The sequence below is a fragment of the Malaclemys terrapin genome, chromosome 2, assembly GCF_027887155.1.
Source record: "Malaclemys terrapin pileata isolate rMalTer1 chromosome 2, rMalTer1.hap1, whole genome shotgun sequence".
Lineage (NCBI taxonomy): Eukaryota > Metazoa > Chordata > Testudines > Emydidae > Malaclemys > Malaclemys terrapin.
This window is the reverse complement of record NC_071506.1, coordinates 157,716,657-157,860,835: the sequence shown is the minus strand read 5'-3', so window position 1 is coordinate 157,860,835 and position 144,179 is coordinate 157,716,657. Positions and strand designations below refer to the sequence as shown.

Here is a 144,179-nt window from a genome sequence, read left to right as displayed (position 1 = left end):
TGGAAAAAACTTGTGTGTGTGTGTGTGTGAAATCCTTACATTAAAAACCCTTTTTAAAAAATCAAAATATTTTTTCATAAATGAAAAATTGTGAATGAAAATTCATTTGCTTCCAAAATGTTTTCCAACAAGAAAATAAAGTTAACCAATAATTTTGATCAGCTCTTGTGCTGATCACTTAAAAAGTGGCCTTTAGGGTTAATTTTCAGAGAGGCTGAGCACCCACAGCTCACATTGACTTCAGTGGAGGTTGTGGCTGCAAAGCCCGTGGTGGTAAACAAACCTTGCATAACACGAATTGGATACGGAAACTTCAAATTCTGTGCCTTTGCTTCTCCTATTACAGACTTGTATTACAGTAACACCTCAACTAAGGTAAGGGACCCCACTGTTTTTGGAGAGAGTCTTTTGTCTGAAGAGCTTACCATCTAAATAGATGAAAGTGGGGGAATGATCCCATTATTGTGCGGAACTTTCTTGGCTTATACACTACCTAGTGGAATGGGCTAGCAAAAGAATCTGACCAGATGTCCTGATTTTATAGGGACACTCCCGATATTTGGAGCTTTTTCTTATATAGGCTCCTATTACCCCCCACTCCCTGTCCCGATTTTTTACACGTGCTGTTTGGTCAGCCTACTCAGAGGCCTGCCTGACCTTGAGGGCTCCACTTCAACTCTCCTGTGTGGCAGAGTCCTTGTAACCCCAACAAGGCTGGGCCCAGGATTCCTGGAGGGGGCTCAACCCACAACCTTGTCGTGGTCACTTAGGCAGGCGCTAGGGGTCTCCACTCCAGGGTACTCTCTCGGCTCTGGATGCTTCCCTGACCCACTAATCATTACATATAGTTCAAGCAAATAAAATTTATTAAACAGCAACCAATTTTAAAAATAAGGAAAAAATGGGAGAGGTTAAAGGAAAACACATAACCCTGCTCTGTGGCACGGGGACATCACAACCAGTGTCTCTAGAATGTAAAGGCAGTTCAGTCTGTTCCTCACATATGCCAGGCCTCTTTCTCAGGCCCCGGCTGTGCTGCAGGGATGCTGTGGATTGGACACTTGCTCTGGCGGTGGCCACATGCCTTCAGGCTCTAGGTAGCAGGACCCTTCTTCCCAGCATCTGTCCCCCCATTGGGGTTATGATCCCCCTCCAAGTCTGGCATGCAAGGCTTCTTGGCTGACAGAGGCGGATTAGAGGTTTATGGGGCCATGGGCCAGCACAAGTGGGGTCCCCTCAGGAGATTTCCCCACTCCCCGGCAGGAGTGCCAGGTGGGCAGAGCAGATCAGGGTATGGGGGGGTGCCCATTTGTCTGCCCCCCCCCCCAATTGGCACGGCCTTTATTGGCCCAGTGGCTAATCCGCCACTGTTGATTGGTGGTGTTTCCTGCTGGGGCTCTCTGCTCAGGGTCCACCTCACTCTTTCTAGCTGCTCACCACACCCAGCTCCGGACTGCTCCACCCTCAGCTCCACACTGCCTCAGCTCCACTCCGCCTCAGCGCTGCTGCTGCTGCTCTGCCTCCAGCGCAGCCCCCTGGGCTGTTCCTCTGGCCGGCGCAGCCCTGCTCCCCAGCTCAGCTCAGGCTCCTGCTTGCTCCTTAGCTCGGCCCCTCTCTGGCTCAGGCAGCTCCAGCTCACATGGAGGCCGGGACCCCAGCCTCCTGACTCCCTCACTGGCCTGCCTACCGTGTCAATCAGGCTGACCTGGAGCATTGGCCTCTCCCCATTGTTCTTGGGGACTGTCCGTCTCAGGGTCCTGGTTGCCCATCGACCCTTCCCCTTTCTTTTGGTACTGAGAGATCAACCAAAAAAAACCCACTAAGTTTTAGTAAGGGGACAACACAGACATGAGAGGCAAAGTGGTGGAAGGTCTGTAACATACCAGCAGAGTGAGCAATGGGCTGGTTCACATGTGCCCATTAGTTCTACTTGCGGGTTTTTGTGAGTGGTGTTTAGGGCAATATTAGACAAAAGAAAGGAGTGGGGAGATGGAAGGGAGAGGAGGAAAGAGAAGCAGGAGAGGCAGCTGGAGTGAGGTTGAAGTGAAGAGACAGAGTGAGAAGTGGGAACAAACAGTCAATCAGCACAGGGGAGAGAATGTCAAGAATGAACACTGGGAAAAGAGACATTGGTGACATCATCAGTAAACAAGTGGTTCAAAGGTGCCTGCAGCTGAAACTCCTTTGTTTGCTCCCACTGCCTTGCCTCAGTGGATGAGCCTATGTGGCTAAGTGCATAAGGTCTGGTTTTCCTTGAGGGGAGATCTACCCTGCACACTTCTAGGTCTAAGAGATGTTGGAGCAGGATATCCCAGCTGGACTTCTCTACTCCAAGATGCTGCTCCTGCCAACTTCAGTCACTGGAGATTTTTTTTCTCCAGCCCACATGGCTGAAGGGAGTGGTGGGTTCACAGGGGTTCTGGTACCCTTTGTACCTCCCTTTCCCCACCTGTGTAGAATGGGATAGTTGTACCATACAGCACAAATTTGCTAACTTAAGGCTTAAGTGATTTCTCAAGTGCATTGAGATAAAAATATTATCATTTTTTAGTGCTACATGTTTGTAATTGAGGAATCTTTTAGCAAAGTTAACCTAGTTGTAAACGTATTCAATTTCTGGGATTTTATTGCATTTTCCACAAGGTACATAACCTGTGACACACACCCCATATGTGAAAGAGGGATAACATTATTCTCTTACCCACCTAAGAGGAAAGTGCAATGTTTGCACAATTCTTTTGCTCTGCACAGCGTGGGTTAGCTCAGGCTGTTTGTACACTAACCATAGTAAAGGGCGGTGCTCCTAGGAGAGAGAGAGTATCTCAGAGCTCAAGGGGTGTGAAGCTGGGTGGCTCTCCTATACTTCATGGCTGTATAAAGGACAGCAATTGCTGTCTGTTTCCCCATCTATAAAATGGAAATATTTTCCTATCTCAAAGGGGTACTATAAAGATTAGTTAAGATCTGTAAAACTGTTGGAGATGAAAACTGTTTATTAATACTCATTTACTTTATTTGAGGGTGGTTGTAATAACATACTGTAGCGTCTGGACTGGTTGATTTTGTTTTATTGCCTACAGTCCAAGTTGTGTGAGATGTCATCCTTAAAACCACAGATGCCTTAAAACAGCATTTCTTTTGCACAATGCACACCAAATACTTTTGCATAAATACAGGGCTAAAAATTGTAAGTCTGTGTTTTACATAATACCTGGTACCTTCCTGAAAAGGCAAAAATATAGAACATTCCATTATGCTTCTTAGGAGACTGGATGAATAGTCTTGGAGGGTGAAGTCCTGAAGACAGAATGACAACTAACTAACTGGAAGGGGCAGGCAGGTGGGGGGATGAGGCAGCCAGCCACCAACAGCAGCAGGGAGATTGGGCTAGCAAAGCAGGATTCTAACTTTAGGATAATCTCCTAGGAGAGTTTTTGGCAAATCATATTAATTACATGACCATAAACTATGAATCGTCTTACATAATTAAGGATCTGATTTAGCCCAAAATATCATCTGTGGCTGTTGGCTCATGAAAGAGCTGTAATACTCTAAACTCTCTATTTTCGCGTATAGCAGCCTCATATTGCCACTGCATTCACCAGCCCTCCACCCTACCCGTTCAAGGGATAGAGTCCCACATACCAATGCTAGTCAGGCTCTTAGATAAACAGGTTATGGTACGGTGCACTGAATATGCATTGACCCATGTCTTAAAATGAGCAGAGCTTTCACTGCTTCTCAGTTAGGCAAGATTTGTATAGCCATTGCTCAATTTCTTTCGGTTTGTTCATTATTACTGGGTACATCGATGTGGATATGGCAGACTTTTGGTGGCATTGTGAAAACCTTTTAAGAAGAACTGAGAATCCCCAGGGTGCATGTGCCCGGCGAGAGCAGCAACCTGTAACCAAGGCCCCATGGACACCACCACAAGGTGAACCTAAATTCTCCAGCAACACCCTTGAATTCCAGGGCACGCAGGTGGAAGTGCTGCAGCAATTTCACATCTTTTTTTTAATTGAGGTTTTTATTGAATTAAATATAAAAATAAATGATACAATCAGCACAGTCGCCCCAGGCTATTTTAATATGAATTTTAATTTGCTTGACATTGTTCCCAGTTTCTATTTTCATGGTGGTTGTCATCTTAGGTTTCAAAGTTAACCACCCACTGAAATGCATGCAACAGTACTCATCTCTCAGAGAGATTTTAGGCTTTCTGCAGAGACATATATCAATGTATTGGTTACACTCTTTTCAAGATAGCTGAGATTCTGTAGCACAATTCTGCAGCAAACGGTGAATTTTGCAGCTAAATCCATAACCATGGAACCTCCTGTAACTTTACTAGGATTTCTAAAAAGAACCGTACATTCTTGTTTAAATTAATTGTACTTGTTCTTTCCCATGACAAAATATTTATTGGAGCAGATACTGAATACTGAGATTCTGGTAATGCATCCACCTTGTAAAAGCTTCTTCACAGTGTGGTGAATTGGTGAATCTGTCTGTACAATCTATGGCTCTGCATGAGATTCTAAAGTCACGGTATGAATCTTTACCAAACTGCAAACTCCATTTTGAAGGTGCAGGCTTTTGCGTTCCCTCTGGTCTGTTTGCCACCAGCCTTTCAAATTTCAGCTCAACACAGAGGTAAAGGAATAACAAAGAAGAGTCAGTGATGTTACATGCTCTCCCATTGAAACAGAATAACCATAAATAACTGGCTTCTGATCAGAAGACCTGGTTTGTCAGAGAAGAGGTTGCATGGGCAAGGACATCACCTGGTAGGGGTCTGTGATCACATGGGGAAGCTGAACATGGAGTCACCTGACAGAGGAGACTGGAAGGTTATAAAAGGGGAGGAGCTGATGTGTTTGGGGTTATTGGCTAATTGTCTCCAACTCAAGGTGAGGGAGAGGTCACACACCATATAGGAGAAGCCTGTATGAGGAAAGGGACCCTGTCCACCTACTTGAACATAGATGGTCCCTCAAGCATTGATAAGAGAAGGGTGAGCTAGTGAGGAGCATTGTGTTGAGGATGTTTGTTGTGCTCTATAGGATCTGCACTCACTTGTGCTTTATCTGTTAAGTATAAAAGAGCAATGGTGTCACTTTCTGGGCAGTGTGTCTCTGTCTTTGTGTGGTATCTGCTTCACAACTGACATGCCTCCTGAGAGAGTTGAACAGTAATCAGAAGGCTTTCAGCTTTGGGGTGGAGTTTTGGGGGAGGTTGTTTTTTGAGCATAGGGAGTCTGAAAGGTCAGCCCTCTGCTAGAAGGGCTAGGCAGCTGGACAGCAGGTTCCAGCTCTTAGGAAGGGGTGTCACACAAAGGGTCTGTGCCCTGAGTGTGTGCCTAAGGACCAAAAGATTGGAGTAGTGGCTGGACTCCATTCAGGCTCCAGGAAGCTTAAAACACCTGTGGAGCCAGAGGGTGGACTACCCTCCCAGCCATCTGGTGGGTAGCTGGCAGGGGACCCCAACTAGATCTGTGGCACACCATTTGCACAAGCAAAATTTATCAAATAGTTTACAATAATCACATTCACTTTGGTGGAAGGAAACAATAGCTCAAGAGCTCAAGAGGGGAGGACTCCTACCTCATACTGAGATCAGCGAGTTATCTTAAGTGCCTATACACAAATGCAAGAAGCCTGAGAAACAAGCAGGGAGAACTGGAAGTCCTGGCACAGTCAAGGAATTATGATGTGATTGGAATAACAGAGACTTGGTGGGATAACTCACATGACTGGAGTACTGTCATGGATGGATATAAACTGTTCAGGAAGCACAGGCAGGGCAGAAAAGGTGGGGGAGTTGCATTGTACGTAAGAGAGCAGTATGACTGCTTAGAGCTCCAGTATGAAACTGCAGAAAAACCTGAGAGTCTCTGGATTAAGTTTAGAAGTGTGAGCAACAAAGGTGATGTTGTGGTGGGAATCTGCTATAGACCAGTGGGATGAGGTGGACGAGGCTTTCTTCTGGCAACTAACAGAAGTTACTAGATCACAGGTCCGTGTTCTCATGGGGGACTTCAATCACCCCGATATCTGCTGGAAGAGCAATACAGCAGTGCACAGAATCCAGGAAGCTTTTGGAAAGTGTAGGGGACAATTTCCTAGTGAAAGTGTTGGAGGAACCAACTAGGGGCAGAGCTCTTCTCGACGTGCTGCTCACAAACAGGGAAGAATTAGTGGGGGAAGCAAAAGTGAATGGGAACCTGGGAGGCAGTGACCATGAGATGGTTGAGTTCAGGAACCTGACACAAGAAAGAAAAGAGAGCAGCAGAATAAGGACCCTGGACTTCAGAAAAGCAGACTTTGACTCCCTCAGGGAACTGAAGGGCAGGATCCCCTAGGAGAATAACATGAGGGGGAAAGGAGTCCAGGAGAGCTAGCTGTATTTTAAAGAATCCTTATTGAGATTGCAGGAACAAACCATCCTGATGTGTAGAAAGAACAGTAAATATGTCAGGCAACCAGCTTGACTTAACAGTGAAATTCTTGCTGATCTTACACTCAAAAAAGAAGCTTACAAGAAGTAGAAGATTGGACAAATGACCAGGGAGGAGCATAAAAATATTGCTCAGGCATGCAGGGGTGAAATCAGGAAAGCCAAATTGCAGCTAGCAAGGGATGTTAAGAGTAACAAGAAGGGTTTCTACAGGTATGTTAGCAACAAGAAGAAGGTCAAGGAAAGTGTGGGCCCCTTACTGAATGGGGGAGGTAACCTAGTGACAGAGGATGTGGAAAAAGCAAATATACTCAATGCTTTTTTCGCCTCTGTCTTCATGAACAAGGTCAGCTCCCAGACTACTGCCCTGGGCAGCACAGTACGGGGAGGAGGTGACCAGCCCTCTGTGGAGAAAGAAGTGGTTCAGGACTATTTAGAAAAGCTGGACAAGCACAAGTCCATGGGGCCGGATGCGCTGCATCCGAGGATGCTAAAGGTGTTGGCAGATGTGATTGCACAGCTATTTGCCATTATCTTTGAAAACTCATGGTGATCGGGGGAGGTCCCGGATGACTGGAAAAATACTAATATAGTGCCCATCTTTAAAAAGGGGAAGAAGAAGGATCCAGGGAACTACAGGCCAGTCAGCCTCACCTCAGTCCCTGGAAAAATCATGGAGCAGGTCCCCAAGGAATCAATTTTGGAGCTTTTTGAGGAGAAGAAAGTGATCAGGAACAGTCAGCATGGATTCACCTAGGACAAGTCATGTCTGACTAAAGTAATTGCTTTTCTATGATGAGATAACTTGCTCTGTGTATGAGCGGAAAGCAGTGGATGTGTTATTCCTTGACTTTAGCAAAGCTTTTGATATGGTCTCCCACAGTATTCTTGCCAGCAAGTTAAAGAAGTATGGGGTGGATGAATGGACTATAAGGTGGATAGAAAGCTGGCTAGATTGTCGGGCTCAATGGGTAGTGATCAACAGCTCCATGTCTAGTTGGCAGCCGGTATCAAGCGGAGTGCCTCAAGGGTCGATCCTGGGGCCAGTTTTGTTCAGTATCTTCATTAATGATCTGGAGGATTGCATGGACTGCACCCTCAGCAAGTTTGCAGATGACACTAAACTGGGAGGAGTGGTAAATAAGCTGGAGGGTAGGGATAGGATACAGAGGGACCTAGACAAATTAGAGGATTGGGCCAAAATAAATCTGATGAGTTTCAACAAGGACAAGTGCAGAATCCTGCACTTAGGAAGGAAGAATCCCATGCACTGCTACAGACTAGGGACCAAGTGGCTAGGCAGCAGTTCTGCAGAAAAGGACCTAAGGGTTACAGTGGACGAGAAGCTGGATATGAGTCAATAGTATGCCCTTGTAGCCAAGAAGGCTAATGGCATTTTTGTCTGTATAAGTAGGAGCATTGCCAGCAGATTGAGGGACATGATCATTCCCCTCTATTCGGCATTGGTGAGGCCTCATTTGGAGTACTGTGTCCAGTTTTGGGCCCCACGCTACAAGGAGGATGTGGAAAAATTGGAAAGAGTCCAGCGGAGGGCAGCAAAAATGATTAGGGGGCTGGATCACATGACTTATTAGGAGTGGCTGAAGGAACTGGGATTGTTTAGTCTGCAGAAGAGAAGAATGAGGGGGGATTTGATAGCTGCTTTCAACTACTTGAAAGGGGGTTCCAAAGAGGATGGATCTAGACTGTTCTCAGTGGTACCAGATGATAGAACAAGGTGTAATGGTCTCAAGTTGCAGTGGGAGAGGTTTAGGTTGGATATTAGGAAAAACTTCTTCACTAGGAGGTTTCAGAGTAGCAGCCGTGTTAGTCTGTATCCGCAAAAAGAAGAACAGGAGTACTTGTGGCACCTTAGGCCTTGTCTACACTACGAGAGTAGTTCGAATTTACTTGCATCGAATTTTTGGAATCGATATTGCAAAGTCGAACGTCTGTGTCCACACTAAGGACAGTAATTCGACTTTGTGAGTCCACACTAACGGTGAAAGCGTCGACATTCGAAGCGGTGCACTGTGGTCAGCTATCCCACAGTTCCCGCAGTCCCCTCTGCCCATTGGAATTCTGGGTGTAGCCGGCAATGCCTTCTGGGTAAGAAAATGTGTCGAGGGTGCTTTTGGGTAACTGTCGTCATCCGTCCATCACTCCCGCCCTCCCTCCCTGAAAGCGCCGGCGGGAAATCAGTTTGCGCACTTTTCCAGTCATTGACAGCGCGGATGCCACAGCACTGCGAGCATGGAGCACGCTGCGACCATCGCTGCAGTTGTGGCCGCTCTCAACGCCTCGCAGCTTATCATACAGGTTTCCCTGAGGCAGATGCAGAAAAGTCAGGCGAGGAGGCTACGTTACCGCGGTGATGTCCTGAAGTCTGAGAGTAGCACAGACCTCTCAGAAAGCAGGGGACCCAGCGCCGAGGACATCACGATGGCAATGGGTCATGTTGATGCCGTGGAACGGCGATTCTGGGCACGGGAAACAAGCACTGAGTGGTGGGACCGCATAGTGCTGCAGGTCTGGGATGAATCCCAGTGGCTGCGAAACTTTCGCATGCGGAAGGGAACTTTCCTGGAACTTTGTGAGTTGCTGTCCCCTGCCCTGAAGCGCAATGACACCCGGTTGCGAGCTGCACTGAGTGTACAGAAGCGAGTGGCCATAGCCCTCTGGAAGCTTGCAACGCCAGACAGCTACCGGTCAGTCGCGAACCAGTTTGGGGTGGGCAAATCTACCGTGGGGGTTGTTGTGATGCAAGTAGCCAAGGCAATCGTTGATGTACTGCTGCCAAAGGTAGTGACCCTGGGAAACGTGGAGGCGATCATAGATGGCTTCGCAGCGATGGGATTCCCAAACTGCGGTGGGGCCATAGATGGAACTCACATCCCTATCCTGGCACCGGACCACCAGGCCACCCAGTACATTAACCGAAAGGGCTATTTTTCCATGGTGCTGCAAGCACTGGTGGACCATAGGGGATGTTTTACCAACATCTACGTGGGATGGCCGGGCAAGGTTCATGACGCTCGTGTTTTTAGGAACTCTGGTCTGTTTAGACGGCTGCAACAAGGTATTTACTTCCCGGACCACAAAATAACTGTTGGGGATGTGGAGATGCCTATAGTCATCCTCGGGGACCCAGCCTACCCGCTAATGCCCTGGCTCATGAAGCCCTATACTGGCGCCCTGGACACTGAAAAAGAACTCTTCAACTACCGGCTGAGCAAGTGCAGAATGGTGGTGGAGTGTGCTTTTGGCCGTCTCAAGGGGAGATGGAGAAGCTTACTGACTCGCTGTGATCTCAGCGAAATCAATATCCCCATTGTTATAGCAGCTTGCTGTGTGCTCCACAATCTCTGTGAGAGCAAGGGGGAGACCTTTATGGCGGGGTGGGAGGTTGAGGAAAATAGCCTGGCTGCTGATTACGCACAGCCAGACAGCCGGGCGATTAGAAGAGAACAGCGGGAAGCGCTGTGCATCCGGGAGGCTTTGAAAGCTAGGTTCCAGAGTGAGCAGGGTAACCTGTGACTTTTAAGTTTGTGTACAGAGAAGCTGAACCTGCCCCCGTTTCTTTACCCAGTTAATGTTGACTATCCTCTCCAGTTACATACCCCCTTCACCCCCTTCCAACACACGTTTCGAAATAAAAATAGTTCTACTTTGTTAATGCACACCGTTTTCTTTAATACTGTTTTCGCGGGAATTTTTTAAAACTGGGACGCAGACTGTGGTGCGGAGCGGGTGTAGTGTAGTGACGCGAATGAAGCTTCTAAACTCAAGGATTGACAGGCTCCGCTGCGGTGGGATGGTTGTTTCAACGGAGCCTGTCACCCCTCCTGATCGGGACTGTGTGTATGGGGGGGCTATGTGACTTTGTGGCAGGGGGAGGACGGTTACAGATCCCCTGCTGCGTGGCTCTGTGATCCTGCATAAGGACCGCCGCTTAAGATCTGTAACTGCCCTCCCCCGCCACAAAGTCACAGAGCAACACACCCCCCACCACATAACATGAAAACAACCTCCCAGACTAACCAGGGTAACTAGTCACTGCATCACTGCACTGTGTATGTGCCCTGCTGCTGTGCCTGCCCCCGCCTATGTACCCTGCCAAAGGTGACTGTCCTGTCCAATTACCAACCCCCTTTCCCCTCCTCCTCCAAAAGAACATGATTGAAACAGTAGTTAACAGAAACGTATTTTTTATTATCAACTACACATGGAAGTGGGAGGTGAAACTTGGACGGGGGCTTGTGTCAGGCGGGAAGGAAAGAACTTTTCAAGTTTTGGGGAATGAGAGCCTTCTGCTACTAGAGCTCTCTGCAGGGGTGGAGTGAGAGTTAGCAGGGACTCTGCCGCCTCTCCTTCTTTGCACTTTGGGTGAGATGGGTATGGGACTTGGTGGCGGGGGAGGGCGGTTAGAGATGGACTGCAGCGGGGCTCTGTCCTCCTGCCTCCGTTCCTGCAGAACATCCACAAGGCGCCGGAGCGTGTCTGTTTGCTCCCTCAGTAGTCCAAGCAGCGTTTGAGTCGCCTGCTGGTCTTCCTGCCGCCACCTCTCCTCCCGATCCATGTTTGCTTGCTGCATTTGGGTCAATTTCTCCCGCCACTGGGTCTGCTGTGCTGCCTGGGCTTGGGAACAGGCCATAAGTTCAGAGAACATGTCCTCCCGTGTCCTCTTCTTCCTATGCCTAATCTTCGCTAGCCTCTGGGAGTGTGATGCCAGGCTACGTTGTGAGACAGTCGCAGATGTGGCTGTGGGAATGGGAAAAAGGGAGTGAATTCCTCAGAAAGATAAATGTAGTTGTGAACAAAGAACATAGTCTTTCTCTGTGAACAAGACCATGCACAGCACCTATCACATGCGCACTCAGCACAAGGTCGAATTCTCGGCCTTCGCATTCAGTGCCTGGGGTCTTCCACAGCACATTTGAGAAGCGGGGCAGCACAACGGAATTTCTGTTGCAGGTAGACATGGTAAGCCGTAGACTTGTGGCAGTTTAAAACTTTTATATTACCACTGGCCTCATTTCACATTTAAACCAATGTCAGTCCCTGCTGCCAGCAATCCGGCAAGCGGGAACTCTGCCCCTGTCCCACCCCCTCGCGGCTGTCCCCAGGAACGATCCCTTTCGGCAGCCCCTCTCCCGCCTCCACCGCGTGGCTGCAAACCAGCGGTTACAGTTCTGTAAAGGAACGAGCAAGCAGTCCCAACACTAACATTCCCCTACCTAATTCAAAGCAGGTCACCATGGGCGACATCACCCTGATGAGGATCTCTGACAGCGAGAGAGAGAGAATGCTCCGGGAAAGCCTCCAAAGACCAGGGCCGTATGCCGCCCTGCTGTGCAGAGCAATGATTCCCGAGTACTTGATAGTCTCGTGGCGCGGCAACGTGTCGTACTTCGGAGGACCCAATAAGGCCGCTCTCCCCAGGAACCTCATGCAACGGCTTTCCAATTACCTCCAGGAGAGCTTCATCGAGATGTCCCGGGAGGATTACTGCTCTATCCCTGCACATATAGACCGCATTTTACTCTAGCTGCAGTAGCAGGGACTAAACAGTAGAGCGGCTTGGGCAGGACAATCACGGAAAACCGGACATTGCTAGATTTTTTTTCAAAACTTGCACTGCCCATGACTGAACCGTTAAGTGCCTAGGGCAAAGTAATCATGAACAACCCATTCTTTTAATTGTTAATATTCCTGTTCTGTTAAAAATAAATGTTTAGATATTTACAACACTTACTGGCTGATCCTTCCCCAGATTCTGTGTCCGGGGTAACGGCTGGGGACGCTTCGTAGGGGATCTCTGTAAGGGTGATGAAGAGATCCTGGCTGTCGGGGAAATCAGCGTTGTGAGCGCTGCCGACTGCCTCGCCCTCCTCATCTCCTTCCTCATCTTCCCCGTCCGCTAACATGTCCGAGGAACCGGCCGTGGACAATATCCCATCCTCAGAGTCCACGGTCAGTGGTGGGGTAGTGGTGGCGGCCGCACCGAGGATGGAATGCAGTGCCTCGTAGAAACGGGATGTCTGGGGATGGGATCCGGAGCGTCCGTTTGCCTCTTTGGTCTTCTGGTAGCCTTGTCTCAGCTCCTTGATTTTCACGCGGCACTGCGTTGCATCCCGGCTGTATCCTCTCTCTGACATGTCTTTTGAGATCTTCTCATAGATCTTTGCATTCCGTTTCTTGGAGCGCAGCTCAGAAAGCACGGACTCATCGCCCCACACAGCGATGAGATCCAAGACTTCCCGATCAGTCCATGCTGGGGCCCTCTTTCTATTCACAGACTGCACGGCCATCACTGCTGGAGAGCTCTGCATCGTTGCCAGTGCTGCTGTGATCGCCACGGTGTCCAGACAGGAAATGAGATTCAAACTGGCCAGACAGGAAAAGGAATTCAAATTCAAATTTTCCCGGGGCTTTTCCTGTGTGGCTGGTCAGAGCATCCGAGCTCGTACTGCTGTCCAGAGCGTCAACAGAGTGGTGCACTGTGGGATAGCTCCCGGAGCTATTAGCGTCGATTTCCATCCACACCTAGCCTAATTCGACATGGCCATGTCGAATTTAGCGCTACTCCCCTCGTCGGGGAGGAGTACAGAAGTCGAATTAAAGAGACCTCTATGTCGAACTAAATAGCATCACAGTGTGGACGGGTGCAGGGTTAATTCGATGTAATGGCGCTAACTTCGACATAAACGCCTAGTGTAGACCAGGCCTTAGAGACTAACAAATTTATTAGAGCATAAGCTTTCGTGGACTACAGCCCACTTCTTCGGATGCATATAGAATGGAACATATATTGAGGAGATATATATACACACATACAGAGAGCAGAAACAGGTGGGAGTTGTCTTACCAATCAGAGTAGCAGCCGTGTTAGTCTGTATTGGTAAGACAACTCCCACCTGTTTCTTCTCTCTGTATGTGTGTATATATATCTCCTCAATATATGTTCCATTCTATATGCATCCGAAGAAGTGGGCTGTAGTCCACGAAAGCTTATGCTCTAATAAATTTGTTAGTCTCTAAGGTGCCACAAGTACTCCTGTTCTTCTTTTTTCACTAGGAGGGTGGTGAAGCACTGGAATGGGTTACCTATGGAGGTGGTGGAATCTTCTTCCTTAGAGGTTTTTAAGGTCAGGCTTGACAAAGCCCTGGCTGGGATGATTTAGTTGGGGATTAGGTCCTGCTGTGAGCAGGCGGTTGGACTAGATGACCTCCTGAGGTCCCTGCCAACCCTATGATTCTATGATTTTCTTCATTAAAGCCATTAGGCAACCCGTTGCTAAATGGACTGACAACCCAGGTCTCCTAACTCTTGTGTCTGTGCTCTACTCACTAGGTCAGGATGGCCACTGGAAACATTACCTCTTGGATGGACATAGCAATCCTCGCTTCCTGGGTTAGTGAGATCCTTGGAGAAAGCAGTAGCCATGTTGGCACATCTCTTCAGGAAAGGTGAGGTAGGAGGAGAAGGTCCCCCCAGCTGAACTTACACTCAAAGGTTTAAAGTTCAGGTCTCCTGGATTGACAAATAACGGCTCAGGTTGATGCTGGGTTTAATACAACCAGTTTACCCATTGCACTGCTTTTTAATACTATCTCAAATGCTCCTGTGCTACTGCTACACCTGAGGGATGTATTAGTTGCTTGTTCGTTTAAAAAAGAAATATGTAAGGACTGAGGAGAAGGGAAGTCATTGGGCTAGGAAGAAGAAAGCAGAGATGGTTGGTTGACCAGCAAAAAGAAAGAAACAGTGTAATAAAAAGTTCACGACTGCTTGCCAAGTTTAGTACTGGCTAGTTCCTTCAAATGCAACTATTTATCGAATGACAATTTGGGGCTCCATATTTATTGGCTCCCATACACTCTGTGGCCTATAAAAGGTGCAAGGCAATGGCTCAACGAACAAGAAGGTACCATCTTTATAAAATCACTTTTCTGGGTAGAACTGCATTTTATTAGTATTTATTTGTATTACAGTAGCACCTAGGAGCCCTCGTCATGGACCAGGCTCCCATTGTGATAGGCAATGTACAAACACAGAACAAAAAGGCAGTCCCTGACCCCAGGAGCTTAAAATCTAAGTATGAAACAAGAGAGAACAGATGGATCCAGACAGGGGCATACAAGGAAACAATGTGACAGTATTGGTCAGCATGAAAGGCAGTGGACTTGGCACACTAGCAGCCTAGCCACTATCAAGTTTTACGTAGGCATTAAAGCAGAGTTTTGAGGAGGGAAAATAACTCCTGGGGGGAGTTGGTCTCTATTGCTTGCTTGTAAAGGACTGTGTCTGAATCTTTTCATTCTTTCAAACAGTTAGTCAAAGGGCATTTGGATTTTCAGTGCTGTAAAGAATGCTACATTAAGAATGATGTCTTTTTTTAAAAAGCAGTTGAATAGTATCTCTGTGCAAAGCAGACAAGTGCTTTGCAGTCTTTTGGTAACAGGAGCAGTAGCATATAGACTTAGATTACTTTTAGTAACCATTGCAGAATAGTAACAGCGTCATTACTTCTGTAAATTAATGCAGGATTGATAGAAGTGTGTGTGTCATCATGGTGGAAATGTTCTAGCTGTTGAATACTGTATACAGATGCTCCCCGACTTACGCAAGGCGTTCCATTCCGGTACGCCTTGCGTAACTCAAATTTTGCAAAAATCGGAAACGTATCTCCGACCATTACACAAAAACAAACAAACAAAAAAATACACCCCCCCCCACAAAAAAACGAAAAACTCTATTTCTAGCTTACAGAACTTTTTCCATAAACTTGGATTTGCGTACGTCGGATTTGCGTACGTCGGATTTGCGTAACTCGGGGAGCGTCTGTATGCCTTTTGATTAATCTTTGCAAAATCAGAGCATTTTCTCCATTTAGCAGCATTTATTATTGGTAGTGAATACCGAGTCATTTAGTGTGTGTATGTGTAACGCCAACAGACCCCAGTTATCGGCGCGTGGGATCGAACCTGGGACCTCTGGAGCTTCATGCATGAGCCTCTACTGCATGTGCTAAAAGCCACGTGGCTCTTAGCTAAGTCTGTAGAACAGACTCATTTAATTCTCTCTAAGTGGTCTCAGTGCCACTAGATGGGGCAGAACACCACACGCAGGAGGTGTGTGGGTTACATACTTCCCCTTGCTGAGGAAGCGTGTCTTGAGCTTCAGAGACTTCCCAATTGAAATCCCGGACAAGCCCCTTCTTGTAACGCCGACAGACCCTGGTTGTCTGTGGGCAAATTGAACCTGGGACCTATGGAGCTAAATGCATGAGCCTCTACTGCATGTGGCCATGTGGCCCTTAGCTAAGGCTTTAGAGCAGACTCATTAATCTCAAAGTGGTCTTGGTGCCACTAGCTGGGACAGAGCACCACACCCAGGTGGTGCGTGAGTTGCATATGCATGGATTTGTCCACTTCATAGTAGTGACCACTCCTGCTTGCCAACAAACCACCTTACACAATAGCATTTGGTGGATCTTTACAATAAAAAGTAAAAACAAGTTAGGTAGTTATTGCCACCATTTTAAGTCCCCAGTCTAGCAAGGAGAGGTTCATAGGTGAATCCCCTGTGCCTCTGTTGAGCCCCCATGAATTCCAGCTCCCTTCCCTTTCAGTCAGTGGGGCACTGCAGGTGTCTGCCTGCACGTCTCCTTGTAGGATCAGGTCCAAAGTGTATACATTTTCCAGGGCTAAAGGCCTGATCCCTCCTTTAATGCACAACTCAAAGGCAGACAAGTTTGACTCAATTCCTTCCTGTCCCAGTTTGTTTATTACTACATGTACGGAGATTAATGTGAGAGATGGGAAATAAACCAATACACTGAAGTAGAAAAGCAAAACTTAACTTGGCTGGAAACAAGAAGAGAAATTACTGAGAAACAACCCTTAAGTACATACAGGATTAGCACACTAAACTGATATTGCATTCTAAATGAGACCTGACACCCAGTCACTGTCTTGAGAAATGGAGAAGCTACCCACTAACCTCGGTGTGCAGAACAATTGAGCCTTCCAGGCCTGATGTATTGTTGACCTACTCCTGTGTAGTTGTTTACTCCAGAGCAAGGGGAATGTAACAATGGTATCAAATCAAAATACAGTAGTTGCTCATTAGTAGCAACATAGCCCTTTTGCTACATTGCTCCTAAGCAGCTATTACTGTTATGGGGAGTGTTGACAATTCACAGTAGAGAAAGTGGTCCCAGGGGAAATGCTGCTCATAAGCGGCGGTTGCTCTTACAAGGTGTTGATGCAAACAAGTGTCTATTGTAATAGCATTTTTGATGCTGCACGTAATGCTAGGGATTAGCACTCAGATGCAGTCCAGGATCTGGCTCTTAAGTCTCCTGTTTTACTATTTTTCCAGTTGATATCTTACAGTTGCTGAGGATGCATGTTTCTGGAGATTACCACTTTAACTCAGATAACTGATCCAGCCATCCTGCAACCAAAGTCTGCAATTACCTTTATGCTACTCATGAGGAGTGCCACTGAATTCAACAGCACTCCATGGATGTGCAGACTCTGTTGGTAGAATCTGGGCCATCTATGGTAGAGATGCTGTAAAATTTCCTTACACTAAAAGATTTGCAGGCTGACTTCTGGCACAGAATCCAGGAAGACTCTGCTTAAGTTCTATTGATATAGAATTCCTGCACAAAAAGACTGATGGAATGTTCTGCACTTTGTCGCCTGCCTCCACTGGATAAAATCACACCAGTTATAAAAAGATTGACCATCAAAATCAACAGAGAGTCCTGTGGCACCTTTACGACTAACAGATGTATTGGAGCATAAGCTTTCGTGGGTGAATGCCCACTTCGTCAGATGCATGCGTCAGACGAAGTGGGTCTTCACCCACGAAAGCTTATGCTCCAATACATCTGTTAGTCTTAAAGGTGCCACAGGACTCTTTGTTGATTTTTACAGATCCAGACTAACATGGCTACCCCTCTGATACTTGACATTAAAATCAGTCATTCATACTGCATACCATAATATCCAGAAAAGTGTATATTAATACACTAACGTCTATTAAAGTAAATATATGAACTCAGGAGAGAGGATTATTCTAAACCATGATAAATAGTCAGATCACGCTCTATACTTCCCATCAATATTTAACTTAGAAACAATTGGCTAATGGTGAACCAGCAATTAGCATGCAAAATAGAGCCCTTGTGCTATAAAGTATAGGTTTCCAATGTGTATCTGCTAAGAGCTGCTTGGCACAGCAAAAGAAGAGGCTGTGTGTTTAACAAATGTCCTCATAATGAGCTCAATTGAAAAGCTTATTTAAGGTTTCTGTATTCATTCCAGACCCCTCCAGCTGTCACATTTGTCACATCAGCAGTAGGCTAATGTTTATCCTGTTCTGGTTGATAAATCAGACTATACGGGAAAAAAACTCTCACTTGTGCTATTTGTTACAGATTTTCATAAGAGTAGGAATCGAGCATAGAGTCAGCTTCTAATTAAACTATTTTTTAAAATAAACCGCTCAGATTTAAATATTTAACACTGAGAAACTATAATGTAAAGGACATTAAAGGTGTTCATCTAGTAAATGTATTTGCTGAAGTCTGAGCCCACATTGCTCCATCTCCATGAGATGAATAAAATATCAGATCTCAGATTCTAAAACTGACTACTCGTTTTCTCAGTAGGTGGCTGGATTAGAATGTCAGATATAATCTTAGGGCTCAGTTTTAGTTGAATTATGTCTTGATTCCACAGCCTATAAAAATAGATGTCTGGTTCTGCCTATTGTAGCACACATGACCAACATATGTTTTCCTGGGCTGAGCCCTGTAGATAACCGGAAGCTTGTAAACTGTTAAACCTTTCATGTAAACATTTCTCCCCTCTCCTTGCCCTGGAAAAGATTCACAGTCATGCACACTTACAAATCACTGAATTATGCATGGAGCCCAAATCCTGCCGGGCACCTCCCATTCAAGTCAATGGGAGTTGAGGGCTCTGGGAAGGGCTCAGCACTTTATAGGACTGTAACTGGCCATTTTGTCTGCAATATAATTTTCTAACGAAAATCACTTTTCCTGAGCAGCACCAAGTTCGACTGGTGCAGATTCACTTACCTTTTTTTTTTATTATTATTTTAAATTAAAACTGGCCCAAACTAAGCTGTTACCCCATCTCACTGCAGAGGGGAATAAATACTTTGCTTAAAAAAGGGCTGATTATGCTGTATTCCAGTAGCATGTGGCCCACGCTACTGGCCACTGCCTTCATGGGCCTTCCAGAGGTAGAGTTCCCAAGTCCCTCACAGGCCTCCACTACCCCAGCACCAGGCAGAAGCAGTGGCGATCATAAGGGACTAGGGCCTACTCTCATTCCCTTCCTTCCACTAGCTCTAGGGCAGTTGCACCCAATGCAACCTCCATCTCCAGGGGCCTATTGGGGGCAGAGGTTGAAAGCCTACCACGTCCACTGGCTCTAGACTCTCCTAGCACTTTGCCGTTGTGATGTCACTTGCATTCTGCTGAGTTCAGCACCAAAACTACCTCAGCAATAACTTGCTTTCCCTGGCCTGACGCTTTGTGTCCGCAATGGAAATAGATAAGGGTTAAAAGTTATTTTTTTAAAAGGCTTGAGATTTAATTGTACAAAACGGAGGAAAGCACTAAGCATTATTAGAGAGCAAGAGTTATAAGTAATTTTTAAATTACAGAAAAAACTGAGGTTAAATAAGGGCTTGTCTACACTGGCACGTTACAGCACTGCAACGTTCTTGCTCAGAGGTGTGAAAAAACACCCCCCTGAGCGCTGCAAGTTGCAGTACTGTAACGTGCCAGTGTAGACAGTGCCCCAGCGCTGGGAGCTGTGCCCCTCGTGGAGGTGGGTTTTTTAGAGTGCTGGGAGAGGCCATGGCAGCACTTTAACATTGCCAGTGTAGACAAGCCCTAAATGTCCTTTAAGAGTAAAGACTAAAATCTTTTTCTTTAAAATAATTAAGCAGGGTTTAACCATAAATTAAATAAAGACGGAGCTAACACATCTGTCTTTGGGCCTGATCCTGCAAAAGCCTGCTCATCAGACTAACTTTACTCAGGTGAGTACATTGAGCATGCCAGTGGATCCTAAGGCTGTATACCCACACCATGTAGATCACCTCCTTAAAAGATTCTGTTTCCATGTACCTCAACCCATCTTAGCATTGGAGGGTTTGGTTTTGCCATCCATGTAGCAACAGCCTCTTCACAATATAGCATTTTTAATCTAATCCATATCATCTCCTGTCATGCTACAGTAGGCTACTTATTTCAATTCCATTACAGTAATAATACCTAGCTTTTATATAGCCCTTTTCATCACTAAACCTCAAAGTATTTCATAATTTTTTAATGTATTTAGCCTCATTACACCCCTGTGGGGTAGGGAAGTGCTATTATCCCCATTTTACAGATGGGGAGCTGAGGCAAGGAAAGGCTGAACATTTATTTCATGAACCTGAGGCATTATCTTTCTAGCTCTAATTTCTATTAGCCTTGTAATGGGCAAACCCCAGAAGGTATGGTTTGGTTAGCCAAGTACGGTCTACCCTCAGTGGAGGAGGAACCTGGCTAGGATTCTCAAAAGAACAGATTGCCTTGTAAGATTTCAAACATGGCCTGGGGTTCCTGTCACATTCGAAATACCACGAGCCACAAGTTATTCCAGCTTCTGGCAGCTGCCACTAAGTGCAGAAAACACTTGCATTTAACTTGAATTGAATCAATGGTTTTGAACTTTTATAACAAATGTTTCTGGAAGATTGACTCCCATTGACACCATACGTAGTTTAAGTTTACTGAGAATGCCTTGGGATGAAGTTACTTTGCCTGCTTTTGTAAACGGTCACCTGATTATCAGCCAGAAGCAAGGGTAAAAATATTTTGCTACAGAATTTTTGCTCACATATACACACGCAATAACGAGAGAACTATAAGGTAACACAGGTGTCCTCACTATCGTCAGTAGGCACTGTGGTATTATATTCATCATTCACTAACCGCAAAGCAACTTTTAGAATCCTGAAAATCAGAGATTACAAAAGCATTTTTTTTAATGCTGTGAGTGTAGAATAATACGGACTTCAGTTTGCTAAAAATACCTCACACACAAGCTGGGCAGCAGCGATTGTATTACAGGGCTACTTAACAGATCACTTGCAAGCGTGTATTTTGTAATAGGCTTGGTGTCTGCATTTCAAACCTGGCCTTTAGCAGGTGTTGAGAGATCAGTACAGGTTGCATAAATGATCATATCTTAAGACCTCTGCCACCTCCAAGCAGTAATAAATACTCTGCTTAGAATGTTGTACCCGTTCCTGCCTCAGCTTAGTACTTTGCAGGAAAGGGAAACAAACAAGTCTTAAATAGCAATCCTCAATTTTTTTCATTTTGTGGACCACTTTGTACAAAACATCCTTTTCCATCTCTTCTCCCAGCCTTCCAGTCCCAAAGCTTTTTCCAGGATATTATAGAAAGGTAGAGGAAAATACCATTTTCCAGATACTGTCAATTGATGTGGGCTGAGGCGAACCAGGAGATACAAATTCCTGAGGGGTTTTCAAGGATACAGAAAAAAGAAGCAACATCCCCACTTCATGCTTTGTCCGTTCCAAACCCATGGAGGCCTCTGCACCTTAAAGCATTACAGCTAGGGCTCAGGATCCTTCTGCCCTCTGGAGATGGCAGATATCCAAAGGTAATGTTGTTCTAAATAGCAATAACATGGGCCCCAGTGCCACCCCCATCCCGCTTCCCTAGAGAAGCTGTCATTTATGCAGATGTTGGAATGAATGGCCAGTGGGTATATAGTCTCACATTACCAGGGAGCAGGGGGCCTAGAAAAAGAACTCAGAGCAGCTAAAATTCTGTGGAGTCCTCAGTCCATCCACAGAACTACAGCCCCCTTCCCGCCCATATCTTCAGAGTAGGTAGCCTGCCTCCCGCCTCCATTATCCACAACTACAACCCGAGGGCAGGAATAGTTAAAAAGTCACACAGCGACCATGTGGAGTTACCAAGTTTTTCTGAGGGTACTTACTATATGACCCCATCTGAGTACCAATGGTTTGAGGAAATATTTTTTCATTAACGTAGATTCCTTGCACCCTCTCAATTACAGTAAAACCTGTACAAGACACCACCTGTAAATGACAAAGGCAACCTCCTGTGCTAAGAGACCATCCCAAAGTATTCACAAATAGTGAAAATTTTACTCCATTAATATCCCACCACTTAAGGTTTGTGAATTCTAGAATGGGGAAACTGTCTGTTATGCATGCGATTTGTCCCAATGAAGTTCGTAGAACAAGTCATGTCCATAAAGTTAAACACGTGTACATGTTTGCAGGATCAGAGCTTTACACTGTAAACTCCTCAGAGCAGGGAATCCATCTTTATGCGTACTGTGAAGCACCACGCACATTTATAGTGCTATGTAAGTAGTAATAATAAATTACTACTACCAGTAAGTCTCCAAAAATATCGTGAGCTTAGTTTTTTTAAACTAGCTTGTTACAAAGAGTGCTACAAATCTATACATCATGTTAAAGGACTTTGAGAAGCTTACAACTATGCTGATTATAAAACCTTTTGCATTGAGAGAGAACAGAACCGAAACAAGTACTACATTAAAATGTTAAGTACCATTTCCTTTACCCCATCAATTTAAAACAAATTGCTGTACTTAGTTTCCCCAGCTTCTACATCTGTGTCCCCCACGAAGAACTTCTGGTAATCCCCCAATTGTCAGTTTCCTAACTTGCATTAGTAGACAACAGCGAGTTTTATTTTAAATGACCAGGGAATACTTCACAGGATGAGAATCTATTTAAAACTTCCCGTATCTTGTGCCAAGCAACCTCAATAAATGTCACTAGTTCAAGTGTTGATTCATTGCTTAACATTTTGAGTAAGAATCAAATAACGGTTCAGATGTATTGAACCCGTGGAGAGGTACACCAAATATATTCCACAGGAGTCATTTTTATTGTTACATTACCATGCTGACAATTCTATTCCAGGAAACGTCTAACATTCATTTCATGTTAACAGCTGAACATCTGGATACTTTATTTTGCACTTAAAGGCTGTTAAAATGCATTTATTTAATTAAAATAGATCCTGCAGCAGCACACAATCCATCCCCTGGCTAAGATTTTTTTATTTTGGACAAGGTGGTGCTATGTGTGCAAACATGGATATCCAACAGTTTCTATGTCTATACAGAGCGAGTCCCTCTAAGCTTATATTAATTCTCACCATCTTGAAAATCACTAAAACGATCTGAGTAATTTTCTGCTGTTCACACCTACATCTGTCTAGAATATCTAATGGATGCTGCAAAGGTTGTCTATATATACTGACAACCAGCATTAGGAGTGTGCCTAGCTTTTAACATTAATGTGCCTAGTTTTTAACATTAAGTTTGATGGTCACTGTAATAAGAAGTAATATATCACTGGAAGCATGTAGTGTCATCTCCTATTGCTAGACCCAGTGAATTCCAAAGCCAGTACCCACATACTACCAAATAATTGAGGAAGATGTATTGGTGCAGGACAGTGCCAACTGTTGACTGGACCATTAGCATATCTGCAATGTTTTAGGGCTGAATCCTGCCAGCATGCAAGTATTATTAGTATTAGCCATGTTTTATAATAGTCCCTAAAGGCAAATGAAGAATGAGGCCCCATTGCGCTAGGCACTGTACAGTCACTGCCCCAAAATGCAAGTCAACTTACTCAGGTAAGTAATTCCATTGGCTTTAACAGAACCACAGTGTTGTTCGGATATACACCTCTACCCCGATATAACGCTGTCCTCGGGAGCCAAAAAATCTTACCGTGTTATAGGAGAAACTGCGTTGTGTCGAACTTGCTTTGATCCGCTGGAGTGTGCAGCCCCACCCCCTAAGAGCACTGCTTTACCGCGTTATATCCAAATTCGTGTTATATCGGGTCACGTTATATCGGCGTAGAGATGTATATATTTAGGCCTGTCTGTAAAGGCCTATACTTTAAGAATTTAGGTATATGTTTATCATTTAGCTAGCTATAGAGGTATAAAAGAAAGAATCTGTGTAAGGGCCTTCTCTCACTGTGACAGTCTGAGGCCCTGTTCTTAAGCTAAGGCCTTTGGCTAAGCAGTGGGAGCAGCCACAAACTGGGAAGTGTATGGTCACGTCATCATATTCCAGACTAGTCACATGGAAATAAGGCAATCTGGGGCTGTTAAGGAGGTGATCCGATCTATCACCTCCAGAGAAAGGGAAGAGCCTAGAAGATGTAAAAGGAAATTTAGTTCGATAGTTTTCTGTCTGGTAAGAACTCACTTATCAATAGACACAGCTGGGAAATTCTTATGTCTTTATAGATGTAGTTGTGAAATTCTCACTTCTCTATTGTTTTATTATATTTCCCACTTTGCTATTGTTTGTTTGCATGGTCTCTGTCTGGTTCTGTGATTGTTTCTGTCTGCTCAATAATTAATTTTGCTGGGTGTAAACTAATTAAGGTGGTGGGATATAATTGGTTAGCTAATCATGTTAAAATATGTTAGGATTGGTTAGGTAAATTTCAGTAAAATGATTGGTTAAGGTACAGCTGAGAATATTACTGTATAAATTAGGGGCAAACAGGAAGTAAGTTGAGATTCGAAAATAAGGAAAGGGAACTCGGATTTAAGCTTGCTGGAAGTTCACCCCAATAAACATCGAATTGTTTGCACCTTCGGATTTTGGGTATTGTTACTCTCTGTTTACACGAGAAGGACCAGGGAAGTGGGAGGGTGAAGGAATAAGTCTTCTAACAAGAGTAAGGGATTACAAGACTGTGTCCTTAGAGAAGAGGCCTATGTTGTGTGTTTCAGGTGTTTTTTTAAAATGCTGAATATGCAAATTTTAATTTGAGAGGATGCTCCATCCTTAAGGCAAATACAGTTCACAAGTCTCTTAAGCTGACAGTACGGCGAAGACAGCTGACAAGAAAATATCCCAGCATAAATTTTTATTAAATTTGAATATTTTCCCAGAAGCCCAAGAAATTCACAATCTTATTTCATTTACAGAAGGATCGCATAGCCAGACTATACTTTTTTGGTCTGCAGATGTACATGAACGCATACAGGGTGAAGTTCATTTCTATGTATAGAGGATCCTCACCAAGTGATGCACAGCCCTTGTGCAGGGCGTCTGCACAGGGGTAAATCTTACTCACAATGAACTGAATTACCCCATTTAGAAAATGCCACTGTTTTTTCTATTTCAATTTACAATAATCAGCCACTCAGAAGATCATGACTTTATTTAGCATGGTTTTAAATAGTATTTTTAAAGCTCTCCTCTCACTACTTTTTCATGCTATTTGATTTTTAACTCTAAATACACTACCAAGCCCTGAGCAGCCCAGAACTACCAGGGTTTGCCAGATGAGTGACTTCAGTGTTGGTCCAAGTGGCCACGTTTCCTGATGTGACGTTCTATAATCATGCAGGGTACTAAAGCCTGTAGTGTATTTATATTCCTTTAAAAATTCAACTACATATTAAAAAATATAGGCTACATTTAAAAAAAACGTCATGGGTGTATAGAGATTAGATGTGGGAGGCAATAGACAGGGGTACTGATTTTGATAGAGCTAGTGATTTTAAACTGTGCAAGCATAAAAAGATTTATACACATGGCCAGACCTAACCTTGACTACGTTAGTTAAAATGGTACATCTTATCTGTATCATCTGCTTGCCTATGGTACAAGTCTAGAAAAAACAGCAGACATGGTATGTAATAGACCGTGCACCATGATGTCAGACACATTTACAGTTACAGATAGTCCATATTTTAGAACAATAACCATACACCGTATTTAAGTTAAATGGATTTACCCTTCTGTCTATTTTGGGGCCAATTCTGTGAGATGTTGAGTTCCCTCAACTCTCTCAGTGGGAAGTAAGGGAGCTCACTTCTTCACAGCATTGGACTGCTTGCACCTCAATGATTTACTACACACCACTATGCCTTATTGCTCACTTTATTTAGAAAGGCTTCACAGGGTCCTGAAGTCTCACAAATACCCATCACGAGACCCAACAGGTGAGCTGAGGAATGACACTGCATAGAATAGGCTTCCCCCTATTTTGACATCTTCCTCCCACTTAAAGCAACAGCGCTCCAAATGTACAAAGTCTACATGGAAGAGGTGCTGTAAATGGAACATGGTGTCACAAAGGATCAACTAGATTCCTCCCCACACCCCATTTGATCATGGTTTCTGATCATTTCTTCTCTGCCACAGCTAAATTCAAAGGAGAGAATCTAAAGCATAAAAACTTTAGCAACATTCTTTCTTATATTCTAGATAGATTACAAATATAGTCCAGACTACAAGAGTCTATAAAAATCAGACTCCCACATATTACAAACCTCCCAAACAAATACAAAAAACATCCTCCCCACGTCAAATAAACCAAACACAAAATCTTATATGATCCCCAATAGGTTTAACAGTAAAGTTACCTCTGTTATTGGCTATGGCAATCCCGCATCTAAATCCCTTCATCAGATTAATTATTTATATTCACGTTTGGTCTCGGCAATAACAGATTTATTACATTGCTAAGCAAAACTGAACTGGATAAACTGAGTAATACTCTCGATCAGCAAACACACAGTGGCAAAGCGGCATGTTTTCCATCTGGAATAACAGAACCTAATGAAATCTCCATTTTTATTAAACCATGGAGAATTAAGGCAAAAGCAACATATATCATTTTTAAAGGCCAGTTTTATTGATTTGGTAGCGTGAATCCTAAAAACTCGAATCTCTTCTTTCTACAATGTATTCACTGATGCAGTCTGACTGGCTTTTTGACAGAGGGCTCACTTGCGAGGCTGGTTGATGTGCTGATTGACATGTTGTGCATGAGGAAGCTTTTCCACAGAGGGATGAGGTTTTTGGTGAGCCACCTGAGCTGCAGCTGGAGGGAAGTCTTTATCACCCTGTTAAAGAACACACCCGGAAAAATACAAACATTTAAAAAACATGCCAACCAGTTCAAACTGATAGTATTTTGTTTTTATTTAAAGCATAAAGAACATATGAAAAACACTGTGGGTCCCTCTATTTCCTTTCTTCCTTTGCAGACACACTGCATGCATTCTATCTTGGCATTTTTAACAGGGATTTTGTAAACTTAAAAAAAAAAAAAAAAAAAGTCACACTTCTGTCTGAAAATTTTCACCTACTGTTGTTCCAAGTAGCACCTAAAATGACTGTATCTTACAGATTGGAGAGAGAAGATTTTTCTGTTTTTGATTTCTGCAGTGTCAGCGCTTTGTGTAAAGTCAGGCTATGTCTACACTACAATCTATGTTGGGAAAACGTATGTTGCTCAGTGGTGTGAATAAACCGCCCCTTGAGCGACATAAGTTATACTGACATAAGTGCTCATGTGCACAACGCTGTTGGCGGGAGAGCTTCTTCCGCTGACATAGCTACTGCCACGCGTTGAGATGGTTTTATGTCGATGGCAGAGCTCTCTCACATCGGCACAGAGCGTCTTCACCAGACGCGCTGCAGTAGCGCAGCTGTATGTTTAGACATGGCCTCAGTTACTCTGATTATTATGCTCAGTTTCCTTATTTGTGACAATTTTTTTTAAACAGCAGCAAGGGAGGGGAAAACATTTTAAAAACAGGAGAAAGTAGTTTGTTACACCATACAAATAAACAGAATTCTGCCAGAGGAGCTACATACTCAAACTGCTTTTAACTCTATAGTATAAACGTAGCTTAGATTTCAAGTTTAAAATGTCCCTTTTAAAGAAGCATTGGTCCCACCTGTGCCATCATCACCTAATACCTACTCTGCAAAACCAGCCCAATTGCAGTAGTACGTATTTGCTGTACAATCAGCAAGGAATCAGGCAGCTGCTTATTTCTGTTTGTGAAGTCATCCCTGTCAACCCTTTGAAAAGCAATGGAGGACAATCATTAGCATCCAAAGGGGCAGGGACTAGGGAGGGAACATCACCATATCTCTGTCTAAACGCTGGGGAAGAATCTAATTTTCTTATGTTTAGGCCAGAAACACTTTAACTTCTGTTCACTGGCAGATGACAATGTTGTACAAAGTGATTTTATACAAAACAGAAATCCTATGTCCACTTTATTTTCCCTCCATTTTACCCTAATGTCCCCTCTCTATCTTGTCAAGTTTGCCTTTGCTCTTTCAGGGCCATATTGTTCATTAGAGCGATGAGGTGGGAGAGGTGATATACTTTATTGGACCATTTCTATTGCTGAAAGACAAACTTTTGAGCTACGGAGAGCTTCTCTTCAGGTCTGAGAGAGGTACTCAGTGTCACAACTAAATACACGGTGAAACAGATTAACATAAGTAAACACATTCTAAGAAGGAGAGCTCTGTGTGGCTTGAAAGCTAGTCTCTTTCACCAACAGAAATTGGTCCAATAAAAGATATTACCTTACCCACCTAGTCTAGTCTATGAGACCATTAAAGGTGAAGTGTCTATTAACACCTCTTCAGTCATAGGACAAAAACGGGGAACATAATGAGTTACATACTGTTGTAATAAGCTATGAATCCAGTGTTTTTAGTTAGACTGTGATATTTAGTGTCTAGCAAAGTTATGAATTTGTTTGTCTTTCGAAAGTGTTGTGCAGATTTCCCTTAGGACAAAAACTGAGAGGTCAGATATGAAATGACGTTTAGTGAAAGTGTTGGCCCATCAGTGATATGGTATTTGTCTTTTATCTCTTTTCTATGTGACTTCATTTGAAAGCATAATAATTGTCTGGTTTCACCCATACAGTTGTTGTTTAGATATTTAGTGCACTGGATGAGGTACACCACAAGGTGCGATAGGCATAATGGATCTTAAAAGGTCTGTTGTGGGAGGTACTGGTCATCGTAGCAGTGGAAATAGGTAGGCAGGTTTTGCATCTGTTGATCTGACAGGGTCCAGTGCTCTTTTGAGTTGGTGTGTCCTGGTCTGTGGGGCGCTTGCTTCTGATGAGCTTACTGAGATCAGGGGGTTGTTTGAAGGCCAGAAGAGGGGGGCTGGGAAAGATTTCTTTCAGGTCCCCATTAAGTATGGGCTGTAATTGTTTAAAGATGCCTTGTATGGGTTACAGTGTTGGGCAGCAGGTGACAACTACCGGTGTGAGGTCGGAGGGTTTTTCCCCCCTGTATTGAAGTGGGTTCTCTCGGGGAATTTGGATGGCCTGTTCCATGATGCAATTTACTTCTCTGGTGGAGTGTCCTTGTTTGACAAAGGCAGTTTTTAGAGTGTTAAGGTGTGTATCTTGCACTTTCTCCTCTGAGCATATTCTGCGGTATCCGAGGGCCTGGCTGTAGATAACAGATTGCTTGGTGTATTTGGGGAGGATCTGTGAAGGTGGGTGTGGTGATCCGTGGGTTTCTTGTACATAGTTGTCTGAAGGGTTCCATTGTTGAAGCTGATCCTCGTGTCTTGGAAGTTGAGGCTGGTGTGGGAGTGTTCTAGAGAGTTTAATGGACAGGTGGTGGTTGTTGAAGTTGTGGTGAAGATCTAGGAGGGAGATTAGGTCGTCTGTCCAGAGGATGAAAATATCATCAATGTATCTCAGGTATATCATTGGTTTTGTGGTGCATTTGTCCAGAAATTCTTCCTCATGGGGGCCCATGAACAAGTTGGCATATTGGGGAGCCATTCTAGTACCCACAGCTGTTCCCATGACTTGGACAAAGTGTTTGCTGTTGCCTGTAAAATTGTTATGGGTGACAATGAAATGGATGAGTTTGGTAATGTGTTTTGGATGGATATCTGAGTGTTGTCCTTTGTCTTGTAGATATTTAAGGCAGGCAGTGATGCCATCATTGTGAGGGATGTTGGTGTATAGGTGTCAAGGACAGTTGTCAAGGAAGGTTGTAATGTTGCAGAGTTTGGGGAGGAAGTCGGTTGTGTCATGGAGGAAGCTGTCCCTTTGTGCGGTGATTATTTGAGGATGGTTTCTATGAGTCCTGATATTCCTTCAATAAAAGTGCCATGCCCAGATATGATGGGTCTGCCTGGGTTCCCCTGTTTATGTATCTTGGGAAGCATGTACAAGGTCTCTGGGGGCAGCTCATGGGGGATGAGGTTGTAGAGTTTTTCTTGGAGTTGCTTGGGGAAGCATGTGATGATATACTTAAATTCCTGGGTGAACTGTGGTGTGTGTGTGGGTCTCTGGGTTCTTTATAGTAGGTGATGTCAGAGAGTTGGCGGTTGGGCTCGCTGATGTAGTCATCACAGCTGAAGACTAGAATGGTGCACCTTTTGTCTGCTGGTTTGATCACTATCTGATGGCTGGATTTCAGGGACAGTGTTGCTGTCCTCTCAGCAGTGGAGAGACTGTGGTGGATGTGATGTTTAAGGATTTCAGTCAATTTTTTTCCTGAAGCTATCAATGTAATGATCGAGTGTGTTGTTTTTGTCTACTGTGGGGTGTCCAGTCAGATGATTCTATGTGGGTGAAACCAGACAATCACTGCGCTCTTGCATGAACTCTCACAGAAAAATGATAAAAGACAAAAACCTTGTATCACTTGTGGGTGAACACTTTTCACAAAACAATCACATGATATCTGACCTCTCAGATCTCATCCTCAAAGGAAACCTGCACAACACCAGCACAAGATGAGTCTGGGAATTTAAATTCATAACTCTGCTAAACACTAAAACTCATGGTCTTAATAAAGACACTGGATTTTATGGCTTATTACAACAATCTGTAACTCACTAACCCCCTTTTCTGGCCAAAGACTAGGGAGATGCTCTCAGGCCACTTCACCTTGAATGGTCTCTTAGAACATGTGTTAACTACTTATGCTAAACAACTGTTCCAACTTGTATTTAGTTGTGATACTCTGAGTACCTTTCCTAGACCTGAAGAGCTCTGTGTAGTTCGAAATCTTGTCTTTTTCACCAACAGAAGTTGGTCCAATGAAAAATATTATCTCACCCACCTTGTCTCTCTAATATCCTGGGATAAACACAGCTACAACAACACTGCAAACATTAGTCTAACTATAATTTTCACCATTAAATTGCTTCATTTAATCCCTCTCTGCACTAAATTTTTCTCTTTTTTGAAGATATTTTCTTCTCTGAACTGATATTTTCCCCTTTTTTCCCCCTCTGCTATCATTGATTTTTTTTTTTTTTTTTGTATCCTCTCCTACTTCCCTCTCACATATACTTGAGATGGCGGCCTGAATGCAGGTCTTGTTAACACACTAAATATGACTGATGAGTGTTTTAGAGGACAAGCGGTCGCCAAAGTGGGTCCATCACTGTCCTCCAGAAATGTTTCTCTGCCATGCAGAGAACTACTTTGTATCCGGCTGAAGGATGCGGTTGCCAAAGTGGCTTCCAGTTCAAACACTGGGCTTTTTTTGGTGGTGGCGAACTGACAAAGTCTGAGGATCAAGGCAGCCACAGTAGAGCCTGGAGGTGCAGTACTGCCTGCCTGAGCTATAGAGTGCAAATCACTGGCTGCAAGCATGCTGCAGGTCACCATAGTAACCTACCAAGGAGTCAAGTGTTTCCTAAAGAGCAAGATACAAGCTAGAGGAAGGAAAAGTGGCAAGGTAACTAAGGAAAGGACTTCCCTTCTATTTTCACTAGGCCTGGACCTTGTAGACTTACAAAGTCCAGGTCCCCTTTTTTTTATTATGCTCAGCAACAAAAAAGGATGTTTGTATGTCATCAAGGCAAAATGTCACAATTTTAGAGATGACAAAGTGAGACTAAAGCTTCTAAATTGTAATGCAAATGTTTTTGGCTGTAAACAAACAAACAACCCCCCAAAACATCTCAGGATGAAATCCTAAAAGGCACAGTAATGTTGAGCTTTATGCAGGGGAAGGCCAGCACAACTATATCACTGAAATACACACCCAGTCTCATTCTGAGGCCAGCACTTCTCTGCTACTCTAGCTCAAGGGCTTCAGCAAATGGCAGCAGCCCATTCTTGGCACTTCAGATCTTGTGGCTATACCACTTCCCCAGTATGGATCTATCCCAATTACCACCATCAGGCTGGGTTGGCATGGAAACCTTTCACAGTTCACACGGAGCATGTGCTTGGCCTCTCCACTGGCACCCACTACAGTTCCATTGCAGGACTTAAGTCTTGCAGAGGACATTGCGGTGGCCAGGCACATACAAGAGTGCAAATTCTTCCTAACTGATTCTGACAAGACTATTCACAGCAGCTTGACCACTGATTAAATGGTCCTTTGGCTCCAGACCCAGAAAATAAATGAAACTGACCAACTGAGCACTGCAGTCTAGTAAGGCCGTGGGGTCTGGGTTAAACAAAACATAACTGTAACAAATTTATTTACACTCATTTAACCCACGCTTAGCTTAGTTTCACCTCACCAATTGGTGGTAATATGGTTGATACAAGCTTGGGTAATTCATTCTGAGTATATAGGGAGATTATGTTACATTCCATACACTGACAATTACAGTGAGTTTGGGCATAAATTATTATTAAATTCTTGGCAAATTAATGTTAATCACATCATGTTGATATTCATGCCTTAGCTCTATTATAATTATAGGAAGCAACTAAAACACATATTTATCATTTTTGAGCACTGACAGTTGTTAGAAAAAAGTTAATCCAGAAGAAACTAGACTGTGAAACATTTACATCAGTATACTCACAAGTAATCCCATTGACTTTAATGGACTATTTACATGAAAGGTGCTCACATTTGTAAGTAAGGGTTGCACATGTAGTCCTATGTATGTGCACAGTGATGGAGCTAATAATATTAATGTAGGCAATTGCACTTGTTTCAGGATTCTCATTACTTGATTACATCTATGCATCTCCCCACAATATAATTTTAACGAGAAGTTTATGTCTGAGATGCAATAAGGATGCAAGTGCTTCTATACATCACATGCACAGAGTTAGATCGTGCAGTTGGATCTGTGTGGATGGACTCTTATGCTTGTGTGGTGCCCATTTGACTTCAGCAGGTGTCTATCCACATGGATCAAGCTACTGGAGATGGTCCGTATGTAACAAGTTTTGAAAAAAGTGATGCAGTAGCATCAACGATACAGGACAAAGTCCAATAGCTTCACATTTTTAAACTCACAAACTAAAACAGTAGAAACAATTTCAATATATCTATTCATCCATAACCTAATCAAATAAAAAATACTTAAGCAGGCTTAAATAAAGTATAAATATAAACCCCAATCAAGTCAAATATGAGAGGAAAGGGAAAAGATCACAATTAAAAATCTTTCTCTAATCAGTGATGAAATGAAAAGGCTCTTAATCAAAGGACTGAAAAGAAATTAACATGTACACTCACTCTTGCAATGACACCGGAGATGAACACCGTTGGTTTAGGTGGGCTGGAAAATAAGAAAGATTATAGTTATTTAATTGATTTGTTCAACTTTACGTACCCTCAGGGGAAAAAGAACACAGGTACAGCAGCACAATTATTTTCTGCCATGACATTTTTAAAGAGGCTACATAATGGCAAATCTGAATCTGATGGATTTTTTTCTTATATTCTCACCATGACCTTTCAGTATTCACTGTGCTCTGATGATGCATGAAATTCAAAAGCAGGTTTGTATGTCCTGCAAAAAGCTTGTGTGTACTGGACCTGCTATGCTTCGTCAACCTGCCACCACACACCATCATGTGAACCACGCTTCCTGCTGCTTTAAAAAAAAAGAAGGCGGGTGTGGCTAGGAGCAATATGTGAGTTTAAAAAAAGGGAATTTTTGACATCACAATTGTTTTAAAACACCTCTTCCAATTGCAAGCTCTCCAATGCCTTTTGGGAATTCTGGTCTTCTGTGTCATATTATTCAAAGAACTTGTTCCTACAAGGTACCCAGCCCCTTGAACTCCCAATGAAGGTAACAAACTGAGAACTCATGCTAGGTTTGTGCTTTTTTTTTATTTGGCCGTACTCTGTCTTGCTCTTGCCAAAGAAATTACACTGAAGATTCTGTAAGTCTTTAAAATCGCCTTCCTAATCAATTTAGTTCAAGAGCTGTTTGAGGATAGCATGTCAGATGGTACAGCAGAACTAACTAATGAGACAGTTGAGACAAAAATTAGGAATACTCGTTTCCCGATATTCCTCAGATTTAATTCACCCTTCTTAAATTCCAGCCCTGGCTTCTACCAGCACTGCCCAGTACTAGGGCGTAATTGCCTACCATAAACTTCAGCTAAATCACAGAAATCTTTAATGCTAACTGTAGTATAGACAGCTACATTAACAAATCCTATAGAACCACTGCAGCAAAAGAAAAACAACCCAAATGGTAACAAGCAATCATTTTAATTTTTTTCCCACAGTAAAGATCCATACTGAACTGATTTTAACTTATATACCAGTGTCATTTTCCTCTGACAGCAGCTTCTTGACTTCTCTCTTCTTGTCTAAAGTGGCCCAAATGCTCTAGTCTAATCCACCCATGCTATGTTAAAGAGTCAAAGATGGCTTTATACCACTTTGTTTCCCTGCCTGTGGGGCCAACCTGATGCCAGTCCAACCCCCCAGTGAAAGGGACAGTAACCTGTCAGTAAGTGCACAGTCATATCCTATTTCTTCTTTAGCAGAAAAAAAGGAAACTTAGTCATAGCTATAAACTCTTGGGTTACAGTATGTTTGTGTGCTACATTAAATCCACTGGCTCTCCTGTCCATTTCTGCTAGACCTCTTTGTCCCCTAAAGATCTTTGAAAATCAAGATCCTCAGCTTTTGTCTTTGAAGATCTGAATAACTATGACATGTGCCAATGCTGATTTAAAAGGATAACAAAAGGACATGGTACACTGAATCAGTAGTTCTCTCACTCTAATTCACAGGACCACTTTATGAGAGATCTTCTTACAGATGCACCTCCCATCCCGACCCCCTACGGCTTGGTTCTCAGAACTTTTAATTCTGTGAACCATTAGACAAGCCCCAAAGCCTACAGTTTTAGAACCACTGCACTGAGACATTTACTGTGTTTGCAGTAGTCCAACATACACTACTGTTGCTCAGAAACACCTGCGAAAAATAGGGGTTGGGGGAGGTGAGCATGTCAGCAGACCCCAAGAAAGGAGCAGGCTATCATTGCTACATTTGTAACACACTTTCAAGTGCTTTAAATTCTATTGGTGTTTTATGCTAAGTATAACCTACATTTCTAGTATTTTATAACCTGTGATGGTTGCTTTGAGGATATATTTAATCTGATGAAAATCGGTTTGACAGATGTTGTTTTGAAGATGCAACATTACTTTTTCTAGGCTTTAATAAACAAAAAAGTGAAAAAAATTACTGTTACTAAAATAGAATTCTTATACATGCTTTTACTATTTTATATTTGGTACACACATTTATTTAAGTTTAAATAAAAGGTAAAGTAGTTCTTATTTAAGGAATACAAGGCTAAATTTGCCAGGATTGTTTAAAGTTCATGAAAATACTTTCATAAGGAATTCTAGTTTTATTATAACAGGTGGAGAAAAAGCCCACATTTAAGATTGCAATGTACAAAGCACTTATTCCAATTTTATATGTGCAATAATGTCAAAAATTTTAAACCTCACAAATTTTACTGGGTTCATTTGCACTGAAAGTATCCAAGTAAGATAGAGAGTTCTATTACTTCATAGTACAGAAGCTTAAACAAGGTGTTTACTAACATTACAAGAAAATCATAGAGAAGATAGAATACTTGAAAAGACCACTAAATTAGGCCTGGTCTACACTAGGAGGTTATGTCGAATTTAGCAGCGTTAAATCGAATTAACCCTGCACCCGTCCACACAACGAAGCTATTTAGTTCGACAGAGAGGTCTCTTAAATTCAATTTCTGTACTCCTCACCAACGAGGGGAGTAGCGCTAAATTCGACATAGCCATGTCGAATTAGGGTAGGTGTGGATGGAAATTGACGCTAATAGCTCCGGGAGCTATCCCAGAGTGCACCACTCTGTTGACGCTCTGGACAGTAGTCCGAGCTCGGATGCTCTGACCAGCCACCCAGGAAAAGCCCTGGGAAAATTTTAATTCCTTTTCCTGTCTGGGCAGTTTGAATCTCATTTCCTGTTTGGACATCGTGGCGAGCTCAGCAGCACTGGCAACGATGCAGAGTTCTCCAGCAGAGGTGACCATGCAATCTCAGAATAGAAAGAGGGCCCCAGCATGGACTGATCGGGAAGTCTTGGATCTGATCGCTGTGTGGGGCGATGAGTCCGTGCTTTTGGAGCCGCGATCGAAAAGACGGAATGCAAAGATCTACGAGAAGATCTCAAAAGCCATGACAGAGAGAGGGTACAGCCGGGATGCAACGCAGTGCCGCGTGAAAATCAAGGAGCTGAGACAAGCGTACCAGAAGACCAAAGAGTCAAACGGACGCTCTGGATCCCAGCCCCAGACATGCCATTTCTACGAGGCACTGAATTCCATTCTAGGTGCGGCCGCCACACTACCCCACCACTGACCGTGGACTCTGAGGATGGGATATTGTCGATGGCCGCTTCCTCGGAGATGTTAGCGGACGGGGAAGATGAGGAAGGTGAGGAGGAGGACAACGCAGTCGACAGCGCTTACAACGCTGATTTCCCAGACAGCCAGGATCTCTTCATCACCCTCACAGAGATCCCCTACCAACCGCCCCCAGGCGTTAACCCAGACCCTGAATCAGGGGAAGGATCAGTCGGTAAGTGTTTTAAACATGTAAACATTTATTTTGAACAGAACAGGAATATTAACAATGGGTTTTTCATGATTTGTTTGCCCTAGGTGCTTAACGTTTTAGTCGTTGGCAGTGCAACTACTGCCAAAGAAGGTCTATATGTCCGGGGATAGAGCTGAAATCCTCATGGGACATCTCCATGAAGCTCTCCTGGAGGTAATTGGAAAGCCTTTGCATGAGGTTCCTGGGGAGAGCGGCCTTATTGTGTCCTCCGTGGTAGGAAACTTTTCCTCGCCAGGCTATCATCAAGTACTCTGGGATCATTGCCTTGCAGAGCATGGCGGCATACGGCCCTGGTTTTTGCTGGCTTTCACGCAGCATGCGTTCTTTCTCGGTCTCAGAAATTCTCAGCAGAGTGATGTCGCTCATGGTGACCTGCTTAGAATTAGGGGAATGTTACTATTGGGACTGCTTGCCTGTTCCTTTACAGAACTGTCACCGGCGGTTTACAGCCACGCGGTGGAGGCGGGAGAGGGGCAGCATACAGGGATCTTTCCCGGGGACAGCCGCGAGGGCGTGGGACAGGGGCAGAGTTCATGCTTGCCGGATTGCCGGCAGCAGGAACTGGCCAACGATAGGAGCATTGCTTTGAACGTGAAAGGAGGGCACTGCTATAATTTAAGTTTTAAGCAGCCAAAAGTCTACGGCTTACCATGTCAGCCTGCTACCCGAATTCCGCTGTCCTGCCCCGCTTGTCTGATCTCCACTGCAAGACCCCAGGCACTGAATGCGAAGGCCGAAAATTCGACCTTGTCCTGAGTGCGCATGTGATAGGTGCTGTGCATGGTCTTGTTCACAGAGAAAGACTATGTTCATTGTTCACAAAAAATTATCTTTGTGAGGAATTCACTCCCTTTTTCCCATCCCACAGCTGCGAATGTCTCCCGACCTACCCTGGCATCCCCCTCGCAGAGGCTGGCGCAGATTAGGCGGAGAAAGAAAAGGACACGGTACGACATGTTCTCAGAACTTATGGGCTGCTCCCGAGCAGATGTGGCCCAGCAGACCCAGTGGAGGGAGAACATGTCGCAATACCAGCGAGCACACAGCGAACGGGAGGAGAGGTGGCGGCAGGAAAACCAGCAGGCAACTCAAACGCTGCTTGGACTAATGAGGGAGCAAACGGACACGCTCCGGCGCCTTGTGGATGTTCTGCAGGACCGGAGGCAGGAGGACAGAGCCCCGCTGCAGTCTATCTCTAACCGCCCTCCCCCGCCACAAACTCCCATACCCCCCTCACCCAAAGTCCCAAGAAGGAGGGGCGGCAGGGGCCGTGAAAACTGTCACTGCACCCCTGCAGACTGCTCAAGTACCAGAAGGCTCTAATTCCCAAAAATTTGATAAGTCCTTTCCTTCCCGCCTCACCCAAGCCCCCGTCCCAGTTTCATCCCCTAACTGTGTAGTTGCTAATAAAAGATACGTTTCTGTTAATTACTGTTTCCATCATGTTCTTTTAGGGGAGAGTGTGTTTTAAGGGGGGAAAGGAGGTTGGAAATTGGAGAGGACAGTCACCTTTACCAGGGTACTGACACGGGGGCAGGTTCAGCAGAAGGTCACACACAGATTGCAGTCACTAGGCACCCTGGTCAGTCTGGGAGGTGGTTTTCATGTTCTGTGTGTGGGGGGCCATGTGACTTTGTGGCAGGGGAGGGCGGATAGAGATCTTAAGCAGCGGTCCTTATCCTGGATCACAGAGCCACGCAGCAGGGGATCTGTAACCGTCCTCCCCCGCCACAAAGGCACATCGCCCCCACACACAGAGTCCCGAAAAGGAGGGGTGGCAGGCTCCGTTGAAACAGCCAGTCCACCACTGCGGACCACTCTAGGAGCAGGAGCCTGTTATTCCTCGAGTTTAGAAGTGTTCTTTCCATTACTATGCCCACTCCCCACCACAGTCTGCGTCCCAGTTTCAACACTTTACCGCGACATCCCTAATAAAGAAAATGGTGTTCATTAACAAAGTTTCATTTATTTTATTTTTAAATGTGTGTTGGAAGCGGGGGGACGCGGTGAACGGGGTATGTAGCTGGAGAGGATAGTCAACAGTAAGTGGGTAAAGAAACGGAGGCAGGTTCAGCTTCTCTTTAAACAAACTTAATAGTCACAGGTTACCCTGCTCATTGAGGAACCTAGCTTTCAAAGCCTCCCGGATGCACAGCGCATCCCGCTGGGCTCTTCTAATTGCACGGCTGTCTGGCTGGGCGTAATCAGCAGCCAGGCTATTTGCCTCAACCTCCCAACCCGCCATAAAGGTCTCCCCCTTGCTCTCACAGAGATTGTGGAGCACACAGCAAGCTGCAATAACAATGGGGATATTGGTTTCGCTGAGATCAGAGCGAGTCAGTAAGCTTCTCCATCTCCCCTTGAGACGGCCAAAAGTACACTCCACCACCATTCTGCACCATTCAGATGGCAGTCGAGGAGTTCCTTTTCAGTGTCCAGGGCGCCTGTATAGGGCTTCATGAGCCAGGGCATTCGCGGGTAGGCTGGGTCCCCGAGGATCACTATAGGCATCTCCACATCCCCAACAGTTATTTTCTGGTCCGGGAAGTAAATACCTTCCTGCAGCCGTCTAAACAGACCAGAGTTCCTGAAAACACGAGTGTCATGAACCTTGCCCGGCCATCCTAGGTTGATGTTTGTAAAACGTCTCCTATGGTCCACCAGTGCTTGCAGCACCATTAAAAAGTAGCCCTTTCGGTTAATGTACTGGCTGGCCTGGTGGTCCAGTCTATAGCCCCACCGCAATTTGGAAATCCCATCGCTGCGAAGCCATCTATGATCACCTGCACGTTTCCCAGGGTCACTACCTTTGAGAGCAGTAGCTCAACGATTGCATTGGCTACTTGCATCACAGCAACCCCCACGGTAGATTTGCCAACGCCAAAGTGATTCGCGACTGACCGGTAGATGTCTGGCGTTGCAAGCTTCCAGAGGGCTATGGCCACTCGCTTCTGGACAGTCAGGGCTGCTCGCATCCGGGTGTCCTTGCGCTTCAGGGCAGGGGACAGCAACTCACAAAGTTCCAGGAAAGTTCCCTTCCGCATACGAAAGTTTTGCAGCCACTGTGATTCATCCCAGACCTGCAGCACTATGCGGTCCCACCAGTCCGTGCTTGTTTCCCGGGCCTAGAATCGCCGTTCCACAGCATCAACATGACCCATTGCCACCATGATGTTCACGGCGCGGGGTCCCGTGCTTTGTGAGAGGTCTGTGCCACTCTCAGACTTCATGTCCTCACCGCGCTGCCGTAGCCTCCTCGCCCGATTTCTCAGCATCTGCCTCTGGAAAAGGTGGATGATAAGGTGCGAGGTGTTGACAACGGCCATAACCGCAGCGATGGTCGCAGCGGGCTCCATGCTCGCAGTGCTGTGGCGTCACTCACCAGAAAAGTGCGCGAACTGATTGCCTGCCGACGCTTTCAGGGAGGGAAGGCGGTAGTGACGGTTGGATGACGACAGTTACCCAAAACCACCCTCTACACAATTTTTTCCCCAGCAGGCATTGGGGGCTCGACCCAGAATTCCAATGGGCAGCGGGGACTGCGGGAACAGTGGGATAGCTGCCCACAGTGCACCGCTTCCAATGTTGACGCTTGCCCCGTTAGTGTGGACTCACAAAGTCGAATTACTGTCCTTAGTGTGGATACACACGTTTGACTTTGTAATATCGATTCCACATATTCGATTTAAGTACAATCGAACTACTCTCGTAGTGTAGACATACCCTTAGATGAAATAAGATATTAAGAATACTAAAATCTTATGTCTTCATTCTGCAGGGGTTTTAAATCTGTGAGTTCAAGTCTCACAGATATACTGTAAAGAATGACCATATGCTGGGGTTAAAAATTAATAATATGAAAGTCCCTAGAGAACGCATAATATTACATTATTTTAAGGGAGAGACTGCATAATTCAGTATTTGAACCCTGTTGTACACATTGATGATGCTCATTATCCTTATAGAGTTAATTAGTTGGGAGATAGGAGCATGACGAAAAAGTGCAAGAAACAGAAAACAAAGAAAGAAATAAATTGCTAACTTCCAACATGGGAGAACTTCAACTTTCCATACTAGGACCAGTGTTGTTTCATATCTTTATCAGTGTTGTGGAAAAGGGGATAAACAGTGAGATGGTAAAATTCGGCAGCTAACACAATTATTTTAGGAATTCAAGATATAGAAAAAAATTGTGAGAAATTCTCCACTGCCCTCACAGATCTAGATGATGGAGAAGCACAGCGACAGATGAAATTCAGTACAGACTAATGCAAAGCCCTGAACACCAGAAGGAATAATTTGAGCTACTGATATATTGTGCACTGGTGGTTAGAAAACCAAACAAAAATGTTAGGATGAATAAAGAAGGGAATAGAAACAATACTGAAAATGTTAATTATAACCCTTGTTTAGAATACCGCATTCAATCCTGGCCACTCCACAGCGAGAGAGACAGATGAAATCGAAAGGGTACAGAGATGGGAAAGGATCAGAAGCATGGAGGGCTTTCCATATTAGAGATTGAGGCAGCACATTTAAAACTGATAAAAGAAAATACTTTTTAAAGAGCGCATAATTAATCTACAAATATCATTGCAAGAAGGTATTATTGAGGCAAGGAGTTTAGTATGATTCAAAAACAGAATTAGACATTTATATGACTTGAACACATCCATAATCACATCAGTTAGGATACAAAAATGTAAAATGTCTATGAACCCTCATCTCTAGGGCATAAGTTACCTCTATGTGATGGAGGCTAAGAAGAAACTTCCTCTATGATCAGGTAGGTTACACTTTCACATGTCATTGTCCTTCCTGGGTTCAACTGATAGTATACCTGAACCATCTAAAACCATGCAGTACCATGTGTCTGAGCAGAAGCAGAGTTCTCAAAAGATTTCCAGTCTGCCAACATTGAATCAAGTTGTCAAACCTCAAGGAGGACACTTGGAGAGAAATATAAGCACACACTTTTCTACTGGGCTAGGAGAGTTTGAGACAAATGGGAAAATGATAAATATTTTGCTAAACAAGAGGGTGCTCTCTCCTAAACAGGGATGATTGGCACACAGGTGTTCTCCCCTAAGAGAAGGGAAGTAGAGCCAAACCTACAAAGGTCTTGAAATCCAATTTCTAGGCTCCTTGGTGATCTACAAAGCCCCTGCTCAGCTGCCACCTAACCTGGTGGGTGCCAAAACTTGGTACCTAAGTTTCTGATGTGAACATTCCCTAGACCCCTAAGTTTCTGAGTCTGGGCATGCGCACTGCTGCCTCCCTCTAGGTGTCCTAAGGCCTAAGCCCCAGCACAATCCACAAACTGGGAGAAGACAGGCAGAGGAGCACTGTTGCCAGCAGGGCTGTGAGCACTCCTAACTCCACACAAAAGAGCAGGGGACAGATGACCTCTCTCATAATCTTTCTTCCAGGGGTTTGGGTGCTCAGCTGGGACATGGTAGACCCAGGTTTTAGTGTTGCTTCTGCCTGATAAGGTGGGACTTGAACAGGGAAAAATCAACTACATTTCTTAGGTGAATGCCCTAACTCACTGGTCTATGACATATTCTGATGTGGGTCTTTCTCAAACCCTCCTGTTGAAGCTGGTCCACTTTAAATAACTGTATAATTAAACAGTAATTGTACAAGACTTGCTATATAACCTCCAGTTTAGTGGTCAGAACACATACCTGAGAGATGGCAGATTCCCTGCTCAAATCCCTTCTCTTCATCTAAAGGGACTTGAACTAAACTCTCACTCATACTCTAGATGAGTTTCCTAACCAATGTTCTACAGGTTATGAGAGAGGGCATTCGGCCATCTTGTGTGGAGTTAGGCACCTGCATAACTCATTCTCGCAAGAAACAGCTTAGTCACCTAAGTCACCTGACTCCAGGACAGGGGTTCCTGGCTTGGACTGCAAGCAGAGCTAGGCACCTCCCTGCATCCCAGATTTAAGGGCTGAACTACCTGAGAGGGGCAGGGCATCACCCACAGGTAGGGCCCTACCAAATTCGCAGTCCATTTTGGTCAATTTCAGTCATAGGATTTTTTTAAATAGTAAATTTCATGATTTCAGATATTTAATTCTGAAATTTCAGGTTGTAATTGTAGAGGTCCTACAATTGTGGTGGGGTCACAAAGTTATGGGGGAGGAGGGTTTGCAGTACTGCTACTCTTACTTCTGCGCTGCTGCTGGCAGCGGTGCTGCCTTCAGAGCTGGGCAGCTGGACACCAGTGGCTGCGGGCTAGGATCCCAGCTCTGAAGGCAGAGCCACTGCCAGCAGCGGCGCAGAAGGATGACATGGTATGGTATTGCTACCCTTACTTCTATGCTGCTGCCTGCAGGGCTGGGTCCTCAGTCAGCAGCTGCCACTCTCCGGCCACCCAGATCTGAAGGCAGCAGCGCAGAAGTAAGGGTTGCATGTTATGGTATTGCCACCCTTCTTTTTGAGCTGCTGGTGGTGAGGCGTTGCCTTCAGAACTGGGCGCCTGGCCAACAGCTGCTGCTCTCTGGCCACCCAGGTCTGAAGGCAGCACAGAAGTAAGGGTGGCAATACTGCAACCTCCCTGCAACTCCCTTTTGGGTCAGGATCCCCAATTTGAGACCAATTTCATTGGTCTCCCCAGTGAAATCGGTAAAGGGTAAAAGCACACAAAAGACCAGATTTCATGGTCCGTGACACGTTTTTCATGGCCTAGCTTACATGGTTCCAGGATTTGGGAGATCTCAGGCCCCTCTCTCCCCAAGCACTGTACAGGGAGCCTAGGCACCTAACTCAGGCTTTGTAGATGCCAGTGTTGTTCCTGTGATTTCCTATGTGCCCAAGTCCCTTTGTGGATCTGGGCCATAGTTCTTTAATTGCCCTGACCCTGGTAAGCACCATCCACATTAACCTACAGCAGGGCTATTTAAGGAGCCAGTTTCACTTACAGTAGAGTTTGAGAAAAATGTTTAATAGTTGCAGGAGCTGCTAAGGGGCCAGGAACTACAGAAATACACAAGATCCTGCTTTTTAGTTCCAAAAAGTGATAGAGATATTTGGAGCTGTCCATCTCTTCTTGAATCTCCCAGCATTATGTCTTGTGACTCTTAACTGGGCTCTCCAATTACACAATCAGAAGGACAAATACTGGTCCCAGGTAAAGGCTAGATTCTGTCTTGGACTGTGTGGCTGAAGAGGGGCACAAGGCGTAGTAAGAACTCAATTTATATCTCTGAGGAATACCTGGACCTTGGGCCTGGGTACACAGCAGTAGACAGGCATTGTGCACCTGTTACAACCACCACTCTCCCCCCTCCCCTCCCCCTCACAGGTGGGTAGGGAGTAGCTGGAAAAGGGACAGGACTTTTTATGACTTGTTATCCAATTTTCATGCTTGATTTCCAATGAAAGATCATGCACTCTCTCCTGGACAATGGGTGAGGGCAAGCAAATTGGAAAGGATCAATTGTATCGTGATGTGAATTATCCATTGATCCCCAATTGCCCATCTACAAGCACGTATTAAAGTTCCTATTTTGATGGCTATTCTGTATTTGTGTTACAGTATGCAGTTAGTATGTAACTGATCTCACTCATGGGAAAGCGAGCAAGAAGACAGGTTTCAGAGTAGCAGCCGTGTTAGTCTGTATCCGCAAAAAGAAGAACAGGAGTACTTGTGGCACCTTAGAGACTAACAAATTTATTAGAGCATAAGCTTTCGTGGACTACAGCCCACGGTATATGCATCCGAAGAAATGTGGCCACGAAAGCTTATGCTCTAATAAATTTGTTAGTCTCTAAGGTGCCACAAGTACTCCTGTTGTTCTTTTTGCGAGCAAGAAGGTTCACAAGCATTTCTCAAATGCGGCCACCAGGGGCTTTTCTTGTGGCCACAGCCTCCTGTGCAGTGATGGGGAGCAAAGGGGGGCAAAGCAGCAGCCCCTCCCCATAGGCCTCCAGCAGTGGTTGGGCCCCCTCTGGAGACAAAAAAGCTGGAGGAGCAGGCAGCCAGTGAGTTCCCCACCTTCACTGGGAGTGGTGAGGAAGAGTTTCAGCCCTGGGGTGGTGGATGGCAGGCCCCAGCCACTGGCTTTGGGATCCGTTCCCCTGCCTCACAGTGGCGGGCTCTGGCCCTGAACTCACCTCCCCCCCATCACACTCCTGACCCCCATTACCTCCCCCAGTGCCCCCATTGACCCTGGCCCCCACTGCCTCCATACCCACTTCCTCATTCAGGACTTAATTTGTCCCCAGGCTGACCAAGGCTGAGTAAGTCTGCTGTGAAAAGTAGTATTTGTTGTATGTTAATATCACTTTTTGATAGCAGACTTAGTAGCTATCAAGTCTTAAAAAAGGCAACCAAAAATGCAAAAGAAACAAGAAACAAGACAACATGCAAAGTACCTGATGTGTGTTTCTATTCTGTTTAGGTCCAGTAAAGAATAGAGACAACTGTACATTATTTTTATTATTGAGTCTGCAAATAAACCCCTACATAATTGAATTACAATGATTTGGACATGTATATGGGCATATTTATATGTTTTCCCCAAGGTTAATTAAGTATTTTAGGAAAAATTGTCAGAGTGGCCACCAGCAAGAGTTGGTGGCCGCACCCTGAGGTCACCAACATTTGTTGTAAGAACCCCTAAGGTTCTCTAAACCTTCCAGCCTGGAGTTCACCTGTGCTCACTGATTTCAGTGGACAAAACTTCAGACCTCCATCCTGCCCTTACCCTTCTGGAATTAAAAAAAATAAAAATAAAACAACAACTAGTGAGACATTCAACCCATCCAGCTTAGCCTTCAAAGTTATTTGGGAATGTGTATGTCATTGTTACAAAACAAGAGTTAACTATTTTCAATTTTAGTTTAGTGCCATTTTGAAGGTCTCCTATATACAACTTCACAGAGGTGTTTGAGTGTACCTGGTTACCTTTGATTCTGACATTGTCTACGAAAACAAATTGAGATGATTAAACACACACAGAGATGATTAAAAACACATTTCCCAGCAAAACAAAGTAAGAATAACAACAAGCACACTGCTCATCAGTTGGCCTGAAATACTTTCTGATTTGCTTATAATATATTTGGGTTATTAATTTTCAGGACACAAAAGTAATAATTAGCCTGGCTGGCTACCAGAGGGAAATATTCTGCTTGATTGCACACAGACATTCCGTATCTGAGATTCTACAACATGCTATGCTGTCGAGGTTGTTTGTATGCCAACCAAAACCACGTTTTGAAACCTGCAAGATGATCCACAAGATGGCACTGTTGAACCTCCTAGCCTTGTGTACTATAACAAGACAACCTGAGACAAATTCAGGAACTTTGGCAAATATTAAAAACTAAGCTAAAAAAAGTTGCAGATAATGTTTCCGCTAACGAAAATTAGGCAACGCAGTGTACATATTTATGTATGTACACACATACACACATTATACTATACTTGGGAAACAATTTCATTGTTCCATGTACTGGTCTGAATTTGAATAAATCCCATGTGAAAGCTCCAACCCTTCCAAATTGTCTCCCTTTTCGGTACAGCAAATGAATGCAATTTCACAAATCTTAAGTAGGAGTCAAATATCCTATATATATATATTAACAATAACTACTTTCGTTATTCATATACAAATAAATGGTATGTTCTAATTTAATTCATTAAATTAAATGTAATAGCAACTGACTGATATTTGTCTGGCTGATATTCACTATCAGCCTACTGGGGTGCATAGCCTGGATAAAAATTTTTAAAGACATTCTCTCACCAGCCTCTCTTTCATCTACCTTTCTTAATGCTCTATTATCCATAGGAGAAAACCATTTTAGGGAACATCTCCCCTCGCCCCACAATCTTACCTCACATTGTTTGGCAAGCACTAACATTGGAGTATATGGAACTATAAACAGAGTTTGTTAAGCTTTTGTTTTGTGAACAGAAGGAATTAAGTATTTCACCTTTTCTATAGATCCACGGTATTTGTATACAGTCCAGCTGCTGCTTCATTAATTAGGGCTCAGCCTGGTCATTCTAACATACAAGTGACTCCCAGGGAATTCAATGATGAAGTCTGCACAAGCAACAGCTGTATATGTGTTTGTTATATACATTTAATGTCTGTAGCCATTTATGTGGAAAAAATGGCAAATGTTTTAAACATGCTAAAAGTAAATTTTATTTAAATGGTGACAACATTCAAAGGAAAATCTAATTTATGGAAGTAAAATGCCTATCAGCCAGAGAACTAGCCACAGACATTAAAACAGATAGGGCAGCTGGTTAGCAGTGAGATTCTCGGTCAATACCAACTGCGCCACTAATCTACTCAGATTCCTACTTGAACCTCACCATCTGACCAGTAGGCATTTGATGAGTTTACATCTTACACCCTCCTACTCCTTTGAGCAATGGAATGTGAAGTTCTTCCTTTTCACTCTGTATCCTTGCCTCAAACACAAGAGATTCCTGACTGTTATGAAGAGAAGTCTCTGGTAGTTTAACTTTCCAAGATACTCCATGTTTTGTATAGTTGCCTGTCTGAGCATAGCGCCAATGTGTACCTCTGCTGTTGCTCAAAGCTTTCTACAGCAACTGTGGAGTGAAACCAACACAAATGTAAAATAACTATGTTCTTGTAAATTCCACTGTACTACTGTTAGCTCTGGGAAGCAGTAAAGGCACTAGAGCTGTCTGCAGACTCAGGAAGACAGACTTGCATTAGTTCACATTCAACAGGTATCTCTGAAACCCATACATGCCCAGAATTTAATTTTTGTGGCTTACACTGCCCCCTACTCTCCAGAGAAGGTTTCCGACTTGTCAATGGACTTTCTGGAGGGATAAAGGTTTGATGACTTTTTCTTCCTTTCTTCTTGAATATATTAAAGATTGTCTTACAGTTTTCCCCCCACAAAGCATGGATGTTCATGCTTGTTTTCCACATATGAAACAACAGGTCCTGGCTTCCCTCTCTTTCCTTACAGTCTTTGGCAAGATCTTAGCAGGATTTGCATAGTGCATCCAGCTGCACTCTGAGCTGCAATGCCTGTTTCCATTAACAGAGGCATCAAGGGCTGATAAGCTTTAGTACCTGAAATTCCTGGTATGCCAAATGCAGAAAACACACAGAACATTCATCTTACACGCAAGTCTGTATTTATAGATCATTAAGGAACCAGGAAGCCAAATTCAAAAATATTCTTTTACTTTATCATTCACCTTTAACAGAGTTGTTCAGCCAAAAATATTTTAATGTAACAGAGGACATGGCACAGAGTCTTTAAAAAACACATTCTGACAACATCAGGACTTTGTGTAAGTGCCTGTTTCTTAACACAGACTAGATTTCAATTTCAACTTGGAGAAGAAGAGTTCAGATCGACGACGGAAAGCAGAAACCTTCCGTCACCCCTAAGGCTAGCCACTGGGCTGCAGCTGCAAGAGGTAGAATCTTAATTCCTTTCCCAACCAGAAATATCTAATATTCCTAATAGCATCACACTGGGTCGCTTTTTTCTTTTCTACTATTCCCCTGGGTTTAACATATCGGGGCAAAATATGGTATTAAAATCAACTGCAAAACTTCCACTGATTTCAGTGGGACCAGGATTTGGCATTTGGAAAGTATGACATTAAAAATATAAATGGAAATACCAGAAGAATACAAATCTGCAGTAATGGGATTTAAAACATGAACATTCAGAGGATTTTAACAAAAATCTTCAGAGTATAAGCTTCCAATTGGGGTGAAAAAAGTCTCTAGCCCCTTAAATGTTTATGAAAGCTGTGACAATGGATAAGGTATAGCTCTCCTGTCGAGTCTGAGGATAGTGAGGCAACACCACTTATTTACTTTAATAGGTATCAAAATCAAAGTCAATTATGATCACTTCAATATCAATAACGTTAGTCATTTTACTGCTAATTGGTGCAACAAAAACTTGCTAAATTTTCTAGTTAAGTTTAGCTGCATTACATGTCATATTCCAGCATTATGTTTATTTGAATGGATGTTGCTTGTTCCAGAAGCTACTAAGGCCGATAGTTCACTTCAATATGTATAATGGAACTTTGTACCCTTAGGGCATTTGGTCTTCTTGTGCTCACTCTTACCCATCTCTCTTAGGCCCCTCGCTGACCTTGCTAGAAGATTACAGTTTTCTCCATTTACAGGCTCTTATGTTCACCCTTCTCTGCCTACTTGGAGCAAGCAGATGAGTTTCTTTCAGGAGTGCAAGTCAGTAATGTTTCCCAGCCCAAGCAGTCAAAACCTAATTTAACCTCAGATAAACAACAGGAGTATTTATTAGTAGTTTACAGAAGGGAGGGAACAGAAATAAAAAGGATTATGTATATTAAATGCCTGAAAGGGAGAAGTAATGGAACAGTCCTCAGAGGATAGTTATATTTAAATTCCAGATAAAATTATAGATTTTACCTCATTGCTCACATGGTAGTACGGTCTTTCTTGACTATAGACCAATTTGAAGCGGTGTTTCTGAGGCGTCAGCTGTGATATGTCCCCAGCAAGAATATGTAGTCTGCCTAAACACTGGCCTAGTTGTAGTACATCTAGCCTTTGATGGGGAAATATAACAAATACATAGTAGCATTTGCTTGAAGATGACCTTCATATCCTAAGCTGTGAAATCAGGAACAATCTACACAATGCAATGTTCTCCTTTTTTGTTTTCCAGCATCTAGTGAGTTTAGATTAGCAATAGTTCCTTTAAGAAGCTATCCCGGTTTCCTTGTTTAGCTCAAAAGGGCTTCCCTTTCGTCTGATGTGCAATTAGACATATAAACTCTGTTCCATACATTTTAATAGTTCTATTTGCTAATGGTCTAAGCCATCACTTTTCTAGAATGTCATTAATATGCAAATGCAGAGATCCCTCCTGGTACAGTACATCATTTGTACTCAGCACAGTTTATCTGTGTAATGGAGTCCCAGTACATCAAAGAGTAATTGAGCTATAGAACATTAAGAATCATAAATATAGATATTAAAGCGATTAAAAAATGGAAATACTACTTGTCACAATAAGTTATTATATAGCAATAAGGCACACCAGGCTGTGTGCATTCATAAAGATGCTGGTGTTTGGCTACAATAATCTGTGAGCACGTCTGGCATTATTTATTGATGGCAGAATAGGGCTTACTAATTTTAAATTTCACTTTTTGAAAAAACATTTATAAACATAATGAATCCTTCCACTATGATAATTCTTAAAATGTTAAATATGCTTTCCCTATTTTTTAGTATGTTTGATTAAACTAGGTGTCTTTCCCTATTGGGGTAACAAGAACTATCAGGAACCCCAAGCTCAGTGGTCCCCAAACTGTGGGGCATGCCCCCCTAGGGGGGCACAGAAAAAAGTTCAGGGGGCATGCAGTAGGACCCAGGCTAGCCCCCACAGAGGGTAGGGAGAGAGCACCACACTTCCAGCCCTACTCCTCCCTCAACCCCATGCAGCCTCCAGTCCTGCTCTGCCTCTAGGATAACTCCAACTCTCACTCCCAATCCCACTCCGCCCCCATCCCCACCTCCATTCCGTCCCTTGCCCAGCTATGCCCTCATTCCCTCTCCACCCCAAGACCAGCTCCACCTCTAGCTCCAGATATTTCCCCCATCCCCAGTTCTGCCTCCAGCTCTGCCTTCAGCCCAAGCTTGGCTGCTGAGGAAGTCTTGTCTGTGCAGTAATGGGGGGGGGGGGGGAAAGGGTACGGATTGATTCTATTAATGGTAAGAGGAAAGGAGTGCAACTGGAAAAGTTTGCACACCACTGCCCTAGCTCAAAAGCCTCTTTGGAGTTTTTTTTTATAGTAAGAACTCAGTACTGAACAGTTCCAGCTTAGTTTTAGCTTTTGCAAAATCAAGCGGCTGGAGGTTCCATACGACTTCTGAAAGAGGAGCTCAACATTTTGAGGGGGGTGACAGAAGAAACTGAAAAAAATACATTTTTAAAAACTGATCCTCCTCTCTTCCTTTCTCCGCTCCCCACTAGCTGCTTCTAATATCTTTCTCCTTTAACTGCCTTCCTACGCACACTCCTACCCACTCTATTTAACATGATAGGCACAAGGTGTTTTGTTCTTCCAGTGACACTACCCCAGCCATGCCCACTTGAAGTTGGTGTATTATCATTAAAAGGTCCATTTGGCCAATGAGAATGAGGCTTTAGACAATCAGTGTCCCTAGTCAGACTACTCAGTATTACTGAATAACCATCCTTGTGACTTACAGAATCATCACCTGGTACACCTCTACCCCGATATAACGCTGTCCTCAGGAGCCAAAAAATCTTACCGCGTTATAGGTGAAACCGCGTTATATTGAACTTCCTTTGATCCACCGAAGTGTACAGCCCCGCCCGCCCAGAGCACTGCTTTCCCGCGGTATATCCAAATTTGTGTTATATCAGGTCGCGTTATATCGGGGTAGACGTGTATTAAAATTCCAGATTATGAGTTTGGTATCAGGAGCAACCTAAGTTTCATTGCAGGTTAGAAAATGCACAACTGAATGTGAGATGGCAGGCACTTGCTGGTATAGCTGAGGATTTTGCCTAATGAAATCACATGGTCTTAGAAAACAACCACCAAAATCCTTTGCAAAAATCCTGTCTATGTGGGACACGCCTTTCTTACTCCATTTTTTTTTTTTTTTTTTTTTTTGAGGGCGGACAAAATCTGAGTTGGGAGACTGGACAAATCTGTATAGACACTGCCAATATTCCCTGCATATTGGTATTGGCTTTGGATAAAAGCAATCCCAGTATTATGGAATATTGAGAGAAGAGGCAAATGGCTAACACAAATGGATAAGGAAGAGAGTATCCTGAGAGAATGTGAAGAATTCTAGGGTCACAGATGAGAGAAATTGCACCTGTGGAAGGAAAAGGAAACCATCATCTCTGAGAAAAGGCTTGTGCCCCCTAAATGACCTATTTTACAATATATTAAATAAATCTTAAAAAGGAACGGATGAAATAAATTGCTTGTTCATTTAACCAAATCAGACATTATTACATGGATTAAGATGAAACAAATTTTAAAACAATCAATAGCAAAGCTCAACATAAAACCACCATAACATTTACACAACGGTGAGAAAATCTAGCCCCCTTTTAAGACTGAACAAATCTTATGTTAGGGCACTACAGGCACATATATATCATTTTTGTAGTGTCCTAAGAGCTGTTACATTTTTTCCATTTGGATTCACCAGTAATTATAATCCTTCTTCCATATTCTTTTTGAGATGGCATTTTTTGATCTGGTATTTAGGAATCATTCTACCAGCAGGCAAGTTGGCGCATCCTCCCCAAATCAAATATACAGCTAATGAATGGATAGATAAGTTATCTTCACCAGTAAAGGGGAAAAAAGACCAGGTGTAAAGAGGACACTCCTAATTTAATAAAAGACTGAAACCATTTTCTGATTTTCACCCTCTATTTTCATGGCACAATTTTATATTAACCAATATGGCATTCCTATTATTCACAGTACATTCAAAGGAGAAGGCAGACCTCTTGTGTATTCTTGCTCTGAATACTCGCTGTTATGACATTAGAATTGACAGAAGGGTATTGGCTTCCTGTCATATTTATTTAAAATCTTTATAGAAAAGAAGCCCATGGAGATGTACTCTAGGCACCCAGATGACAGCAACACTATCGCTGCAACACAACAGCCATCTGCAAACTAAGGTTTAATTTCATTTTTATCTATCAGGGGGGCACTCCTCAAACCACACACAAATGCAGGGAATGAGAGGAATTTACACAAATTTCACAGGCAAATATTTAGTTCTATTTCCTTTGACTACTGTAACATTTCAAGTAAGTATGGCATTTTTAGGATGCCCTTGCATTACCTGGAAAAAGTAAAAAGTCATATTTTAAACTATGAGTCACCAGGGATGTAAACTTTTTCTAAAGCACAGCTGGAAAGTGCAAGGGGCTTTGGTGATACAACTGTACACAGAGGAAAACTAAGGGTTTAGAAAATCCACAGGGCAAACTATAGTTTAATAGCTGGTTCAGTCTTGAAACTTTATCTCTGAGTGGAAATGGGAAGAGTTAGCTATGTCTCTTGTACCATCACTCCTCTTTTCCCAGGGCCACAACGGGCTCTCTGTGGGCTCAGTTTCTTTACTGTTTCCCTGGTAAAGGTAATACAGCCCCAGGTTGTACTGCTTTTCACACACACTTCCACTAGGTCTGAAAAGTGGGAGAAAACTACTAGGGAACAATGCAAGTGCTTCCTCCCTCCTGGGGCTGACGGTGGTTTTACACCACGCTGTCAACTTCTTCTGTGCTGGGGAGTGAAAGGTCAACTCTCATTTCACTCTGCTGCTGCTGGCACCACTGGGATGTACTATGTGCAGATGTACCATTCAAAACTTCTGCTATAGGATTCTCCCACATAGCTTCATTTGAAAATGTGAGGCAGCATTGAAAGACACAGGATTCCTCTGATCCCTAGCCAGATTTAACTCTTCAGCAGATACCAAGAGTGCCTACATCAGCTATATAGCACAGTACTACACATTAAATATCCAACACCACAAACATATATGCTTGCAGCCAGAACAGCAGCAACATATATTCAACATTAGTTTTGCCATACACTTGCAAATGGGTATTTCAGTGTGCCTTGGACCTCTAGAATGTTGTCTAGCCAGCTCATATGTGAAGAAACATTCAATTACTTTATTTAAAACTTTGAGATACTAAACATGTTGGCTCTTCATTTGCATTCATAATACACTGGGCTTTAAGAGTGTGTCTGAACCTGTAGAAGAATCATCTACCAGGTCTTAGATTACACGAAGATAGCTGTATCCAAAACGTGTATTTTCAGCTTCTGCAGAGTCCACTATCAACATTTTTTTATGGCTTCAGGTAGTGACTGACAAGAGCAATAAACTGCAGAGAATTGTATGATGAGCTGAATGACACCTTTGCTTGTGATCCTGCTGCTAAAACATTATGGAATTCGTTCAGTTTCACCTACAAATCCTGTGTAAACACAGCAAATTATGAGTACTGTATTACTTAACCACATCTGTACTTTGTGTCAAAGACATCACAAAGCATGGAAATGGTTTTACATGTAAAATACAATGTATTGGTTCACCCACAAACATATTGCAGGGTGGTTAGAGCAGGATACCAGGAATGGGTTACTCCTGGGTTCTATTCACAGCTGGGTCACTGACTCACTGTGCGATCCTAGACATTTAATGTGTCTGTTTACTCATCGTAAAATGGGTGAGCTAGTACTTGACATCTTACAGTATCCCTACAAGGTACAAATTCATGCTTGTAAAGAGCTTTGGGTTCCACAGATGAAAATTACTATAGACATGCAAAGTCTTGTTAGTGCAATCTTGAGGTCCTCAGTTTGTTCTCTCTCCTTACAGGAATTTTCCTGATCAAATAAGCGAATAAGATCAAAGGCCCAATCATGACCTTGAAAGCTGTGCAAAGGAAGAACTCTCCATGCATGTATCTCATTATTCTGACCCAGAAAGGGAGGTCAGCTATATACACAGCAGCGTTCTCCTCCCTCCTCAGGCCCCATGAGGAGTTTTGAGATCTATGCTGGGGTAGAAGGCTAAGAAGGAGCAGGCAAGGTGAGATGCACCCTCTCCATGTTAGGGAATTCCCCTTTAAGGGTGATATTGCTGGGGAAGTCCTAGCACTGCAGCTCCACTAGAGGGCACCAAAGCTCCAGCCAACAGAGGGCTTCCGCATGGATGACCCTGTGCACCCCACAGAAACCCAAGAGAGACACAGATTGCTGGTGATCTACGAGGTTTATAGGCCAGACTCCCACTTTCTCACCTCTCACAACAGAAGAAAGCACTTCAGGAGGAAACTCTGCATGGAGTTTCCTGCCACCCCTACACGGTATTAACACATAGGGACAGAATACAGCCCTGAGTAAAGGCCTCAGGATTTGACACTATGTGATTGTGCAGATGTCCAACTGAACTGTACAGCAGTTGCCTCCTAAATTAGCTTCCTGGACTCCACAGAGAGTTCAGGAATTGGCAGGACATTTATTCTTTCCTTCTCATTAGCCAATCAAGGTCCAGAATCCTCCACTCTGATTATGTTGAATACCATCTCACTGCAATTCTCGGGACATGAGGCAGCTTCACTGGCAGGTATTCCCTTATATTTAGGTATGATGCCCTTGGCTCCAGGATGGAGTGATTTGGATCACTTGATTTAAAAGATATAGGTCAAGACTTTGTAAAACTGATTTTTAAATTTGTGCTACTGCAACATTAGTTTTAAATTACGAAGAAAATTACAAATGCTATTTTTAAATGCCACTATTGGTAAAGTATATCAATTGAGATTTTACAAAATTACTATAGGCAAAAAAAACAATATTGAAAATGAAGGCCCTGACCTTGCAACTACTTAAGCAGAAATACAACTTTACTTACATGAGTAATCCCATTGATTTTAACAGGATTTCTCATGTTCTTAAAGTTAAGCATGTGCATAAATGTTTGCAGCATCAGGGGGTTAAAATTGTATTGTTTATTAAAAACACCTAGCATTACAACTGTTACTTCAAAAACATAACTGTTGCTTCAGAGTTAAAGAGTTATTTAAACTTTCAATACAATAAGAAATTTATTGTGAAACTTTTTTTATATACAGACCACAGTTTTCAAAAATAGGAGTGTATACCAACTATAGCTGGGTCAAAAACAGTTCCGGTTCAATCAATTTTTGTGGAATTGCAGACCAGGTTCCCACAGAACCCTTCTTCCCAGGCAGGCTTCCATCAGAGCTCTGCCTTCTCCCTCAGCTTTCCCAGCAGGCTGCTGTGGAGCCTGGGCTTCCAGCTCCCGGGCAGATCCACAATGCTATACAGTAACTCATCGCTTAACGCTGTAGTTATGTTCCTGAAAAATGCTACTTTAAGCGAAACGATGTTAAGCGAATCCAATTTCCCCATAAGAATTAATGTAAATGGGGGGGGGGGGGGGGGTTAGGTCACAGGGAATTTTTTTTCGCCAGACAAAAGACTCTCTCTCTCTCTCTCTCTATATATATATATATACACACACACACACACACACACACACACAGAGTATAAGTTTTAAACAAACTATTTAATACTGTACACAGCAATGATGATTGTGAAGCTTGGTTGAGGTGGTGGAATCAGAGGGTGGAATATTTCCCAGGGAATGCCTTACTGCTAAATGATGAACTAGCACTCAGCTGAATCCTCAAGGGTTAAAACATTGCTGTTAATGTAGCCTCACACTCTACAATGCAGCACGAATGGAAGGAGGAGACACAGCATGGCAGAGAAAAACAGACAGTGTGTGTGTGAGAGAGAGAAAGAGATGCGCATTGCCCCTTTAAGTACGCTGACCCAACTCTAAGTACACTGCCTTTTTAAATAGATAAGCAAGTTGAGACAACAGCTGCTGCCAGCAAGCTCCCTCCTCCTGAGCCCTGTCTTGTCCTCCCCCGCCCCGCTCTGTGGAGATGGGGTAAAGGAATGGGGGGAGGGAGACACCCTGACATTAGCACCCCTCTTCCCTGCCTCCTTCTGCACAGCAAGTAGGAGGCTCCCGGGAGCAGCCTCAAGGCAGAGGGCAGAAGCAGCACAGGGCAGTGGGGGGAGGGACAGCTGAACTGCCCAGCAATTGATAGCCTGCTGGGCGGCTGCAGCACAGGAACTTAGGGAGGCTGCCGGTCCACCCTGGTTCCAAGCCCCCACAAGCTAGCTCCAAGGGGCTGCTCTTTCTGCAAGCAGTGGACAAAGCAAGTGGCTGCCAAACAACATTATAAGGGAACATTGCGCAACTTTAAACAAGCATGTTCTCTAATTGATCAGCAATGTAACAACTAAACAATGTTAACCCCGAGAACCTTAAGTGAGGAGTTGCTGTATGGTGTTGGGTGGTGTAAAACTGACAAGAATCATGTCAATTTCACTTACCAGCTGCCTGCATCCCAGGGAGCATATGTTGTTTCCGAAACATCATGTTTCAGGTTCCAAAACAAAAACTTTCTGAATCTTCAGGTCACAGGATATTTTGAAAAATTTGGTTTTGGTTCAAATAAGAACAAAACCAAATTTTGAAATGTAAATATTTCCTATGAACTAGAAATTCCAATTTTTGCCTACGTCTACTTGCAAGTCCCTCCTGAGGCATCTAAAGCTGGGAGTTTCAAAAGCATCGACATCAGTGGTTCTCAAACTAGGGCCACCGCTTGTTCAGGGAAAGCCCCTGGCGGGCTGGGCCGGTTTGTTTACCTGCCACATCCGCAGGTTCGGCCGATCGTGGCTCCCACTAGCTGCGGTTCACCACTCCAGGCCAATGGAGGCTGTGGGAAGCGGCGAACTGTGGCCAGTGGGAGCCACGACTGGCCGAACCTGCAGACACGGCAGGTAAACAAACCAGCCCAGCCTGCCAGGGGCTTTCCCTGAACAAGCGGCAGCCCTAGTTTGAGAACCACTGATTTACATGATTTCAGAGTACAAGTCCAATTGATTTCAAACTGCAAACACTTTTGGAGGAGTGAAGTTTGATTGAAACATACCTGCTTACTTGTGATAGGTTAGTTTATTGGAAAGTAGTGTTGGTTGCAAATACTACATGGGAGTATTTAACAATTTTACATTTCAGTTTCTATTATTTGCACACTATAGAGTTACTGAGAAAGTGGGCTTGTCTTTTTCAGCATAACTGAAAATGCTAAGTACGAAACTTGTTAGAAAAAAATGCTATGCAACACCTGAAATTCTACAAAAAATTTGGAAACTAAAAAGAAATGTACAGAACATCCACTTCAGCAATAAGACCATAAAATGGGAAGAAAGTAAAGAACGAGCAACATGTAAATAAAAACTCCAATTTAAATAAAAAAAACCATGAAAAGCAATTTTAAGGGTTTTTTTTATATCATTATGTTTATCCAACTTCCTTATCTTAAAACTTGTTTATTTTAAGAATAGCAAAACTGCTATCAAAATTAAGAGAAATATTCATAAAAAAAGACACATATATACACAGAAAGGAATTGCAATGCTAGATCAGACTCATGGTTCATCTAGTTTAGTGTCCTGTCATTGAGCTTGATCCTGTTAGATGCTGAGTGAGCACCCTCGCTCTGATCCAGTGAAGCATGTAGGTGCTTAATTTTAAACCAGTGAGTAGTCTCACTGAAGTCTAAGTGACTACTCATGTGCTGAAAGATAATCATGTGCTTAACTGTTTCACTGGATCAAGGCCAGAATGTCCCTTGCAGGACTGAGCTTTTTAGAAAGTAGTCAGTTCACATGGTTCAGAGAAAGATGCAAGAACCTCTATAGAGGGCAGTTATGGAATAGCCAACACAGAGAAAAAGTTTCTTCCAAATCATGTCAAGTAGTAGTTGGCTTATACCATGAAGCATGAGGATTTACACCTTTTCTAATAAAATATTATTCTAATATAACTGGATTTTCTCATAGAGATGTCTAGTCCTCTTATGAACTTGGGAACTATGCTCCTCTCCTCAATAGTATCTTGTGGCAGTGACTTCCACTACCTAACTGTGTATGTAAGACATCACTCCTTTTTATTAGTATCAAGTCTGTTGCCTTTCAATTTAATTGACTATCCTCTTGTTCTTGTATTAGGAGGAGGGTAAATAGCAGTATTCAATCCATTTTCTCTGCACCAATTATTGTTTAGTATAGCTTTATGATGACCCACTGGGTTACCTTCTCTCTCACCTGTTACAGTGAAAAGACTGGGATTCCCATTTCAGACATCTCTCCATGCCGCTATTCATCTGCTTGCCCATCTCTAAACCGCTGCTAGTTCTTTTTTATTTTAAAATGCAATCTATAACACCTTTTCATTCATGATACAGGTGCTCAGCTTCCCTTTGTGTTTCTCTCACCTCCATATCCTATAATCAATTAAAGGATTCTTCTGTACCCCAGAAGTACTCTTGACTGTATTTATTCATTTCTATAATAGACACTTGAGAGTGAAGTACAAAGTGTGAATGAGAGGTCATCCGTGTATAAACTGGCTATTTTTTGACAAGATGGGTGTGCTTACTCCCCACATTTACTCCTCACTGACTTTGTTGAGCAATGAAAAAAATCTCTGAAAATTGAAATGTTGCTTAATAAAAATGAACAGGGAAAAGTTGGACCCAAACTGGCATCTCAATTTTAAAAGGGAAGAGGAAATAACAGTCCAAATTGCTGCAGCAGAATATTTTGATATTTCAGAAGCAGAAATTCTCAGATATAGGGGAATCAGGTTTTCCAGCGAGTTTTGGAATATAGTGCCAACCATCAAACAGACAATGTACTGTGTCTTAAAAAAAAGTGATGTCAAAGTATCAAAACGATCATTTCCCAATCTGAGAGCTACAAGAGCTGTGATCCCAAAGCTGCTTCTGATGGGAAAAAATGGCAGTGTTTGCTGTCATTTAGTGATTCCAATTTTCACAGAGTAAAAGGGTCTCTCTCACACACGTGGTCCCTCAGTGGGAAAAACAAGAACAGATTAAAATGAAAACTGAACACAGCTACAAGAAAATCAGTGGCATTACATCTACTGAAACTGGGGGTTAACCGTACAGTTTTGTCATTCATCAGTATTCACTTAAGAGCTACCATCTTGATTAGGAGAATGTTTTTCTTGGCAAAATAAAAGTTATGCTCCATCTCAGAAAAAATAAAAGGCAAAAAAATTCTTTATCTATCTGCATTCACTTGGACACATACTAATTGGGGTCAAGTGTTTGTGATAAAAAAAAATTAAGGGCACATAATGAGACTGCCCCAGCGAATTAATTCCAATGCTTGGGAGCTGTCTAGATTCAAAACAGGATCACAGAATTTGCTTTAAATCACAACAAGATTTTTCTGTTAAAAAGCATGCCCTCTACTCTATAAAGATGATCAAAAAGGAACAGAAGCAAGGGCTGGTTGTTTCTAGTCTACTGATAACAACAGTGATTGGGTAAATTGGACTATCTGATCACTGGATGTTTTTGAAGTGAATGTAATATTGGTGTAAGTTGCAGGCATGACAACCCAGGAACGAAAGTCTTCTATTTATCCATGGAATAGGCATTGAAAGTGTAGGCCAACTTGAACAGCACTGCTGTTGCTTATCAACCCTGACTTGGACTCAAGAACCTTCTCTGGAGTGACAGGGCAATTCCTTTGACTCCTGGGCTAAGACTTCAATTACGTTTGGACAAACAGTCATTAGACCACAGGTAACATCACAGTCATTATGTCTCTGGGTGGATTTGAACTGGATATCTTGAGTCAAATAGTTCTTTATCCCTCCTACAAAGCTATTCAGACCTAATGGCTGGAAATTTGGGGTTTTAGCCTTGTAACTGTGCACATCAACCACTATTTACACAGTTCATAATCAAATCAGTCCTCAAGGAATCTACAATTTATTTTGCAGGGTGGGAAGAAAAAAAGCTGTCAAAGTCACAAACTTTCAAAGAAAAAACAAATCAACAATTTACAAGAGACTTTTCTGAAGCATTTGGCAGACTACTGAGGAAACAGCTCATTAGGAATGGACTAGATTATTATAAAGCCTAAAGTTACAAGATACTTATTTTAAATGGACTGGATTTACATAGCAAATCCTCATGGCACTCAAATTTGAGATGTTTTCTTCTCTCCTTTTTGTTTTGAAACAAAGAAAATTCTTACTCCATATGGGCTTTGTATCATGAGCATCAAGAAATCAAAATGCTGCTATAAATGTGGTACTGAATTATCAAAACTATGTGTGGTTTGTTTCTTCCTTCAAAAGATATTGTCTTTTTCATTTAAAATTTGACAAATTGGTTTACTACTTTTTTACTTTAGTAGAACTGCACCTTTACAGTGCAGAATACAGGACTAAAGAAGTCAAGAGAAGTATAAATTATTTTATGCTGTAGTCACGCTGCAGTAATAAAAATGGATAATTACAGCACTATGAACCCTTGAAGTGATGACAGCACCAACATCCATCTGTGTTTTTGTGCTTTATAATACACAAATACGTATTAGCATTTATTTTTCTTCTTTGACAACAAAATGAAACAGCAATTCTCTATAGCAGCAGTTCTCAAAACTGTGGGTCGGGACCCCAAAGTGGGTCACAACCCTGTTTTAATAGGGTCACCAGGGCTGGCTTAGACTTGCTGAAGACCCGGGCCAAAGCGAAAGGCCAAGTCCGAGGGCTTCAGCCCTGGGCGGCAGGGCTCAGGTTACAGGGCCCCTGCCTGGCACGGAAGCCCTTAGGCTTTGGCTTCGGGCCTGTGGAGGTGGGTCTTTGGCTTCCCGCCCCACCACCCCAGAGTGGTGGGGCTTGGGCGGGCCCCGGCTTCGGTCCCCCCTCCTGGGGTCGTGTAGTAATTTTTGTTGTCAGAAGGGGGTCACGGTGCAATGAAGTTTGAGAACCCCTGCTCTATAGTACATAAGAACACAAGAGCTGCTACACAAGATCAGACCCTTAGTCTCTTTTCTAAGCCGAAAAGCCCTAATCTTTTTAGTCTCTCCTTGTATGGAAGCCGTTCCATATCCTTGATCAACATTGTTACCCTTCTCCCAACCTTGTCCCAGTTCCACTATATCCTTTTAGAGATGGCACGACCAGAAGTGGATATACTATTCAAGGTGTGGGTGAACTTTGGATTTTTACAGTGGCATTATGGTATTTTCTGTTTTATTTTCTATACCATTCCTAACATGATGTTAGCCTTTTTGACCCCGTCTGCACATTGAGAACTACCCACTATGATTCCAAGATCTCTTTTTTGGGAAGTAACAACTAATTTAAAGGTCAGCAATGTACATGTATAATCAGAATTATTTTTCTCTAATGTGCATCACTTTGCACTTAATCAGTGTTGAATTTCATCTGCCATTCTGTTACCCAGTTACCCAGTTTTGTGAGATCCCTCTAACTCCTCGCAGTCTACTTTGGATTTAACTATCTTGCATAACTTTGTATTGTCTGCAAACTTTGCCACTTAATTGAACAGTACATGTCCCAGCACAGAGCCTTGTGGGACCCCTCCTCGCTCTAGTGTGAAAACTATTTCCTATCTTCCAACCAGTTACCAGTCACTGAGTAATACATACTTCCTTTCTTCCGCCACTGAAAGGGGAACGGCTTCAGTGTCAGCCCAAGAGCCTACACTGCAATTTTTAGCCCTGAAACCCAAGCCCAGTGAGCCCAAGTCAACTGACCTGGGCTCTGAGACTTGGTGCAGGGCTGTTTTTTTTTAAATGCAGTGTAGATGTACCCTCAGACCCAACTCCTCTAGGGGACCCATCACAGGATTGTGTGTGTGGCAGAAGGTTACAGCAAAGTTAGCACACCCAACCAAGCAGATATCCAGCAACCAGGTTGTAAGTACTTAGGGTCCCTTGCTGCCATTCCAGCTTCTCTCAGGCTGGGAAAAGGTAACCCTGCTGCTTGCAAGAGGTTAGAGTGTATGGTCTGCAGGATAGAGTAGTAATGGGAATAGAAAGTTGTGTGCCTATTTTGTGCAGGATAGTCAGAGTGATCTGTGACAATGACGAATCACTGAGTGCCAACTAGTGAATGTGGGACTTTTTTAGCACCCATTCCCGGGATTACAATGGCACCTGAATGAGCCACCTCCATTACCCCCAGCTGCTATCTATCGTAAGAATTGGTCTGACTGGTTCAGTAAAGTGGGGATTAGGGGAATCCCTTGGAAACTCTGGTTCTTTGAATTTATCAGTTGAGGGATTGGAGAATAAAGAATAGGACATTGATTTCTGCCAGTGGATATGATCGGGTGAGTTGAGGAGGGGTAACAGGAATGGGTTTTATATGAACACTGGTTCACTGAAGCATCTCTGTGCATACAGAGAGGAGTGTGGGTGAACAGGACTGATTTAAAGGCTGCAGGAGAATTGCTGGGCAGGGGGATGGGCACATGGGGGGGGGTGAGGAAAGCCCCCACTTTAAGAACTGGCACTAGCCGCTGCAATGCCTCCAAAGGGAAAGGAAAAACTAGCCCTAGGAAAAAGTTAGACAAATTACTGAGCCAAACTGTTAGTCTGAAATTTGAAATAAAATGCTGACATTTCCCTCAGAAAAATTTACAGCACAGAGGTCTGGCTGAACTGCAAGCAACTTTGGAGGAAGATCAAAATGGAGGAAATTTCTGGAAGCAGGGCATGACAGGTCTGGTTCTTTTGCAAGCTCCAAGCAAGCTGAGGTACCTATTGTAATGGATCTAGGGTGACCAGACGTCCCGATGAAATTGGGACCGTCCCGATTTTTAGGTGTTTGTCCTGCGTCCCGACCGATATCTGGTCAGGACGCAATTTGTCCCGATATTTGGCTCCGCTGGCAGTTATTTTGCTCTGCTGGCAGACACCCCCCCCCCATGTCCCGATATTTTCTTCCTCTCGTCTGGTCACCCTAAATGGATCTGGGGATCTTAGGCATGAGGAAGAAATAATTCTTTATAACGATTTTTGTAAGAATGTAATAAAAGCTAAGAAAATGCTTCAAAGAGGATATTTTGTTTAAACAAATCTAAGCTCAAGACATTTAAAATGTGCAAGTTTTGTTTCACTTGTTAAAAACATATGAAGTTATCCTTCTGGTATCTTTGAAACTTTTTGGCCATGTCACAAGCCAAAACACAGAAAAGGAACCATGGTGGTTACGTGATCGTATGTTCATTTCTTTAGAAAAGCTTAACCATAGGCAGAACAAAACACAAAGATAACCAACATAGCCAGCACTTAATCCAGGGTGATGTCTGAAGTCTTAACTTCATTTGAAACGTTGACATTCAAAGCCCACATCACTCTGCTGTTCTGGCAGTCTTCATTTTATCTTGCTCTGAACGCAGAGCATTCTGTTACTGCTGAAATAGTAACATCTAAGATCACTAGTTTGAAGTGATATCAATAAAATTTAGATGATTCACAGAACTAGTCCTCTTATCTGTGTCAGCTTCCAATCAGTTCCCTTCAGCCTTTGCTTTGATCAAAAGAGGTCACCCTACTGTCCCTTTAATACCTACTGCAAAATAAGTTTGCAATTAATACTTTAAAGTTCAAGTGATTCTGATACAATCTCATTTGACAAAACATGTAAATTAATACTTCAGTTCTAAATCTTGATGAGTTAGACAGTTAGTACAGTTCTCTGTTACAGATACATCACAGAAGCTAGAGTGCTTAACAAGGATGGAAGAATATATAAGCATGAACAGAATTTTAGTGGTATGTATTCTATCACATCAGAATTTATGTGACAATATTTGTATATTTGCAGAATTAGCAAGGATTACAGAGTGTAAATGTAGGCACTTGACTTCAGCCCTTTTTTAAAAATGCATTTGACAAAAAAAAGCATAAAAAGCTCATCGTTTCTACTTAAAAATAATTCAGGGCGGGTGGTTCTTAAAAAAAAAAAAAAAAAAAAAAGACCATTAGCATACACATCTCAGCATCCTCCACCATTAAATCAAACAACAGTAAGATATTTAGAGCAAGAATGACTTCTTCACTTATGTATTTATCAACTTCCCTGCTCCCAGCCTGTCAGATGTAACAATTAGTTTGATGATTTCAAATTAGACCTGACAGGCAGTCCCTTGATAAAACAACACGTACTAGTTTTACAGATTCCTTTTTCTTCAAAAAAACCCTCTCATCAAGTACACACACGTTTCTAGCCTCCTACCCCTGCCAGCTGTTCATCTCTTCCTGTCTGTATAAGAATCTTTACTATGAACACAACCAATATGGATGATGATGATGAGACATATATGAGAAGAAAAGATCACCCCCCTCCCTCCCCAAAGTAGCTGTTAATCCTGTACTGCAATACAGAACGGAAGAAGAGAAGGAGCTGACAATTGCCCTCATGAAGATGAGAATGACAATGTCCTTTGAGGAACTCCTGGCATCTAATAAATGTGATATTTGCTACCTCCACCATCATCCGGAGACACAGATTCCACACCTGCTCCATGCAGAATTATCAATATTTACAACCCCTTTAGGTCTGCAGATTGCAGAGTGCCCATAGTACCAAATATCAATCACAGACCCTGTCAGCTAGGGCAGCCAATGTTCAATGTACCAAAAAATTCTCTTGCACGTCTTCATGCTTCTAACCATTGCTGCAGGAAATTTCTTGCCAAGGGAAGGATAGCTGACTTTCAGCAACTCGTGTCCCTAAATGAAATGTCATTGCCAAGGAAATGCAGACAGATGTGGCTTGCGCATAGAATATCAGGGTTGGAAGGGACCTCAGGAGGTCATCTAGTCCAACCCCCTGCTCAAAGCAGGACCAATCCCCAACTAAATCATCCCAGCCAGGGCTTCGTCAAGCCTGACCTTAAAAACCTCTAAGGAAGGAGATTCCACCACCTCCCTAAGTAACCCATTCCAGTGCTTCACCACGTTCCTAGTGAAAACGTTTTTCCTAATATCCAACCTAAACCTCCCCCACTGCAACTTGAGACCATTACTCCTTGTTCTGTCATCTGGTGCCACTGAGAGCAGCCTAGCTCCATCCTCTTTGGAACCCCCTTTCAGGTAGTTAAAAGCAACTATCAAATCCCCCCTCATTCTTCTCTTCTGCAGACTAAACAATCCCAGTTCCCTCAGCCTCTCCTCATAAGTCATGTGCTCCAGCCCCCTAATCATTTTTGTTGCCCTCCGCTGGACTCTTCCCAATTTTTCCACATCTTTCTTGTAGTGTGAGGCCCAAAACTGGACACATTACTCCAGATGAGGCCTCACCAATGCCGACTAGAGGGGAATGATCACGTCCCTCGATCTGCTGGAAACGCTCCTACTTATACAGTCCCAAATGCCATTAGTCTTCTTGGCAACAAGGGCACACTGTTGACTCATATCCAGCTTTTTGTCCACTGTAACCCCTAGGTCTTTTCTGCAGAACTGCTGCCTAGCCACTCGGTCCTTGGTCTGTAGCAGTGCATGAGATTCTTCCATCTTAAGTGCAGGACTCTTCAGTTGTCCTTGTTGAACCTCATCAGATTTCTTTTGGCCCACTCTTCTAATTTGTCTAGGTCCCTCTGTATCCTATTCCTACCCTCCAGCGTATCTACCACTCCTCCCAGTTTAGTGCCATCTGCAAACTTGCTGAGGGTGCAGTCCACGGCATCCTCCAGATCATTAATGAAGATATTGAACAAAACCAGCCCCAGGACCGACCCCTTGGGGCACTCCGCTTGATACCGGCTGCCAACTAGACATGGAGCCACATCTAACTCCTCACTTTCATAGGAATTGCCATACTACATCAGGCCAGTGGTCCATCTTGTCCCATGTCTCCGATAGTGGCCAGTACAAGATGCCTCAGAAAAAGATACCGGAAGCTCAGTAGTAATCAGTTGTAGAATAATCTGACAACAGTGGACATTTTTCCTGATCTGTCCATTGGTGATTGGCTCATACCCTGAAGAGGAAGAGTGGGAAAAAAGTGAAATTATGGATATTAATATAATCTTTTAATCATTCTAAGCTCTTGGACTCAACGATATCATGCCGTGATTAGTTCTCAGGTCACCTATGCTTTAAGCATTTTGTTTTTCTTTGATTTGTTGAAAATGCAATTATCCAGTGGTTTGGATGCCTATCCGGTACATTTAAAAAACAACAATATAAACAAAGGGCTGCCCATAAACTCACTCTCTCTCTTCTGCTGCTTTAGAGAAGAAAGGGAAATGATGGGTCTTCCTGCATCTTTCAAAGATTAACAAATCTGGGTTCTGGCTGATCAAGGAGAGGGAGCAAATTCCAAAACCAAAGCCACTCAGAGTGCCCTTCTGGCAGCTCCCTCATTTATATTGAGGGATCTCCAGCTCAAATGCCTCTGCTGCTGTCAAGTGTGGCAGTATGTCAGATAATCAAATGTCCAAAACCAGTTAGGGCTTTACAGGCTATAAACAAAACATGGAATTCCAAGTGGAAGCTTATTAGAAGCTAGCGCAGATCACAGAGCACTGGGTAATCAGGCTCCCAATATGCAACTCCACTTAGTAAGAAGGCTGCCGCACCCTGCATTAGGTTCAGCCTCCGAATGGTCTCAAGTTGTAACCCTACGTGGAGCACATTACTGCAATCTAATCTTGTGATGACAAAGGCATGGATATTTGTGGCAATGTCCCTTCATTGGGAAGAAAAGGGAACACTTGTCTTGCCAGGTGCAGAGGGAATGAAACACTTTTGGCTACAGCAGCAACCAGGGCATCCAGGAGAAGCTCAGAATCTAATACCACCAATAGACACACCTGTTTTATAAATGGTCACACTCCTTGAATGAGGCACGCAGGTACAAGTCCTGCCAACTCTTCTGGCTGCTTCCCTCAGCCCACCCACATTCTCATCTGGATTGAATCACAGCCAGCTAACTGTCATTCAAGACCTAGTCTAGTCACTAAGTTATTTGTTCCACTGGTCTGGCGGGTCAGACCTGGAGACTGACAAACTGGGAAAATATTACTTTTCATGGATGTTTGTGTGACTCAGTTTCCCTGTTCAAATTTGTATTGCGCGCCTGAATGCATTGGGGTAAATAAAAGGAGGATGTAAAAGGGGTTGTTAAAAAACCCAGGAGAGGTAAAACAATGACACAGATAAGACACCCTCTCAGGTTCACAACTTCAAAGGAGTTACGATAACAATGGCTGGGCCATCAATTGTGGGGGAAGGTTACCTACCTGGCTCCATCCACGCTAGGCTGTTTTACTCTTCCCAAACCTAAGTCTGGAATCAAAGGACACCTAATATCTCAAAGACCCTAGAAAAGAGAGGGGGTTGTTGGGGTAAGCTGAGAACTAGTGAGTGTGCTCGGAGAAACCAGGAAGACCCAAAAGTGCTTTTCACCTGGTGATTATGACACTACTACAAAACAAAAAAAACTTCAACAGAAAAGCTCAACTCAGTAAACTTAGGAAGAAGTAAGGATTCACCAGGCTGTCAACCACTCAGAACAGCTCCACTGTGTGAGACTGCAGACACCATGGTGGAAGTGAAGAAAGCTTTGCTTCCAACACAGCCATGACATATAGTCTTAAAAATGCTGGACACAGTCAGACTTGATATGAGATTTCTGCAACCAATTCTGTAGACATCTTTGCTTCCTTCAGCCGTCATGGGTCACATGGTGTTTCCTTTTTATCATTTTTAAGTGGGTAGTCTTTCAATTTAATTGTCTCATTTCTGTATTGGGAGAAAGGATAAATGGGACCAACCCACTTACCTTCACTATACCATTTGTTAGTCTGTATACTTCCACAATATCTCCTCTTATTCACCTTGCACTCAATGATTAAGTTTCTTTAATAGCTTCTTCTGAGGGACTGTTTCAAAGCCCTTTGAAAAGTCCAATCAGCACACAGCTGTGGCCCATGTGACATCGTTGGGCCACATAGATAGTATTGGATGCGGCCCACATAACACACTGTGGGCCATGTATGCGACCCGCAATGGAGAACCACTGGTATAAAGAAATGATACCAACAGTTTCCTCTTCCTCTCTTTTGCTGACAAGTTTGAAGAATTCTAATAGATCACAAAGGCATGATTTTCATTTACAGAAACTGTGCTTTGTCCTTATTCATTTAGGTGGGGTTTTTTGTAACTTGTTATCACTTGGTTTTCATGGTATGGAAGTAAGGCTTATTGGTGTGATTTCCAAGATCACCTCAACCACTTAAAAAAATAGGTAACGTTTGCTACCTTCCAATACAGTAGTTGATTTTAATGTGAGGTTGCACATTTTTCATAGCAGTTTCAGCCATTTTTAATTTTTAAGTTCTTCCAGAACTCTTGGATAAATACCATCTGGTCTTTACTTCTCAACTTATTATTTTTCTCCAACTTCTACTTCTGACACCTCAATCATTGATAAGAGTCTTAGTTTTGTCACTGGGGGGAAAAATAGGGCTGGGATTGGTGTCTCCCCTGTGATAAAGACTGATGCAAAGAAATCATTTGGTCTTTCTACAGTGCTTGTATCATCCTTATTGCTCCCTATACTCCCTGGTAGTCCAACAACCTATTGATTCTCTTGCAGACTTCCTATTTCTGATAATACTCTGGTTCTTCAAAAACTATGTTTCTGTTTAGGAGATTAACTGAAGTGTATAACTTTTTTCAAAAACATTATTTGATGTTTTGGAAACCAAGAAATTCCCATTAGAAAACCAGAAAAAAAAATAAGCTGCATTTATATTATATACCTATTCTAGTGGGTTTACCCTTGTATTGCTTTAGTAACAAACAAACAAACAAAAGAGAGAGAGAGAGAGAGAGAGAGAGAGAATTAATCCTAAAGAAGAGATGGAGGTGGTAAAAGAGTCTTTAGAAGAAATACAATGAAAAATCAAACTGAGCATTTTTACAATAGATCAAGACTCTGTCCAAAACGTTGTCTGAATTGTGACAATGTTCTGTTTAAAACTCCCACGAGATCATCTCTGGGCAAACTTTAAGATAGTGAAGCATAAAAACGAACAAGACTATAACAATACTTAAATATAGTTGCTTACATTCTACCTTTATGAAAAAAAGCATTCAGAAGCAGGGGAGTGTGACAGGGGCTTGAACTGGACAGAGAGACCTTTTCTAGGTCACCAGTTCAATTTAAGCGCAAGTAGGGTTCCCATAGGTAGGGCCCTATCAAATTCACGGCCACGAAAAACACATCATGGACCGTGAAATCTGGTCTGCCCCCATGAAATCTGGTCTTTTGTGTGCTTTTACCCTACACTATACAGATTTCACAGGGGAGACCAGTGTTTCTCAAATTGAGGGTACTGGCTCCTTAGGGGGGATTACCAGGTTATTTTTTGGGGGGAAGGAGGGGGTTGTCATGGTATTGTCACCCTTACTTCTGCACTGCCTTCAGAGCTGGGCAGCCGGACAGCAGTGGCTGTTGGCCGGGTGCCCAGCTCTGAAGGCAGCACCCCGCCCGCAGCAGTGCAGAAGTAAGGGTAGCAATACTACACCATGCCACCCTTACTTCTGCACTGCTGCTGGAGGTAGCTCTATCTTCAGAAATGGGCTCCTGGACAGCAGCTGCCGCTCTCCAGCTGCATAGCTCTGAAGGCAGTGCTGCCATCAACAGCAGCACAGAAGTAAGGGAAACAGTACTGCAATCCCCCCTTACAATAACCTTTCGACTCCCCTCACAACTCCTTTTTGGGTCAGGACCCCTACAACTACAACACCGTGAAATTTCAGATTTAAATGGCTGAAACCATGAAATTTATGATTTTCAAAATCCTATGACCATGACATTGACTAAAATTGACCATAAATTTGGTAGGACCCTAACCACAGAAAAGCAGTTTGGTGGGCTTTATGAACTTGGCGGTCTGAGCCCTGTTCTCAGTGTGCACAGCAGTCCACATTTCAGACATAACTGTCACACTTTCATTATTTATCACCCTTGCAGATAGTCTCAGCAGAAACCAATGGCTGAATGGGCAGGGAGAATTCGCTATCTTACCATTACAGCTGGTTTCTCTAGGTCACCACTGAGGCACAGAGAGTATGGTGAGTGCCAAAGCAATTTTCTTCATTCTGTGGTGAAATAGTGGGCTTCAGTCTCCAGAGCTGTGGCTCTGACACCTTTCAGGGTTACTAAACCCATACAAAATCCAAACACTAAATTCAACACAATTCAATTTAAAAAAAAACCTCAAATATAATTATGCTCTGTTGCCATGAATATGCTATAGCATTAAAGTTCTCTTTAATGTTAACGCCGTTTTAACAAAATGGTTTAGATTACTCCCACAGATGGTGATGAGAGAAGAGACTTTGACAGAACATATCTGTGATGACAGATACAGATTATTCAAGGTCTTAAGTAAGTGCAATAACATTTAACTATCCATTTAAGCAGAGAATACTAAAATGAGACTAAAATCAATGTTTTGCACAATACAAAATAAACTGTTCTGGGCATCTACAAATTTAGGCAAAATATGATAAAGTTTTGGGGCTTTTTAAAATTTTTTTTTAAAATGTGAGGTACTGACCATATTAAGCAAACCGGGTGACTTGATATTAATTTATATTTATAAACTGGCTTTCATCCAGAAGGAATGCTATTTAACTGTGCCATTTTGCCAGTCACTGAAGTGCACCTACCCTGACTCAAGACTTAAATGTAGTAACTTTTTAAAATCATGTATAGGACACAAAGACATAGGATCAGACATGAATTCCTTAATAGAACTGAAACTACTTAAAAATTTTAGACGGATACAATGTGCCAGACTGTGCAGGCTTTTAAACCATGTTAGTGAGCATTTAATTCATATGAGTAGTCCCACGGAAATCTATTCCAAATTTACTAAAGTGAACTTAGAATCATAGAATATCAGGGTTGGAAGGGAACCTCAGGAGGTCATCTAGTTCAACCCCCTGCTCAAAGCAGGACCAATTCCCAACTAAATCATCCCAGCCAGGGCTTTGTCAAGCCTGACCTTAAAAACCTCTAAGGAAGGAGATTCCACCATCTCCCTAGGTAACCCATTCCAGTGCTTCACCACCCTCCTAGTGAAAAAGTTTTCCTAATATCCAACCTAAACCTCCCCCACTGCAACTTGAGACCATTGCTCCTTGTTTTGTCATCTGGTACCACTGAGAACAGTCTGGATCCATCCTCTTTGGAACCCCCTTTCAGGTAATTGAAAGCAGCTATCAAATCCCCCCTCATTCTTCTCTTCTGCAGACTAAACAATCCCAGTTCCCTCAGCCTCTCCTCATAAGTCATGTGCTCCAGCCCTCTAATCATTTTTGTTGCCCTCCGCTGGACTCTTCCCAATTTTTCCACATCCTTCTTGTAGTGTGAAGCCCAAAACTAGACACAGTTCTCCAGATGAGGTTTCACCAATGTCGAATAGAGGGGAATGATCATGTCCCTCGATCTGCTGGCAATGCCCCTACTTATACAGCCCAAAATGCCATTAGCCTTCTTGGCCACAAGGGCACACTGTTGACTCATATCCAGCTTCTCATCCACTGTAACCTCTAGGTCCTTTTCTTCAGCACAACACCATTTGAAAAATTTCTGTGTGATCGAACAGCAAGGAGAATTCGCATTTACAGCCCACCGGAAAGATATTGCCTTCAGCAGTACAGTGCCTCCTATCACCCTAGAAAGGAAAATTTGTGACCCAAGGACCTCTTGATGCCAACTGGCAAAGGACATAGGGTGCCTAAGAGTTACAGGAAGCCTTTGGGTTTTGTATTTACATTCTAGTTAATCACAGAATGTCATGGAAGGTTTCTACTGCAATGTGAATAGCCATGTGCATACTGGTCATCTCTCTTTCTCACACACACTTCTTGAAACCTTGCAGATAAAAGGCGGGTCACCCAGCTGTAACATGCCTTAAGACAAGTCCCACCGGACAAGAGGCTCTTATCTCCCTGGCTGACCACTGTGTATCTTACAATAGAAATCTATTTGGATAGCGAGTCAAATGCTAATAAAGAGATTGTTAATTTCTTCAGGAAAAGAAAGTAAAACAAAGAGGTGAATGTCAATGGAGGGAACTCTGGTAACAGGAGAAGAACAAAGGCCTCGTATAATATAGCTAGGGGTGCAGAGAGATGTGCTGGCATCCTGCAGCTGGGGAGACAAGCTACCACCAGGCTGGAGCTTCTCAGCCATGCTGGTTGAAAATGCTGAGAAGGATTTTGGATAAGCGGCATTTTAGAGAGATAAGGTAGGTGAGGTAATGTGTTTTACTGGACCAACTTCTGTTCGCGAGAGACAACCTTTTAAGCTACACGGGGCTCTTCTTCAGGGCTCGGAAAGAATTGCTAGTCATCACATTCACTGCAAGATGTATGAACAGGTAATATGTAAGACGACCGGTATAAGAGGTCTGTGTGGCTCGAAAGCTTGTCTCTCTCACCAACAGAAGTTGGTCCAATAAAAGGTATTACCCTTGCCGTCTCGTCTCTCAAATATCCTGGGCCCAACATGGCTGTCACTACTCTGCATACAAAAGAGCATCTTGTTAGTTAAGTTTAGGCTTTAGAATGAACGTCATGATTTTATTTTGCTACATTAATCGTACAGTAACTCCTCGCTTAATGTTGTAGTTACGTTCCTGAAAAATGCTACTTTAAGCAAAACCATGTTAAGTGAATCCAATTTCCCCATAAGAATTAATGTAAATGGGGGTGGGGAGCTAGGTTCCAGGGAAATGTTTTTCACCAGACAAAAGACTATATTTTATATATAAGTTTTAAACAAACAATTTAATACTGTACACAGCAATGATGATTGTGAAGCTTGGTTGAGATGGTGAAGTCAGAGGGTGGAAAAGTGTGGGATATTTCCCAGGGAATGCCTTGCTGCTAAATGATGAACTAGCACTCGGCTGAGCCCTCAAGGGTTAACATGTCGTTAATGTAGCCTTATACTCTACAAGACAGCACAAATGAAGGGAGGGGAGACAGCATGGCAGAGAGAGAGAGACACACACACACGCATTGCCCCTTTAAGTATGCTGACCCCACTCAGTATACTGCCTTGTTAAGTAGATCAGCAAGTTGAGACAGCAGCTGCTGCCAGCAAGCTCCCTACGTCCTGAGCCTGTCATGTCCCACCGGCTCTGTGGAGATGAGGTACAGGAGCAGGGGACCCCCTGACATTAGCACCCCTCTTCTCCCTCCCCACCCCCACACAGCAATCAGGAGGCTCACGGGAGCACCCCCAAGGCAGAGGGCAGGAGCAGCAAACAGCAGTGGGGGAGGGGGCCAGCTGAACTGCCCGGTAATTGATAGCCTGCTGGGCGCCTGCTGCACAGGGAACTTAGGGGAGCAGGGAGCTGATAGGGGGCTGCTGGTCCACCCTGGTCCCCATCAGCTAACTCCAATGGGCTGCTCTTTCTGCAAGCAGTGGACAAAGCAGGCGGCTGCCAAATGTTATAAGGGAACACTGCACAACTTTAAATGAGCATGTTTTCTAATTGATCAGCAACCTAACACTGAAACAATGTTAACTGGGACAACGTTAAGTGAGGAGTTACTGTATTTGCTTCTTCTCGGATATCTATTTTTTGTTAAATAAATGTATTCTCTTTTCACTATAAATGTATCTAGGTGCTTGTGTTAAGCAGAGCAGTGGAAACGATAAGCTGGTCTGTACTATTTCTTTGGGAGTAGCAGATCTGTCAATTCTGTAAGTGTCCAATGGATCAGGGGCTGGGCATTCTAGAAGGACGTTTAGAGGATTCAGAGGCTAGAGTGTGCCCACCACTAACCCAAAAGAGGGACAGCGGAGCTTGCATATGCTGAGAGGCGGATACTTGTGCTGCCTGTAGCTGATCTCTTACAGCCACAGACAAGGCTACCTCATGCTAAGGGAAAGGGTAGTGAGATACTTAACGGGTATCCAGGATTGTGAAAAAAAATCAAGAGGGTGGAGTGCCAAATAGTGAACTACCAAAACCACACCCTGCACTGGGTTTTCTCTGGGTGGCTTCCATCCAGGGAAACATCACATCTTCCTTTGATTTATGGGGACATAAAATGAAAAAATATTTTCAGGATGTCAAGAACCAAGATTAAACTTTTAAATGAACAACAAACACTTGCTTCTTGTCCTCTATCCAAATACTGACTAGCCTCAAAGTAGAACTAGAGGCTATGCTAATAATCCAACATGTGGTATTTCAATTTTTAATTTATTCTCATTTTCTGAATCCTGCACTGAAAGAAAAAGGCACAAACACAAAATGCTTCTTTCTTATACTTCAACTATAGCAGAATCCATTTTTCAGCACACTCTGCATTTCCTTCCTTTTCTGGATTTGAAAAGTTACAATGTATTTTTTCCTCTCAGATACATAATGAATTTGGCAAGTGATGAATCATCAATTACACTGGTCTACAATTTTTGAGAAGTCGTCTGCTTCAGAGATAAAATGTGCTATTTATTATGTATTTTGATGTGCTGAATTCAAATATGACAATTAAAACTACTGTTTCTAAGATATTTAAGTTTCTACATTTTATGTCTATGTATATTGTGTAGATGATAGAGTTTTAATCATAAATTGTAAACCTAGGTCTTTTCAGGTGTTTATGGTTGCTTTACATGATAATATTTCACCTGTCCTGTTTATGTAACACGTTAAAAATCAGCAAAAGGGTTATATAAATAAAATGTATTCTGAAACAAAAGGCAAAAAGCTATTATGTATATAGTTTAGTCCTATTCAGTGTCTACTCAGCGCTTCTTGGCTTGTCTCTTGTATTCATTAAATGGAGCATCTCTTGTCACTGTCCAGCAATAGTCTACAAGTATTGATGGGCTCCATTTGCCCTGATAGCGTTCCTCCATTGTTGCAATGTCCTGGTGAAATCGCTCGCTGCTCACTGCTCCGCAGTTCAGTGGAAAAAAAGCTAGATGAAAGTGCAAAAAATGTATCTTTAGTGACATGTTGCAAACAAGGCTTTTGTATGCCTTGAGGAGGTTTTCCACCAACAACCTGTAGTTGTCTGCCTTGTTGTTTCCGAGAAAATTTATTGCCACTCACTGGAAGGCTTTCCATGCCGTCTTTTCCTTGCCACGCAGTGCATGGTCAAATGCATCATCTTGAAGAAGTTCACCAATCTGAGGACCAACAAAGACACCTTCCTTTATCTTAGCTTCACTTAACCTTGGAAATTTTCCATGGAGGTACTTGAAAGCTGCTTGTGTTTTGTCAACGGCCTTGACAAAGTTCTTCATCAGACCCAGCTTGATGTGGAAGGGTGGTAACAAAATCTTCCTTGATTCAACAAGTGGTGGATGCTGAACACTTTTCCTCCCAGGCTCCAATGACTGTTGCAGTAGCCAATCTTTCTTGATGTAGTGGGAATCTCTTGCACGACTACCCCATTCGCAGAGAAAACAGCAGTACTTTCTTTATCCAGTCTGCAGACCAAGCAAGGGATCAACAACCTTTAAATTGCCAAAAGCTGCCACTGATGTTGGTCATAGTTTATGCACCTCAAAAGTGGTTTCATGTTGTCATAGGTTTCCTTCGTATGGACTGCATGACCAACTGGAATTGATGGCAAAACATTGCCATTATGCAGTAAAATAGCTTTAAGACTCGTCTTCGATGAATCAATGAACAGTCTCCACTCATCTGGATCGTGAACGATGTTGAGGGCTGCCATCACACCACTGATGTTGTTGCAGGCTACAAGATCACCTTCCATGAAGAAGAATGGGGCAAGATCCTTTTGACGGTCATGGAACATGGAAACCCTAACATCACCTGCCAGGAGATTCCACTGCTGTAGTCTGGAGCCCAACAGCTCTGCCTTACTCTTGGGTAGTTCCAAATCCCTGACAAGTCATTCAGTTCACCTTGTGTTATGAGGTGTGGTTCAGAGGAGGAGAATGGGAGAAAACGTGGGTCCTGTGACATTGATAGTTCAGGACCAGAAGTTTCATCCTCTTCCTTGTCTGACTCAAGTGAGAATGATTCTGGTGCATCAGGAACCAGCAGTTCTTCTCCGTGGGGTACTGGGCGTATAGCTGATGGAATGTTTGAATAATGCACAGTCCACTTTTTCTTCTTTGACACACCTTTCCCAACTAGAGGCACCATGCAGAAGTAACAATTGCTGGTATGATCTGTTGTCTCTCTCCAAATCATTGGCACTGCAGAAGGCATAGATTTCCTTTTCCTGTTCAACCACTGGCGAAGATTTGTTGCACAAGTGTTGCAGCATATGTGTGGGGCCCACCTCTTGTCCTGATCTCCAATTTTGCAGCCAAAAAAAAGGTGATAGGCTTTCTTAACCATTGTGGTTATACTGCGCTTTTGTGATGCAGAAGTCACTTCACCACAAACATAGCAGAAGTTATCTGCACTGTTCACGCAAGTACGAGGCATCTCTGCTCTCTTTGGCTAAACAGAAATGTGTCCCTTTGCAAAATCAAACACTGACCAATAAGAGAGCACGACACTGTATGATTTCTAGAGCTGATATAGGGCAATTTGTCTAGCAGAGTGATGTAAGCTTCGTTATGATTGCATCATCCATGACTTCTAGGAATAACATGATGCAATTCATATCATGTATGACGCAATACCAGCTTCAGATTGCATCATTCATTGTTTTGCCTAAAAAGCAAGTACTGTCCAAACCCAGTCATAGATTTATTCATAGATCCAGTCAAAGATGTATTTTAGTCATTTCTGGTTTAAATTGAGATCCCTTCCCTTTATAACTCACTTATCCTCCGCCATTCCCAAGTCAAGGCTCGTATATACTGACCCAATAGCATATCTTGAAAACTAGAGCCAATCAACAATTTTACGCATCATTTTCGTTCTCAGTGACCCAGAATTAGTAAAGTTTGACTACATTTATTTCAGAAGCATTTTGGCTGTAGAGCAGTGTTAACAATGCAACTCCCCATTTCCTTTTATCTTAACTTTTTCAGTTTGATTTCCTTTTCTTCAAACCATCTTTAGAGACTTTATTAATCTAGGCCACTCAGATCAATTTCATTCTCTTCCCCTTGCTTTAGACACATTTTTTATTCTTTTTCTCTCAACATTTTACTTGGAGTCTTGTTTTACAAGCTCAATCCAAATATGTACTTGTGCCCGAAAAATATATAGAAGCCATAAAAGATTTAATCATATCCAAGTTATGCTACACATTGAGATAATGGACACATATTTAATCAACATAAGAACGGCCATACTGGGTCAGACCAAAGGTCCATCCAGCCCAGTATCCTGTCTACCGACAGTGACCAATGCCAGGTGCCCCAGAGGGAGTGAACGTAACAGGTAATGATCAAGTGATCTCTCTCCTGCCATCCATCTCCACCCTCTGACACACAGAGGCTAGGGACCCTATTCCTTACCCATCCTGGCTAATGGCCATGAAAGGACTTAACCTCCATGAATTTATCTAGGTCTCTTTTAAATCCTGTTGTAGTATCAAGTGCCAACAGTTAAAATGTTTACACATGTATTGCTGTTAATGCCACACTGATTTCTTAAACACTCACACATTACAAAAAAAATCAGGATCAAGTGGAACTTTACAGTTCCAATTACCATTGACTGTCAATTTTAAGGTACATGAGACATGACTTTTCTCCAACCTGAAATAGTACTAAACCTGTAGAAACAAAATATGTTAAGACTCGTTTGTTTCCTATGACAGATATTGATGGTGGTGGGTAATTTTCTAATTCAAGAGTATGTCTTGAATTTCTTTTTAGGCCTACCTTTCAGAAACCAAGCCTAGAGAGACCTTCATTTAGGCAGCTATAAGCACAGTGTGTCAGGGGTGTGTCAGAATGATTAGACTTAACCTTTTGTTCAGGGAAGTCTGGGAGATTAAAGCTATTAATAACATGTACAACAATTTGTAAATCTAGGGAATGGAAAACACTAATGTCTATTACTGAATTTTCCCTTCAATTTGTCACAGAATCTCCTAATGTCCCAGATAGGCTGAACAGGCCTAACAACAGAGGGCCAGATCTCCATTTAGTAGACAATTGATACCAGCAGAGCTGTGCTCACTCACACCAGCTGAGGATTTGGCCTGGAAAACCCACTTACAGCAGATCCAGAAGACAAATTGTTTAGCGTACCACTAACTGCTCTTGGATATGTTTCCAGTTCTATCAACTCCTTTAATTGACTAAAAATGTTTTTCAGCCCATCTTAGAAGGATCTGAAGCTACTGCAGACTCATCCTGGCTCATTTCCATAACCAACTGAAAGGTCAGTCAGAACAAGAACTTCTGAAGAGCATCTCCTGTTCATCATCCATATCTATAGAATCTTCTATGGGATCTCCATTTCCTCTGAACAGCGTCAATTATGTCAGCAGGCAAACAAGTTTAAGATAAATCAAAGTCTGCTGAAGGCTTTCCCTTTTACTAGGTTTGACTCTGAGGCCCAGAGAAGATTCAGTATTTTGAGCATAAGATAGAATTTTGACTCCCAGATGATAATTGTGCTGAGACAAAATGCACAAGCAGCCAACTGTGTGCCACAGGGAAGATAAAGGAAGAAACTTGAAACAAGAGGTCATGAGGCTGAGCATTTAAAGGAATGGTCTTGCTAAAGGTTACTTCATATGCTGTATACTTCTACATAAAAACTTTTATATGCTGTTTGTGTATTCCTGAGACTAAAGAAAAGTCTCACTGGGTATAAACTCTGCTCCCAGGTGGTAGTGTGAAGTGCTTACAAGGGGGTTATGAATTCTCGATGAGTATAATTAAAGAGTACTTTCTGAACTTGAGCATACAAAACTCTACTGCAGGGATCGGCAACCTTTGGCACGCAGACCACCAGGGTAAGCACCCTGGCAGGCCGGGCCAGTTTGTTGACCTGCCGCGTCCACAGGTTCGGCCAATCGCGGCTCTCACTGGCCGTGGTTCGCCGCTCCAGGCCAATGGGGGCGGAGGGAAGCGGCGCGGGCTGAGGGATGTGCGGACTGCCGCTTCCCTACGCCCCCATTGGCCTGGAGCGGCGAACCACGGCCAGTGAGAGCCGTGATCGGCCGAACCTGCGGACGCGGCAGGTAAACAAACCGGCCTGGCCCGCCAGGGTCCTTACCCTGGTGGGCCGCGTGCCAAATGTTGCCAATCCCTGGTCTACTCTAACCAAAATAATCAGGGTGCTGCACCTAATCCATCTCCCATCTACACACAAAAACTTGTAACCTGAGTTTAATGGTGCTTTCAATCCAGGCTAGCTAGCATGGATTAGGGTATGTTTTGTACAGCATTGAGCACAGTATCAGCACTTAAAGTATGTCAGAAGGCACACGCACTCAGCAATGGGTTTCTTTAAAATATTTGAAATATAGCATAAAACTGCTCCAGCCAACCATAGCTCTTGAGACATATGCCATGAATCTGAGCTATGCAGTCTGAAAAAGTAAGCCCTCCATTGCAAGAACTGGAACATTTTATTTCTATTCAGAAAGAAAGCCTTAGTCTGGGGTTCAGAAGGAGAGACAAACGTTCAAATTTATAGAATATAGGAAAAACACTCTGATCTAAGTATAGTTGTATTTATTTTTAGTGTTCCTGTGTGAGTAGCATTTAAAATTCGAGACCCATGCCTTCATAAACATCCTCAAAGATGTCTGGTTTAAGGCCTAAACCTATGCTCCTCACCCAGGCAGAACTCCCACTGAAGATAACAGAAATTTTGCCTGAGTGAGGAGTGCAGGATTAGGCCTTATGTAAGAGTACTCCCCTCACCCCGGCCCCATATAACAAAAATAAAACTGAAGGAATCACTGTATGTGGTAATACTTACATTCAAAGTACATTGGAACACAGATGGCCTGATTCTGATCTCACATTAGTTATACACCAAGACATCATGACTAACTTTAATGGAGCTAATCCTTATTTACACCAGTGTAAATGTAATCACATTCAGATTCGTAGTACTTAAAACTTAAATAACTACCTAATGAAAAGGAAAATCACAATACTAAATGCCAGTTTTTCATTTTTAACATATGTTCAGTATTATACACAAAATACTTTTTTTTTTTTTTTTTCAAATCCTTAAGTAACTCCAATATTATTTTCGTTTCGTTTCTAGTACCTGTGGCCTGAAGCAGCCACAGAAAGTTCTCTCCTGTCTGGTCAGCAGCAATCAATCAATACAGAAGCAAACAAGGTTTTTAATCTGCATTTCCACTCTGTTGTCCTATACTTCAAAGTCCAAATTCAGTGTTTACGACTCGGGGCTTGTTTGCCCTTAAAATGCTGCGGTGGTACAGCTGCTTTGGTTGCTATTGCGCTTCAGTGAAGATGCTGCTTATGCCAAGGGGAGGGCTTCTTCCATTGGAGTATGTAATTCACCTCCCCAAGAGGCAGTAGCTATGTCGACAACAGAAGGCCCTTCTGTCGACATAGCACTGTCTACACCAGGAGTGAGGTCAGTGTAAATGGATCACTCAGGGGTGTGGATTTTCCACCCTTCTGAGCACAGTTATACTGATATAAATTGCTACTACAGGTCAAGTCTCAGTCAAATTAGGACAGAGTAAATCTAACAAGAAGGAAGCAAAAAAGGCTACACAAATTAACAGATCCCTTTAAAAGTCCAAAGTATTCGTTGCAAGTCCCTCCTACTCCCTCTTAGTTCATGGTAATGTGATTTCTCTTGCTTTTTAAAAATAAAATAGCAGCATCTGGTTCCTTGGCATCCATTTCAAATACATATTCATACACACAGCTTTGGAAGAGCCTCCAGAGTTGTAAAATGTTTAGGTAATGAAGTTTTTATTAAACAGTGGAGTCGCATCTTACGCAGGGGTTAGGTTCTAAAGTCAGCGCATAAGGCGAAAATCGCGTACAGTCAAAATTACCCTTGAAAATCCCTTAAATCGCCCATAAAGTACAGTATACATGGTTTTGTGTATAGTATATAACCCTGTACAGTAATATGTCTAACTGTATAATGTATACAGTAATGTACAGTATATAATAAAGAGTACATATGCAAAATATAATTTTACAGTACTGTATTTTTAATTACATAAGAGAGAGAGAGAGAGAGAGACGGAAGAATGAAAGAATAAAAAAGGAAAACAGTAAACCTAACCACTCACCATTCATCCTAGATATTCATGGTAGTCTACGACGACAATGACACTATTGGGGGGGGGGGGCGGGGTCATCAGGGCTTGATGTTGATCCAGGAGATGATGGGCTAGGCTCATCTGCTGCCAGTTGTTTTTTCTTGAAAAAATATGATTGGCAACTGTTGCTGTTGTCTCTTGAGGTGCTCAAACATTTCTTGATATGGTCTCAAATCATCCGTAATACGACATGTGATTTTGAGGCTTTGGTCCATAGAGGGATCGTATTCAGAAATTAAATCATTCAAGTGTTTCGCTGCTTGGAACACTTCAGCAAATTTATGAAGATTCCAACTTGCTCGCTCTTCCTGTTCATCGTCGTCATCTTCATCTTCTTTAGATGATTTTATCAGTTCCTCTAACTCTTCATTAGTCAATGTTTCTCTATGGCTCTCAATTCTTCAATTTCTTCCTCAAGGATTTCAACGAAGCCATCACCACCCACTTGCCTGGCCACCTGAACAATGCATTTCACTTCTTTGTCAATGGTCGGGAAACCCTTAAAATCCTTCACACATTCTTTCCATAGGATTTGCCAACATGCATTAACTGTTTCAGGCTCGATTGCATCCATTGCCTGTTTAATATAAGTGATGCAATCGGCAATGTTGAAGGACTTCCAACACTCCATCACATTAAGATTGGGATCAGCATCCATAGTTCTAGGTGTCCGTGAGAACATAAGCCTCGTGTACGTGGCCTTGAAACAGCGAATCACGCCTTGGTCGAGAGGTTGGAGGTGGTTGGGGGAGAAAGACGACTTCAACATTGTTATGCGCAAACCGGAGTGCCTCAGGGTAGCCAGGAGCATTGTCTACGATCAGCAACACTTTAAAGTCAAGTCCTTTCTCTTTGAGGTACCGCCTGACCTCTGGAATGAAACACTTTTGGAACCAATCCAGGAATAATACTGCTGTCACCCAAGCCTTTTTATCTGATTGCCAGAACACAGGTAAGAGATTTTGTTCTTGCCTTTTAGGGCATGGGGATTTGCAGCCCTGTAGAGCAAGCCCAGCTTTATTAAATGCCCAGTTGCATTACCACAAAACAGTCACACGGTCTTTAGCTTTGAAGCCAGGGGCTTGTCTTTCTTATTTCGAAATATAAGTGCAGTTGGGCATTTTTTTCCAGAAGAGCCCAGTCTTGTCAGCATTAAAAACTTGTTCCAGAAAATAGCCCTTTTCTTCTATGATTTTCTTTAATTGTTCGGGGTAGGCTTTTGCTGCCTCTTCATCGGCAGATGCAGCTTCAACAGTAGTTTGCACGTTTTTGAGGTTGAAGCAGTTCCTAAAACTGTTTAGCCAACCTTGGCTGGCTTTGAATTCCTTCTCATCTTCGGCGGGAGGTTTGAACAGCGCATAGAGGCTAAGAGCCTTTTCTCGCAACGTGTTATCATCAATAGGTACACATTTACGGTTCATGTCTTCCAGCCATAAGTTTCATGCCTTTTCAGTCTTCACTAAAGTCTTATCACGCACCTGGCTGGTCACCTTAGCAGTTATTGGAGCACTTGATCCCACGGCTTGATGAATTTCTCTCTCTCGAATCTTGATGGCACAGATTCGTTGCGGCCATATTTACGCGCCATGTTGGAGACCGACATACCGTATCTCTAAGTCCAACACCACCAGTTTTTCCTCCAGCGCTGGAACAGATCACTATTTCTTTGGCTGAGCACAAGATGAAGTAGTTGGCTTGCGTTTAGGGGCCATGTTGTATGAAAAATATGTTTCTTTAAACACTAGAATCACACTCAGCATGGTGAGATGCTCACACTATGAGAGGCACACAGGAACGGAGACTGACTGAGAGAACAGCATCAGGGCATACACTCATTGCACGTGTATAGTTGAATTTGCGTAAGTTAAATGTGTGTATGATGCGACTCCACTGTACTTTTGGATTTGGAGAATTTTGCGCATTACAGTAAGTCCGTAAATCTCAGAGAAGCATCTGTTTATGGTATTTTCTTCTGTCCCTAAACTAGCACAGAGACCCTGATCATATGTACTCTAAAATAGAGTCGTGATAAACAGAAGTACATTGCAATAGATTTGAATATCAAGCCATAAAACTGGGCATTTTATTATTTGTATGAACAAAGGCATGCAATTTCTCAGTAAACAAGATCTGTCACTGCCTCCTTGTGTCCCCTTCTTTTACTTGTCTTTTCTTCTTTCCTCTTGCTCTTCTCCACACTCAAAACAAATACTTGATTTTAAGCTTTATTTTTCTTTTAATCATTCTTATTCAAACTTGACATCAGCCTTTCAGCTAATTTCACATAGTATATATTGCTTAAGGGCATAATTCAGTTCCTACTGAAAGCCAAATTCAGTATCTACCTTGATGGAGGTCTTTATTGTCTTGTCCATTTGATTGGTTGTAATTATTCAGAAAGACTATATCACACTTTCAGTATTTCCATATGAGCTCAGTCTTCTTATATTACAGTTTCCCATTTTTAATGGTCAGCGCTTCCTCTAGCAAATGTCATTGCTCTTGATCTAACCATAAATAAAGGAAAGTAAAGACTGAAATACTGACTTAAATACAGAACTTCTGTAAACTGAGAGCAAAGAAGTTATGAACAGGTGAGTTTAAAAAAAGAGAATGTTCAGGAATGGATGTGAGGCAGAGAAGACATTGAATTGTAAGTCATAGTAATTACTTAAGGTTACTCTCTATGTAGAGCTATACTTGATGGGGAAGTCAGGGTATTGTCCTGATAAGGTTGCACTCTTAACATTCCTATTACATTTTTTCTGATTGGGGGGGGATACTATTAATTTACAGACCCCCTTATCTAAAAATGTGAGCCTAATAGGCATTACCCAAAGATAAAAATTAACTGTGTTATAATTATATGTTTACTAATATAATAGCTATATATGAATGATTCCAAAGTGGTGATGAAGAGTGAGATGGGAAAACCTTTGAGGGGGTAATATTTTATGTTGTTCTATGGTTAGGGAGGACTATGAAAAATGCTTGACGGGAAATTGTGCAGATTAACATCAGTGCACACAAATGCAAAGTAATGCAACAGATAGAAACAGTTACATCTAACTGTACACATAGAACCTCTTAGGAAAAGAGAGAGGTGTTTTTAGAAAGTGGAAAAAAGGTATTTGCTCAGCATGCAGTTGTGGTAAAAAACAACAGAAGACATTTTGCTGTAAATACAGAATGCAGAATAACATGAGACAAAATCCTGCAGTCCTTAGGCTAGCAGAACTGTCTTTGAAATCAACGGGAATTGTGCTTAAGTAAGAAGTGCATGATTTGGTATAGGGGAGAAGCTATGCCATTACAGACCTTCACAATCCAAATTATTCAGAGGTCTCAGAGAATTCCAGAAATTTTGGGTAACTGGGGGAGCCAGCCCAGTAGTCTTTAAAGTCGGCAGGGAAACCCAAGCTTGGACTTCAAAGCCTTCTAGGCTACCTCCCCACAATTAGAGAGAATTCCATCTTCCCCAAGGCCAGTTGGCTCCCGAGGACTTTGGGCTCTGCAGGACCAGAGAGCTAGAGTCAACCCTCTGGGGATATATTCATCATACCCGTTCAGTTAACAGAGTTTCAGTTTTAATACAGCAGCATATAATGGCAATGTGTCCCCACTGTGAACTCTGCACTCACTTTGGGTTGTTAACTCAGCTCAAAAGAGACACAGCAGAAATTGAAACGGTCCCAAGAGGAGGAACAAAAGTGATGGGCAACAGGGGTCATTTATGGCTTCTACAGGAGGAAGTATTTACATGCTTAGTATTTACATATCCAGTTTACACTTTCAAATCACTATACAAATATTCACTATGATCAAAGGCAATTTGGTTTAGAAAAGAAGTTACATGAGAAAGAGTAAATATAAAGAATGCTGATCAAGTTCTCCTTCTTAATCTACTCTTCTTAGCCTTAGATCGAGGTAGTGTATTTTTTGTCAAGGTCCAAATTTCTTGGTCAAGGTATAGACTCCAGAGAAACATTTTTCCACACCACAATAACAATAATGATAAGTAAATAAAATGTTTTGCAGTCCATTAAAAAGTGTCTGGTGGTCGGTCTATTGACTACTCCTGTCTCAGGACATCTGTCTGGGGTCAGCTCTGAGTCTCTCTCCTCCATTCCATTCTGTCTTAAAGCAGTTCCTTGTAAACTCCTGAAATCCTTTTGTAGAACATCCATCCATCCAGTTTTGGGTCTTCCAACTTTCTCTTACTCTCCCCTTCTGGCTATTTAAACCCAGGGTTGGAAGACCCTATTTAATCTACGTGTCCCCATAATGAGGTACATTAGGAAAAATGATACTATATAAAAAGAGTAGCACCTGCTGTTCTATAGCTAGGGGGAAGCTATTTAAAGGCCATTCATTAAGGCTTATGTTTCATGGTATAACCAGATCACAAGTTGGGAATCAAAAGAAATACTCTATGGGACTATATACATTTCGTAATATTGGGTAAGTGTTCGTGGTGCTTTATATGCAAAAAAGCAAGACACGGTCCTCACCCAAAGAAACTTAAATCAAATTATATAAAAAGAAGGGCACATCTAAATACAGAATGTGATTGTTTCCAGCTTTTAAGAATATGACATTAGTTACTGTTGGAAACAAGACATTTGACTGGATGAACAACAGATCAATGTTCCTAGTATGGCAATCCTTATGCTCTTGATTAGCAATTCTTTTCTAAAGAATAACTAATAAGAGACTGATCCAAAATATTCCAAGTGTAAAAATACATCTAGGGAGAAAGCAGAGCTCAGATATACAAAGATATATTGAAATCGTATGAACAATTAAATGACCATTTTTGCAAGTTAAACTAGACAATTACAGCTAACTACATAAATCCACAAATGGGACAGCTGGATTCTGAATTGGGGGAGATGGGAGCCAAGTTAGAGCTAGCTGTGTTTTATTTAGCTCAGTGGTTTGAGCAGTGGCCTGTTAAACCAAGGGTTGAGAGTTCAATCCTTGAGGGGGCCAATTAGGGATATGAGGCAAAAATCTGTTGGATGATTTAATTGGGGATTGGTCCTGCTTTGAGCAGGGGGTTGGACTAGATGATCTCTTGAGGTCCCTTTCAACCCTGATATTCTATGATCTATTCTATGATCTATTTAACTTGAACATTTAAGGGTCTAATTCAAAGACCAATAACTAACTTTTCCAACACTGCTCTTTTTATAGTTATATCTATACAGAAGCCTGGGTGAGCTAAGAGGGAGATGGAGAGGGGAAAGAGACAGTAGTGTCAGCAGAGGGGGGTACAGAGGGAGAGTGCCAATGCCCACATATTTGTATGTGAATTTTGCCTTGGGAAAACTCACACTTTGGGGTGGGTAGCTTTTCTCCAAAGGAGGGGGGGGGAGGGAAAGGAAAACTAAACAAAACAAATATGTATTTATAATTCTTTTAAACACCTCTTGATTAAGGCTGATAGTTTGTCATGGAGGTCACGGATTCCATGACTTTCTGGGACCTTCATGATGTCTGCGGCTGGCTGCTGTTGGGGCAGTCTCGGGTCACCCAGCAGCAGCAGGAGTTTGGGTGTGGGAGGTGTGATGGGTTCCCCCCCTGCCAAGGTGCCACCTGGAACTGGGGTTGCCACTGAGCCTGCCAACCCACCAGCCTGGGTTCCCACTCACCCAGTAATGCTGTGACAAGCTGCAGACATGCTCCTGGTCTCTCACTTTCACCAGCACACAGGTAGGGACACACCCAGCTGTAACATGCAGACAGGATTTCTGACCAACCCCTGCATGGGAAGGCTATATAGCTAGGGCACTAATTAGCTTCACAGGCGCACACCCCCTCTGGAGGGTACAAACTAAATTATACCATCTTGAACTGCACAGAGAACTGTACAGCATAAGCTCATGAAATTCACCCCCTCCCTCAAAGTGGAAGAAGATATGCAACAGCTTTCTGCCCCCAGTTATGATTTCCACCCACTGGCTTTAGACAAAACAAAACCAAAGCTTATTAATTACAAAAGATAGATTTTAAGTGGTTATAAGGGACAGCAAACAGATCAAAGCAGATTACCTAGCAAATAAAACAAAAATGCAATCTAAGCTTAACATACTAACAAAATTGGATATGAGTAGCAAATTCTCACCATAACTGTTGTTTTAGGCAGTTTGCAGAGATTCTTGAGGGCAAACTGCAATTGCTTGCAGCTCAAAACTCCAGGTATTCCTTTCATAGGCTAGAAATCCCTCTAGCCTGGGTTCAGCCCTTCTCCCCTAGTCCAGGCTTTGTTTCTAAGCATCTCCTTTGGGCAGGGATTCAGTGAAGAACCATGATGGTGCCACTCCCCTGCCTTAAATAGCTTTTGCATATGGTGGGAACCCTTTGTCTCCAACTTTAGTTCTCATGCCTTTCAGTGGAAAAACACTGGTATTCTATGATGGAGTCCAGTACCAGGTGACTTGCTCACATGCCCCAGTAGGGACTCAGCAGCCATGACTCAGAGGCTGTTTGTAGCATGCTCAGGAAGGCTCCCCAGTGGGAGATTAGCATCTTCTAAAACCTATTGTTCGCCCTAATGGCCCTCCCAAGACAGCCATCTAGACTGATTGCATTCTACCTAGTGGGCGTTTCCCAGGTGTAAACACATTTGTAATAGATGCTGTAGTGAGTCGGTGTGGCTCCCCTCCTGTCCAGAAGAGGGAGCCCACGTGCCGGCACCAGAGTGGGTGGGACCACCACCGCCTGTCCCCGCCCCCCGGAAGTCAAGGGGCGGGACAGGAAGTATAAAGGCCGGCCGCCAGAGCTCAGTTGGAGCCCAGCCACCGCAGGGAGCAGACGTGCGGCCGGGAGCTCCTGCCCAGGAGACCGTTGAAGACCGGGGCTTGGACCCTGGCTGGCCTGAGCTACCCCGGGCCCGCTACGAAGAGGAGCCGCCGGAGCCCGCTCACGCCCGCCACTGGGAGAACCCCTGGGAACCGGACCCCACTAACCCTGAGGGTGAGACTGGACCCGAACCCCTCAGCCCCTGCTGCTATCCAGAGGAGCCGCCTGGGGACCGTTGGCCTGACTTCCCGGCAGAGCTACCGGACCTGCCACCGAGCCCCGGCCCAGAGGAGCCCATGCAGGTGGACTGGCCTGAGCCCGGCGCGACGAGCGAGGTAGGATCTGAGGGGGATCACGGAAGTGGCCCGGGGATAGCCGACCCCGGTCCGGCTGCAACTGAATGTGAGCCTATGTCAGTGTGTTGCGGTCTGGATACCCCACTGACCAGCAGCGGCAGCAACCGCTGTTAGGGCCCCGGGCTGGAACGCAGTGGAGTGGGTGGGCCTGCGTTCCCCCCTGCCACCCCCACTCACGGGTGGCAGGCATCCCCCTCACCCGACACCCGGCTACAGCAAGCCTAGGCGTGCCTTGCATGGGCTTTGAACTATTTGCTCGCTCAGCCCCTGCAAACAAGGGCCTGAGCTTACCTGTGTTGGCCCGCCCTGACCCAGGGCCTGGTCTTTGAACTATTTGCTCGCTCAGCCCCTGCAAACAAGGGCCTGAGCTTACCTGTGTTGGCCCTGCCCTGATCCAGGGCCTGGCCTCTGAACTATTTGCTCGCTCAGCCCCTGCAAACAAGGGCCTGAGCTTACCTGTGTTGGCCCGCCCTGATCCAGGGCCTGGGCTTGAACTATTCACTTGCTCAGCTCCCTGCAACCAAGGGCCTGAGCTAACTGTGTTTGCCCCGCCCTGATCCAGGGCCTGGGCTCTGAACTGTCTGCTCGCTCAGCCCCTGCAACCAAGGGTCTAAGCTAACTGTGTTTGCCCCGCCCTGATCCAGGGCCTGGGCTCTGAACTGTCTGCTCGCTCAGCCCCTGCAACCAAGGGCCTGAGCTAACTGTGTTGCCCCGCCCTGATCCAGGGCCCGGGCTCTGACTGTCTGCTCGCTCAGCCCCTGCAACCAAGGGCCTGAGCTAACTGTGTTTGCCCCGCCCTGATCCAGGGCCTGGGCTCTGATCTATTTGCTCACTCAGCCCCTGCAGTCAAGGGTCTGAGCTTTAACTGTGGTTGCTCCGACTCTGCACTGAAGAGCCGGAGTTCCGGGACTAACTGACTACTTGTTCCCACAGCAGTGAGTCGGTGTGGCTCCCCTCCTGTCCAGAAGGGTCGAGCCCCGGCTAGGACCTACTACAGATGCATAAACAATATTCCTAACTTCAGATACCAAAATGATACATGCATATAAACAGGATAATCATATTCAGTAAATTATAACCTTTTCAATATCTCACATGCCTCATCTTGCACAAAATACACTACAGTTATGCCATAATCGTATCATAAAAATATTACTATGAAGAATATGTGGTGTAATGCCACAGGAGGGGGCTCAGGGCTGGGAGCAGGAGCCAGCGCTCAGGGCAGAGGCAGTGCGCGGAGCTGCCTGACCAGACCTCCACCTAGCAGTTGAGGGAGGGGGATGTCGCCGCTTCTGGGGAGGTGCGGAGCCAGATAGGGAGCCTGCCAGCCCCACCAACTGCCCCGCCCCCACAGCACCCCTACCCCCAAGTTTTAGTCAGGGGTATATAGTACAAGTCATGGACAGGTCACGGGCCAGAATTTTTGTTTACTGCCCATGACCTGTCTATGACTTTTACTAAAAATACCTGTGTCTAAAACATAGCCTTACTCATGATTAGACAGTTTCACGACTTTCAACATCTGGGGTGGCAATACTGAAAATGTTTATCCACATGCATACTGTTTCAAATGATTTAACCATTGAATTTATACTATATACATTTGATACAACTATTTCAGAAGTAAACCGATATGCATACATTTATTCTAATACCCCATTAGCATAACCGCTTGAGCAGAGAGAAAAAACGAGAAAGTACTTTAGAATGCAGCAACTAAATACATTGCAATGGTATCTGGCAATCACGAGTAGCAAAAGAAAAGATGCTGGCTTTATTTCCATTTACTCCCTACCAGTTCTGATGAACTGAAGTGGGGGGGCGGGGGGGAAAGGAAAAGAAATTGACTTCTGAACGAGCGTAAATCGTGGGAGTCTGCATTTTGAGGGGGGAGGGGGAAGGAAATCACACCTGCTTTCCGCACTGCTTCTGAACCGAGATAGCAGATGTACTATAATTACAGTATTGAGATTTAGCAAGTTTTGTTGACAGACAACTGAAGGATGCCAGGGTGCCTTAAGCAATTCATCTCGCCCCAGAATTGAACAAGCACAGAGCTAGGCACTTCTGACATATGGACAGCCATATGCTTCATCCTGTGCCTATGCTTTTAATTCACTACCTGACAGATTTTAAACCAAGTAGTTTCATTTTGCAAGATCAACAGAATCATGTCCAATTCCCAGATCTTAAACTGAATTAAAAATCAATGCTTCACAATTCATACTTTCTAGTGCACAAGGAGAAATTAGAGAGGACACTAGATTCACAATTCCAAGGCAGGTTTGCTCTTAAGTCAATGGAGATAGAGTATTTTTGAGGATACACAATGTAAAATGGACTAATCTGACATACTACTGGGGGAAACTTTTCCATCAAATCTGTTTGTGTACACACACACACACACACACACACACACCCCTACCACCAAAAACTACCCATATTAATGCTTGGTAATTAAAATCACTGCAATAGCCCCCTTCTTACTGCAGATATAGCCAAAGAGAAAGAAACAAATCAGAGTATTTAGTCCCAGAAGTCTTCACTGTTTACTCGGTTTGGTTCAAGGACAAAATGCAGCAGTTACTGCTAAGAACTCTGAATACTAAAATCTAATTGTCACTTCCACTTATTAGTGTCCTACAACAATAGCTAATGAAACTCTTAAGCAAAACTGAACAAGCTGCTATCATTTCAAATTGTCTGTCCTTCAGAAGCATTTACTGCATTAAAATTTAAGATGTTGGCAGGTGAGTTAGCGCAAAATCCCATGCCTCAGTCAAGCATGCACTTTTATGAGGTTCAGTGCTATGGTTATGAACCTTTTCATCCAAGTAGTTTAAAATGTACCACCCATACATGTAGTTGCTGAGGTAACAAAAACAGTTTTCAATCTACCATCTTGCACTCACTGGAATTCCTAATCCAAGTTATAATTAAAGCTTTTAGTCTTCCTAAATATGCCACAAAAAACAGGCAGCAGAAATGGATATGACTGCCAATCAAAACCTCAACCATACAGCAAGATGAAACAAATGAACTCTATAGAATTATAGAAAGCATTACTTATCAAAATATTGCAATTATTTTCATGTACAAACAAAGACAACTAATACAGGATCCAAATAATTAGAGATGGAAAAGACCAATTTGGGAGAGCCCAACTCCCTACAACTGCAAACTACAGGATGTACCAGCTATTACAATAATATGCTGCACTTGATGTTAGATATACTACATCTTATGCGTGAAGCAAGTGTTGGTACTGCAGATCTGATTAAGTAAGAACAGATAACTATTTCTCAAAGGGTTAAAATATTTTCATTGATTTGTGCCTTACTAGGAACTTCTGTACACAGAGGTTATTCAGAGTAACAGACGTGTTAGTCTGTATCCGCAAAAAGAAGAACAGGAGTACTTGGTGCCACAAGTACTCCTGTTCTTCTTTTAGAGGTTATTCAGGGTCTGGTTTTGTGTGTCATACATACACCTTTGTGCATTCAAATTTGTGTGGTTCAGTTAATTCTTCTCTTTCCTTCCTTCCTCTTAGATTGATCTCATTCCCCTCAATAACCCATTCCAACCACTGAATTCTAAATCTTATTGTCTAATGTTATGTCCCTACCATTCCTAGACCCAGGACTGAGTGGTTTGAAGGAAAAACACAAATTCTAAACTGAACAGAAATTACTTTTACTGCACATCCGCCAAAGGGAGGGGACCCTCTGTCACTTGATATTTTGTATTTTAGAAGCAATGCTGCACAATGAACTTTCCAGAGAAAACAAGAAGACTGTATCACAAGTTACTGAACAGCTACCTGGAGGGAAAGGGAAAGAAAAAGACAGTTACCTTTTCCGTAACTGGTGTTCTTCGAGATGTGTTGCTCATGTCTATTCCACAGTAGGTGTGCCTGCTCGCCAAGCAGTTTTTCCCCTAGCAGTACCCGTAGGGGGGAACGCCCTCCACAACCTCTAGAGTGGCGCCTGCCTGGCGTGATATAAGGGGAGCTGCGCGCTCCCCCCACCCTCAGTTCTTCTTGCCAGACAACTCTGACAGAGGGGAAGGAGGGTGGGAGGTGGAATGGACATGCGCAACACATCTCGAAGAACACCAGTTATGGAAAAAGTAACTGTCTTTTCTTCTTCGAGTGATTGCTCATGTGTATTCCACAATAGGTAATTCCAAGCTATATCTGTTGGAGGTGGGTAGGAGTTTACAAGTTCCCAGGATGGAGGACAGCCCTGCCGAACCCGGCATCATCCCTGGTCTGGGGGACGACCATAGTGCGAGGTGAACGTGTGAACCGAAGACCACTTGGCCGCCCTACAAATGTTCTGGATGGGGACATGGGCCATGAAGGCAGCCAACGAGGCTTGTGCCCAAGTCGAGTGTGCCCTCACAATGGGTGCCAGGAAACACCCGCCAGTTCATAACAGGAACGAATACACGAAGTGATCCAATTGGACAGCCTTTGAGTGAAATCGTCTGGCCCCTCGCACGCTCAGCCGAGGCAATGAACAGTTGCGGAGGACTTTCTGAACGGCTTAGTCTGCTCGAGATAGAAAGCCAAAGCCTGCTGCACATCAAGCACGTAGAGATGGTGCTGTTCACTGGACGCGTGAGGCTTGGAGCAGAGGACCGGTAGAAAAATGTCCTGATCTATGTGGTAGGCGGAGACCACCTTCGGGACGAACGTGGGGTGTGGGCGGAGCTGGACCTTGTCCTTATGAAAGACCGTGTATGGCGGTTCAGAGGTCAGGGCCCTGAGCTCCGAGATTCACCTGGCTGATGTGGTTGCAATCAGAAAGACCACGAGAGGTGAGACCAGGAGCACATGGCCAGTGGTTCAAACAGGGGCCCCCGTGAGATGAGCCAATACCTGGTTTAGGTCCCACTGTGGGACTGGAGGTCTAGAATACGGAAAAAGACAGTCCAAATCATTAAGGAACTGGCCAGTCATAGCATGGGAAAATACCGTGTGCCCTTGCACTGGCGGCTGGAAGGCCAATATGGCTGCCAGGTGCACCCTGACTGACAAGGGCGCCAGGCCCTGGGTCCTCAGGTGGAGGAAGTAATCAAGGATAAGCTGGATTGGGGCAGTCACCGGGGAGACGCCCTGGTCTGCCGCCCATCTAGAAAATCGGGACCACTTCGCCAAATAAGCGCGGCGAGTGGAGGGCCATCTACTTTCAAGGAGGGTGAAAGCTGAACCTGGTCTGAGAACGTCCGTTCCTTTCCACCTAACCACTGAGCAGCCACGCCATGAGCTGCTAGGTTGAGGTGGAGGAGGCGGCCTTGGGTCCTAAGAGAGCGCAGGTCCGGGCAGAGCGGCAATGGCCATGGTGGAGCTACTGCCAGGCCCGTGAAGGTCCCATATCAATGCTGCCTGGGCCACGCTGGGGCAATCAGGAGGACCCGAGCCTTGTCTGAATTTATCTTCTCCAGGACCCTGCTGATAAGGGAGAATGGGAGAAAGGCATCGGAGACAACACCCCTTCCCAGGTCCTCCCCAGAGCAGAACCGGGGGCATCGTCGGTTCTGCTGAGTCACGAATAGGTCCACCTGGGGAGTTTCCCACCTTCGGAAGAGCCGGTGGGCCACTTCTGGGTGGAGGGACCACTCGTGTTACGAGGAAAAGTCCCTGCTCAAGCGGTCTGCCCTCTCATTCCCGGCGCCTAGTAAGTGGAAGGCCTTCAGGTGGATGTCATGGGCTATACAGAAGTCCCACAGCCTGAGGACTTCGCAGCAGAGACAAAAGGATCAGGCTCCGCCTTGCCTGTTGATATAGAATATCGAGGCCGTGTTGTCCGTGGGGACCCTGACTACCTTGCTCTCTAGGTGCGAACATAAGGTCATACACGCCAGCCGAACCACCCTGAGCTCCTTGATGTTTATATGTAGGATCAGGTCTTGAGCCAACCACAGACCTTGGGTCTGAAAGTTTTCCATGTGGGCCCCCCAACCCAGGTCTGACGCATCGGATACCAGCTCTGATGATGGGGCCCTGTCCCTGAATGGGACCTCTGGGAGCATGTTGTTTGGGGCGGACCACCACCGTAGGGAGGCGATCACAGAGTCTGGCACGGTGAGGACCTTGTCCATCCTGTCTGTGGCCTGGGAGAACTTCGAGGCCAACCAGTGTTGGAGGGGCCTCGTCTGGAGTCTGGCATGAAGGACCACATATGTGCACGCCGACCTGTGACTCGAGAGTTCCAGGCAAACCCTGGCTGTTGTCAGCGAGAACCTTGTGACTGAGTCTATGAGGCCTTTCAGAGTCTCGAACCTGTCTATGCGTTCGACTGGGACTAATGTGGACTCGGTGTTGCTTACCAACAGGCCCAAGGCGGTGCAAGTGGACAGGAGGAGCACCATGTGATCCCTCACCCACGACCGGGAGGTGCCCTTGACAAGCCACTCATCCAGATAGGGGAATATCTGGACCCCCCGCCGTCTGAGGTAGGCCGCTACCACCAACATGCATTTTATAAACACCCTGGGGGCAGTGGACAGACCAAATGGAAGGACCGTGAATTGGTAATAATTCTGTCCCACCACGAAACAGAGGAAGTGTTTATGCCCCTTGAATATGTGGATGTGGAAGTACGCGTCCTGTAGATCGAGGACAGCATACCAGTCCCTGGGATCCAGGGAGGGGATGGAGGAGGCCAGGGAGACCATGCGGAACTTGAGCTTCACCAAGTACTGGTTCAGACCTCAGAGGTCCAGGATGGGCCTGAGCCCCCCTTTGACCTTCGGGATAAGGAAATAATGGGAGTAGTACCCCTGCCCATGAACTCCTTGGGCACCGCCTCTATTGCTCCTAGTCCTAGAAGCCATCCCCCCTCCTGCTCGAGCAAAGCTTCGTGTGAGGGGTTCCCCAAGAAGAATGAGGGCGGGGGGGTGGTTGGGCAGGGAGGAGGTAAACTGGAGGGTGTAACCCCGGGAAATGGTGTTGAGGACCCATCGGTCCGAGGTCAGCCGCGACCATTCGGGGAGGAAAGCACACAACCAGTTGGAGAAGGGAAGCTTTATTGGGGGTAGATCCTTGATAAGGACTGGTGGGGTGACCCTGAGCATCCCGTCAAAAATGCCTTTTCCCCGCCTGCTTCCCCTTGGAGGACCCAGGCTGGGGGGCAGGCTGAGACTGCCTGTGAGAGCGTCTCTTATAGTCCTGCTGCTTCTTATGGACGCCTCATACTTCGGGAGGGCGGCTTGAGGGGGAGCGGCGGGGGGTGGGGGGGAAGTCTGCTGCGGCTTGAATTTAGGTTTTGCCAGAACTGGGACATAGAGGCCCAGAGTCTGGAAGGTCGTGCGGGAGTCTTTCATGCCATGCAGCCTTGAATCTGTTTCCTCTGCAAACAGCTTTCCCATCAAACGGGAGACCCTGCATGTAAGACTGCGTCTCGCTGGACAGCCCAGAGAGCAGGAGCCACGACACCCGTCTCATGGACACCGTGGAGGCCATTGATCGTGCAGCCAAGTCCACTGCATCCGAAGCCGCCTGCAGGGATGCCCTAGCAGCCACTGTTCCTTCCTCCCTATCGCCTTACACTCCTTCCTATCGCGCTCCTGGAGGGAAGCCTCAAACTTAGGCAGGGAACCCCACAGATTGAATTCATACTGGCCCAGGAGAGCCTGATGGTTTGTCACTCGTACTGGAAGCTCGAAGATTAATACATTTTCCTCCTGAAAAAGTCCAGTCTCCGAGAGTCTTTGGTCTTTGGGGTCAGGACTGGCTGACCCCGCCGTTCCCTATGGTTGACCGACTACCATCAAGGAGTTGGGCGCCAGGTAGGTATAACAAGTACTCGTCCCCTTTAGTGGGTACAAAGTACTTACGTTCTGCCTTTTTAGAGATGGGGCCAATGAGGCCGGTGTTTGCCACAGGGCATTTGAAATCTTAGGACACCCCTTCATGGAGAGGCAAGGCCACCCTACCCGGTGCCCATGGGGACAACACGTTAATCAGGGAGTCCGAGGGCTCCTCCATCTCCTCTGCCTGGAGGTGTAGTGCCACCCTCTTTAAGAGTTCTTGGTGGGCCCTAGAGTCCTCCTGGGAGACATAGGGGGCGGGGCTGCAATCACCTCCTCTGGGTGGGGCAAAGAGGCCAGTGCGGTGCTCTGGGTGTCAGCCGGCACCAGAGGGTCCACCACCTGGTCGGACTCCGGGCACGGTGCCGAGGATGTATGTCCCACCAACTCCTTCCTCAGGGGGTCTGGAGAGGGAGGCTGACGGTGCTTCCGAAGCTCCAGCCACCGAGAGAGCCCCCACCGGGGGCTGCACTGGAGGCCACGGTGCCCACTGGTACCATTCGGCTGGCCACGATGCTCGGTGCCACTGCACCTGCTGTGGCACCGATGGGACCGACTGTCCGGGTTGACCGGCCTGGCCCATCAAGGAACGGCTACGGATGAGCGGCGGTGCCGGGATCTATGACGGCCACGAGACCGTGATATTGACGTGGAGGACTGGTACTGACAGTAATAGGTGCTCCACGAACGGCCTCGAAGTGCGGACCCACGACGGCAAGATGACAGCGATCAATGCCTGGAGCTGTGATATCTTGGCCGAGACTTGGAACGGGATGCCAAGCAGGAACTGTGTCAATGATCGCGTCGTGACTGACTGTGGTACACTCTCCGAGACGAGGACCGACAGCGATGCCCACCGCGGTCCCGTCGATATTCGCTCCTTGAGGATGAGTGGTGCTGCGAGTCCCGAATGGACGGAACCCAGCCAGACAGTCTGATTGGCGTTGAGGGCGATCCACTTGAACTCTGCCCCGAGCGGTCGCTGGGCAGTGATCGGCGTTGGGAACATTCCCAGTGTTGGGAACGAATGAGACTGGTGGCATGCCACAGTCCCCAGGATTTAAGAAATGCGAGGCTTGCGCCAAATGTATGCCTAAGAGTGATCCGCACTCGTCGTGTCTTAGGTGCTTGGGGGAGACTCATCAGAAAGATCACTGCAAGATCTGCTGCGAGTTCTGCCCGAGAACACTTAAAGAACGGGAACAGAGGCTGAAGGTGACCTTCATGGAGGCAGCCTTGCGCCCCCATTCCACGCCTGGACCTCGTGGGTAGAAAAATCTACTCCACTGGTGGTTTACAACTCTGTATTGCTAACCAGCAGGCCACTGTGAGCATGTACTCTTATAACACCTGTTCTTCCATGGCTAAGTTCATGGAGCTCGTCCTTTCAGACTCTCAGTCAGAGTTCACCGCCTTGGTGGAAGAAGGGAAATTAGTCTCCCGTGCTTCACTGCAGGCAGCCTTAGACGCTGCCACAAGAGTCATGGCGACAGAGGTGGCTATGTGGCAGGAGGCCTGGTTGCAAGTCTCAGGGTTACCCTACAAAGTCCAACAAACAATTCAGGTCCTCACGTTTGAGAGCAAGACTCTATTTTCAGAGAAGACGGACAAAAGATTCCCGAGCCACCCTCTGATCCTTGGGCTTGCAGTCCCCTGTCACACAGCAGAGACACTTCCGCCCACAACCTCCTCAAAGGTTCCAGCAGCAGAACCGCCAGGACAATTCTAGGAGGAGAACCGGAACAGTAGGAGAAGGCAACATCCCTCCGCTAATCAAGGCCAGTCCAAACCGCACTCTGGCCCTAAACCAGCCTTTTGAAGGTGCGGTCGAGGACGGCGCACCAGACCAGAGACTGGATTCACCCCGCCTTACTTTTTCCTCCCAACTATCCCCTTTCTACCATGCATGGTCCCGTATAACTTCGGACAGCTGGGTGCTTCGCACGGTAGAGAGGGGATACTCGATCCAATTCTGTGCCCTCCCGCCCTTCCACCCCCCTTCCCACGAGCAACTTCTCATTCAGGCGGCGCAGTCGCTCCTAGCACTAGGGGCAGTGGAGGAGATTCCACTGTAACACAGGGGCGAGGGTTTCTATTCCCGCTATTTCCTAAAAGCGAAGGCCAAAGGCGGCCTAAGGCCTATCTTGGACCTGCATGACCTCAACAAGTTTGTGAGGAAACTCAGGTTCTGCATGGTCTCCCTGACCTCCATTATCCCTTCACTGTATCCAGCAGACTGGTATGCCACCCTCGACTTGAAGGACACATTTTCACACAGCAATCGCGCACAACCACAGAAAGTTCCTCAGGTTTGTGGTAAATCGTTTCTATTACCAATTTACTGTCCTCCTTTTTGGCCTGTCAGCGGCACATCAAGTCTTCACCAAGTGCATGGCAGTCGCCACCACCTTTCTGCTGAAACATCAGATACAGGTGTTCCTATACCTCGACGACTGGCAGATCAAAGGCCGATACAGGGCTCAGATGGAAGCTTAGGTGGCATTCATCAGAGCCACCTTCGAGAATCTGGGCCTCCTACTGAACAAGACAAAATCGAATGTCCCCCATCCAGAGGATAGAGTTCATAGGGGCGGTTCTGGACTCAACCCAAGCCAGAGATTCCTCCCGCAGGCGAGATTCCAGGCCCTCAACGCCATGATCCAGGGACTCAGGCAGTTCCCGACCACCACCACGAGAAATTGTCTCAAACTTCTTGGCCACATGGCGGCCTGTATGTACGTGGTTCGGCACGCCAGACTCAGGCTTCGGCCACTTCATTCGTGACTTGTGTCAGTGTACAGACCTGCAAGAGATAACTTCGACAGGATCGTGACCCTGCCTCGCCCTATCCTCGACTTGCTCTTAGGGTGGACGGATGCTCAGCAGGTGTTCTCAGGAGTCCCCTTTGCTGCCCCACAACCATCCCTGACACTAGTGACAGACACGTCAGACTTGGGGTGGGGAGCTTATCTGGGGGACCACCGGACGCGGGGCCTCTGGTTACAGACAGATCTCCATCTTCATATCAATGTCAGGGAGCTCAGGGTGGTATGCCTAGCTTGTCAGTCTAGCCCGTAACTAGCAGGTCAATGTGTATCGGTCATGACGGACAATACGACCGCGATGTTCTATATCAACAAACGGGGTGCACGCTCCTTTCCCCTGTGCCAGGAAGCCCTCAGGTTATGGGACTTTTGTATACAGCACTCAGTCAATCTACAGGCATCATACCTTGCAGGGGTCCAGAACAAGCTGGCGGACCACCTCAACAGATCTTTTCACAGCCACGAGTGGTCCCTTCGCCCAGACGTTGCATCTTCGCTCTTCCAGAGGTGGGGCTGTCCCCTGATTGACCTCTTCACCACACGATGCAACAGGAAGTGTCAGCAGTTCTGTTCCTTCCAGAATCACAGTCTGGGCTCCACACCGGACGTGTTCCTCCTCCATTGGGGGGGGGGGGGACTGCTTCTATACACCTCATCCATACAGCTCGTCCACAAGGTCCTGCTCAAGAGCCGCAGAGACCGGGCTCGGGTCAGTCTCATAGCACCAGCCTGGCCCAGCCAGCACTGGTACACGTCTCTCCTAGACATGTCAGTCGGAGCCCTGATTACCTTGCCGCTCTTCCCGGACTTTCTTACGCAGGATCACGGGCGGCTCCAGCACCCAAACCTGCAGTCGCTGCATCTCACAGCCTGGAGGCTCCATGGCTGAATAAATTTGAGCTCTCCACTAGGACCACATAGCTGGCCAAGTGGAAGAGATTTTCAATCTGTTCAGCTCAGCGCGACTTTCCCCCGGCACTAGCCTCAGTGCCCCAGATTTTGGATTACCTTTTCCACCTAAACCAGAAAGGTCTTACCTTGTGTTCTATAAGAGTACACCTGGCTGCCATCTCGGCTTTCCACCTGGGGGTACAGGGCCGCTCAATTTTTGCTAACCCCCTGGTCAGTCGCTTTCTGAAGGGCCATGACAGGTTGTACCCGCACATCCGCCAACCAGTTCCTGCTTGGGACCTTAACTTGGTCCTCTCTAGGCTCATGGGGCATCCCTTGAGCCTCTACCAACATACTCCCTGCTCTACCTCTCCTACAAGGTTGCATTCCTGGTGGCAATAACTTCAGCTCAGAGAGTGTCTGAGCTCAGGGCTCTAACGTCCAAGCTGCCCTACACCATGTTTTTTTAAGGACAAGGTTCAGCTCAAGCCCCATCTGTCCTTCCTCCCAAAGGTGGTATCACAATTGCACATCAACTAGGACATTTTCCTCCCAGTTTTCTGCCCTAAGCCTCACGCCAATAGCAGGGAGCCGCACACTATGCAATTACTAGACAGGCCAGAGATGATGCGGCCTTGGTAGAGCAGTATTCCAGTCAGTGGACAGCTCCGACCCCACCTCCTAAATTTGCTTGGGAGTCACCTGATTGGAATCTACATGAACAAGCACTCAAAGAAGAAAAAACGGTTACTCACCTTCTCGTAACTGTTATTCTTCGAGATGTGTTGTTCATGTCCATTCCAAATACCCACCCTCTTACCCTTCTCTTGGAGTAGCTGGCAAGAAGGAACTGAAGGAGTGGCGGGTCGGCAGGGCTATATATTAGGCGCCATGAGGGCATGACTCCAGGGGGTGCCCAGGCCGACCCGATGGATGCTGCTAAGGGAAAAATCTTCCGGACATCGTGCACGTGCACACACCTGATTGGAATGGACATAAACAACACATCTCGAAGAGCAAGAGTTATGAGAAGGTGAGTAACCATTATTTTTTTGTCTCTGGCCCTCCACAGGTGCTGCTGGAACAGGTGCTGCAGCAACTTCAGATGCCTCAACTTCTTTGCAAGAGCTCTAGCAGAAAGCTTTCTTGATGAGCATTAAAAGCCAGCCATTCATCTTGCCTTACTGTCATTTTAAGGAGAGGTCTAAGAAATGGAACATGTTCTGGAATTTCTAATAGAATTATAGGAGTTTGACCACATCTGCCACAATCCTCGTAGGTGCCAAGCACTCTTGAAATCTCCCAGAAATCACTGCTGTGACGTTGCACCCCATAATGCTTTATAGAAATATGCGTACGAGTGTAAATATGACATAACTGTTTTATGCTAGATATGCCATGTAACAAATCTTTCCAAAGGTTATATTCTTCAGCATGTATTCATCCTGTTTATACAGATGTATCATTTTTATATCTGAAGTTATGAGCGCTGGCTCTATGCTTGTATTTAAAGTGTTTGCTGTAGAAAGCACCTAAGGCAGATTTGGTCAACATAGCATGAGGGAATTATTCAAGTAACTGGGAGTACTTGGCGAACAATGAACCTTGACAGACGCCAATCCACATCTGAGCTTTCCTGGGAATGTCCTATAGAAAACTGAGTCATACATGGACATGTGACTTGCCCATGTGACTCCAAACTTAATTTTGTAGCTGGATTCTACACAGGGGAAGAGAGGGGTTTCCACCCACAAGAGAAAGTCTATTTAAGCCCCTGGAAGCCCCTCCATTTTGTCTTCAGCTGGCACAAATGATAGCCTCTCTACCCCAAGGAAATGCCTGAAGGAAATTGGAACAAAGGACAGTAACTACAGGGGTGTGAGTGATTGCTGAACCCAGACTAGGAGGAAGTCTAGTCTGTAAAGAGGCTTATTCGAACATCTCTGAGGGTGAGATTTAACTGCATTTAGTTTTTACTGTATTAGGCTTAGACTTGCATGTTTTATTTTATTTTGTTTGGTAATTTACTTTGTTCTGTCTGTTATTACTTGGAACCACTTAAATCCTACCTCCTGTATTTAATAAAATCACTTTTTACTTATTAATTAACCCAGAGTATGTATTAATACGGGGGGGGGGGGGGGGAGCTGTGCATCTCTCTCTATCAGTGTTATAGAGGGCAAACAATTTATGAGTTTACCCTGTATAAGCTTTATACAGGGTAAAATGGATTTATTTGGGGTTTGGACCCCATTGGGATTGGGTACCTGAGTGCTGGAGACAGGAGCACTTCTTAAGCTGTTTTCAGTTAAGCCTGCAGCTTGTGGGGGACGTGGTTCAGACCTGAAATCTGTGTTTGCAACAGGCAAGCGTGTCTGGCTCAAACAAGGCAAGGTACTGGAGTCCCAAGCGGGCAGGGAAAACAGGCTCAGAGACAATCTCAGCACATCAGTTGGCAGACCCAAGGGGGTTTTTGTGATCCAACCTGTCACAACTGCTTCAAAGAGCTGTACCAGAAACTGTGGCATAAACATCTAAAATGGCGGTGCAACAGTAATGGTATAGTACAATGCAAGTGGTATAGACAAAGGCTAAAACTGCACCTGAAATACCATGTGGACACGCTGTACCCTTGCTATTTGCAGTAGTGCAATCCCACCAACTCAACTACCATCAGCCTGAGTAGGGGGCCCATAAAAGCGGCCGCCCAGCCAGGCAGCGGCACAGCTGCGAGCAGCGGCACCGGAGGCAGCAAACAGGGCGGCTAACAGGGGAGTTTGAGAGGGAGTTCTCATTGGAGGAGGTAAAGGGGGAGACAGGAGGGTGGGGTGTGGTGTGTGTTCTGTGTCCCCAGGTGCTGTGGGCAGAGACTGCAGCAGCCATGAGCCAAGCAGCAGCAGCAGACAGAATGCAGATGGCAACATGTGGGAGCTGTGGTATGTATATAGTCCTAGTAGGAGACCTGGAACAAAGGTATGTGTGTATGAAGTGCCGCCTTATAGTGTTACTGGAGGAAAAGATTAAGGGGCTGGAGATGCAGGTAGAGACCCTGGTGGAGTTTAGGCGGGGGTTTGAGCAGCTGATGGAGGATAGGCAAGGCGGGTCTGAAGGGGAATGCTCTAGGGTGCAGAAGGAGGCAGTAGTAGATGACAGCGAAAGGGGAATGGAAGGGGGAGAACAAGGTAAGTGGAAGCATGTGACTGTGAGAAGCAGGCCAAGGAAAAGGAGGGCCAGTGAGGGGGGAATAGAACTCAGGAATAGGTTTGAGTGTTTGGATAATGAGGTAGAGGGGCAGCAGGTGGTGACTGAAGGTGGGAGGGTGAGGAAGAAGAGAAGAGCAGCTAGTCCGAGAGAGAGGGGGGAGGAGTTGATGGAGACAGCACCAATTATGGGCCACCAGAGGATACAGGAAGGCATAAGGGGGAGCATAAGGGAAGATAGGAGCAGACACAGGTCAGGACTAGAGGGATCGGAGACTAGATTACTAGATCGCACTGTTGCCAGGCGACGACAGGTGTATGTAATTGGAGACTCTTTACTGAGGAGATTGGACAGGCCTGTGACCAGGGCGGACCCGGAGAACAGAAGGGTGTGCTGTCTACCGGGCGCAAAGATACGCGATGTGGACCTGCGGTTGAAAAGGATCCTAAAAGGAGCAGGTAAGGACCCCTTGATAATCCTTCATGTAGGAACGAATGACACGGCTAGGTTCTCGTTAGAGAGAATCAAGGGAGATTATGCCAGGCTGGGGAAGACGCTCAAGGAGATAGAGGCTCAGATCATCTTTAGTGGGATTCTGCCTGTTCCGAGGGAAGGGCAGCAAAGGGCTGACAGGATTGTGAGGATAAATAGTTGGCTAAGGGAGTGGTGCTATAAGGAGGGCTTTGGGATGTATGGCCACTGGGAGGCTTTCGGGGACAGACACCTGTTCTCGCGGGATGGGCTTCACCTGAGTAGGGAAGGAAATAGACTTCTGGGAGGGAGGCTGGCTCATCTTATCAAAAGAGCTTTAAACTAGGAAATTTGGGGAGAAGGTTGGGAGATGCACAGTTAATCTCCACGCCAGATTCCAGTATTAAAAAGCTGAGTGTAATAAGAGGAGACATAGCCGGGGAGATGAGATTGGACATAGGAAGGACAGGGGGGACGGACACAAAGAGACCCGCAACATACAGTGCTACTAATGGGAGACAGGCTAAACGACATACATTAGGGTGTTTGTACACCAATGCGAGAAGCCTAGGCAATAAAATGGAGGAATTGGAGCTCTTGGTCCGAGAATTCAAACCGGATATCGTAGGAATAACTGAAACGTGGTGGAATGGCAGTCACGACTGGAACGCAGGTATGGAGGGGTATGCGCTGTTTAGGAAAGATCGCGATAAAGGTAAAGGTGGAGGGGTGGCATTGTATGTCAATAGTGAAATAAGCTGTAGAGAAATAATAGTGGATGGAATAGATAACACGGAGTCCGTCTGGGCGATACTCACGCTGGGTAAAAGGACTACTAGAGCCTCTCCGGGGATAGTGCTTGGGGTGTGCTATAGACCGCCGGGATCGACTCAGGATATGGATAAGGAACTATTTAATGTATTAAGGGAAGTAAATACTAATAGAAACTGTGTAATTATGGGGGACTTTAACTTCCCGGATATAGATTGGGGAACAAATGCTAGTAGCAATAATAGGGCTCAGATGTTCCTAGATGTGCTTGCTGATCAATTCCTTTATCAAGTGGTAGCTGAGCCGACGAGGGGGGAGGCCATTTTAGATTTGATTCTGGTAAGTAGTGAGGACCTCGTTGAGGAAGTGGTAGTGGGGGACAACTTGGGCTCCAGTGATCATGAGCTAATTCGGTTTAAACTAAATGGAAGGAGTACCAGAATTAAGTCAAAGACTAGGGTTTATAATTTTAAAAAGGCCAATTTTAACAAATTAAGGGGACTGGTAAGGGAAGTGGATTGGGCAAACGTATTAAGGGATCTAAAGGCAGAAGAAGCCTGGGATTACTTTAAGTTAAAGATGCATGAGCTGTCAGAGGCCTGTATCCCCAAAAAGGGAAAAAGATTACTAAGCAAGAGATTTAGACCGAGCTGGATGAGCGACCGACTCAAAGGGGCGATTAGGAAAAAACAGAAAGCGTACAAAGAGTGGAAGAGGGGAGGGATCAGTAAGGAAACTTACCTTAGTGAAGTCAGAGAATGTAGAGATAGAGTGAGAAAGGCCAAAGGCCGTGTAGAGTTGGACCTAGCGAAGGGAATTAAAAGCAATAGTAAAAGGTTTTACAGCCATATAAATAGGAAGAAAGCAAAGAAAGAAGAAGTGGGACCGCTGAAGACTATAGCCGGAGAGGAGATTAAAGATAATCTAGGCATGGCGCAATATCTCAATGAATATTTTGCATCGGTGTTTAATGAGGCCAATGAAGGTATTAGGAATACTAGCACCGTTATAGAGGGGCATACAGGATGGGGGATTACCGCATCCAAGGTAGAAACAAAACTTGAACGCCTTAATGGAACTAAGTCGGGAGGACCGGACGATCTTCATCCGAGAATATTGAAGGAATTGGCGCAGGAAATAGCAGGCCCATTAGCGATTATATTTAATGAATCTGTAAACTCGGGGGTAGTCCCGTTAGACTGGAGAATAGCCAACGTGGTTCCTATTTTCAAGAAAGGGAAAAAAAGTGATCCGGGTAACTACAGGCCTGTTAGTTTAACATCTGTAGTGTGCAAGGTGCTGGAGAAGATTCTGAAAGAGAAACTAGTTGAGGACCTTGAGGTTAATGGCAATTGCGATAAATTACAGCATGGTTTTACGAAGGGCAGATCGTGCCAAACGAATCTGATCTCCTTCTTTGAGAAAGTAACGGACTTATTAGATAAGGGAAATGCGGTGGACCTAATATACCTGGATTTCAGTAAAGCGTTTGATACTGTACCCCATGAGGAATTATTGGTTAAACTGGAAAACATGGGGGTCGATATGAAAATCCAGAGGTGGATAAGGAATTGGTTAATGGGGAGAATGCAGCGGGTCGTATTAAAGGGTGAATTGTCGGGTTGGAGGGAGGTTACTAGTGGAGTGCCTCAAGGTTCGGTTTTGGGACCCATATTATTTAATCTATTTATAACTGACCTCGGAACCGATTGCAAGAGTGGGCTGATAAAGTTTGCGGATGATACGAAGGTGGGAGGAGTTGCAAATTCGGAGGAGGATAGGGATATTCTGCAGGGAGACTTAAATGAGCTTGTGAATTGGAGTATCAGAAATAGGATGAAATTTAATAGTGAAAAGTGTAAGGTGATGCACTTGGGGATGACTAATAACAATTTTAGTTACAAGATGGGGACGCTTTGGTTAGAAGTAACGGAAGAGGAGAAGGACCTAGGGGTCCTTGTGGACCGCAGGATGACTATGAGTCGACAATGTGACGTGGCGGTGAAAAAAGCCAATGCGGTCTTGGGATGTATTAGGCGAGGTATATCTAGTAGGGATAAGGAGGTCCTGCTTCCGTTGTATAAGGCGCTGGTGAGACCTCATTTGGAGTACTGTATGCAGTTCTGATCTCCCATGTTTAAAAAAGATGAACTCAAACTGGAACGGGTGCAGAGAAGGGCGACTAAGATGATCAGAGGAATGGAAAACCTGTCGTATGAAAAGACATTAGAGGAGCTTGGGTTGTTTAGTCTGACAAAGCGAAGGCTGAGGGGGGATATGATTGCTATCTTTAAATATATCAGAGGGGTAAATACAAGGGAGGGAGAGGAATTATTCCAGCTTAGTACTAATGTGGACACGAGAACGAATGGATATAAACTGGCCGTGGGGAAGTTCAGGCTTGAAATTAGACGAAGGTTTCTGACCGTCAGAGGGGTGAAATATTGGAACGGCCTTCCGAGGGAAACGGTGGGGGCGACGGACCTGTCTGGTTTTAAGATAAAGTTAGATAAGTTTATGGAGGGAATGGTTTAATGGTAAAACATAGTAGCCAAGGAAAACCAAGCAATGGTACGTAAATAGCATAATGGCCAACAAGGGTCAGGCTAGAGACTCTTGCCTACATGCTCGGGGTATTACTGATCGCCATATTTGGGGTCGGGAAGGAATTTTCCTCCAGGGTAGATTGGCTCAACCTCTGGAGGTTTTTCGCCTTCCTCCGCAGCATGGGGCAGGGATCACTAGCAGGAGGGTCTCAGCCGATTGAAGTCACTAAAACACAGGATTGGGGACTTCAACGGCAGAGTCCAGGGAAGGGTCTTGCGGCCTGCAGCATGCAGGGGGTCAGACCAGATGATCATAATGGTCCCTTCTGACCTTAAAGTCTATGAGTCTATGAGCCTACGCGAGATCTGAAAAAAGAAGGAAATACACACTGCATGTGGGTTTGTTCTGTGTCCATCACCAGCTCCAGCATTATCTCTCCCTATTCTTGTGTGAAACTGGACCTATAATGAAATGATAAACTCACCAGCACACCAGATCCTTCAGGCTGCCCTTTTAAATACACAGAAGTTAATCTTTTCTGTGTTATCATTTTTCCCTTACTTCATTATCAGCTGCCACTGTCAGCTGACAAAGTTCCCTGAAATGTTTAACTTTCAACGCAAAAAAGTAGAGATACCATATAAGGAATGTGAGGACTGTTTAGGGTGGCAATGTGGCCAAGACAAAAAACATAAGAGGCAAAAGTTTAATAAAATCTCCCTGCTTTGCAAAAAACCCCCTAAACATTACCTATACATTAAAATTACATTTTAAAAAATGCTTAATAACTCTTATTCTGTTCATGATCAGTTACAGATATTCAGGTCTATTCTGAAATGCAAATCTCTGATTATAAAATTAAAGTCTTCTCTATATACATAATTCATATGTTTGCACAAAATACACTAGTTTTCCATATTCTTCCTCATATTTGCTCATCAGTGCCTACCTGACTCTAGTGCTCATGGAAACATTATTAATCTCAGCATCATTAATAATATGGTTCTAGGACAGTGAACCGTGAATAAAAGTAAACCAAGTCACTCATCTAATGACTGAAAAATAATTTAAGTTGAATAGAAGAAAGTGATGGGGCTTACTGCGGGCAAAAACATCCCCCTCTGTTGCTAGATACGGAGAGCGAAAATGGCAACCAGCAGGGACTGGTAAGCACATTGATGATTGGGAAAGAGAGAAGAGCAGCTTGAGTGGCATCATTTCCTCTCCCCCATGAACACATGGAAGCCCCTCAACACGGACATCAGCAGCCCACAAATTTTAGCAGGAGAGCTTGGATTGGCTGGAATGGAGGGCCAAGTCACTCAAAGGAGCAGCATCCGCTAGCAAATTAGCAGACATACAACAGATAATTTAATTCTGACTGAGGCAGCAACAATTTTACATCTAGTGCCATGTCTGCTTTTGTTACCCAGCTGCAGGGTGAATAAAAGAAAACCACACACACACACACCAATCAAAAAAGTCGGATTTTTTTTTATTTAAATTGGATTTTTTTTATAAAGATAAAGACAATTAAGATACATCTTTGAGCTATAATGTAGCATAAAATAGGGATTATAAATTCTAATTCTATAGTATGAGATAATATATTCATGTAATGCTTAAGAAAAGTTTTGTAAATGAGTTCCAATAGTTCATGGATTAGGGACCCAATTTTATGGGGTTCCAGGGGCTTCTGTATAGATTATTTAGGTTAATCTTTCTATCTACCCAATGGGACTCAGTGCTCAATCTAGAAGATACAGTGGAACCCCGCTATAACGCAATCATTGGGGTCCAAAAAATTCAATCGCAGTAAATGCGGGGTTGCGTTATAGCAGGGTTCCACTGTACTTGTGTTCACCTTCCGCGCCCTGGCTAGGGGAAGGGAGAGAGAAGGGGGCGGCCAGGGCTTCCTTCAGCTAGAGCGTTGGCCACTCGGCCCGTCCTGCCGCCAGGGCCCGATTCCTGGGGCGGCACTTGGGATTACCGGCTGGGGGAGATGGAGCCAGGGGGCTTGCCGTGCTCCGGCCGGAGGTCCCGCCGGGAGAGCGAGGCTGGCCATGCTCCGACCGGGAGAGCGGGGCCCCGGGGCTGGCCGTGCTCCGGCTGGTGTTCTGGCCAGGGTAGCGGGGCCCCCGAAGACTACCGCCGCCGGCCTACCGCGCCAACTGCCGGGAGGGCTCCGCGCCACTCTGCAGCCCACTCCCAGCAGGGCGCTTCCCTCCTCCGCGCTGCCGCCCCCTACATCGGTCCGCGGAGGGAAGGACGCGGGCTGGAGCCGGCCCTGCCGGGGACAGAGGTGAGAACCCCAGGGGCGGGCTGGGGCTGCAGGGAGAGTCACTCCTGCTGCAGCCGCTGGGGCATGGATCCCAAACGCCCTGCGTCTGCCAGACTAGCCCCGTGCCTGCTGCAGCCAGACTCGCCCCGCGTTATAAACGAATTTGCGTTATCACGGGGTGCGTTATAGTGGGGTTCCAGTGTACCATTAGAGATGCTTAGTTTTGCAGTTCTCAAACTGTGGATCTGTGTCTCTGGAGATAGCATGCTTGTTAACAGCAAAAATGCTTTTAAATAAATAATATATAGAGGTGAGAAACAACAGACCTCAACCCTATTGTCCCTCTGCAAATTTGTGTACACAGAGTCAATCCCTTACCCCTCTCTAAATGTGCAAAGTTTCAAAAAGTTCAATGAATAGAAGATTGTTGGGGGTGGAATAGAACTGGACAAGGAGAAGAAGTCTGGAGATAAATGTGAGAGGGGAGGGACAGGCAATAGAAACAAAAGTGAAACTGTTTGAGCAGCATATTCCAGAAGTCTTGAGGTCTGAGTGGAGCCTTCATTCATTTGAGATCTACCATACCAGTCTCTCACGAGAAGGGAAAATCTATAATGGCAGCAGGCCTTAAAAGCGACCCAGTCTGGGAATATTTTAATGAAGTTCCTCTATCTGTGGGTAAAACAGGCATGCATGCAAAATGCAAACAGTGCAACAAAGAAATGCAAGGCCTGGTTGCCCGAAACAACATGGTGAGATATGTTCCTTCTCAGGAGGCAGCTGCATTGAAGATGATGAAAGGAACATGTCTGAACACGAGGATTTTCAGGTTTGAATAAAAAAAGTTTGCCATACTTCTTTCTTAAGGACTGCCTGTCTTCCTTCTGGACTATTCTTGAATTCTCATGTTTGAGCAAAAAATATAGTTGTTACTCTATGGTACTATCATTTTAGATGCAGTTCTGATGAAAAATAAACAGCTGAAATAGACAGATCTTCCTTTTACAATTACACCTTTAAAGTAGTACTGAATGTCAGTGAATGCAGAGAGGAATACTAAATGAGCAGTATGGTAATAATCATTAAATAACTGCATTGACTTATTTTGTTTAGGAGAATCCATCCTCAATGTACAGGATTCTGAAGACTATCCACCTTCAAGATCACCATCATTTTCTATAGTTTCAGAGTTATCTGCCAATGTTAGTGTTTCAGTCACATCATGTATGTCACATAGCCACAGTATATCACCTGTAGCAAAAAGAAAAAAAATCTCCATCATCTAGAAACAACCATAGATAAGTTTGTGATAAGAACCAGCAGATTACAAAAAGAGGTAGCTGATGAAAAAAATGCCCACTTTGTTTATGCAACAAACTCTCCTTTCCGTATGATTGAGAACCCACACTTCATTAACATGGTTCAGTCATTAAGACCAGGATACAGTCCACTCAACAGAGCAGATGTCACAGGCAAATTGCTGGATAAAGTGTATGAAGGAGAAATTGAGCAGTGTGCAAAAGGTCTAGAGGATGAAATTGTTAACCCGAGTCTTGATGGGTGGAGCAATGTCCACAATGATCCTGTTGTATGTGCTTGTGTGACAACAGAAGAAGGGAATCTCACAGAAACAACTGATACATCAGGAAATGCACATACAGGAGAATACTTACAAGAAGTAGCAGTAAAAGCTATAACAAACTTTGAAAAAAAAATTCAAATGTCTAGTATGCAGCTTGGTCAGAAGCGTCGCTAGCGGGGTTCAGGGGAAGCAGCCGCTTCCCCTGACCCCACATTCCCCAAAAGTGGCGCTCCAGCCGGCCGGCGGAATGGGGCTGCGGGCCGGCTGGCCGGCTCCCAGCGCTCCCGCTGGGACTCCAGCCCTGAGAGCATTGCCAGGGGTCTCGGTGCCCCGGACAGCGCTCTGGATGGGGAAGCGGGGTGGCCCTGCGCATGCACCGCTCCATCTTTCAGCGGCATTTCGGCGCATGTGCAGGGCTGCCGAAATGCCACCGAAGGACCGGTGCCTTTTTTCGCCGCTACTCCTCCTCGGCTGCAACCCTGGCTACGCCACTGAGCTTGGTCACAGACAATGCTGCAAATGTATCCAAGATGAGAATAAATTATTTAGAAGAGAATAGAGAGTCCCAAGCTAATAACATACGGTTGCAGTGCTCATTTGATGCACCTTCTAGCCAAAGACTTCAGTGTTCCAGAAATAAAGGCTAATGTTGTTGAAATTGCAAAATCTTCCGTAACAACCACTCTGCAGCAGCTGCTCTGAAAAAAGTGGGAGGAACCAAGCTAACTCTCCCACAAGACGTGCGATGAAACTCAGTAGTGGACTGTTTTGAGCACTATATCAAGAACTGGCCTAATCTGATGACAGTCTGTGAACAAAATCATGAAAAAATAGATGGCACTGTCACAAGCCCAATGTTGAGAACTTTGGTTAAGAGAAATGTTAAACACATGCTGAGTACCCTGAAGCCTATTTCTGTAGCCTTGAACAAAACGCAGGGAAACAGCTCTTTTATTGCTGACGCTGTTGAAATTTGGAAGGAACTGAGTGAAATCTTAAAGAGAAATATGCAATGACAGAGTTAAATTACAAGCATTAAAAAAAACAAATGGGACAAGCACTATCTCCAGCTCATTTTCTTGCAAATATTCTCAGTACTCGGTACCAGGGTCAAACCTTAACTGCTGAAGAAGATGAGTTGCTATGACGTGGACATCCAGCATTCATCCCTCCATAATGCCAATTATTATAAACTTCAGAGCTAAGGGTGAACCATTCAAGAAATAAATGTTTGCTGATGATGTTTTAAAGAAAGTCATACCAGTGAACTGGTGGAAGTCACTTAAGCACTTGGATTCAGAGACTACTGAAGTGATAATCTCACTTTTAACAGCAGTAGCTTCTTCTGCCGACGTAGAAAGAATATTTTTTTTCTTTGGACTAATTCATTCCAAATTGAGAAATCGTTTGGGACCTGAAAAAGCAGGAAAGCTTGTTTTTCTTTTCCAGATTATGAACAAACAGGAAAATGAAGGTGAAGATGACTAAGTTAGCTGCAGAAGCCAATATTTTAAATTTCTCATATTGACCTGGCTGACATCATTGATTTTTTTTTTTTTAATATTTCATTTAACTATTTTAGTTAAAACAAATTTTAACAAAAACAACCCTGATTTTAAAAAACACGAATGTTTAACTAAATTCAAAAATTCATATGCTTGTTTGCTGTTGAAGAAAAAAAAATCCAGAATACATAACATTGTTGTTTTAGTTAACTACAACAATTTAAATGTCTGTCTGGTGATGTTCTCCTCCTAATACAGCATGGCAAGAAAATCCTCCAAATATTAATGATTAACCTGTTGAATTGGAGATAGTTCACCTCCCAATGACTTCATAAATATCTGCTTTAATTACCTTTGGTAAATGAAATAACCAAACAATCATTCATTTTCTGATATAGCTGCAAACCTAATCTGAAAAGTTTTCAAAATAAATCACTTTAAAAAAAATGTATAATGTGTACCTTCTAAAAATGAAACCTACATATATCTCTGAGTTGTGAAGAATATGTATTATATAAAACAACCAACAAGAATGCACTTTTATGTAGAAATCCATGATTAAATTGAGTCTTCCTGATTAGTGATTTAAATCAATTTGATCCACCCTGCCCAGCTGCAGTTAAATGACCTACTGCTTGAGTCCATATGCTCTGTTACACTAGGGGCTACTGCACTACTCCAGTAGTGGCCTATGATGGAGTCAGTACACCTCTTTCATATGCCTCCTTTCCCTTGCAGATGCACAAGTTTCCCTCAGGTCTCCATGGTCACAGCCCCTATCCTCTCTAGACAAGCAAACCAGCAACAGCACCCACCCCCTCAGGTTAATGCCATGCAATTCCAGATAGTAACTCACAATGCTTCTGTTTAATGATACACTTCCTGCTAGCATTACCACAGTAGGGCTCAATCTGATTAAAAGGAAATTCAAACTGGTATTTATTTAATTCCAAAACAATTTTGAAATTAACTTTACTTCAACACCTCTGAGGTCAAAAGCACAAGATCAGTCATCAACATAGTTTACAGAAAGACAAGAGTGAAGAGTCTGCACCAAGCGGGTACTTCCATAGATAAGATCAATTGTTTCAGCTTGCTGACCACTTTGTGAGACACAAGTGCTTTTCTCCCCTTACATAAGATGGAAGTACTACAGATTGTTATACTTTCTACCCTCTGCTAAGTACAAAAAAATTTCCTCTTTGCCCTGCTTTACAATGGTAAAATAATTCTAGTTATGTTTATAGCTTTTCACAGTAGTGTTTTGCTATGAAAGGGAAACATTGGAGGCAACCCCGTTTCAACAAATCAGTCAGACAGCTACATCAAAACACAGGCTCAGAGATCACCATTATCAAAATGGCACAGCAAAACTTCCTATTTGGATCTAGAACAGACAGGACCATCCTGCAATAGTTTCAGAGTGACATAGTACAGAGAATAAAGTCAAATGAACAGCATGTTACACACCTCAAAGGAAGTATATATGCCTTCCAAAGCCAATAAACATTTGGCACAGGGGTTGAAACCCCCTCCCTCCCCCCCCCCCAAAAAAAAATTATCTGCTCCAACTTGCTTTTCTCCAGACAGAATTTAGAGATGACTAATCTGGTAGATGATGGGCTGTTCAATTCTTCCAGCCTTTCATCCAGCCATACTAATTAAAACTCTTTCTCCACACACGAATTCTTTATTTCAAGTCGCAGTGATCAGTGGAAAGAAAAAAGTTAATGGCTTGTTTTTATTCCTAAAGACAATGCATCTTCTTGTAGCTAAAACAGTGCTAACACCACCACAGTAGAAAGTAGCTTTCCACCTTTTTGGGGGTGGGGGGGTACCTTTACTAAATACTGGGAGCAGTGTGGTCAATCAGCATAAATAGGATTTGGGTAAAATTGGGCTTAGTTATAAAGGAGAAACAGCTGTCACCATACATGTTTATATAACATATTTCAAGCATAAGAAGCCATTACAGCTTTCAAACTTGAATGCCAAATAAAAATAAATCAACCTTAAATACTGTGTGTTGATATACAATAATGAAAACCGTTTTGCAGATTTTTCAGCAGAATGAGGCAAGGAGTCCAGTAAATGTGCAAAATAGTAGTGTATTTTCCCATAATCTCCCACTACAATGAACAGTCTTACAGCAGGTGAGTCCAGCTTCAAAACAACAAGTCATGCAGAAGCTCACAACTCCTCAAACATTTGCTGTCTCCCCCGCCAAGCCCAGGACAGTAATAAACAGCTGGTATTGTCAGCCATATCATCCCAGGGAGGAATGAAAGAAACACAAAACCAGTGAGCTTGGCATACATTGAATTAAAAAGCAGGGAATCTGAACCAGTACAGCATCACTCACTTCACAAAAGCCCAGAGGTTTGATTTTTCTCACATTTGGGGCTCTGTGTTTTTGGCAAGTGGGTGGATGGGGAAAGGAATCAGACAACAGCTGCAGCGTATGGCATAATCCCCCTCCAAATCCATGCTGTTTCCCCTCCTAAAATAACCAGGCAAACATTGTCTGTATTATTTTAAATTGACCCCTTGCGCCTCACTCAAATCCCTGCAAGGGAGAGTGGAACAGGCCAGACATGGAAGGAAATCAGCAAAAGCATAACTTGGAACTCTGTGGGCGGAGGGTATGTTTACACTGCAATTAAAGCCCACGGCTGGCCCATGCCAACTGATTCAGGCTAAAGGGCTGTTTAATTGTGATGTAGACAGAGTTCAGGCTGGAGTCTGGCTCTAGGACCCTGTGAGGTGGGAGGGTCCCAGATCCCAAACACCCCAAGTAAACAGCCCCTTTAGCCCGAGGCCCACAAGCCCGAGTCAGCTGCGGGGGTTTAACTACTTACCTACTGTAGACATACCCTTAGTGGCCTGGGGAACAATTGAGAAGCAGTGGGCCAGTGTCCAGACTTCCCTGGCCTCTACAGATACCTCACAGCTGGCACGATTTCACAACAGATTTTAGGAAAACTGTGGATTAGAAGGGCCTTGTCTCAGGCTTACTTGGAAGGGGAGAGGGAACCAGAGCAGAAAGGGGCCACATTCACCTGGAAAGATGATTTACAGGCAGCTCAGCAAGGTGTAAATTGCTAGTTTCCCAACCCTCTTACAAGGGCACGTATAATCTGATCCTGCGTTTTTATTTTGAATTGGAATACAAAAACAAAGGCAGATTACAAGCAACTGCAGATAGCATAAAGGCCCTACCCAAATAAACATGCTTTACCCAAACTATTATCACCAAGGTAAACAAACCCATGCTAATCTCCTGAGAGATAGAAATTAGCTGTACAATATGCATAAAATCATGTATAGACTTCAAACTGCTCACCTGCTGCTCTCCCACTCTTGGTCATCCTTATCTTTCTCCTCTTTGACATCTGGGGTGTGCGGGTGTTTCTGCACAATCCTCATCCCACCAGCTTTCACTGGAATGAAAAAAATAAGAAAAACAAGTCAAATCAATATAACCAAAGGAGAGAAAACTAGTAAAAATAAGGATCCATTTCAAAAAGCAATTTAAGAATCAGGTTGTACAACTCAGTGAGAGCCTGAGAATATTTGCAGGTGGAGGATCTGAGCAGTAGCTGGTTGCTTCTCACTGCCAGGCATGTTATATTGCCTTATATAGCCTTCCAAGTTGGCCACTCAATGTACCTCTTATTATTTCCATATCTCCTTAGAATGTTAAGACGCTTACTTCACCATTTGTCTCCATTAACTTGTGGCAACAAGAGGCAGCCAGGGAAGTCTGGGATTATCCAACTGAGTAACATAAAAGCAGTGTCTTTTGCAAAACAAAGCACACAAGAAAGTTTATTTTCATACAGCAGTACTGATCCAGATTACATCAGCAGTGGTAGAAAACTGCACTTTTACCATTCCAAATAAAATGTATACACAAAATCAACTTCTTTTAAAATAGAAAAAAGGTTTTTTTAGAATAGCATTACCAAAAAAAGTTTAAAGACACTGTCCACTCACCTTTGGTGCAAACTTTTGTGTTTCTAAAATACAAGCATTACCCAGACATACCAACTCTTACAAATGTATCATGAGAGATGAGATTTCTAAGTAAAATTAAACCTCACTTATGATCTTGCAATAGAACTCTTATATGTCAATACATGTGGGAGAGTAGGCAACACTAATTTTCACATGCACAAACCCTGGGGATGGGCAGGGGGAGTTAAAAAACAAACAAACAAACAAACAACACCTTATAGTTTTTGGGGGGAACTGACACACCATTTTTGATCTCTTGAAGTTGGCAATGCTGATTACCAAACCTCAAACCCAACAGAAGTTTTCTCATGATTTACTTTTAGTCCAGATAGAAACAAAGGCCTTGTCTGCACTGGCAAGTTTTTGCGCAGCAAAGCAGCTTTCTGCACTGTAACTCCCGAGGTGTACACACTGCAAACCCATTTAGTGTGCAGAAACGGCGCACTTGCAGCGCTGTAAAAAAAAAAAAACACCACACAACACCAAACACACCAACCCACCACCCCAATGAGAGGCGTACAGCTTTCTGCCCCGGGGATATAGGGTCGCGGTGCCAGTGTAGACACCCTGGTCGATTACAGTGCTGTGACTAGCCTCCGGAAGGTGTCCCACAATGCCTGTTCTCGTGTTCTCGCCTCTTTGGTCATCGGTTTGAACTCCACTGCCCTGTCCTTAGGTGACCAACCATCATCCCCACCCCATAAATTCCTTTGGAATTTTAAAAGTCCCCTTCCCGTTTGCTCGGTGACGCATGCAGTGGTCTCAGCACATCTTTTCAGGTACCTGTGCCAAGCACCAGGAGATTCCCCGCTTGGAGCAATGGTGAGCTACTGGACCTCATCAGCATTTGGGGAGAGGAGGCTGTCCAGTTCCAGCTGTGCTCCAGCACTAGGAATTATCATACTTATGGACAAATTTCACGATGCATGACGGAAAGGGACCGTGACACATTGCAGTGCAGAGTCAAAGTGAAGGAGCTGCAAAACACCTACCACAAGGCGCGGGAGGCAAACCACCGCTCCAGTGCTACACCCACAAGCTGCCAGTTCTACAAAGAGCTGGACACGATACTTGGCGGCAACCCCACCTCCACTGCGAAGGCCATTGTGGATACTTCGGTGGCTTGTGTGCCAATCGAGAGGGGACTGAGCCAGGAGGAGGAAATCTTGGATGAGAATGTGGAGGGGGACCCAGAAGCAGAGGACAATTCGGAGGTCAGAGATGCATGTAGCCAGGAGCTCTTTCCTACCCCCGAGGAGGCTAGCCAGTCACAGCTGCCGGATCTTGGCAAAGTGCAAACAGGAGAGGAAGCCTCTGGTAAGTGGATCTGATTTGGGGAAATCGCAGAAGCAAGTTGTTGGGGGAAGGAGAGTTGCAGAAAGCAGGCGTGTGTCTGTATGATGCATGTACCACCACGTGCCTAGTCTGAGCGGTGGAACAGGCTGTTGATTGACTCCCTCGCTTCATGGGAATCTGCCTCAGATCTCCAGGAAACTGTCATGGAGATACTGGGCATCCACTGTCGCAGGTTCTTTGGCAGAGCTGCTTTACCGTTAATGGGGCAAGAAACAACTTTCCCACGCCACTCTGCCATCACGAGGTGGGGGGGAAAGGGAGAATCATTGCTGCACCCATGCGAGCTACATAAGGGCCAGGGGCAGAAGCCGCAGTCTCGGAGAAGACGCTTCCTTGATTCCCTTCTCACCCTCAGCAGCGAGATATCTTCCATAATCAATACAGCCTGTGGAAAATGTGGACAGAAGAATGATTATCAGCACCCCACTACAGTGCTGGCTCTCCCCAACAGCCACACGTCCAGTGTACAATAGGGTCCGGGAACACTGATTTACCCTGCGGCTACTCACCATTTTGGCAGTCGTGTGGCTCATGTGTGCTTGCCTGGGGTCAGCCAGTTAGTGACAGCTGTGTGAGTACTGGCTGTGTTTTAAAGCACTGAATCAGTGTTCTCTGTGTTGCAAACAATACTGCTTCTGTAAAATGTTGCATTTAAACTTCACAGAGATGACCCTGGGAGGCCAACCTCCAGTATCGGCAGCAGAACGGCTGCACAGAATTAGAAAATGACCACGAAGAACTAAGGACTTTCTCCGTGAGGTTATGATGCACTCCGCCACTGAGAAACAGGAATTGAAGGAGTGGCAGAACAGCGAGAAGAGGGACCAAAAGAAGGCAGCACACCAGAAGGAAGCCACAGAGCAGCTCTTAAACGTTATGGAACACCAAGTGGACACGCTCCAGGTGATACTAGCTCTTCAAACTGAGCAGCTCCACGCCCGCCCACCCTCCCCTGCAGCCGCTGTCACAAAACTCTTTCCCATGCTCCCCTCACACACAACCAACACGTTATCATCAACCTCCTGGCTCCACTCTCTACCCGCAGCATTCCACTCCTCCCTCCTCACAGTCCAGCACTGTGGTCTCTCACTACCCACTGCACTCAACACTCATCCCTATGCAGTTTGACCCTGCTGAGTACAGCACCCGCTGCATTGTACTCCAAAGGAGAAGGTTGGTTATGACCTCTGGACATACACAAATCTGTAGCTGTCCCGGGACCTTTCCCCCTCTGGAGACCTTCCCTTCTCCCTTCCCCCATTCCTCTCCCTGCTGATATATTTTTGTTGTTTGATTCTCTCCCCTGGTTGAGGTGTGTTGGTTTGAAAACAATCTTTATTCTATTAAGTGAAAGCAAGAAAAGCACTGCAAAGCAACAGGCAATTATGTTAAACCCCCTTATGCAGCACGTGCACCAGTCACCTCCTAGCATTACAAGAACTGCAATCCCAAGCATAGCAGCAAATATTAGTGGCTTTTAGCTTCAAATTGCTGCCTCAAGGCATCCCTGATCCTTATGGCCCCGCGCTGTGCCCCTCTAATAGCCCTGGTCTCTGGCTGTTCAAACTCAACCTTCAGGCACGGAGCCTCTGTGGTCCAGCCCTGAGCGAAGCTTTCACCCTTCCCCTTCACAAATATTATGGAGCATACAGCACGCGGCTATAAGCATAGGAATATTGTCATTGGCCAGGTCCAGCTTCCCATAAAGGCAGCGCCAGTGGGCTTTTAAACAGCCAAAAGCACACTCAGTCATTCTGCACTTGCTCAGCCTGGTGTTGAACTGCTCCTTGCTGCCATCAAGGTGCCTTGTGTATGGCTTCATAAGCCACAGCATTAAGGGGTAGGCGGGTTCTCCCAGGATCACAATGGGCATCTCGACTTCACCTACAGTGATCTTCTGATCCTGGAAGAAAGTCCCTGCTTGCAGCCTCCTGAACAGGCCAGTGTTCCGAAAAATGCGTGCGTCATGCACCTTTCCGGACCAGCCTGCATTAATATCGGTGAAACGTCCACAGTGATCCACAAGCACCTGGAGAACCATTGAGAAATACCCCTTCCGATTAATGTACTTGGTGGCTAGGTGGCCTGGTGCTAGAATTGGAATATGCGTGTCATCTATCGCCCCTCCGTAGTTAGGGAAACCCATTTGCAAAGTCATCCACGCATGTTGCCCAGAGTCAATGTCTTTTGGAGCAGGATGCAATTAATGGCCCTGCACACTTCTGTCAACAAGAGTCCAACAGTAGACTTTCCCATACCAAACTGGTTAGCAACCAATCGGTAGCAGTCTGGAGTAACCAGCTTCCACAGTGCAATTGCCACGTGCTTCTCCAATGGCAGGGCAGCTCTCATTCTCATGTCCTTGCGCTGCAGGGCTGGGGCGAGCTCATCACACAGTCCCATGAATGTGGCTTTCCTCATCCAAAAGTTCTGCAGCCACTGTTCGTCATCCCAGTCGTGCATGACGATGTGATCCCACCTCTCGGTGCTTGTTTCCTGAGCCCAAAAGCAGCATTCCTCTGTGGTCAGCACCTCTGTGAATGCCACAAGCAATCCTGTGTCGTAGCTACTACGGGTGGCGAGATCAATTTCACACTCCTCTTGCCTTTGTAGTTTAAGAAATAATTCCACTGCCACTCGTGATGTGTTAGTCAGAGCGAGCAGCATACTGGAGGGAGAAGGGCTAGCTCAGTGGCTTGAGCATTGGCCTGCCAAACTCAGGGTTAAGAGCTCAATCCTTCAGGGGGCCATTTAGGGATCTGGGGCAAAAATCTGTCAGGGACGGTACTTGGTCTTGCTGTGAAGGCAGGGGACAGGATTCAATGACCTTTCAAGGTCCCTTCCAGCTCTATGAGATAGGTATATCTCCATATTAAAAATCCATTCCGGCAGAGTATACTCAGAGAGTACTCAAACTGTTTAAAGATGGCGCCAAATGTGGACAGAATCACAAGGCATTGGGACAGGACCCAGGATGCCCTGTGATCCCCTTTGCCTTCCCACAACTCGAAGAGGAAGAGATGCTTTGTGGAATAGCTCCCCAGAGTGCACTGCTCCAAATACCGCCACAAGTGCAAACATGCTATTGCACAGGCAGCTGACAGTGTGAACACACAACTGTTTCCCTTCAGCACTCTCTGAGCAATGCTGTAACTCTGCCAGTGTAGACCAACCCAAACCATTCTCTTTGAAAGTGAAACTCAATTCATTGTTCATCTTGAGAACCGCAAGATAGAAACTAAGCTCTGCTTCTGTAATCAGGACAACTCAAGTGGTCCCAATTTTGGGGGCCTAAAAGAACAAAGTAGTAAAATTAATTTTTTTTAAATTTTCAGTTTTAATATTCTGTGGTGATATTAGTAACGTAAAAAAATCTATTTGGTTGCAATAAGGTACAAGAATTTTAAAGGTGGTGACCATGTCCCTTAAGGAAACAGGTTCCAAATTACATTACAATCAATAGTTCCATTAGAAAGCCATTAAAAGGGACAGAACGCAAAACTCCATGCAAGCACAAAGATTCAAAACTTTTTCATTTGTGTTTCGAGTTGATATTGTTGCTATGAAAGAGCTCATTGGATGTTTCAGAGATACCACAATCTTGAATAAACACAATGACTGAACAATCACATCACCCTGAGAGATTGTCAACATTCTGAAGACAAGTACAGTAACTCCTCACTTAAAGTCATCCTGGTTAACGTTGTTACATTGCTGATCAATTAGGGAACATGCTTGTTTAAAGTTGTGCAATGCTCCCTTCTAATGTTGCTTGGCAGCCGCCTGCTTTGTCCGCTGCTTGCAGGAAGAGCAGCCCATTGCAGCTAGCTGGTGGGGGCTTGGAACCAGGGTGGACCAGCAGCCCCCCATCAGCTCCCCATGCAGCAGCTGCGCAGCAGGCTAGCAATTGCAGCTGTCCCTCCCCCACTGCCATGTACTGCTCCTGCCCTCTGCCTTGGAGCTGCTCCCCATGACTCCTGCTTCCTGTGCGGGGGGGGGGGGGGCGCGCAAGAGTGTGAGAGGAGGCGGGGGGGCTAAAGTCAGGTTGCCCCCCCCCCCCCCATCTTCCATAGTGCAGGGGGGACATATGACAGGGCTCAGGACGGAGGGAGCTTGTTCTGGCAGCAGCTGTGGTATCTGCAAGCTGATCTAATTAACAAGGCAGTGTACTTAAAGGGGAAATGCGCATCTCTCTCTCTCTCACACACACACACACACACACACACACACACAGTGTGTCTGCGATGCGGTCTCCCTTCCCTCCATTCCTGCTGCCTTGTAGAGTGAGAGAGTTAACCCTTGAAGGCTCAGCCAATCGCTAGTTCATCATTTAGCAGCAAGGCATTCCCCTGGGAAATATCCCACCCTCTGACTCCTCCACCTCAACCAAACTTCACAATCATCATCACTAGTACCAGTATTAAATTATTTGTTTAAAACTTAGAGAGAGTGTATTATATATAGTCTTTTGTCTGGTGAAAAAAATTCCCTGGAACCTAACCCCCTCATTTACATTAATTCTTATGGGGAAATTGGATTCGCTTAACGTCTCATTTTTCAAGAACATAACTACAATGTTAAGTGAGGAGTTACTGTATGCACTGCCCATATCTATATTGTAGATAGGGGGGAGGGATAGCTCAGTGGTTTGAGCATTGGCCTACTAAACCCAGGGTTGTGAATTCAATCCTTGAGGGGGCCGCTTAGGGATCTGGGGCAAAAATCAGTACTTGGTCCTGCTAGTGGAGGCAGGGGGCTGGACTCAATGATCTTTTGAGGTCCCTTTCAGCTCTATGAGATAGGTATATCTCCATATATTACTTATTCTGGGGACAGAGAGATTAAGGAGAAGTTTGTATCATAGCAAGTAATGCTGATCTCTGAATTCTGGAAATAAACCAAAAGGGCCTGTGGATGAACAGGGCTTTTCACAAGTTAGAACTGTGAAAAAAAATATTTTCCCATGTTGTCCCTATAGAGCATGTATCGGGGAGGGCAATGCAAAAATGTTGGGATAAATTTTTAAAAACTGACACAAGGCAACAGCAGTTTGATTACGGGATGTATTTGTTTGTTTTTTAACTAGATTTTTTCCTTAAACTATTAAATCAAAACCTTTAAAATATACCCTAATTTAACAATGGAGAACAATTTAAGAGACAGTTACAAGGCAAAACTAAAGCAACCATGATTGGCAACACACTTAAAAAATTTTTTATCAGTTTACTATTTCTCAAAATTTATATTAAGAATGATTGGATTATCTTTAAAACATAAAACGTATAAACGCCTACAATAGTGAACATTGTTTATGTCAAATAATGAAGATTTTACTAGTGAATGCAAAGAAATGACAAACTCCTACTACTCTTTTATGATGCAAACTATTAAAGAGACCGCTTGCTTGCATTAGCAAATAACCTCAGGGCCTACAACACGCCATCCAGCATTAACATCTCCTCTTAACTTAGCTTATAAAGACAATTAGCCCCATTAATACCTCCCACAATGGGCTTGGAGATAGGAATCAATAGAGATAGAAAAAAGGTGCAATAAAAACAAAAACTAGGTTACAGAAGATAAGTTGTTTGAGGAACCACAGAACAGGAAGCATGACAGTATATTTTTTATTTGAGATTAAAACAAATATCAAAGCTTATTGCTTTGTATGTTATTTCTTGTCTATAACAACCATGTACTAGCACAAAAGTAAACATATCTACTAGGAAGAACTGGAACAAAAAAAGATTTTTTGTTTTAATCCCCATCTGAAAGAAAATAGTACAAAGATATAAGGTAAGTCCCACAATTCTTACTCACATGACTATTCTTTACTCAGACAAATAGCTGTATTGAACTTTTTTTTATTTACTTTAATTCACAAGCCTAAAGGAGGTGTAGTAGGTTACTGTACTTTTGTCAGGTTACAAGCATTCACTATACTGTCTATTTCGACACCATTCTTTACAACCAAATAGCAAACAAAAGATCAAGTTACTCCTTTTAGCACTAAATTTGGTTGGGTCAGGCTCTTTCTTCTTTTATTACACAGTCAGGCTATTGGTCACTGTTCTCTGCTGGTTTATTACTGGGAGTATTCACACAACAACAAAAACACCCCACCATTTTAATCTGTGTTCTGACTAGTGTTGTAAGTTTTCTTTGGCAGTGTGGAAGAAAGAGAACCAACCAAGTGCCATAGTAGTCTATGAACTTCCAAGATTTTAAGTTTAAAAGCAGTAATTTTTTTGTGCCCCAAAATCTTACATAACTTTCTGACCCAATCGCTAAACTCAGTTTCCTTGTGTTTCTACTTTTTTTGAAATCTGCCTCAAGCTGCAAAGAGAGGATCAGCAAGGGAGGCCACCTAGTTCTAGGTGTGATGTAAGCAAGGAAAGTCCAAGTGCCTCTTATGAACCCTTTGGAAAAAAAAAAAGTAGGGTTCCATTTGTTCAGTTTCTGGAGTAAAAGCCTGATTTGATTTTAACGGCACTACCTTGCTTTCTCCCCAAGAGGCAGGAAAGATCATGTATTTTTAATACAGGGCAAGGACTGTTGTATGTTCCTTGACAAGCAAGATTGTTCCAGATATACCGTTGGATTGTTTAGGCAAAGCTCTAAAATAGGAATGCTTGTTGGAGATCTAGAACCAGTACAGATTCTAGTTTTATTCAACCATTACTCAGTGCATGGGCTTGTTTTGTAGCTGTGGGCCATTTGTTGAAGTCTGAGAGATATTGTGCTAACATATTTGATTCTTCTTCTTGATATCTACCAGAGGTTCCCCAGTAATCTCAATGCCATTACTATTCACAGCTTAGTACATTTAGGTTGTTGATATGCAAAGTCTGGGCCTAATCTTGTATTCACTGGGCACCCACAAGTCTGAATGAAGTCACTGGGTGCCGAGGAACTCTAATGTAGGCCCTAAAGTCTTAGCATTTGACAGTTTTCCTTGCAAGTAACTTTGAATATTTATGATATGTATTTAAAATTAATTTCACACAAACTATATGGTAATGATTCCAGCCCAAGGTTAAATTGAACTAACATGAGGAAAAGAAATGCATCCTATTAAAAGTTCATTAAATATACTCTTACTTTGTATGTTTTTGGGTCAGCATTTATTAAGTTAATATTGAGAGAAAAATGAAAGGTTTGGAAACTTTAAAATGTTACTAGATACATCTTTATTGTTTCCTGTCAGTATTCTAGCAGGTAGTTGGAATTAAAAAAATGTTTTAGTGCAGAGTTTCAAAAATACACTGTCTCCACACACACACCACAATTCTTCACTTACCCTGTTGATGTTAAAAGAAATGAGTAACTATGACATCATAATTACATTCTTTACAGTGAGTGTGAAATCACCAACCAACACAGCTTCAAATATAATATAGATACACTAAACTTACCGACAGATACCCAGATATATAGAGAGACCTCAACTTGAAATCTAAACAGTCTTTTTTTTTAAAAATGAAAGAGTTCAGAGTAATGTCAAGCACTGTTCCCAATGTCCCCAGCTCCAATTCATGGTTTTACCATTTTATTAACCCCCCTCTTTTCAAATGCTTCGTCTGGCCCTATTGCTATGTGAAAGGCCCACAAACGGGGAAACTGAGCAACTATGAGGACCTGGTGAGGCCAGGTCCAACAGTGATACATGTGAATATGCTGAACTTGTGAAGCCTCTCCTAATAATTATTTTCCAAGGTCAAAATCTTGCCTTTGGTTATGAGCACCCAACTCCCAATTAATGGAATTGTGCTTGTGTATAACTATGGGCAGAATCTGGCTCACAGTCAAGTCTTAATTATTTTTACTTTACATATTTTTTCTGAACTATTAAGAGTAAACCCCAGTGGGTCCCTTTACGTCATTAAGTGTAGTAAAACAATAAGTTCTCTTAAGCACGGTGTAATAAAATAAGACTCCTCTATTGACAACTTGGTAGGGCTATTTCCTAGCAACGTAATTTAAATATGCTATCCCATTTATCTATATATAGTTTCTGTCAGGAATCAGGGCCTGCTGCAGACCCAGTTCCTGGACAAATCTAACCAGTGCGGCTGGCCTGTACTAGGCTGCCTGATTGGTGGGAAGAGTCAGCAGACCGGCTCTTAAGTACTGCTACAGTAGTTCAGTTGCTGCTCAAAGCATTTATCCATGGCTGAGATGTCTCGTGGCCCCACCTTTGTCCCATTCCAGGTAACTTGGCCCTGACCCTGGGATCCTGTTCCTGGCTACCAACTGTTGCTCTAACCACTAGACATGACCACCCATGTCTGGTCTCCGACAATCTCTTGTTAAAACCACAAATCTCTATTTTAATGTTAGTTTGTAAATTACCACTTCAATATTTTTTTAAATCATGAAACTAGATAGCTCAGCATTTAGAGAATTAGGTCCTGATATCGGGTACACCACTGACAATCTACTGGATCACTAGCGTCAATGGAATTACTGTGGATTTTCTCCAGTGTTAGAAGAGATGGAAATACGGCCCGCAGCCTCTCACCTCTGTCAATGGTTCAAAACCATCCTCTGTTAGAAGTGTCTCAAAGTCTATAAGCAGACAACTGTTCAGGGGCTCAGACAGAATGAACCAGTGGTCTAATTTCAAGGCCTAGTAAATAGATGTCCATGCAACAATGGAATTGCTGTAAGTCTCAACAGAGATGCCAAAATCTGAATAGGCACAATGATTAAACAACCTCTTCACCTTTAGAGTAGGTGCCTCAAAAAACAAACCACAAAAAGTTTAAGCACCATGTCAGTAAGATCAGGGGAAGCTTGCACTCCCGATGTCTCTGTTGTAGCTGTTCTAGGGACAGAGAGAGGTTAAAAGACAAATGTAGTCTCTGTGCTGTCACTCACACCTTCCACAAGTATTACAGTAAAAACACTTAATGCCAGCCAATCAGCTGAAACTTGTTCTTAATTTGTCATTATACCATATATGTTGCTTGTTTCCAATTGGAGCTGCTGGGTGCTCAATCAACACTTCTGAAAAAACAGGTCCCTTATTTACATGCCTAAAAATAGATTTTGAAAACAAATTTTGGAAAAAACCCATCCTTCACCCCACCTTTTTTTTTTTTTTAATATATAAATACCTTGGACACAAGTGTTAGCAAAACCAAAACGTCAAACAGTCTGACTAAAAATTTCTTCCACTGTTCAACTTTTTACTCTCTTGGCTCCTTGATGTTTTCATTTTCCTAATTCTCTAGACAGCATCTTCCATACAATGCATAATTTGAATTTCTGATGTTTTGTTTTATTTTACAAAAAAAACCCTACACATGAACATTCACTTTTCAGACTCCATATACATCATAAAGCAGCAAAATAGAACCCAAATTTGCTTAAATTAATCGCCGTCTACCTTTGGGACATAGTGTCTTTATACAATAATTAAGTATTCAATTTTGTCACTGAGGTCACGGACTCCGTGATTATAACGGATCTTTGTGACTTCTTCAGCTTCAGCCCCCTTCAGCAGCTGTCAGCCCGACCTCCCACTCCCCCAATGCCCCTACGGACAGGTCACGGGCTTCTGGGAATGTCTGTTTATTGCCCATAACCAGTCCATGACTCATGAAAAATTCCTGAGACAAAATCTTAAACATTAACAATAATGGTACTGCAAGACTCTAAAATTATAATTTTATTCGAACTGGCTTGAAGACAGAATTATTAAACGAACCCAGTGAATAAAAGGTTGCCAAGAAACACTGAGCTGAAACTTTAGTGCCATTTAAAAAACAAAACAAAAACAAAACAAACCTCTCTCTCTCTCTCTCTCTGGAAGAAGACATTTTAAAGATTTCTGCTCACCTAGGATCCAAAGCACCCCTTTGAGAGAGAGCTGGGTGAGGAGTGCAGGAAGAATTGCTTATTGTGGGTGATTATAAAAGCCCACTATGCAGAGTGGGGCTCTGGAGGGGATACAATGATGCTCAGATGTAGCCACATTGCATGATTGTGTAGGAACCCCACAGACCTAAGTGTAGGGGTTAATGCTGCTCCTAAAAAGTATTAATTTCTGCTCCCTGTTTATCCTCAAACTGGCATTGTTGTGCCAACACCAACAGAAGAGTCTCGTGACCTGGCAATAAAGCAGCCCTTTTTTATTATTATTTGCATCATCACAGCCCTTTCCCCCCCTCCAGTCTCCACAATTTATTAGGGCTAGAAACACTGGGTCTGATTCTCTGCTGCCTTAAAACCTGTACTGTCATGTACACCTGTGTAAAAATGTGTAACAGTGCACTGTTTTACACTCAAGTCACACTGGTGCAAATGGCAAAACAAGGTAGTGAAGAATTAGGCCCCATGTTTCCAGCTTCTCATTTTGTCCCTTCCCCATGAAGGGAGCACACGATTAAGGCAACACTAGAAGGCTGTTTCTCGGCCCCTCCTCCATCCTCTTTCCATGGGTTTTTCTGCCTAAGGGTAAAAATATCTCCCTCAACAGGAAAAAAAACACAGAGATAAAGCTCATCAACTAACCTGGGAAGTCAAATAGCATGCACCCAGTCAGGCATTACTTGCCCGTACAAAACTTATCTGGGAAAAGAAGAAAGTGAGCCTTGTTTCTAGCACAGACTGCTCAGGACAACAAAAAAGTGCAATGAGAGCACAAGCTAGAACTGAAGATTTGAAGGGGGGGGGGGCACGGCTGCTTGGTAATGGCATTGAGCAAGAGGAGTCGATTAGGCCTTTGTTTTGAACAACAAGTGTTTAAGTCTGATAAGAATAAAATACCTAGATCTACCTACACCTGGCCACATATGCGCTAGCAATCGGGGTGGGGGAGCAGTGCTCTACTTTTTCAAATCGCTGTGCGGACAGTAACTAACATGCTGACAAGTTCGCACGTTTGTTACCATCGAAAGGCCAAAAGGAGCCCCCGGTTGCCTAGCGCTTGAACAAATCCCGCCTGCAGATTTACAGAGCTGCAAGCGGTGCCTACGTGGCCACTGGGGTGACAAAGTCCCACCTCAGCAGCAGCCACAACAACAACGCAGCAGCCAGGCGCTGGGTTTGGTCGCAAGGCAGCGAGCTGCTGCGCGCTCCGCTCCGCTCGGCCCGGGGCCCCGGCTGCTGGCGGGGCTGGGCCCAAATCATGTCATGCCCGGGCCTGGGGCAGCGCGAGGATTTGGCCTTGGCGAGGACAGCAGGCGCTTGGCCCCGCAGCTGGCGCGTGCCGGCCTCGGCCCCGCACAACCCCCCGCCCCCGCCAAGCGCCGCGAGCGGCTCCCTTCGCTCCCCGCCGCCGGGGGGGCAGTACCGGCAGGGGGGTGTCCGGCCCGAGTCTCGGCTCGCTCCTGGTCAGGCGAAGACATCGTGCTCGGCGCCCCGCGAGTGGCTGCGCACGGCCGGGGACTGGCTGCCACAGGCGCCGCCCCCAGGCTCCGCCCGCGCTGCCAACGTGGCCGGGCGCTGATGTCAGGACGCCCGGCCCCAGCAGCGCGAGGCGAGGGGCGGGACCCGCTGCGGCACAGGCTCGCGCCCGCCCGCGACAGCCTCCCCCAGGCTTCAGCGCCGGGGCCGGGCGGGGGCAGAGCGGGGGCCAGGGAACAGGGTAAAGAGGCGGATTAGACTGAAAAGCAGCTGATAAAAAAAATCCAAAGCAGAACTACACCCAATACATCTGCTCCTGGGCCTGAACTGCTGCCCCCGGCTTGGTTACCTGCGATTAACTAATAGGCGGGTAGTAGGGGGCAGGGTGTTTCCCCTCTGGAGTTTTCATAGCAAGAGGTACGGTTTTCATCCAAGGATGGGGTCTACACTGTGTAGAGGGATCAATTCAGATCTACATCTTTGTAATTGGTTGCGCTGTCCTTCCCCCCCGAATATAATCAGGTTTTAAATGCTTATTTGCCAGAGTCCCTCATACTTCCCACCCTGCACATCATTCAGGGGTCCAAGCTTCAGTCCCACAGGTCACAGTGCCAGGGCTCCTGCAGATTTGAAAATATTTACTGACGCTCCTCTCAGCCCTGCTCCAGCTGAATGTATGCTCTGAGTATGGTGCCCGAGCACCTCACAGTCTAATGTGATTTCTCTGCTAGGCCCCTACTGTAGACAGACTAGGCCAAGGCTACACTAAACAGTAAAGCTGATCCAGCTGCAGCACTCAGGCATGTGAAGCAAAGCTAACCTAACCCTCACATGCTAGTGTAACCCCTCTAGTAGCACGGAGACCACTTCTGTCCCCTCTAGTAGCACGGAGACCACTTAGAGATTGAGTCTGCTACAGCCCTAGCTAAGGGCCATGTGGCATTTAGCTCATGCAGTAGAGGCTCATACACTAACCAATCTTGCCTGCCCCAAACTGGGGTCTGTCAGTGTTACCCTAGCTAAAAGAATTTTTGTGTCAGCCTAGCTCCTGCCTCTTAGGGAGATGGATCAACTACAGGGATGGGAGAGATCCCCTCCTGCAGCTGTAGTGAATGGCTACACTGACTTGCTTCAGTTAAGTATAGCTGTGCTGCTGTAGTATAGACCAGGGGTGGGCAAACTTTTTGGCTCAAGGGCCATATCTGGGTATGGAAACTGTGTGGCAGGCCATGAATTGCTCACGAAATTGGGGGTTGGGATGTGGGAGGGGGTGCAGGCTCTGGGGTGGGGCCAGAAATGAGTTCAGAGTGCAGGAGCGGGCTTTGGGCTAGGGGTGAGGGCTCTGGCTGGGGGTGTGGGCTCTGGGGTGCAGGAGGATGGAAACAAGGGGTTTGGGGGCAGGAGGGCAATCAGGGCTGGGGCAGAGGGTTGGGGTACTGGAGGGCATCAAGGGTGCAGACTCCGGGTGGCACTTACCTCAAGCAGCTCCTGGAAGCAGCAGCATGTCCCCCTCTGTCTCCTACACGGAGGCGTGGCCAGGCAGCTTTGCACACAACCCCATCTGCAGGCACCATCCCTGCAGCTCCCTTTGTCCATGGTTGCTGGCCAATGGAAGCTGCAGGGGTGGCACTTGAGATGGGTACAGTGTGTAGAGCCCCCGGGGTGCTCTTATGCATAGGAGCCAGAGAGGGGATATGCTGCTGCTTCTAAGGGAGCCGTGGGAAGCCACAGTACACGTGGAGCGAGGAAAGCCCTGGAGCCCGCTCCCCGGCAGGAGCTCAAGGGTCAGATTAAAATGTCTGAAGGGCCGGATGCGGCCCCCAGGCCATAGTTTGCCCACCCCTGGTATAGGCAGTACAGTGACAGAAGTAATTTTTCCATTACTGTAGAAAGTCTACCCCCCCTTGAGAGGCATTAAGCAAGGTCAACTGGAAGAATTCTTTCACCTAGCTGCAACTACAGTGGGGTTAGATTGACCTAACTACATTGCACAGGATGAGACTTTTTCCACAGCCCTTTTTCCTCAGCAATGTAGCTAGGTCAACCTAGATTGCACCCAGCCTAAGTGATTTCCCCAGGGCAACACAGGAAGCCTGTGGCAGAGCAGGGATTGAACTCATGAACTAAACCTGAGTCAGGGCCTTATCCCAGTACTTAAGTCACCTTTCTGTACACCAGATTTCCTTCCAAAGACAGGAGACAGACACATTTTGCTCTGAAGCCCTCCCCTGTTTGATGCAAAGGCCATGAAGCTGCCAAGGTCTGTCTGTGACTTTCAGATTAAATTTCAGAGTAACAGCCGTGTTAGTCTGTATCCGCAAAAAGAAGAACAGGAGTACTTGTGGCACCTTAGAGACTAACAAATTTATTAGAGCATAAGCTTTCGTGGACTACAGCCCACTTCTTCGGATGCATATAGAATGGAACATATAATGAGGAGATATATATACACACATACAGAGAGCATAAACAGGTGGGAGTTGTCTTACTAACTCTGAGAGGCCAATTAATTAAGAGAAAAAAAAAAAAAACTTTTGAAGTGATAATCAAGCTAGCCGAGTACAGACAGTGTGATAAGAAGTGTGAGAGTACTTACAAGGGGAGATAGTCAACGTTTGTAATGGCTCAGCCATTCCCAGTCCTTATTCAAACCGGAGTTGATTGTGTCTAGTTTGCATATCAATTCTAGCTCTGCAGTCTCTCTTTGGAGTCTGTTTTTGAAGTTTTTCTGTTGTAATATAGCCACCCGCAGGTCTGTCACTGAATGACCAGACAGGTTAAAGTGTTCTCCCACTGGTTTTTGAGTATTTTGATTCCTGATGTCAGATTTGTGTCCATTAATTCTTTTGCGTAGAGACTGTCCGGTTTGGCCAATGTACATGGCAGAGGGGCATTGCTGGCACATGATGGCATAGATCACATTGGTAGATGTGCAGGTGAACGAGCCCCTGATGGTATGGCTGATGTGATTAGGTCCTATGATGATGTCACTTGAATAGATATGTGGACAGAGTTGGCATCGGGGTTTGTTACAAGGATAGGTTCCTGGGTTAGTGGTTTTGTTCAGTGATGTGTGGTTGCTGGTGAGTATTTGCTTTAGGTTGGGGGGTTGTCTGTAAGCGAGGACAGGTCTGTCTCCCAAGATCTGTGAGAGTAAAGGATCATCTTTCAGGATAGGTTGTAGATCTCTGATGATGCGCTGGAGAGGTTTTAGTTGGGGGCTGAAGGTGACAGCTAGTGGTGTTCTGTTATTTTCTTTGTTGGGCCTGTCTTGTAGGAGGTGACTTCTGGGTACTCGTCTGGCTCTGTCAATCTGTTTTTTCACTTCAGCAGGTGGGTATTGTAGTTTTAAGAATGCTTGATAGAGATCTTGTAGGTGCTTGTCTCTATCCGAGGGATTGGAGCAAATTGGAACCTATCCTTGTAACAAACCCCGATGCCAACTCTGTCATTAAGTGTAGTAAAACAGACCTGTCCTCGCTTACAGACAACCCCCCAACCTAAAGCAAATACTCACCAGCAACCACACATCACTGAACAAAACCACTAACCCAGGAACCTATCCTTGTAACAAACCCCGATGCCAACTCTGTCCACATATCTATTCAAGTGACATCATCATAGGACCTAATCACATCAGCCATACCATCAGGGGCTCGTTCACCTGCACATCTACCAATGTGATCTATGCCATCATGTGCCAGCAATGCCCCTCTGCCATGTACATTGGCCAAACCGGACAGTCTCTACGCAAAAGAATTAATGGACACAAATCTGACATCAGGAATCAAAATACTCAAAAACCAGTGGGAGAACACTTTAACCTGTCTGGTCATTCAGTGACAGACCTGCGGGTGGCTATATTACAACAGAAAAACTTCAAAAACAGACTCCAAAGAGAGACTGCAGAGCTAGAATTGATATGCAAACTAGACACAATCAACTCCGGTTTGAATAAGGACTGGGAATGGCTGAGCCATTACAAACGTTGACTATCTCCCCTTGTAAGTACTCTCACACTTCTTATCACACTGTCTGTACTCGGCTAGCTTGATTATCACTTCAAAAGTTTTTTTTTTTTTCTCTTAATTAATTGGCCTCTCAGAGTTAGTAAGACAACTCCCACCTGTTTATGCTCTCTGTATGTGTGTATATATATCTCCTCATTATATGTTCCATTCTATATGCATCCGAAGAAGTGGGCTGTAGTCCACGAAAGCTTATGCTCTAATAAATTTGTTAGTCTCTAAGGTGCCACAAGTACTCCTGTTCAGATTAAATTGGAATTTTTCACAATTTTGATTCCCCCCCCCCCCCAGCTTCTTTAACAGTGATATTTTTGCCAGTGTCAAATGTTAGCCATATATCAATGTTAATTGCTTTGCTAAACAACTGTTCTGGTCACTCCATTTTTCCCCTTCTGACAACATGTAATATCAATAGGCTTAAAAGGATTACATTTATCAACCAATATCAATTTCACTATACTCACTAACCAACAAAATATATTTCCATTGCCTATCAGCAAATTTCAGTTATCAAAGTAAGAAAAAAAAATCTGCTTGAGAACTTAGTTTGATTCAATCACGGGTTAAAATATACAATGTGTTTTAACAGTTATAAAGCTTTAACTAGTTGAATCTCACCATTTAGTCATTAAATTGTTGTCAGCCCCACCTCCCCCGCAGCCAATTACCCACAGTTGTGAACATTTAAAATAAATAGAAATGCTTAGAAATAAACATCTAATTTTAAGGTCAGAAAGGACCATCATGATCATTAGTCTGACCTCCTACACAATGCAGGCCACAAAAGCCACCCACACCTGTAATAGGCTCATAACCTCTTGCTCAGTTATTGAAGTCCACAAATCTTGATTTAATGACAAAGTTAGTGAATCCACCATTTCCTCTAGTTTCAAGCCAGCAAGTGACCAGTGCCCCCAACTGCTGAGGAAGGTGGGTTGGGGGGGGGGGGGGAAAGAGTCAGAGACCTTGGGAATATTCCTTCCCAATCCCAAATATGGCAATCATTTAGACCTTGAGCATTTGGGCAAAACCCACCAGCCAGACACCTGTAAAAGACTATAGTAACTCCCATGTCTCATCTCCAGCTATTGTAGATGTTTGCTAATAGCAGTAATGGATGGGCCATATGCCAGTGTAGGGCATCTCATCATACCATCCCCTCCATAAACTTATCAAGTTCAGTCTTAAAACAAGTTACATTTTTTGCACCCTCTACTCCCGTTGGAAGGCTATTCCAGAACTTGACTGCTCTGATGGTTAGAAAAATGTGTCTAATTTCAAGCCTAAATGTATTGATGGCCAGTTTATATCCATTTGCAGGGCCGGCTTTAGGAAGTGCGGGCAGGGATGACTCACCTGGCGGCGCTCCGGGTCTTCACTCCAGGTCTTCCGTGGCACTGAAGGACTTGCCGCCGAAGACCTGGTAGGGAACCACCCGGTGAGTACATCCCCCCACCCCATCCGACCCCCACCCATGTCCTGCTCCTGACTGCCCCCCTCAGAAACCGCAACTCATCAACGCCCCCCCGTTCCTTGTCCCCTGACCACTCCTTCCCAAGACCCCCGACCCTAACTGCCCCCCAGGACCACACCCCCTACCCAACTCGCCCTGCTCCCCGTCCCCTGACTGCCCCGACCCCATCCACTGCCACCCCGACAGACTCCTGGAACTCCCACGCCTACCCAATCCCCCCCTTCCCCATCCCCTGACCGCCCCCCAGAACCTCTGCCTGATCCAACACCCTCCGCCCCCTGTCTCCAGGACTCCCTGCCCCTGCCTTATCCAACACCCCCCCCCCCCCCCCCCGGCTCCAGCCCCTTACCATGCCGCTTATCCCCGCCGGAGCCACACCGGGACCGGGGACCGGGCTGGAGCCGTGCCACCCGGAGCCGGAGCCGTGCTGCCCGGCCAGAGTCGGGGCCAGGGCTGGGCCGGAGCTGCGCCGCGGGGCCAGAGGCGCTCGGAGCCTCACCACGGGGCCGGGGCTGGGGCACTCAGCTGGGGCCAGAGGGAGCCTCCCAGGCCGGAGCCGCTCGGCCGCAGCTGGGACTGGGCCGCGCCTCCCTAGAGCCCTCTTCGCAACCCCCCGCCTCAGCTTACCTGCCGCTGCTTGTTTCCAGGCTTCCTGCGCGAACATCTGATTTGCGAGAAGCAGGGGACGGGGAGGACAAGGCGGGCAAGAGCATTCAGGGGAGGAGGGAGAGGGGAGCTGGGGCCGGGGGTGGGGCAGACAGCTGCTGGAGCTTGGGAACCGGCTCCAGCTCACCACTGGGCGCGGGGCCCGATTCAGGGGAATCGGGAGAATCTGCCTCAAGCCGGCCCTGTCCATTTGTTTTTGTGCCAACATTAAATAACTCTTCTCCCTCCCTGGTGTTTATCCCTCTGTTATATTTAGAGATCAGTCATATCTCCCCTCATCCTTCATTTTGATACGTTAGGCAAGCCAAGCTCCTTAAGTCTCCTCGTGCAAGGTAATTTCTCCATTCCTCTTATCCTAGTAGCCCTTCTCTGCACCTGTTCCTGTCTGAATTAATCTTTCTTAAACATGGGAAACCAGAGTTGCACACACTATTCCAAATGAGGTCTCACCAGTGCTTTGTATAAAGGTAATAACACTTTCCCAGTAGAGATAGCGAATAGCTCACCTGATGCACCCATGAATTACAATAGCCTTTTTCACAGCTACATCATATTGACAGCTCAGAGTCATCTTGTTATTGACCAATACACCCAGGTCTTTCTCCTCCTGTCACTTCCAACTGATACCTCCCCAGATTATAGCAAAAAAATAAAATAAAATTGCTAATCCCTTTGTGCATTGCCTTGCACTGTTAAATTTCATCCCATTTATATTACTCCAGTTTTCAAGGTTGTCCAGTCTTCTTGTATGATATTCTGTTCCTGTTCTGTATTGGCAATATCTCCCAACATAGTCATCTGCACATTTTATTAGCACACTTCCACTTTTTGTGGAAAGGCCATTAGTGACACTGATCAGATTGGTCCCAAGATTGATCCTTGAGGAACTGCACTAGTAAGCTCCTTCCACCCTGACAGTTCACCTTTCAGCATGACCCATTGTAGCCTCCCCTTTAATCAGTTCTTTACAGATTTTTCAATTCTTACATTAATCATAATTTTCTCCAATCTAAAAATTCCCCCATGTGGAACTGTATCAAATGCTTTACTGAAATCCAGGTAGATTAGATCAACTGACTTCCTAGACAAAGGAAATGCCAGTAATCTTCTCAAAAGATAGATATTATCCATCAAGAAAAAAAAATTGAATTCTGCCAAGCCAAAATTATAAAATACTGTTTTTCTTCATTTGGTATGACCGTTATTGCAGTCCAGCTTTAATATCATGTTTGGATAGCATGCAGCCTAGGCCTTTATGGAACTGTTACAGTAAAATTGTGTACACAGCTATGTGATTTTGAATCACATGCCTGTATAATTCAAATATTGCCTTTCATTAATATTTAATTACCAATTCACAACTCTGGCTTTATTTTGTTCTGCCAAACCACCCACGTTCTTGTAGGACAGGGGCGGGCAAACCTTTTGGCCCGAGGGCCACATCTGGGTATGGAAATTGTATGGCGGGCCATGAATGCTCATGAAATTGGGGGTTGGAGTGCAGGAGGGGGTGAAGGCTCTGGGGTGGAGCCAGAAATGAGTAGTTCAGGATGCAGGTGAGGGCTCTGGGCTGGGGCAGAGGGTTGTGGTGTGTGTGGGAGGGAAATGAGGGTGGGACCGAGGGGTTCAGAGGGCAGGAGTGGGATCAGGGCTGCTCCCAGAAGCAGCAGCATCATCTCCACGCTCTGGCTCCTACACAGAGGCACAGCCACTGTGCACTGCCCCATCTGCAGGAGCGGTGCTTGGGGTGGAGCAGCGTGCGGAGTCCCCTATCTGCCCCTACGCATAGGAGCCAAAGGGGGGACATGCTGCTGCTTCCAAAAGCCGCGTGGACCCGTGGCACACGTGGAACGGGGCAAGCCCCAGACCCCACTCCCCTGCAGGAGCTCAAGGGCCAGATTAAAATGTCTGAAGGGCTGAATGCGTCCCCTGGGCCATAGTTTGCCCACCCCTGTTCTAGGAAGTGATATACACAATGCTTACCTTGCTTACTCTTCCCTTGTATTAATTTTAACATTTTGCTCAATGATATTACCAGTATCAGGACAAAAGGTTACAAAATACTGTTTTCTTTTCACATTTTGACACAGGGAAAGGCCAGCACTTGACCAAAAGGTAAATGTATACTAGTTACAAATGTAATTCAAAAACACATGTATCATTAAAGTTATATCACAAATGATTTCATGCATCCATGTGAAACCACATTGTTAACAATAAATATGGTCACTATTTGTGAAAGACCAAAAGGTTAATAACTATAATAAAGTTGTCTATAACATTTTACTTGGGAAAGAAAATACAAATACACTATACTAACGTTTAGTCTTTGGCCACTATGCAGATCCAAATTCATACTTGTAGGGTTGTTTTTAATTTAAAATAAAAGGTGTGTGTGTGGGGGGGGAGAGGGTGACATGATTAAAACAAGCTACTGGAGACCTGGAGTTCTATTCCCATCTCTGCCACTTATCTTGTGTATGACCTTGGGCAAGTAGTCACTTTATTTCTCTGGGCCTCTGCTTCCCCTCCCACCATTTGTCTTGTTTATTTAGAGGTCAGGGGTTCTCAAACTTCTTTGCACCATGACTCCCTTCTGACAACAAAAATTGCTGCACGACCCCAGGATGGGGGAACAAAGCCTGAGCCCTGCCACCCCAGGCAGGGAGGCCAGGGCCAAAGCCAGAGGCCCTCTGCTCTTCAGGGGGGGTGGGGGGGATGCTAGAAGAAATGGGGGCAAAGTCAAATCCCAAGGGCTTCATCCCCAGGCAGGAGGCTTGTAATCTGAGTGTTCCCCCCCCACACACACACACTCAGGGCTGAAGCCTTTGGCCCCAGGCAGTGAGGCTCAGTCTTCAGCCCAGCAAAGCTAATGCCAGCCCTTGGTGACCCCATTAAAATGGGGTCATGACCCACTTTGGGGTCCTGACCCAGTCTAAGAGCTGCTAATTTTGATTATAAAAGCTCTTCAAGACTGGGACTGTCTCTTAGTATAGATAGAGCTGATAGCACTGCCTATTAAGATTGCCTGACAGTTCACATGGAAAGAACCTGTTTTCAGTCACTTATAACTTTTCCAAATGAGCTGTTTGGGTTGAAGTTTTCCATTCCAGGTGTCTGCCTCAGGCTGAATTTCTTTGAAAGTTTCAGACAAAACAGTTGAGCTATGTCCAAGAATGGTTTAACAGTTTACCATATTAAAAAGATTGTGAGCTTTTCTTTGAGAAGCTGTAGTCCCTCCCACCTCCCTCTAATGCCCTGGTGCAAACACTTAAAATTTGGCAAGGGCAGCATGTGTGTCAGGATGTGTCTTTTGCCATCCTCTTGAGGAACTACCCAAATTTGGCCAATTTAAGGCTTTGAACAAGATAATAAATAATAATAATACATGCTCTGAAGAGACTTGTTGGAGCTTCACAACTTGGGTTGCTTGTTCCTCCCCACCCCCACAGCAAATGGTTTATTTTCCCCCAAAAAAGCAGTATCAGTCGACCTAAAACAGTTCATGGATTTTCAGATTTGCCAAATAGCTTTAATCAAACAAAAAATTGAAACAGTTAGGTGAATTCAGAAGAAAAGTTTCATTTCAAGCTGACTCCATTTTTGGTTTTAATTTTGGGCATTTTGACAAGAGCAAAGGAAGACTAGATTCATAAAACGCTGAGTGGAGAGGAGGGGAGAAGGAGAACCTCCCTTATCAGATTTAGACCAATGGTTAGTCTATGATCCATTTTGTTTCAACCCAACTTGAAATTAATTTTCGGTTTGACCCAAAACTAATATCTTTTTATAACTGCCAGTTAACCAAAAACAAACAAATCATTATTCACCCAACTGTGTTAGTGACTAAACTGCTGAAGATTATGATCTGCAATGAACATGCTTCAGCAGGGACACAGGTGCCAAAGAGGTCGAATGGCACTGGAGCCAAAAGCAAGGAAACTGTCTCCCCCTGTGCTCTCAATCTTCTCACTGGTTGGCCACAGCAACATGGAATAGAAAGCCTTCTGAATTTAATGCAGAGGGACCAGACCAGGCCAGGGAGGACAGAAGAAGAGGAGTAGTGGTGAACAAGCTGCAGGGAGGGGAGAGAGATCTTATGAGGAACCAGGATGACAATTAGGACTAGCTGTGCAGGGACACAGGTGCCAAAGAGGTCGAATGGCACTGGAGCCAAAAGCAAGGAAACTGTCTCCCCCTGTGCTCTCAATCTTCTCACTGGTTGGCCACAGCAACATGGAATAGAAAGCCTTCTGAATTTAATGCAGAGGGACCAGACCAGGCCAGGGAGGACAGAAGAAGAGGAGTAGTGGTGAACAAGCTGCAGGGAGGGGAGAGAGATCTTATGAGGAACCAGGATGACAATTAGGACTAGCTGTGCAAAAACTGGGACGAGGAACAGAGGTGTAATGAGATGGGAAGAGGAGCCAGTGGAGGGTGACTGACTGTGAGGATGGAGAGAAAGATCAGACAAGGAGCTGGGAAGGGAAGACTGGGACTCTGATGGGAAGCCCCAGAGTGGAGATTAGGACCAGACTATGACAAGGCCAGGTTGAAGGAGATGGGGCAGAAGGGTCTGTGACCACGAGAGAACCCTCCCCTCCAGAGCTTAGAATGGAACCTAAGATTCTAGAACAAGGGGTGGCCAAACTGCAGCTCATGAGCTGCAAGCTACACCTTTTTTTAACTACAGTTAAAATGCAGCTTGCAGAGCCCCCCCCCTCCCCCCTCCATTCTCTGCCTACGAGATCGGGGGGGGGGGGAGGGCGGAGAGGGGGGGAAGGGAAGCTCGAGAGTTTTCCCTGCAGTGGGGTGGTGGGGCTAAGGGCTTCTGCCAGAGACAACTAGTGCCTGCTTGGGGGTGGGATGCACACAATTTAAAGCTTCACGCCCCTCAACAGCTTGAGTAGTGCCCTCCAGGCACGCACTCCTACCCTCAGTGACCCTTCCCTGCAGCTCCCAGCTGTTTGCCACTGCCTCTCCCCATGGCCACAGCTCCCAGCTTGCCGGCTCCAGCAGCTGCCACGCAGAGAGGGGGCCCAGCAGGACTGGAGCAGGGCCAGCAAACCCTGCAAAAATTGGGGGGGGGGGAGGGGAAAAGAGAGAAAGACATGACCCCATGTGTCATCTCTGGCTTCTGCCCAGCAGGAAGGGGTGATGTCTCAGGGCTTCAGCCCTGCAGGTTGTGCCTGCTGGGGCTTGGCACTTCAGCAGGAGCAGGGCTAAAGCCCCAAGCCTGGGCAGGCACCTCCTGCAGGGCTAAAACCCTGAGACCCTCTCCCTCCCTGCAGGGCTGAAGCCCAGAGCTCTGTCAGGCACGACTCAGCTCTTGAGCTTCTGAAGGTTGTCATCTGCAGCTCTGAGGGTCAGTAAGTTTTGGCCACCCCTGTTCTAGAGTCTCACCATGCCTCTATCAACAGATATCAGTGAAACTCACCAGTAGAGTGTTTCATCCTGCTTTAGTGCTGGTCCACAGAGGATAACAACTACTACTGTCATCAGTTCAACTCAAAGGTCTGTGCAGTGGACCCTGCTAATTAACCATGTGGGTGACAAGCAGATGCCATATAAATGGGATTTCTGGTATTTCAGTTGGCATTTTTAATAGCTGAGAAATTTACACACAACACTTCATTAAAAAAACATTAAGGTTGCAAAGTTGAGCTCTCAAAAATTAGGAAGTAGCAGAATTAAAGTTACAAGTGCAACCTTAACTTGGTCCCCTTGTGCATATGCATTATGATGCAGGCTTTAAATTACATGATTACACACTATTTTTTCCCACAGGACCCCTGCTTCATTCAGTGTACAAAATAGATCATGCTCACTGAATGAGCAACTATTCAATAACAGTGTTTTATCCTTGTAACGGGGTTTGCTACTCACCGCTTGGCAGCAACTCCTTTTGGTGCATCTAGGGGATTAGCTCGCTACTGTCCGCACTCTGACCTGTGGTTGTGCAGACCATTACCTCAGTCAACCACTCTGCAGTCCCTCCCCTCTTTTGCTAATCTGAAGCTGCAGCACACAGGTATTTTCTACAGGCTTTTCTCATCACTATAGCATCTGAGTGATTCACAAAATTTGTTTTCACAATACCCCTGTGAAATACCTTATTATTCCCATTTTATAGATGGGGAACTGGTCCATCCTGAATGGCAGGGTTCCTGTGGGAAAAAATAGTATGTGATCATATAATTAGAGACTTAACACATATGCACAAAGGGGCCAAATTCAGGTTGCACAGGCAAAGTGTGAGGGTACTAGAGTGTCTCAAAGAAACTTCAGAATTTTTTTTAACATGGCAAAACAATGTTTTTTTCCCTAATCTCATTTCAGAAAAGGCTGAAACTTTGCAAAATACACAGTCCGAGGCAGACACCAAACATGGAAAAGTTCTGCCAAACTTAAACTGTTATGGGTAAATTATAAGCAACTGAAAATTGAAAAATAATGGGAAGTGTTGAGCAACTGAAACAGGCAGCACTGTTTGCTCCATATATAACTCAAGAGATCAAAAATCCTCCCCTAAAATCATGAGATTTAAAAAAACAAACCCATACACTTTTTTTAAAGACTGTCTTGACTTTTAAACTCCCCTCACTCCTCTGCTAATAATTTCAGGTTGAAGAGCAGGGCTGTAACTAGGGTGGGGTATGAGGAGCAGCTGCCCCGGGCGCAGAGCCGGCGGGGGTACAAAAATGGAGCGGCACAGGATCAGGCCCAGCAGCATCAGTCCTCCTGCAAGATTGAGCCCTGCAGCATCAACCAAAGCCCAAGGTGCTTAGTACCCCCCCACACACACACACATCACACGATCACGGGTTCAGTGACTCTGGCCAGAGCAGGCTCTCCCCAATGCTAGGATGGCAGGGGAAGGTGGGCATGGCTCTGAGTGCTGGCTGGTAGGAAGGGCTTCACAGCTGGTTCCCAGGGACCTAGGTGCAGCCACTGGAGGTAGGAGATGGGCTGGAGGACAGGGGGTACCACGCAGGGAGAGGGGGCAGGGGGCTAGGGACATGAGGCACAGCCTGGGTTATGGGAGAAGGGGATACATGAGTGCAACACAAATGATTAGGGGCATGGAGCATCTGCCATATGAAGCGAGATTAATAAGACTGGGACTTTTCAGCTTGGAAAAGAGACGAATAAGGGGGGATATGATAGAGGTCTATAAAGTCATGATGGGCGTGGAGAAAGTAAATAAGGAAGTGTTATTTACTCCTTCTCATAATACAAGAACTAGGAGTCACCAAATGAAATTAATAAGCAGCAGGTTTAAAACAAACAAAAGGAAGTATTTTTTCACACAATGCAGGGTCAACCTGTGGAACTCCTTGCCAGAGGATGTTGTGAAGGCCAAGACTATAAACAGGTGTCAAAAAAGAACTAGATAAATTCATGGTGGATAGATCCATCAATGGCTATTAGCTAGAATGGGCAGGGATGGTGTCCCTAGCCTCTGTTTGCTAGAAGCTGGGAATGGGCAACAAGGAATGGATCACTTAATGATTACTTGTTCTGTTCATTCCCTCTGGGGCACCTGGCATTGGCCACTGTCGGAAGACAGGATACTGGGCTAGATGGACCATTGGTCTGATCCAGTATGGCTGTTCTTATGAGTGTCAGCATAGCCACTAGGAAAATGAGGGGTGCACAAGTGGGGTTATGTGACGGAACATACATGAAATGCTACAAAATTTATATCTGTGCATACGGATATGAGCAGATATAAATTGGTATCCGCAGAACTGTAGGGCTCTACCAGGAACCTCAGCAGTGAAAACAGCAGCCTGTCAGGCCACCGCTCCCAGGAGCCAGTGCCCTGTGCTGGCAGCTTCGCTGGAGTGGCTGTATCAACCCCCAGCCCTGCCCACTGCACTTGCGTGACCAGGGACAGCTGCTGGTGAGCCTGGGGCCTGCTCAAGTGGGTGGGGCTGGATGCAGAGCTGGGGGCAGTACAGCCACGCTGGAGGAGCTGCCAGTGAAGGGCCCACCAGGCTGCTGCTTTCGCCTCTGCGGTTCCCAGTAGAGCCCTGCAGCTCCGCAGATAAGGATTTATAACTGTGGATATCCGTATCTACAGATATAAATTTTGCATCCATGGAGGGCTCTAGAAATGTGCTAAGTGCTGTACTGATTTGTGCCATAAGGGACTGTGTGGACAGTTAGCTCAGGAGGAAGCTGTTCCCTTCCCCAGACCTGCTGTCTGGCCATGCACCACTGGCTCTGCTCACACTCCCTAACCTGTGGGCAGGGCTGAGCCCTGGCAGAATAGTGTCACCGGCCTGGGGCCTGGCCCTTCCCAGTGCTGGGGTAGAGAGGGCACCTGGGGGTAAGGCTCTCATTAAAGTTGCTAATCACCAGTTGTGCCTACTAAAGGGTATTTAGAATTTAATCAGACTCATCCCTGGCCAGGGTTTCTCTGTTAATAAGCCAACATGCTGAGCTGCACAGCTGTGGCTCTGGGGCGGCCTGGCTGAACATGCCACTGGCACACACCCCCGGGGCACTGCTCAGGCCACTCACAGGGTCGGTGCCATGCTGGGGCCTTTGCTGCACACAGGACTGATCTCTGGCCCTTGGCTGTTGACAACTGCATGGCAATTGCAAGGAGGAAAGGTCTCCTAGAGCCTCATATGGCAGTGAGCACCCCCTGGCACTCACCTGCACTCAGCTCCATGGAACTGGGGAGTCCCAGGCTGGAATTCCAGCTGAGAGGGCTGGAGACTCAAGTTTTCCACAACTGCTGATGAAATGACATCCCCTGTCACTCACACACAGATTTCAAATTATAGTGGCCAACTTTTATTTGACCCTGTTCTATTCTGTAACAACCTTTTCACTGCCCTGAACCGGTCACACTGGGATGGCGAAGGAGTAACTCAGGGAGGTACTGCTGTGTTGTGACAGTTCCACAGCCCATTGGAACCGCCACGTGTCACTGTGCTGCACACAACAGCCTTGGAGAGCTTCACAGCGATGGCTGGCACAGGGGCCCAAGGGGAGGAAGGGGCGGTTCAGCTCTGCATGCAGAGAGTGTGGGGAGAGTGACCCAGCTGCAATGGCAGGTCCGCAGGCAGCGAGCAGGGTGTGACCAGGCTGCTGTGAGGCAGGTGCCCCAGGGGGATAAGTATTCCAGGGAGCATCTCCTGGTAGCCAGGTTCCATGGACGGGGGCAGCTCCAGAGGATGTCACTGGCCGGTGCAGGGCTTCTTTGGGGCAGA

General features: G+C 44.8%; 2 protein-coding genes across 2 annotated transcripts; both read right to left on the bottom strand.

Moving 5' to 3' along the window:
* Positions 1-10,650: 10,650 nt before the first annotated feature.
* LOC128832190 (uncharacterized) lies at positions 10,651-13,300 on the bottom strand. The gene is made up of 2 exons (XM_054019314.1): positions 12,215-13,300; positions 10,651-11,220 (listed from the first exon to the last, which is right to left on the bottom strand). Exons 1-2 carry the CDS (start codon positions 12,789-12,791, stop codon positions 10,745-10,747), a joined length of 1,053 nt encoding a protein of 350 aa, XP_053875289.1. The 5' UTR covers positions 12,792-13,300; the 3' UTR covers positions 10,651-10,744.
* A 12,953-nt stretch (positions 13,301-26,253) lies between these two features.
* Positions 26,254-128,853, bottom strand: DAP (death associated protein). Its single transcript, XM_054018002.1, has 4 exons — positions 128,732-128,853; positions 115,403-115,499; positions 32,872-32,914; positions 26,254-26,486 (listed from the first exon to the last, which is right to left on the bottom strand). The coding sequence occupies exons 1-4, from the start codon at positions 128,784-128,786 to the stop codon at positions 26,367-26,369; spliced, it is 315 nt and encodes a 104-aa protein (XP_053873977.1). The 5' UTR covers positions 128,787-128,853; the 3' UTR covers positions 26,254-26,366.
* Between the last annotated feature and the right edge of the window lie 15,326 nt (positions 128,854-144,179).

Bases quoted from the DNA above. Each gene is read 5' to 3' on its own strand.
- LOC128832190 (XM_054019314.1), bottom strand. From the start codon at position 12,791: ATGCAGAGCTCTCCAGCAGTGATGGCCGTGCAGTCTGTGAATAGAAAG. The intron at 11,221-12,214 runs GTAAGTGTTGTA...CCATTCCCACAG, and splicing joins ATCTGGGGAAGGATCAGCCA to CCACATCTGCGACTGTCTCA.
- DAP (XM_054018002.1), bottom strand. From the start codon at position 128,786: ATGTCTTCGCCTGACCAGGAGCGAGCCGAGACTCGGGCCGGACACCCC. The intron at 32,915-115,402 runs GTGAGCAGTTTG...CTTATTTTCCAG, and splicing joins CAAGAGTGGGAGAGCAGCAG to CCCACCTAAACCAACGGTGT. The intron at 26,487-32,871 runs GTGAGTGTACAT...GTTCTTTAACAG, and splicing joins TCTCCGGTGTCATTGCAAGA to GGTGATAAAGACTTCCCTCC.